Source organism: Cherax quadricarinatus, chromosome 22, assembly GCF_038502225.1.
Source record: "Cherax quadricarinatus isolate ZL_2023a chromosome 22, ASM3850222v1, whole genome shotgun sequence".
In the NCBI taxonomy this organism is placed as follows: domain Eukaryota; kingdom Metazoa; phylum Arthropoda; class Malacostraca; order Decapoda; family Parastacidae; genus Cherax; species Cherax quadricarinatus.
In genome coordinates, this window is record NC_091313.1 from 19,768,493 (window position 1) to 19,912,671 (window position 144,179).

The 144,179-nt window shown below is 39.6% G+C and overlaps 2 protein-coding genes across 5 annotated transcripts in view; both read left to right on the forward strand.

Annotated features, from left to right (window-relative positions):
- Positions 1-1,842: 1,842 nt before the first annotated feature.
- Positions 1,843-92,199, forward strand: Vps16B (Vacuolar protein sorting 16B; the record flags this gene model as incomplete). 3 transcript variants are annotated; one of them, XM_053778194.2, is given in 12 exon segments in its annotated part: positions 1,843-1,965; positions 9,034-9,107; positions 10,571-10,780; positions 13,743-13,831; positions 55,778-55,805; positions 57,379-57,520; positions 63,806-64,092; positions 74,854-74,988; positions 78,416-78,505; positions 78,929-79,027; positions 81,701-81,740; positions 86,323-92,199. In XM_053778194.2, coding segments are annotated over 11 exon segments (1,298 nt in total), but the record flags the coding sequence as incomplete, so codon positions are not given.
- A 14,261-nt stretch (positions 92,200-106,460) lies between these two features.
- The window catches only part of nst (phosphoglucomutase 3-like protein nst), a 54,975-nt gene continuing 17,256 nt past the window's right edge, over positions 106,461-144,179 (forward strand). Inside the window, exons 1-8 of one of the 2 annotated variants that reach the window (XM_053778196.2) lie at positions 106,461-106,662; positions 108,730-108,800; positions 110,260-110,485; positions 110,927-111,058; positions 124,372-124,612; positions 124,750-124,933; positions 125,882-126,109; positions 141,986-142,155. In XM_053778196.2, the coding sequence (XP_053634171.1) occupies positions 106,568-106,662; positions 108,730-108,800; positions 110,260-110,485; positions 110,927-111,058; positions 124,372-124,612; positions 124,750-124,933; positions 125,882-126,109; positions 141,986-142,155 (1,347 nt within the window). In that variant the 5' untranslated portion in view covers positions 106,461-106,567. Of the gene's footprint in view, positions 106,663-107,454; positions 107,631-108,729; positions 108,801-110,259; positions 110,486-110,926; positions 111,059-124,371; positions 124,613-124,749; positions 124,934-125,881; positions 126,110-141,985; positions 142,156-144,179 lie in introns of those variants that run through there. The other variant, XM_053778197.2, reaches the window with a different exon arrangement.

Consider the following 144,179-nt stretch of genomic DNA (forward strand, 5'->3'; position numbering starts at 1 on the left):
TGTGTATGCTTCTAGACTGTTGTATTCTGAGCACCTCTGCAAAAACAGTGATAATGTGCGAGTGTGGTGAAAGTGTTGAATGATGATGAAAGTATTTTCTTTTTGGGGATTTTCTTTCTTTTTTGGGTCACCCTGCCTCGGTGGGAGACGGCCGACTTGTTGAAAAAAAAAAAAAAAATATATATATATATATATATATATATATATATATATTATATATATATATATATATATATATATATATATATATATATATATATATATATTTAAAATGTCTTTTTATGCCCACTGTTTCTCCTGTTGATTTACTGAATAAACATGGGTTCCATTGGGATACAGTGGAACCTTGGTTTTCGTTTGCCCTGGTTATCATCGAATTTGGCTTTCAATGACTTTTTTCATCAAAATATTGTCCTAGTTTTCGTTTGTCATCTTGGTTTTCGTCGGCCGTCCCAAACGCGTCCACCTTCCCGTGCCTGCCTGCACCCACACAAAGCACCAGTCTGGCTTTGTTTCTCGTGCAGTAAACATTACTCTGCACATTGATATGAAACATTTCGTAATAATCCACAAGGCGAAAGAAAGTGTCCAAGCGAAGAATTTTGAAGGGTTTGAGAGTGACCCTGCAACCGTAAGCCTGTTGTGGAATCTGTTGTGGCACTGGGGAAGCCCATGGGGTTGGATGTGAGTGGCCAGGATGTGGAAGAGTTGGTGGACGCCCACAGGAAGAGCTGACCACTGTAGAGCTGCAAGACCTTCAACTGGAACAGCAGCAGATCGCAGCTGAGGCAATTGCTTCAGAGGAGGAGGAAGAGAGAGGGGAGAATGTGCCTTCTTCAGTGATTAAGGAAATTTGTGCAAAGTGGAATGAGGTGCAAAGTTTTGTGGAGAATTATCACCCTAACAAAGCTGTTTCAAGCCATGTCTACAACATGTTCAATGACAATGCCTTGTCCTATTTTATGCAAATCTTAAAGAGACGCCAGAAACAGTCCTCTCTGGACAGTTTTTTTGTGCGACAGAGGTCCATTGGCTCAAGCTGGTCCTAGTGCCAGTAAAAGACAAAGAAGGGAAGTAACCCAGGATAGAGACTTGATACCTGAAGCCCATATGGAAGGGGATCCCCCTTCAAAACAATAAATTCTCCTCCCTCTCCTCTCCTCGCCATCTTCCATACGCCAACAAGAGTCTTCAATGAAGGTATGTAATAGTGATTTAAATGTTAATTTATCCATTAAAATTAGTCATTAGTCATTTCTCATTGTTTTCTGTATGTAAAACTATATTTATTTCTATAAAATGTATTTTTTGTTAATACTTTTGGGTGTCTGGAACGGATTAATTGGATTTTCATTATTTTGTATGGGAAATATTGCTTTAGTTTTCGTCGAATATGGTTTTTGTCCGACTCTCTGGAACCAGTTAAAAATGAAAACCAAGGTTCCACTGTATCTCTCTTTGTTTAAGGTCATAGGCATGAAAATTAAGGCATTGTGAGAAATTCTGCTATAGGTTCACAAATTATTTTAATGCTTACTTCTTATGAAATGCCCTATTATGATAAATTGGTTATAGATGAACCTTTATAATTTGTAAAAACTATTTCTTTTATGTGATTTTGGAAGTTTCACTGACATTCTCCTCATAAAAAAAGTTTTTTTTTTTTTTTTTTTTGCATGAATGTGAATAGCCCAAGTCTTTTAGTAGCAACATTCCTCATACTTCAAAATGCATACAGTATTTAAATCAGTTTCTCTTGCATATTCAGAGCCACTATATTAAAAATGTAAAGATTGTAAATAAATTAATAACATTTTAACTTCTACATTTCCTGCCATAAAGTTGACACAGGTGGCACTGGAAATAGTGGGGAAAGGTTGGCCAAAGGTGTTGGAAAGGCAATTGGTGAAAAACTAGATTCTTGGAAGCCACCCTCTGTGTCTATCAAGTGGAACACTTCACAAGGTACTTACTTTTTAGTGCATTAATTATTTTGATATTTATTAGGTAACTTTCATGTACTGTCAATTAATTCATGAATTGAAGTAGAGAGCCTTTCACAGAAGAGTACTGTATCCAAGTTAGAGTCACTCATGTAGGGAGCAGCTGCAAGGCTGGCAGCATGGTACAGTACAGTATTTTTCCCATTTTTTGTACCTGTCAGAAATACTGTACTGTAATTTCACAGTATACCTTTTAAAAAAAATCAGTTGTTCTGTGTTGATTTCATACCCCATTCATAATATTCTTCCAGCTTTAAAGCTGGCAATATGATATAGTAGAGTTTTTTCCATTTTTTGTACCTGTCAGAAATACTGCACCATAATTTAGTACCATACTTTTTAACATAAAATCAACTATATCATACAGAATTCCATACCCTACTGTACACTCTGGCAGTTTTAAGGCTGGCAGCACAGTACATTATCATATTACCTATTTCCATTTATCTTAGGTGTTAGAAATACCATACCATAATTTCGTACTGTGCTTTTTAACAAAAAAGTAGTATTCCATGACATATCATCCTTCCAACCTTGACATCTGATTTCATTTAGAGAAACCATACCACAGGCTGGGATAGAACCCGTGATCAGAGAGTCTCAAAACTCCAGACCATCGCATTAGCCACTGGACCAGCTAGCCACAATAAGATTCGTCCAACCAGGTATATTTCTACACCATAGGAAGGTTAGCATAGGCACCACTGTGGTGGCATTTGTGGTCACAGTGGTGCGTATGCTAACCTTCCTATGGTGTAGAAATATACCTAGTTGGACGAATCTCATTGTGGCTAGTTTGTCCAGTGGCTAACGCGATGGTCTGGAGTTTTGAGACTCTGTGATCGCGGGTTCTATCCCCGCCTATGGTATAGTTTGTTTGCAATCGTGTCATTACGATTTCGTGATTCATTTAGAGATCTTTGCAAAAGTGCAGATCTGGATGTCATATTCCCCTTGTCTGTTAATGCTGTTAGCAAGTTCAACTTTCTAGGTTTGCATGACAAATTGTAACAGTTATGCAAATACATATTATAGTAATACAGATTTGCACTGAAGATATCTTGAAATTAATGTTTTATCATATGTTTGTTCAGTTTTCCATGAGTAATGTTTAATCATTGGGATAATCTTAACCCTTAAACTGTCCAAACGTAGATCTACATTCATGTGCGTAGTTCTCGGATCTTCATTTTCCCCATTTGAAAGCATGTAAAAAAAAAAACGTACATCTACGTTCGGAGCGCCCCGCACGTGGACATAGATCTACGTTTGGACAGTTTAAGGGTTAAATATGTATTTCAATTTAATTAGTAGTACTTGAATAGAATAGTCAATTTCTAATGTGTTGGTAGTTAATTTTCAAGTGTATCCATTTATGGCAGTTTATGCAAATAAATATTCTTACTTTTTCATGCTGTATTGAGTAAATTGCAATCAATGTACACTTTTACTACCAGGTTAGAAGACCTAGATACTGTTTTGACCGCTTGGTGTTTTTAACCCTTTCAGGGTTGAGAGGCCCTCTCCTATACTTGTTCTCAGGGTCGAAAATTTTTCCAAAAAAATAAAAATTATTTTTTCGTGAAATGATAGAGAATCTTTTCCCGATCATAATGACACCAAAAGTATGAAGTTTGATGGAAAACTTATGGAATTATGCTCTCACGAAGTTAGCGGTCTTGACGATGTTTACGCATCGGCGATTTCTCTCACTTTGAGAACTATTTTCAGCCAATTCCAATGTACCAGTCGACAAAAATCATAGCTATTTCAAGAAAACAGCCAATTACCGATTTCAGCTATCCAATAAAGTGGTCAGAAATTAGCAATTTTACCAATTTCACACATATTTCAAAAGATGCTAATTTCAAAATAGGGTCCAGAATAAACAAGACAGACATTCCTTGCACTAAAATAACATTTTCTCTGTTCATTAGTCACATCTCCAGGCCCCTCTTACATTTCTTTTGCTTTCCACTTTGAACTTTTATTCTCAAAAAAAAAAAATAGAAGATTTACTGTTATGCAGACTACTGCATTAGTGTAAAAGTGGTATAAATAATATCAGCACACTTGTGAAAGAATATTAGACTCACCAGTTGACGTGTATTGGACGCATGGCTTCATTTGTTTACTCTTAAACATTGGCAAAAATCGAACATTTCTGCTACTTTGAGCTCAATTTCAAGGTACTTTTCATTGTGAAACCAATCAAAATCATCTCAATTTCTGTAATATTCTTCCATTCTATAAAATAAGACCAAGAAAATGAGAAAAAAATCATAAATACCATGAGGAAATGCACTGCAAAGTCGCTGTTTTAAACCAAAAACACGGTTGGAGTTTTTTTTCTCATTATGCACTGTGTGCTGCAGGATTTTCTTATACTGTGCACACTGACCATGCAGACCCTTTGTTTCATATGTAGGCCTACCAGCTTACTCTTGCTAGATTTGAAGGTGCTAGAATTTACGTGTGTACTAGTAAGGCACCAACCCTGGCGTGCAAGCCATACTGGTACGACACCGACCCTGAAAGAGTTAAGGGGAGAGGGCAAATTCTCACCCAGTCATGCAGGATGCACATTTCTTACTATCATGGTAGTAATATTAGTGCCCAGATATTTTTTTGTGAAAGTGGAGTTTTATATGTTTAAACAGGCTTTACACTTTAAGCTAATAAGTCAGACATGCCTACTACACAAAAGTGGATGGCGGGGGAAAAAAGAACGGTTAGTTTATTGTAATTACCTTATTATTCCTCTTTGAGTCTGCAGGGGCGAGTGCCAATTTTAAGGTATGACTATAATTAGCTCCTTTCATATGTATGTATATTGAACTTTGTGTATGCGTGTATGCATATGGACAAATACAGTACAAATGTTTATTCATAAAAAGACATTATAAGCATAGATGCAGTTTGTAAGTTTATATTAAGTATTATAATACTACGTGTTGTAAGAGGCGACTAAAATGCCAGGAGCAAGGGGCTAGTAACCCCTTCTCCTGTATATATTACTAAATGTAATAGGAGAAACTTTCGTTTTTCCTTTTGGGCCACCCCGCCTCGGTGGGATACGGCTGGTGTGTTGAAAGAAAGAAATACTACACGAATAGTTTTTGGGACCTGATGAGCTGTTGGAGTGCGAGAAGGGTAGTATTTTGTAAAAGGATTCAGGGAAACTGGTTAGCCAGACTTGAGTCCTGGAAATAGGAAGTACAATGCCTGCACTTTAACCCTTTGACTGTTGAAACCCCAAATCCTGAGGTGTCTCCTGGTGTCACAAAATATTTGAAAATTTTTTTTAATTTTTTCTAATGAAATGATAGAGAATCTTTTCCCAATGGTAATGACACCAGAAGTACGAAATTTGATGGGAAAACTTACAGAATTACACTCTAGCGAAGTTAGCAATCTCGGTGATATTTATGAATCGGCAATTTCGCCCACTTTGAGCCCTATTTTAAGCTAATTCCATTGTTCCAGTTGAGCAAACTCATAACTATTTCTTTAGAACTCCATTTGTTCTATCGATTGAGTACAAGAAACTGTCTATTTACCGATTTCAACTACCCAATAAAGTGGTCAGAAATTGGCAATTTGGCCAATTTCACACAAATTAAAAAATATGCCAATTTCAAAATAGGGTAGGGTACAGAATGAACAATGCAGACATTCCCGGCTCTAAAATAATATTTTCTTTGTTCATCAGTCACATATCCAGGCCCCCTCTGATATTACTCTTGCCTTCTATTTTCAATTTTTATTCAAACAAAAAATAGAAGATTTACTGTTATGCAGACTACTGCAATATTGTAATAATTGTATAAATATTGTCAACCCATTCATGACTGCATATTAGAATGGCTAGTTGGACATTTATTGGACAATGACATCATTTGTTTACTTTTGAACATTGGCAAAAATCAAACATTTTTCTACTTTGAGCTCCATTTCAAGGTCCTTTTCATAGTAAAACCAATTAAAATCATCTCTATTTCTATAAAATGTTTTCCATTCTATCATAAGTGACTGAAAACAAGAATATAACCATAAAAACTACATGAAAATACACTTCAAAGTCAGCACTTTAATCCAAAAACACTGTTGGAGTTTTTTTTTTCTCATGCACTGTGTGCTGCAGGATTTTTTTATATGGTGTACACTGACCACACAGACCCATTCTCTCACATGTGGGCCTACCAGCATTCTCCTGCTTGATTTGAAGCCGCTAAAATTTTTGCGTATACAGTGGACCCTCGACCAACGGCATTAATCCATTCCAGAGAGCTAGCTGTTAGTCGAATTTGCCGTTGGTCGAATTAATTTTCCCCTTAAGAAATAATGAAAATCCAATTAATCTACTCCAGACAGCCAAGAGTATTAAAAAATTAATTTTTTTTCTACATGAAATATACATTTCCCTACACAGAAAACAATTAGACATGCACAATACATACATAAATAAATACTAAAATGACACTTACCTTTATTGAAGAGTATTGTTGATTGATGAGACTGTTTTTCTTGAACACTCTGGGATTTTCACAGTGTACATGAGTAAAGGCTTCACTTTGCAATCCCCACTAGCATTACAGCAAAACAAAAAAAGTTAGCCTGTCTTTTATAGGCTTGTGTCTTGGGAGTGCCTTTTACGTCTGAGTAATGTAGGTCCTGTTTGGCATTTTCTTCCAGAACAGGCCTGTTTCATCACAATTGAACACTTGTTGGGGTTGGAATTTTTCAACTTCGCCATGCCTTATCACACTGTGTATGCCGCTACAATTCTAAAATCTCTCAAACCAACCTTTGCTGGCCTTAAATTCACCAATATGAGCATTAGTTCCAGGCATTTTTTCCTGTTCACCTGGGTGCTAGTAGACTGGTGTGGGTCGCATCCTGGGGGACAAGATTAAGGACCCCAAAGAAAATAAGTTAGACTCCTCGATGACGCACTGACTTTCTTGGGTTATACTGGGTGGCTAACCCTCTGGGGTTCATTGTTTCTCGGTATTCTCGATAAGCAACACCAACAATAGTCTCTCCACATCTTCGAGTAGTTCAGCTGACGGTGGCGCAGCAGCAGCTGATGGTGTTGTAGCAACAGCTGATGGTAGTGCAGCAGCAGCTGCCGGTGTTGCAGCAGCAGCTGACGGTGGTGCAGCAACAGCTTACGGTAGTACATCAGCAGCAGCAGTTGATGGTGTTGCAGCAACAGCTGACGGTAATGCAGCAGCACCTGACAGTGTTGCAACAGCAGCTGACCGTTGTGCAGCAACAGCTTATGGTAGTACAGCAGCAGCAGCAGCTGATGGTGTTGCAGCAACAGGTGACGGTAGTGCAGCAGCAGCTGACAGTGTTGCAGCGGCAGGTGACCGTGGTACTATAGTATTTTGAGAGTATTTCTCACCCTTTGTAGCACTGCTAAATAAGCCCATGATGGCTTATTTAGCAGTTGCAAGCACTAAAAACACTGGAATAATACAAAATATATTGCAGGTACACTTGGAATCGACCGCAACGGCTTGTAAACATTGGCACACTGGCTACACACGGAGTCTTGGAGTGGCTGGGCCCGCTCAGGCCGCATGCCATTAGATGAGTTTTTCGTTGTTGGTAAAGCCAATTTTTTGACGCCAAAGAGCGCCGTTGGATGAATTTGCAGTTACTTGATGCTGCTGTTGGGTGGGGGTCAACTGTATATACGTCAAACACAGTGGCTTGTGAGACATATATATACAACCGAAACAGTCAAAGGGTTAAAGGAGGCGTTTGGGATATTGGCAGTTTGGAGGGACATCTAAACTGTTGTATCTGAGTGCCTCTGCAAAGACAGTGATTATGTATGAGTGATGGTGAAAGTGTTGAATAATGATGAAAGTTTTTTCTTTCTTTTTGGGTTTTTCTTTCTTTCTGGGTCACCCTGCCTTGGTGAGAAACTGCCGATGTGTTAAATAAAAAAAAAAACTACACACTCAGCATTTCAGGCAAAACTTGCTTGTCTGTGTTTTAGTGGTTAAGTTCCAAATCCTGAGCTCTCTCTTAATCTTCAGTCAACTGAATCCTTATTTAAAGTCTGCTTTGCCATCTCTCTTCCTTGTACATCTCATTTCTTTGCTAAATTTGCCCTGAACAAATTCATTTTAATATGTCTTTGGCTCATTTGGGTATTAAGGGTTCTTTTCATCTCAAATAGTGTATAGTATTTTTTCTTATTATGCCCCATACCCCTAAGTATTTTTTTATATTATCTTATTTATTTTAAGTAATAGGAGGGTCAGCTCTCTGTCCTTTCTTAGAGCTTGTGTTTTTCAGCTTGGAGACCACTTTAGTGGCAAACATCAGAGCTTTTTTAAACTCCTTGATGTTTGATGAGGTGAGGACTGGATTTTGGTGATGCATACTTGAGTATTAATCTAGGTTATTCTTGTAGAGTATGGAGTCAGAATATCTTAGGTGAGGGTTGAAGGCTGGTTTTGCATAGTTGAAGATTGGTCTTGTGAACTTTTACCGAGTATGAGACGAAGACACATTTCATGTGTACATATTTTCATGTCTGTCCATCTGTGCATATTTATATACAAGACATAAATTTGTTTATATAGTATACCATAATTTATTTTCTAATTTATTGAGGTTTATAATAGGAGGATTGCAAGAGGAATATGAATATGAGAATCAAAACTTCATGTCTGTCAGAGAAACTAGAAATGGAACTGATCAAAGTACAGTATTGGTGATGTACTTGAGATATAGGTTAGTTAATAAGCATTTTTGCATAATTTCTCCTAGTAAGATAATATTTTTGATCAGTTGGAGTGTTGAACAGATCACTTGGTATGTCAGCTGTGTCACATACACAGGCCAGGCAAAAACACTGAATATCATCAGTTTGAAATTTATTTTCTTTTACAATCCTGAAAACATAAACTTTTATTATATAAGATGCAGATCTTCAGTTATTCATATATGATCCCTTATGCCTTTCCATTAAATTTGTATATTTATATGCAAATTTGTATCTTTCCAGGACATGGTAGTGGTTCTTGTGTTCAGTGTGCTGCTAAAGACAATGAAATTTCTCAGTTGAAGAAACGACTAGAAGTAAGTTTTCATAATTAACCTATTGAAAATGTCTTTTCATTATACAACTCTGCTACTGGACATTATTCTTTTGTACTTAAAAGCCAACTTTGTATTTTAAAGAACTGGTATTAAACCATAGCCATATTGGTGCTGGTATGAGTATGAGACTTACTGGATTTTTGTATGAAAAGTTTGAGGCTCATGTAGTATTATGTGCATTACTCTTTAGATTAATTTGATTAGCAGTATTGTACATTTGTTATTTTTGTGCTTCATTTTATTGATTATTTGTATTATTTTAATACATTTATTTGATTAACCCTTTGACTGTTTTGGTCGTACTGTATATATACGTCTTACGAGCCACCATGTTTGACGTATATATACTCAAAAATTCTAGTGGCTTTAAATCAAGCAGGAGAAAGCTGCTAGGCCCACATGTGAGAGAATGAGTCTGTGTGGTCAGTGTGCACCATATAAAAAAAAACCTGCAGCACACAGTGCATGATGAGAAAAAAAAAACTGACCGTGTTTTTTGATTAAAACACCGAATTTGCGGTGTATTTTCATATAGTTTTTATGGTTATATTCTCGTTTTTTGTAGTCACATTTGATAGAGTGGAAAACATATTATAGAAATAGAGGTGGTTTTGATTGGTTTTACTAGGAAAAGGACCTTGAAATGGAGCTCAGAATAGGGGAAATGTTTGATTTTTGCCAATGTTCAAGAATAAACAAATGATGTCATTGTCCAATAAATGTCCAACTAGCTATTCTAATATGCAGTCATGAATGGGTTGATGTTATTTATACAATTATTACAATATTGCAGTAGTCTGCATAACAGTAAATCTTCTATTTTTTGTTTGAATAAAAATTCAAAATAGAAGGCAAGAGTAATATCAGAGGGGCCTGGAGACGTGACTGATGAACAAAGAGAATGTTATTTTAGAGCTGGGAATGTCTGCATTGTTCATTCTGGACCCTATTTTGAATTTGTCATATTTTTTAATTTATGTGAAATTGGCCAAATTGCCAATTTCTGACCACTTTATTGGGTAGTTGAAATCGGTAAATGGGCAGTTTCTTGTACTCAATTGATAGAACAAATGGAGTTCTAAAGAAATAGTTATGAGTTTGGTCCACTGGAACACTGGAATTAGCTTAAAATAGGGCTCAAAGTGGGCGAAATCACAGATTCGTAAATATCGCTGAGGTCACTAACTTCGCTAGAGTGTAATTCCATAAGTTTTCCATCAAATTTCATACTTTTGGTGTCATTACCATCGGGAAAAGATTCTCTATCATTTCATAAGAAAAAATAAAAAAAAAATTCAAATATTTTGCGATGCCAGGAGACACCTCAGGATTTGGGGTTGCGACAGTCAAATGGTTAATACTGTACAGTATACATCAGTTTAGGGAATTATTAAATTCAGATTTTCTGCAATGATTTTTTCCTCTATATTTCATTTTTTCAGAATTCTTATTCTCGATACAACCTCACACTACCACCAGATGACACAGTCAACCGAATACTTCTAGGTCAACCATATTCTCTAGAATGTTATCGTAGTCATGAAGATAAACTTGCCTTATTGGACACTGCTCTGAGTACTATGGATGGCAGTGCAATATTAGCAACATTGCTTCACATGAAGAACACTGTCAAAAAAAGTATATTTATTAAGGTGAGCACTGAATTCAGAACTGTTGCTGTTTCATTTTTAAAAGTTGCATGGTGATACATATGACTTACATAAGCAATAATTAATTTACACAATGGTCAAATTATTTTTTTAACACCGAGGCAGGGTGACCCAAAAAGAAAGAAAAACCCAAAAAGAAAGAAAAGCTTTCATCATTCAAAACTTTCACTATCACTCATACATAATCACTGTCTTTGCAGATGCACTCAGATACTACAGTTTAGACATCCCTCCAAACTGCCAATATCATAAACCCCTTTAAGTGCAGGCATTTTACTTCCCATTTCCAGGACTCGAGTCCGGTAAACGGTTTCCCTGAATCCCTTCACAAAATATTACCCTGCTCACACTCCAACAGCTCTTCAGGTCCCAAAAACCATTCATTTCCATTCACTCCTATCTAACATGCTCACGCATACTTACTGGAAGTCCAAGCCCCTTGTCCACAGAACATCATTTACTCCCTCCCTCAAACTTTTTCGGGGACGACCCCTACCCTGCCTTTCTTCCCCGACAGATTTATACGCTCTCCAAGTCATTCTACTTTGATCCATTCTCTATATGACCAAACCACCTCAACAGCCCTCTGACTAATACTTTTAGTAACTCAACACCACCTAATTTTATACTACGAATTCTCTGCATAATATTTACACCACACATTGCTCTTAGACACGACATCTCTACTGCCTCCAGCCGCCTCCTCGCTGCACCATTTACAACCCATGCTTCACACCCATATAAAAGTGTTGGTACCACTATATTCTCTTACATTCCCTTCTTTGCCTCCACGGATAATGTTCTTTGTCTTCACAGATACCTCAACGCACCACTCACCTTTTTTCCTTCAATTCTATGGTTTACCTCATCCTTCATTAACGAAATGTGCTGACAAGTTAACTCCCAAATACGTATCGGAAAACATTCACTTCTTCCATACTTCCTCCCTCCAATGTGATATCCAATTTTTTCTTTATCTGAATTGTTTGATACCTTCATCACCTTACTCTTATCTATATTCACTTTCAACTTTCTACCTTTACACACCCAAACTCATCCTCTAACCTTTGCAACTTTTCTTTAGAATCTCCCATAAGCACAGTATCATTAGCAAAAAGTATCTATGTCAATTCCCATTTTGTATTTGATTCCCCATAATTTAATCTCACCCCTCTCCCCAACACCCTAGCATTTACTTCTTTTACAACCCCATCTATAAATATGTTAAACAACCATAGTGACATTACACATGCCTAAGACCTACTTTTATTGAGAAGTAATCTCCCTCTCTCCTACACACCCTAACCTGAGCCTCACTATCCTCATAAAAACTCTTTCCAGCATTAAGTAACTTACTACCTATTCCATACACTTGTTTATTTCACTCCAAATTTTTTTCTTATTCTCAGCAAAATTTCTTGACACTGCCTCTCCCACTCTTATCATTTGCTCTCCTTTTGCACTCTCTTGCCACTCTCTTTACCTTTCTTTTACTCTCCATATACTCTGCCCTTCTTATATCACTTCTGCTTTGTAAAAACCTCTCATAAGCTACCTTTTTCTCTTTTATCTAAATCTCTGTGCAAATGAGTAAGTGTGTTCCTTTTTTTTTCAGCATTCACAGTTTTGTTTCTGTATTGTCAGGTTAAATAATAGGGATAAAGGCATTTCATTTTATTGCAATATTTAATAAATATTATTATAACAATATGTGGCTTTTATGGTTTATTTATACTGGGGACTTGGAGATATTTTATTTATTGTTATTAGTTATTTGAATTTAAGCTAAAAAGTTGACATTTAATATAAATTTAAAATGATATAGATCTGTTTGGCATTTAAAGAAATGATGTAGAAATTAGCTAGGTTGAAGCATGTTGAATATACGATTATTTGGGTCAAAGATGTGATAGTAACTTCTTGTTAATGTATGTGTCAGGAAGAATCACTTGATAAGGAAAACTTGATTCTGAAGGACATGTTTTACATTCCAAGAACATTATTATAAGCAAGAAAAAACATGGCATAATAATTAATTAGTCCTTGCTTATTTTTTTTATATATAGGAGATGCAAATAAGGCCACATGCAAGTCATCTGTACATAAGTTACCATAGTGACATTACACATGCCTAAGACCTACTTTTATTGAGAAGTAATCTCCCTCTCTCCTACACACCCTAACCTGAGCCTCACTATCCTCATAAAAACTCTTTCCAGCATTAAGTAACTTACTACCTATTCCATACACTTGTTTATTTCACTCCAAATTTTTTTCTTATTCTCAGCAAAATTTCTTGACACTGCCTCTCCCACTCTTATCATTTGCTCTCCTTTTGCACTCTCTTGCCACTCTCTTTACCTTTCTTTTACTCTCCATATACTCTGCCCTTCTTATATCACTTCTGCTTTGTAAAAACCTCTCATAAGCTACCTTTTTCTCTTTTATCTAAATCTCTGTGCAAATGAGTAAGTGTGTTCCTTTTTTTTTCAGCATTCACAGTTTTGTTTCTGTATTGTCAGGTTAAATAATAGGGATAAAGGCATTTCATTTTATTGCAATATTTAATAAATATTATTATAACAATATGTGGCTTTTATGGTTTATTTATACTGGGGACTTGGAGATATTTTATTTATTGTTATTAGTTATTTGAATTTAAGCTAAAAAGTTGACATTTAATATAAATTTAAAATGATATAGATCTGTTTGGCATTTAAAGAAATGATGTAGAAATTAGCTAGGTTGAAGCATGTTGAATATACGATTATTTGGGTCAAAGATGTGATAGTAACTTCTTGTTAATGTATGTGTCAGGAAGAATCACTTGATAAGGAAAACTTGATTCTGAAGGACATGTTTTACATTCCAAGAACATTATTATAAGCAAGAAAAAACATGGCATAATAATTAATTAGTCCTTGCTTATTTTTTTTATATATAGGAGATGCAAATAAGGCCACATGCAAGTCATCTGTACATAAGTTACCTAAAGAAACGTCGCAACTACGCAGAAGCCATCGATTTTCTGGGGTAATTTGATTCTGTTTATTTATATGTTTGATTAATATTAAAAAGATAGTCATCTTTCTGTATCAAGTGTTTTTGCTAGTCTGAGATGGGTGGCTAATTGCAAAATTTTTTGTAAAAATGTTTTGCAAGGTAATTTTGTCTGTTCCTTTAAGTCATGATACACATGAAACACAGTATTATTCTTTTATAAACTTTCATTGTTTTACTCTCAAAAATAATTAAAACTATCACAATTGCCAAGTTAAAGTAATGTACAGTGGACCCTCGGTTATCGGCCATTCCACCTATCGGCCAACTCGGTTATTGGCCGATTTTCGGCTTCCAGTTATCGGCCGTTATTTTGCTTATCGGCCATATTGGACGCATCCACCGGCAGTCACTCGTGAGTTCCTGAGTCAGTGTGGCTGTGTCTCTAGGCAAGTGAAGAAGCTTCTGCTCATTCATCCAAACATTTTGGTATAATCCATTGTTTTTGGTGGTTATTGATTAAGTGCAACTGTGAAATAAGTAACCAAGGCTCCAAAGAAAGTTCCTAGTAATGTACCTTTGGTAAAGAAAGTGAGAAACATGATAGAATTCAAGGCAGGCAGGCATAGAGACAAGAAGTGCAGCAAGCATGCAGGGGGTGTAGCAGGAAGGCAGGGAGTGTAGCAGGCAGGCATAGAGGCAAGGAGTGTAGCAGGCATGCAGGGAGTGTAGCAGGCATGCAGGGAGTGTAGCAGGAAGGCAGAGAGTGTAGCAGGAAGGCAGGGAGTGTAGCTGGCATGCAGGGAGTGTCGCAATGTTTATATGCGATGTATGTTTAATAATAATCACTCTTGGGCACATTAAATGTCTTATTTTAGGTTAATATAGACATTTTCATTAATCCATATATATGATATTTTCTTCAGAATTATATAAGAAACACGTTACATTGCATATAGCATATAAACGTAGCATATATACATGCAATGTTTATATGCTATTGAGTGGAGAGTCGGGTGGAGAGTAAACATTATGTTTTCTCTAATTCAGCATTAGAGAAAACTGTAAATCTGGCGTCTCACCCAGTAACCGCTCATCATATGCGTTTGTTTACAATTCTCGGCATGAATTATTCATTACTTCTCCCATTGTTTATTATGGCATCTAAAGGTAGTTGTTAGAAACGATTAAACTCAGTGAACATGGTAATAATATGGCTGTTTGGTGTAGCCCAGGGGGTGGGGAGGCTACATACGTGTACTGTACCTACATCTTCCGCTGCCTACACTGACTTCTTACAAATAAATACTACTCACCTCTCGCCCTACAATAAGACTACAAATATTTTAAGATAAGTAATGAATGTACTCATTGTTTTCTGTATGTAAAACTATAGTTAATCTTTAAAAAATGTATTTTTTGCTAATATTTTTGGATGTCTGAAATGGATTAGTTGGATTTACATTAATTCTTATGGGAAATATTATTTTGGTTTTCGGCTTTTTTGGTTTTAGGCTAACCTTCTGGAATGGATTACGGCTGATAACCGAGGGGCCGCTGTACATAAATAAAGCTCTGGGTCACCCTGCCGTGGTGGGAGATGGTTGTTGTGTTAAAAAAAAAATGAGCTCTGACCTGGTGCATCCTGTGGAAATACTGTACAGGTCTCCCTCAACATTCACGAGGGTTAGGGGATCAAGAGCCTCGCGAATGTTGAAAAACCGTGAATGTTTGGTGCCCCAATATATTGTAGGGAAATATAATACAATACTGCTTCCTAAACTTGTTGAACCATGAACAATCTTAAAATACATGAAAACGTCGTAAATTGTACTAAATACATACATTATGCCTTAACAACATGTATGTTATTAAATACTACTGCCTCCACCACTGCAAGTCCCTACTACCCTCCCTCCGACCCCCACAACTGGCAGCCAGCCCTCCCACCACTGTGTGGTGAGTGTTTTGTTTGTTCATTATTTGCTATTAAACTACAGTATAAATAATGTCAACCCATTTATGACTGCATATTGGAATGGCTATTCGGACAGGTATTGGAAGGTGACATCATGTGTTTACTCTTGAACACAGCAAAGAATCAAACATTTGTGCTACTGCTAATAATAATAATAATAATAATAGTAATAATAATAATAATAATAATAATAATAATAAAAATAATAATAATAATATAAAAATAATAATAATAATAATAATAATAATAATAATAATAATAATAATAATAATAAATACGATAGAATTGAAGAAGGAAATTGTACAAAAATACAAGGGCTGAAGCAGTGGTGGAGGAAGTGGTTGACGCAGCGTCAGTGTGGCTTTGTTTATGCTGGAGTGAGTATTAGTCTCTGTGCTCTTCCAAACATTTCACAATAATTCATTGTAATTGGTGCTTGTAGATTGAGTGTGACTGGAGTGGTTGAGGCAGTGGTAGAGGCAGTGGGTGAGGCAGTGGGTAAGGCAGTGGTAGAGGCAGTGATAGAGGCAGTGGGTGAGGCAGTGGGTGAGGCAGTGGGTAAGGCAGTGGTAGAGGCAGTGATAGAGGCAGTGGGTGAGGCAGTGGTATTTACTAACATATATGTTATAAATAATAATAGTACATGTTAATATTAATAACTTTTATAATAATAATAATAATAATAATAATAATAATAATAATAAATGTTATTCATAATGTACTATTATTATTTATAACATATATGTTAGTAAATATCACTGCCTCTATCACTGCCTCTACCACTGTCTAATACTCACTCCAGCATAAACAAAGCCACACTGACGATGCGTCAACCACTTCCTCCACCACTGCTTCAGCCCTCGTATTTTTGTACAATTTCCTTCTTTAATTCTATCGTCACAGCTGCTCTTTGCTGATGACACTGTGCTCTTGGGAGATTCTGAAGAGAAGTTGCAGAGATTGGTGGATGAATTTGGTAGGGTGTGCAAAAGAAGAAAATTACAGGAAAGAGTAAGGTTATGAGGATTATTATTATTATTATTATTATTATTATTATTATTATATCAATATTATTATTATATTAATATTATTATTATTATTATTATTAGCAGTAGCAGAAATGTTTGATTCTTTGCTGTGTTCAAGAGTAAACACTTGATGTTAATGTTGCAGTTTAAAAACTGTAGTGTAAAGCACCCTTCTGGCAAGACAGTGATGGAGTGAATGATGGTGAAAGTTTTTCTTTTTCGGGCCACCCTGCCTTGGTGGGAATCGGCCGGTGTGATAATAAAAAAAAATAATAAAAAAAAATAAAATTATTATTATTATTATTATTATATCAATATTATTATTATATTAATATTATTATTATTATTATTATTAGCAGTAGCAGAAATGTTTGATTCTTTGCTGTGTTCAAGAGTAAACACTTGATGTCCGAATAGCCATTCTAATATGCAGTCATGGATGGGTTTACATTATTTACACTGTAGTTTAATAGCAAATAATGAACAAACAAAACACTCACCACACAGTGGTGGGAGGGCTGGCTGCCAGTTGCAGGGGTCGGAGGGAGGGTAGTAAGGACTCGTGGCGGTAAACTTAAATATGATTTGGCAGCTGGGAATTTGGCGGTTGGGAATTCGTGAATGTGTGAAGCCCGCGAAAGTTGAAAACGCGAATGTTGAGGGAGACCTGTATATGATTGCTTTCACTTCCCTGTTCTTTGTTGTTGTGAGTAAGGTAACATTTATGAGGAGATTCCGGAAACCTGTTTAACTGGGCTTGAGTCCTGGAGGTGGGAGGTAGAGTACCTGCATCCTAAAAGAGGTAGGGATGTTTCAGTTCAAGAGATCATTTGAACTGTGATGTCTGTACATTTTTGGCAAGCCAGCTACTGAATGAATGATGGTAATTGAGTGTTTTTAGATCACCCTACCTTAGTGGAAGTTGGCCAGTGTTAAAAAAAATTTAAAACTGTATGTTTTTTTAAATTATCAGACACCATGCATGCATATATGTTTTGTTTGTAGTAGACATACCAATACACAGTTAGTATGCCTGGATTAATGCTGTGCTATTTTATTTTTTAAAATTAATTTAATATTTTTATTCTGTGACTGCTCACCTCACTTTAACACCCACTTGTTCAACAATCCCTGTAGTCCTGGTTCAATTATCCCTCATTTATAGTCTTATTATGGTGTAACCTGTATACAGTAGGGCCCCACTTATATGGCAGATTAGGTTCCGGGCTACTGCTGGAAAACAGACATCGCTGGAAAGCAGAACACCATTTTTTTCCACTTACAGTTAGCAATAGAACTAGGCATTAAAAAACAATAAAAGTAAAATACACACACAGTACACTCATTATTTACCTCAAAATATTTGTAGTCTTAATGTAGGGCAAAAAGTGAGTAGTATTTACTGTAAGAAGTCAAGTGTGGTAGCCCTCCTGGCCACCCAACCCACACATAATATACTATGACAACGCTTAAAGCTCCCTAGAGTGATAAAATGCATATACAGTACACTCATTACTTACTTTAAAATATTTGTAGTATTAATTGTCTTAATGTAGAGTGAGAGGTGAAAAGTATTTATTTGTAGAAAGTTGCTTGGGAGTGGTACAGTAGAATAAATAAAGACCAGCACTTCCATTCTCATGTAACTTTTAGAAGCAATGATGCTCTGACAGATTATTATTATTATTATTATTATTACCAGTTATTATTTTTATAAGTTATTGTTATTACAAATTATTATTACAAGTTATTATTATATTATTTTTTTATTATCACACTGGCCGATTCCCACTAAGGCAGGGTGGCCCGAAAAAGAAAAACTTTCACCATCATTCACTCCATCACTGTCTTGCCAGAAGGGTGCTTTACACTACAGTTTTTAAACTGCAACATTAACACCCCTCCTTCAGAGTGCAGGCACTGTACTTCCCATCTCCAGGACTCAAGTCCAGCCTGCTGGTTTCCCTGAACCCCTTCATAAATGTTACTTTGCTCACACTCCAACAGCACGTCAAGTATTAAAAACCATTTGTCTCCATTCACTCCTATCAAACACGCTCACGCATGCCTGCTGGAAGTCCAAGCCCCTCGCACACAAAACCTCCTTTACCCCCTCCCTCCAACCTTTCCTAGGCCGACCCCTACCCCACCTTCCTTCCACTACAGACTGATACACTCTTGAAGTCACTCTGTTTTGCTCCATTCTCTCTACATGTCCAAACCACCTCAACAACCCTTCCTCAGCCCTCTGGACAACAGTTTTGGTAATCCCGCACCTCCTCCTAACTTCCAAACTACGAATTCTCTGCATTATATTCACACCACACATTGCCCTCAGACATGACATCTCCACTGCCTCCAGCCTTCTCCTTGCTGCAACATTCATCACCCATGCTTCACACCCATATAAGAGCATTGGTAAAACTATACTCTCATACATTCCCCTCTTTGCCTCCAAGGACAAAGTTCTTTGTTTCCACAGACTCCTAAGTGCACCACTCACCCTTTTCCCCTAATCAATTCTAATCATCTTTCATAGACCCATCCGCTGACACGTCCACTCCCAAATATTATAATCATAATAAAAAAGAAGTGCTAAACTCACAAGGGTCGTGAATAGCTATAGATAGAGTGAAGGCATACGATAGTAATAAATTTCTAGTTAAGTTACTGATGTTTGACTAGAGAAAATGTAATTCTTCCGACCCTCCAACCAACCACTCGGTGAACAAATCTTATATTTATGTAAATTTTTATGCTGTGGGTGTATGAATCATGCTTATGTATTACGTAGCATGTTTATTATATAACTGTGAAAAATTATCATAGATGGATTAATAGAAATGTCTATTAGCATAATGTACGACATTTAATGTGCCCAAGAGATTACATATAGTATTATTAATATTATGGCATCAAGAGTAGAGACATTCTTAGTGATTTTAATGTGTACCTGCATGCCAGCACAGTGTGTAAGTATATTTAGGCACAGGTACACAATGTGTGGTGTAAATATTATGCAGAAAATTTTGAGTGTGGAAATTAGGAGACGGTGTGGAGTTAATAAAAATATTAGTCAGAGGGCTGAAGAGGGGTTGTTGAGGTGGTTTGGTCATTTAGAAAGAATGGATCAAAGTAGAATGACATGGAGAGCATATAAATCTGTAGGGGAAGGAAGGCGGGGTAGGGGTCGTCCTCAAGAAGGTTGGAAGGAAGGGGTGAGGGAGGTTTTGTGGGCGAGGGGCTTGGACTTCCAGCAGGCGTGCATGAGCGTGTTCGATAGGTATTTGGGACCTGACAATCTGTTGGAGTGTGAGCAGGGTAATATTTAGTGAAGGGATGAATGATGATGAAAGTATTTTCTTTTTGGGGATTTTCTTTCTTTTTGGGTCACCCTGCCTCAGTGGGAGACGGCCGACTTGTTAAAAATATATGTACAGTGGACCCTCGGTTAACGGTATTTTTTCATTCCAGAAGTATGTTCAGGTGCCTGTACTGACCGAATTTGTTCCATAAGGAATATTGTGAAGTAGATTAGTCCATTTCAGACCCCCAAACATACACGTGCAAACGCACTTACATAAATACACTTATATAATTGGTCGCATTGGGAGGTGATCGTTAAGCGGGGGTCCACTGTATATATATCTTTCTTTCTTTCAACACACCGGCCGTATCCCACCGAGGTGAGGTGGCCCAAAAGGAAAAACGAAAGTTTCTCCTTTTACATTTAGTAATATATACAGGAGAAGGGGTTACTAGCCCCTTGCTCCCGGCATTTTAGTCGCTTCTTACAACATGCATGGCTTACAGAGGAAGAATTCTGTTCCACTTCCCCATGGAGATAAGTGGAAATAAACAAGAACTAGAAAGAAAATACCAGAAAACCCAGAGGGGTGTGTATATATATGCTTGTACATGTATGTGTAGTGTGACCTAAGTGTAAGTAGAAGTAGCAAGATGTACCTGAAATCTTGCATGTTTATGAGACAGAAAAAAGAAACCAGCAATCCTACCATCATGTAAAACAATTACAGGATTTCGTTTTACACTCACTTGGCAGGACGGTAGTACCTCCCTGGGCGGTTGCTGTCTACCAACCTACTACCTACATACATACATACATACATGGGGAAGTGGAATAAGAATCTTTCCTCCGTAAGCCATGCGTGTTGTAAAAGTCAACTAAAATGCCGGGAACAATGGGCTAGTAACCCCTTTTCCTGTAAAGATTACTAAAAAGAATAAGAAGAAGAAAATTGTCAAAGTGGGAAGTCTGAATGTGCGTGGATGTTGTGCAAATGATAAGAAAGAGATGATTGTGGATGTTATGAATGAGAAGAAACTGGATGTCCTGGCTTTAAGTGAAACAAAGCTGAAGGGGGTGGGAGAGTTTCAATGGAGAGGAATAAATGGCATTAGGTCAGGGGTTTCAAATAGAGTTAGAGCTAAAGAAGGAGTAGCAATAATGTTGAAGGATAAGCTATGGCAGGAAAAGAGGGACTACAAATGCATAAATTCAAGGATTATGTGGAGTAAAATAAAGATTGGATGTGAAAAGTGGGTTATAGTAAGCGTATATGCACCTGGAGAAGAGAGAAGCGTAGAGGAGAGAGAGAGATTCTGGGAAATGTTGAGTGAATGCGTGGGGAGTTTTGAATCAAGTGTGAGAGTAATGGTGGTTGGGGATTTCAATGCTAAAGTGGGTAAAAATGTTATGGAGGGAGTAGTAGGTAAATTTGGGGTGCCAGGGGTAAATGTAAATGGGGAGCCTTTAATTGAGCTATGTGTAGAAAGAAATTTGGTAATAAGTAATACATATTTTATGAAAAAGAGGATAAATAAATATACAAGGTATGATGTAGCACGTAATGAAAGTAGTTTGTTAGATTATGTATTGGTGGATAAAAGGTTGATGGGTAGGCTCCAGGATGTACATGTTTATAGAGGGGCAACTGATATATCAGATCATTATTTAGTTGTAGCTACAGTTAGAGTAAGAGGTAGATGGGAAAAGAGGAAGGTGGCAACAACAAGTAAGAGGGAGGTGAAAGTGTATAAACTAAGGGAGGAGGAAGTTCGGGCGAGATATAAGCGACTATTGGCAGAAAGGTGGGCTAGTGCAAAGATGAGTAGTGGGGGGGTTGAAGAGGGTTGGAATAGTTTTAAAAATGCAGTATTAGAATGTGGGGCAGAAGTTTGTGGTTATAGGAGGGTGGGGGCAGGAGGAAAGAGGAGTGGTTGGTGGAATGATGAAGTAAAGGGTGTGATAAAAGAGAAAAAGGTAGCTTACGAGAGGTTTTTACAAAGCAGAAGTGTTATAAGAAGAGCAGAGTATATGGAGAGTAAAAGAAAGGTGAAGAGAGTGGTGAGAGAGTGCAAAAGGAGAGCAGATGAAAGAGTGGGAGAGGCACTGTCAAGAAATTTTAATGAAAATAAGAAAAAATTTTGGAGTGAGTTAAACAAGTTAAGAAAGCCTAGGGAAAGTATGGATTTGTCAGTTAAAAACAGAGTAGGGGAGTTAGTAGATGGGGAGAGGGAGGTATTAGGTAGATGGCGAGAATATTTTGAGGAACTTTTAAATGTTGAGGAAGAAAGGGAGGCGGTAATTTCATGCACTGGCCAGGGAGGTATACCATCGTTTAGGAGTGAAGAAGAGCAGAATGTAAGTGTGGTGGAGGTACGTGAGGCATTACGTAGAATGAAAGGGGGTAAAGCAGCTGGAACTGATGGGATCATGACAGAAATGTTAAAAGCAGGGGGGGATATAGTGTTGGAGTGGTTGGTACTTTTGTTTAATAAATGTATGAAAGAGGGGAAGGTACCTAGGGATTGGCGGAGAGCATGTATAGTCCCTTTATATAAAGGGAAAGGGGACAAAAGAGATTGTAAAAATTATAGAGGAATAAGTTTACTGAGTATACCAGGAAAAGTATACGGTAGAGTTATAATTGAAAGAATTAGAGGTAAGACAGAATGTAGAATTGCGGATGAGCAAGGAGGCTTCAGAGTGGGTAGGGGATGTGTAGATCAAGTGTTTACATTGAAGCATATATGTGAACAGTATTTAGATAAAGGTAGGGAAGTTTTTATTGCATTTATGGATTTAGAAAAGGCATATGATAGAGTGGATAGAGGAGCAATGTGGCAGATGTTGCAAGTTTATGGAATAGGTGGTAAGTTACTAAATGCTGTAAAGAGCTTTTATGAGGATAGTGAGGCTCAGGTTAGAGTGTGTAGAAGAGAGGGAGAATACTTCCCGGTAAAAGTAGGTCTTAGACAGGGATGTGTAATGTCACCATGGTTGTTTAATATATTTATAGATGGGGTTGTAAAAGAAGTAAATGCTAGGGTGTTCGGGAGAGGGGTGGGATTAAATTATGGGGAATCAAATTCAAAATGGGAATTGACACAGTTACTTTTTGCTGATGATACTGTGCTTATGGGAGATTCTAAAGAAAAATTGCAAAGGTTAGTGGATGAGTTTGAGAATGTGTGTAAAGGTAGAAAGTTGAAAGTGAACATAGAAAAGAGTAAGGTGATGAGGGTATCAAATGATTTAGATAAAGAAAAATTGGATATCAAATTGGGGAAGAGGAGTATGGAAGAAGTGAATGTTTTCAGATACTTGGGAGTTGACGTGTCGGCGGATGGATTTATGAAGGATGAGGTTAATCATAGAATTGATGAGGGAAAAAAGGTGAGAGGTGCGTTGAGGTATATGTGGAGTCAAAAAACGTTATCTATGGAGGCAAAGAAGGGAATGTATGAAAGTATAGTAGTACCAACACTCTTATATGGATGTGAAGCTTGGGTGGTAAATGCAGCAGCGAGGAGACAGTTGGAGGCAGTGGAGATGTCCTGTCTAAGGGCAATGTGTGGTGTAAATATTATGCAGAAAATTTGGAGTGTGGAAATTAGGAGAAGGTGTGGAGTTAATAAAAGCATTAGTCAGAGGGCAGAAGAGGGGTTGTTGAGGTGGTTTGGTCATTTAGAGAGAATGGATCAAAGTAGAATGACATGGAAAGCATATAAATCTATAGGGGAAGGAAAGAGGGGTAGGGGTCGTTCTCGAAAGGGTTGGAAAGAGGGGGTAAAGGAGGTTTTGTGGGCGAGGGGCTTGGACTTCCAGCAAGCGTGCATGAGCGTGTTAGATAGGAGTGAATGGAGACGAATGATACTTGGGACCTGACGATCTGTTGGAGTGTGAGCAGGGTAATATTTAGTGAAGGGATTCAGGGAAACCGGTTATTTTCTTATAGTCGGACTTGAGTCCTGGAAATGGGAAGTACAATGCCTGCACTTTAAAGGAGGGGTTTGGGATATTGGCGGTTTGGAGGGATATGTTGTGTATCTTTATACGTATATGCTTCTAAACTGTTGTATCCTGAGCACCTCTGCAAAAGCAGTGATAATGTGTGAGTGTGGTGAAAGTGTTGAATGATGATGAAAGTATTTTCTTTTTGGGGATTTTCTTTCTTTTTTGGGTCACCCTGCCTCAGTGGGAGACGACCAACTTGTTGAAAAAAAAAAAAATATATATATATATATATATCTTTCTTTCTTTTTTTCAACACACCGGCCGTATCCCACCGAGGCGGGTTGGCCCAGAAGGAAAAACGAAAGTTTCTCCTTTTACATTTAGTAATATATACAGGAGAAAGGGTTACTAGCCCCTTGCTCCCGGCATTTTAGTCGCCTCTTACAACACGCATGGCTTACGGAGGAAGAATTCTGTTCCACTTTCCCATGGAGGTAAGAGGAAATAAACAAGAACAAGAACTAGAAAGAAAATAGAAGAAAACCCAAAGGGGTGTGTATATATATGCTTGTACATGTAAGTGTAGTGTGACCTAAGTGCAAGTAGAAGAAACAAGACATACCTGAAATCTTGCATGTTTATGAGACAGACAAAAGACACCAGCAATCCTACCATCATGTAAAACAATTACAGGTTTTCGTTTTACACTCACTTGGCAGGACGGTAGTACCTCCCTGGGCGGTTGCTGTCTACCAACCTACTACCGATATATATATATATATATATATATATATGTCGTGCCGAATATGTAAAACTGGTCAATTAGCAAGAACTCATTTAAAATTAAGTCCTTTCTGAAATTTTCTCTTATATGTTTAAAGATATATTTTTTCATTAAAGTTAATGTAAAATTTGTTAATTTTGCAATAAAAGAATTTTAGAAAACTTACCTAACCTTATTATAACAAGAGCAATTTATTTTAGCCTAACCCAACTAAATATATTTTAAATACGTTTACAATAATTTAGCACTAAACAAACACAATCAAATGTATTTTTTTCGCTAGGTTCAGAATGATTTTGGCGAAATTATTGCATACACAAATTTTCACTTGTCCTATATGGCAAGATGAGCGTTGCTATTTAAGCCAAGATGGCAAGTTCTGCCTATTTGGCACGACATATATATACATATATATATATATATATATATATATATATATATATATATATATATATATATATATATATATATATATATATATTTTTAAAATACTATTATATAAACGATTTAAGAGATACATTGTTGATATAAAGGTGGCATATACGGTACATGTTGTTATGTGTGTATCACCGATTATAAGGCGAAAATCTCATCCAGCTCCTCAGAGCTGGGGCGTGTGCCCAAAATACAGCAGGCATTACCCCTTTGAACAGCCGCACTGAGCCGCTGGAACAGAAAACTAGCTGCCCTGGGATCCCTAGTTACCCTGATGAGTCTTTTTCCCAGCTCCTTAAGGAATTTAGATGCACTCTTTCCCCATGAGCCAAGGGTCTCTGAGCCTATGGGAACAAACATATAATGATGGGCAAGTTCTCCATATTTTCTAGACTTTTGGGACTCCCTAAAGCTGGCAGCTGCCCCTCCTTCCTCCCTGGTGTATTGGAGATAGGTATCTGCCAAGGTAGATGCACATGTATAGTCCCACACCACCTGCTTCCCATCTGTCCAGGCTTGAAGGGTGATACCATCTGGACGCTTCTGGCTGCCATCAGATCTGCATAGTTGGGGTGGCTCCCTTACTGCTGGGCATCCAGCTGTTGTGAGGCTCCTCTTGATAATGTTATTAACCTCCTCGTGTCTTGCAATCTTTCCCTCGGATTTACGGCACACAAGACCATGGTACCCGAATCGGTCTGCTGCTTCACTGCCACAAATACACCTGTGTTCGGCGAGAATAGGGGCGGCAAGTCGAAGGGCAACACTGATGCGGATGGTCTGTGGGTCGAGGCGTGTGCCAAGGCTGGAGTTGGGAACAGCCAACAGAAAGTCCCCAGCATGAGGGGCTCTCACTGCCAGCAGGCGGGCTCTATCCTTCCCTGACACACTCTGAAGCATCGTTGAGGCTATATTTTCCACTATTGGACCATCCCAGTGCGATTGTTTGTAGTTGTTGGGGGGAGCAGGTCTGGTTTCTGAGCCCGTTAGATTATCCCAGATCATTGCTCCGTCAATGAATTTTTGGTCCTGGGCTCCAATCTTGTCCCTAAGATGTTCAGGGAGAATCGCTGCTACAAGCTCTCTGGATGCAATACACGAGGACAGAAAAGCAGGTAACGCAATCTGTGATGACATGCGGACACCAATGCCTCCTAGTCTGACTGGAAGTGTAGCTTGGTTCCACTGCCCGTCTTCTAGAGTAAGGTTGAGTACTTTCGTAAAAATCTGCCTCAGAATACTGTCATATTCGTGCAGTATAGGGTTATCATATGAAGGTGCACATCTTAGGAAATATGTCAACCTGGGCAGACTCAAGCACTTTGTGAGAAGGTACAAGGCATCGTGGGTGTCCAGATTGCCTATTCGTTGTTCCATTCTCCTTAACTCTTCCAATTTCTTCCTGAGAATTGTGTCAATGGCATTGCTTCCCAGAGGTGCTCCTAGCAAGACACTATTTGTGGGGGCAATGACTGCTGCTCCTGGTAGTTTTGATCTCACTGCATTTATCACTTGTTGACTGACTGAGATGATTTCACATTTGGATGGATTCAGGATGAGACCCATTTCCTGTCCCCGTGTCAATACCTGTGTAAGGTCATGTAGGAGGGACTCCTTTGTACCTGCTAGTGTGCCATCATCTAGGAACCAGATGTTTAGCTCGCTGGTCAGTCTGACTGTGATTTCCCTAACTGCAATACAGAAGAGAAATGGTGCAAGAGGATCTCCTTGTTGGACACCCTCCGATGATGTGATTTCATGCTCTCCAAAGAGAAGCATTGATTCCTTGCTATACCCAGCTGAAACAAAAGGGAAGAGACCAGGGAAATGTTCTTGTACTGCTGCTAATACCACGTCTCTTTTCAGGAGATTGAACGCATTCTTGAAATCTAATTTTACCACTGCATTGTCCTCAGGCAGGTTGTTGATATATGCCCTTGTTGCTTGAACCGCTGCTTCACTTCCTTGAGAGACCCCAAAGCCAAGCTGGTTTGGTTGAAGCATCATGGCTGCCTGTGCACGAATACTTCGGACAGCAGCTTTGGATACGAGGCGGCGTAACGTGTTGCCTACTGCAATTGGCCGAATTCCTCCATCCTTCTTTTTAAGTGCACAAAGTGTTGCACCAAAAAAGAAAGGTCTAATTTCATCAGGAATCAGACCAGCCAAGGAATTGTTGACGAACCTTGTAGGTTGTAGGTTGGTAGACAGCAACCACCCAGGGAAGTACTACCGTCCTGCCAGATGACTGTGAAACAAAAACCTGTAACTGTTTTGCATGATGGTAGGATTGCTGGTTTCTTTTTCTGTCTCATAAACACGCTAAGATAACAGGGATATCTTGCTACTCCTACTTACACTTTGGTCACACTTCACAGACACGCACATGCATATATGTATATATACATACATCTAGGTTTTTCTCCTTTTTCTAAATAGCTCTTGTTCTTTTTTATTTCTTCTATTGTCCATGGGGAAGTGGAAAAGAATCTTTCCTCCGTAAGCCATGCGTGTCGTATGAGGCGACTAAAATGCCGGGAGCAATGGGCTAGTAACCCCTTCTCCTGTATACAATTACTAAAAAAGAGAAGAAGAAAAACTTTATAAAACTGGGTTGCTTAAATGTGCGTGGATGTAGTGCGGATGACAAGAAACAGATGATTGCTGATGTTATGAATGAAAAGAAGTTGGATGTCCTGGCCCTAAGCAAAACAAAGCTGAAGGGGGTAGGAGAGTTTCAGTGGGGGGAAATAAATGGGATTAAATCTGGAGTATCTGAGAGAGTTAGAGCAAAGGAAGGGGTAGCAGTAATGTTAAATGATCAGTTATGGAAGGAGAAAAGAGAATATGAATGTGTAAATTCAAGAATTATGTGGATTAAAGTAAAGGTTGGATGCGAGAAGTGGGTCATAATAAGCGTGTATGCACCTGGAGAAGAGAGGAATGCAGAGGAGAGAGAGAGATTTTGGGAGATGTTAAGTGAATGTATAGGAGCCTTTGAACCAAGTGAGAGAGTAATTGTGGTAGGGGACTTGAATGCTAAAGTAGGAGAAACTTTTAGAGAGGGTGTGGTAGGTAAGTTTGGGGTGCCAGGTGTAAATGATAATGGGAGCCCTTTGATTGAACTTTGTATAGAAAGGGGTTTAGTTATAGGTAATACATATTTTAAGAAAAAGAGGATAAATAAGTATACAAGATATGATGTAGGGCGAAATGACAGTAGTTTGTTGGATTATGTATTGGTAGATAAAAGACTGTTGAGTAGACTTCAGGATGTACATGTTTATAGAGGGGCCACAGATATATCAGATCACTTTCTAGTTGTAGCTACACTGAGAGTAAAAGGTAGATGGGATACAAGGAGAATAGAAGCATCAGGGAAGAGAGAGGTGAAGGTTTATAAACTAAAAGAGGAGGCAGTTAGGGTAAGATATAAACAGCTATTGGAGGATAGATGGGCTAATGAGAGCATAGGCAATGGGGTCGAAGAGGTATGGGGTAGGTTTAAAAATGTAGTGTTAGAGTGTTCAGCAGAAGTTTGTGGTTACAGGAAAGTGGGTGCAGGAGGGAAGAGGAGCGATTGGTGGAATGATGATGTAAAGAGAGTAGTAAGGGAGAAAAAGTTAGCATATGAGAAGTTTTTACAAAGTAGAAGTGATGCAAGGAGGGAAGAGTATATGGAGAAAAAGAGAGAAGTTAAGAGAGTGGTGAAGCAATGTAAAAAGAGAGCAAATGAGAGAGTGGGTGAGATGTTATCAACAAATTTTGTTGAAAATAAGAAAAAGTTTTGGAGTGAGATTAACAAGTTAAGAAAGCCTAGAGAACAAATGGATTTGTCGGTTAAAAATAGGAGAGGAGAGTTATTAAATGGAGAGTTAGAGGTATTGGGAAGATGGAAGGAATATTTTGAGGAATTGTTAAATGTTGATGAAGATAGGGAAGCTGTGATTTCGTGTATAGGGCAAGGAGGAATAACATCTTGTAGGAGTGAGGAAGAGCCAGTTGTGAGTGTGGGGGAAGTTCGTGAGGCAGTAGGTAAAATGAAAGGGGGTAAGGCAGCCGGGATTGATGGGATAAAGATAGAAATGTTAAAAGCAGGTGGGGATATAGTTTTGGAGTGGTTGGTGCAATTATTTAATAAATGTATGGAAGAGGGTAAGGTACCTAGGGATTGGCAGAGAGCATGCATAGTTCCTTTGTATAAAGGCAAAGGGGATAAAAGAGAGTGCAAAAATTATAGGGGGATAAGTCTGCTGAGTGTACCTGGTAAAGTGTATGGTAGAGTTATAATTGAAAGAATTAAGAGTAAGACGGAGAATAGGATAGCAGATGAACAAGGAGGCTTTAGGAAAGGTAGGGGGTGTGTGGACCAGGTGTTTACAGTGAAACATATAAGTGAACAGTATTTAGATAAGGCTAAAGAGGTCTTTGTGGCATTTATGGATTTGGAAAAGGCGTATGACAGGGTGGATAGGGGGGCAATGTGGCAGATGTTGCAAGTGTATGGTGTAGGAGGTAGGTTACTGAAAGCAGTGAAGAGTTTTTACGAGGATAGTGAGGCTCAAGTTAGAGTATGTAGGAAAGAGGGAAATTTTTTCCCAGTAAAAGTAGGCCTTAGACAAGGATGTGTGATGTCACCGTGGTTGTTTAATATATTTATAGATGGGGTTGTAAGAGAAGTAAATGCGAGGGTCTTGGCAAGAGGCGTGGAGTTAAAAGATAAAGAATCACACACAAAGTGGGAGTTGTCACAGCTGCTCTTTGCTGATGACACTGTGCTCTTGGGAGATTCTGAAGAGAAGTTGCAGAGATTGGTGGATGAATTTGGTAGGGTGTGCAAAAGAAGAAAATTAAAGGTGAATACAGGAAAGAGTAAGGTTATGAGGATAACAAAAAGATTAGGTGATGAAAGATTGAATATCAGATTGGAGGGAGAGAGTATGGAGGAGGTGAACGTATTCAGATATTTGGGAGTGGACGTGTCAGCGGATGGGTCTATGAAAGATGAGGTGAATCATAGAATTGATGAGGGAAAAAGAGTGAGTGGTGCACTTAGGAGTCTGTGGAGACAAAGAACTTTGTCCTTGGAGGCAAAGAGGGGAATGTATGAGAGTATAGTTTTACCAACGCTCTTATATGGGTGTGAAGCGTGGGTGATGAATGTTGCAGCGAGGAGAAGGCTGGAGGCAGTGGAGATGTCATGTCTGAGGGCAATGTGTGGTGTGAATATAATGCAGAGAATTCGTAGTTTGGAAGTTAGGAGGAGGTGCGGGATTACCAAAACTGTTGTCCAGAGGGCTGAGGAAGGGTTGTTGAGGTGGTTCGGACATGTAGAGAGAATGGAGCGAAACAGAATGACTTCAAGAGTGTATCAGTCTGTAGTGGAAGGACGGCGGGGTAGGGGTCGGCCTAGGAAGGGTTGGAGGGAGGGGGTAAAGGAGGTTTTGTGTGCGAGGGGCTTGGACTTCCAGCAGGCATGCGTGAGCGTGTTTGATAGGAGTGAATGGAGACAAATGGTTTTTAATACTTGACGTGCTGTTGGAGTGTGAGCAAAGTAACATTTATGAAGGGATTCAGGGAAACCGGCAGGCCGGACTTGAGTCCTGGAGATGGGAAGTACAGTGCCTGCACTCTGAAGGAGGGGTGTTAATGTTGCAGTTTAAAAACTGTAGTGTAAAGCACCCTTCTGGCAAGACAGTGATGGAGTGAATGATGGTGAAAGTTTTTCTTTTTCGGGCCACCCTGCCTTGGTGGGAATCGGCCGGTGTGATAAAAAAAAAAAAAAAAAAAAAAAAAAAAATACAGTGGACCCCCGCTTAACGATCACCTCCAAATGCGACCAATTATGTAAGTGTATTTATGTAAGTGCGTTTGTACGTGTATGTTTGGGGGTCTGAAATGGACTAATCTACTTCACAATATTCCTTATGGGAAAAAATTCGGTCAGTACTGGCACCTGAACATACTACTGGAATGAAAAAAGTTTGTTAACCGGGGGTCCACTGTATATATATATACAGTGGACCCCCGCATAACGATCACCTCCCAATGCGACCAATTATGTAAGTGTATTTATGTAAGTGCGTTTGTACGTGTATGTTTGGGGGTCTGAAATGGACTAATCTACTTCACAATATTCCTTATGGGAACAAATTCGGTCAGTACTGGCACCTGAACATACTTCTGGAATGAAAAAATATCGTTAACCGGGGGTCCACTGTATTATATATATACAGTGGACCCCCGCTTAACGATCACCTCCAAATGCGACCAATTATGTAAGTGTATTTATGTAAGTGCGTTTGTACGTGTATGTTTGGGGGTCTGAAATGGACTAATCTACTTCACAGTATTCCTTATGGGAAAAAATTCGGTCAGTACTGGCACCTGAACATACTATTGGAATGAAAAAAGTTCGTTAACCGGGGGTCCACTGTATATATATATATATATATATATATATTTATTTATTATCTATTTATTATCACACTGGCCGATTCCCACCAAGGCAGGGTGGCCCAAAAAAGAAAAACTTTCACCATCATTCACTCCATCACTGTCTTGCCAGAAGGGTGCTTTACACTACAGTTTTTAAACTGCAACATTAACACCCCTCCTTCAGAGTGCAGGCACTGTACTTCCCATCTCCAGGACTCAAGTCCGGCCTGCCGGTTTCCCTGAATCCCTTCATAAATGTTACTTTGCTCACACTCCAACAGCACGTCAAGTATTAAAAACCATTTGTCTCCATTCACTCCTATCAAACACGCTCATGCATGCCTGCTGGAAGTCCAAGCCCCTCGCACACAAAACCTCCTTTACCCCCTCCCTCCAACCTTTCCTAGGCCGACCCCTACCCCACCTTCCTTCCACTACAGACTGATACACTCTTGAAGTCATTCTGTTTCGCTCCATTCTCTCTACATGTCCGAACCACCTCAACAACCCTTCCTCAGCCCTCTGGACAACAGTTTTGGTAATCCCGCACCTCCTCCTAACTTCCAAACTACGAATTCTCTGCATTATATTCACACCACACATTGCCCTCAGACATGACATCTCCACTGCCTCCAGCCTTCTCCTCGCTGCAACATTCATCACCCACGCTTCACACCCATATAAGAGCGTTGGTAAAACTATACTCTCATACATTCCCCTCTTTGCCTCCAAGGACAAAGTTCTTTGTCTCCACAGACTCCTAAGTGCACCACTCACTCTTTTTCCCTCATCAATTCTATGATTCACCTCATCTTTCATAGACCCATCCGCTGACACGTCCACTCCCAAATATCTGAATACGTTCACCTCCTCCATACTCTCTCCCTCCAATCTGATATTCAATCTTTCATCACCTAATCTTTTTGTTATCCTCATAACCTTACTCTTTCCTGTATTCACCTTTAATTTTCTTCTTTTGCACACCCTACCAAATTCATCCACCAATCTCTGCAACTTTTCTTCAGAATCTCCCAAGAGCACAGTGTCATCAGCAAAGAGCAGCTGTGACAACTCCCACTTTGTGTGTGATTCTTTATCTTTTAACTCCACGCCTCTTGCCAAGACCCTCACATTTACTTCTCTTACAACCCCATCTATAAATATATTAAACAACCACGGTGACATCACACATCCCTGTCTAAGGCCTACTTTTACTGGGAAAAAATTTCCCTCTTTCCTACATACTCTAACTTGAGCCTCACTATCCTCGTAAAAACTCTTCACTGCTTTCAGTAACCTACCTCCTACACCATACACTTGCAACATCTGCCACATTGCCCCCCTATCCACCCTGTCATACGCCTTTTCCAAATCCATAAATGCCACAAAGACCTCTTTAGCCTTATCTAAATACTGTTCACTTATATGTTTCACTGTAAACACCTGGTCCACACACCCCCTACCTTTCCTAAAGCCTCCTTGTTCATCTGCTATCCTATTCTCCGTCTTACTCTTAATTCTTTCAATTATAACTCTACCATACACTTTACCAGGTATACTCGACAGACTTATCCCCCTATAATTTTTGCACTCTCTTTTATCCCCTTTGCCTTTATACAAAGGAACTATGCATGCTCTCTGCCAATCCCTAGGTACCTTACCCTCTTCCATACATTTATTAAATAATTGCACCAACCACTCCAAAACTATATCCCCACCTGCTTTTAACATTTCTATCTTTATCCCATCAATCCCGGCTGCCTTACCCCCTTTCATTTTACCTACTGCCTCACGAACTTCCCCCACACTCACAACTGGCTCTTCCTCACTCCTACAAGATGTTATTCCTCCTTGCCCTATACACGAAATCACAGCTTCCCCATCTTCATCAACATTTAACAATTCCTCAAAATATTCCCTCCATCTTCCCAATACCTCTAACTCTCCATTTAATAACTCTCCTCTCCTATTTTTAACTGACAAATCCATTTGTTCTCTAGGCTTTCTTAACTTGTTAATCTCACTCCAAAACTTTTTCTTATTTTCAACAAAATTTAATATATATATATATATATATACATATATATACATATATACATATATATATATATATATATATATATATATATATATATATATATATATATATATATATATATATATATATATATATATATATATATATATATATATATATATATATATATATATATATATATATATATATATATATATATATATATATATATATATATATATATATATATATATATATGTGTGTGTGTGTGTGTGTGTGTGTGTGTGTGTGTGTGTGTGTGTGTATGTATGTGTGTATGTATGTATGTATGTATGTATGTATGTATGTATGTATGTATTTATGTAGTAGGTTGGTATACAGCAACCACCCAGGGGGGGTACTACCGTTCTGCCAAGTGAGTGTGAAACGAAAGCCTGTAATTGTTTTATGTGATGGTAGGATTGCTGGTGTCCTTTTTTCTGTTTCATAAACATGCAAGATTTCAGGTACATCTTGCTACTTCTACTTACACTTAGGTTACACTACACATACATGTACAAGCACATATATACAGGTACCATCTGACTTATGACCGAGTTCGGTTCCGAGAAACCGGTCATAAGTCGATATGGACGTAAGTCAAACCTTACTACTGAATATCACCATCACATTTTTGTAATGACTTTATTTTATTGTTTTATTTTGGTATTTCATTTTTTACTTCACTTTTTATGCTGTTAGTACTGTATTTTATACTGTAAGGTTTAGGATAAATGCTGTGTACAACACAAACAGTTGTTTATTTCCCAGAAATTTGGCATAGAAAACAAGGTCATAAGTCGAATGGTCGTATGTCGAGCAGGTCGTATGTCGAGCAGGTCGTAAGTCGGATGATAGGTGTATTACTAAATGTAAAAGGAGAAACTTTTGTTTTTTGTTTTTGGGCCACCCCGCCTCGGTGGGATATGGCCGATGTGTTGAAAGAAAGATACATATGTATATATATATATATATATATATATATATATATATATATATATATATATATATATATATATATATATATATATATATATATATATATATATATATATATATATATATATATATATATGCAATAAGATCACAGTGAACACGTGATTTCAAAATATGCAAAACAACCACTCTGAAAGAATAGAGAAATTCCAAGCGCTTTCGTGACTACTCACATTATCAAGGAACTATGAAAGTGAAGCATCCAAGGAAGCTATATAAGGGGTCCGGCCAGCACCTCACTATCAGATCCCACAACGGTTAAACACGTGACACGCGGCGAGCCAACTTGGATAGGTCCTTTGCACAACTCACCCCCAAGCTATTCTACCCAAGAAAATTTAAAAATTATTTGTCCAGTGTATTATTAAATTCTTCCCAAATTCTATTAATTATAAATGGATCTAATTTATATAAACCAAAGGAAATATTCATATTATTGTCAAAACTGCTTTTTATGAAACAAGATTCAATTATATTCCTGTCGACCATGGACTTGCTTGATACTACTTTCTCAACTTTTTGAAAATCAATTGGATGGTTAAAATCTCTTACATGAATAAATAGAGCATTGGAATCTTGTCCAGTTCTAATGCTATATTTATGTTGTTTTAATCTAGTTCGAGATTTTTACCAGTTTGACCGTAATAAACTTTATCGCAAATTTTACAAGGAATCTTATAGACATCCATCAGCATTTTGGGGGGAATTCTTTATCAAAAGTTTTTTTACTGTATCAAGATTTTTGAATACAACTTTAATATTAAAAGTCTTAAGAAGAGAAGGCATATCAACCAAGTTTTCATGGTAAGGGAGAACCAACATATTTTTAGTTGAATAAGGCTGGTTCCCCCTTTTTGGATTATAAAAGTGTTTCTAGCAACTTTAAAAGATTTATCAATTACATTTCTTGGGTATTTTAAATCATTACCTATTTCATAAATTTTGGATATTTCCTCATCTATGAACTCAGGACTACAAATTCGTAAAGCTCTCAAAAACATTGATGAGAAAACAGACAGTTTGACTCTATCTTGATGCGAGGAATAATAGTGGACATAGGAACAGTTATTTGTAGGTTTTCTGTAAATTTTAAATTTGAATTCATTATTACCCTTAATAATTAAAACATCTAGAAAAGGCAATGAGTTATTTTCTTCAAACTCAACAGTAAAGTTTATAGAATGAGCTAAGCTATTTAATTTTCCAAGAAAATGGTGTATATCTACATTTTTGGGCATAAGACACAAAATATCATCAACATATCTGAACCATTTAGCTCTATTAGGGAGGATTGTGTTAAGCAACCTTGTTTCAAAAAATTCCATGTATAGGTTACTAAGAACAGGTGAAAGAGGATTTCCCATTGCCATACCAAACTTCTGAGTGTAAAACTTATCATTAAATACAAATTTTGCATCAACAATGCAAAGTTTAATAAGTTTAATGATAGTAGGAACTGGCAATGGTAAATCATAGTTAACGAGTTCTTCAGATAAGAAACTTAATAAATCATCAACAGGAACTTTCGTAAACAAGGAAGTAACTTCCTTGTCATTATTATTATTATTATTATTATTATTATTATTATTATATCAATATTATTATTATATTAATATTATTATTATTATTATTATTAGCAGTAGCAGAAATGTTTGATTCTTTGCTGTGTTCAAGAGTAAACACTTGATGACACCTTCTAATACCTGTCCGAATAGCCATTCTAATATGCAGTCATGGATGGGTTTACATTATTTACACTGTAGTTTAATAGCAAATAATGAACAAACAAAACACTCACCACACAGTGGTGGGAGGGCTGGCTGCCAGTTGCAGGGGTCGGAGGGAGGGTAGTAAGGACTCGTGGCGGTAAACTTAAATATGATTTGGCAGCTGGGAATTTGGCGGTTGGGAATTCGTGAATGTGTGAAGCCCGCGAAAGTTGAAAACGCGAATGTTGAGGGAGACCTGTATATGATTGCTTTCACTTCCCTGTTCTTTGTTGTTGTGAGTAAGGTAACATTTATGAGGAGATTCCGGAAACCTGTTTAACTGGGCTTGAGTCCTGGAGGTGGGAGGTAGAGTACCTGCATCCTAAAAGAGGTAGGGATGTTTCAGTTCAAGAGATCATTTGAACTGTGATGTCTGTACATTTTTGGCAAGCCAGCTACTGAATGAATGATGGTAATTGAGTGTTTTTAGATCACCCTACCTTAGTGGAAGTTGGCCAGTGTTAAAAAAAATTTAAAACTGTATGTTTTTTTAAATTATCAGACACCATGCATGCATATATGTTTTGTTTGTAGTAGACATACCAATACACAGTTAGTATGCCTGGATTAATGCTGTGCTATTTTATTTTTTAAAATTAATTTAATATTTTTATTCTGTGACTGCTCACCTCACTTTAACACCCACTTGTTCAACAATCCCTGTAGTCCTGGTTCAATTATCCCTCATTTATAGTCTTATTATGGTGTAACCTGTATACAGTAGGGCCCCACTTATATGGCAGATTAGGTTCCGGGCTACTGCTGGAAAACAGACATCGCTGGAAAGCAGAACACCATTTTTTTCCACTTACAGTTAGCAATAGAACTAGGCATTAAAAAACAATAAAAGTAAAATACACACACAGTACACTCATTATTTACCTCAAAATATTTGTAGTCTTAATGTAGGGCAAAAAGTGAGTAGTATTTACTGTAAGAAGTCAAGTGTGGTAGCCCTCCTGGCCACCCAACCCACACATAATATACTATGACAACGCTTAAAGCTCCCTAGAGTGATAAAATGCATATACAGTACACTCATTACTTACTTTAAAATATTTGTAGTATTAATTGTCTTAATGTAGAGTGAGAGGTGAAAAGTATTTATTTGTAGAAAGTTGCTTGGGAGTGGTACAGTAGAATAAATAAAGACCAGCACTTCCATTCTCATGTAACTTTTAGAAGCAATGATGCTCTGACAGATTATTATTATTATTATTATTATTATTACCAGTTATTATTTTTATAAGTTATTGTTATTACAAATTATTATTACAAGTTATTATTATATTATTTTTTTATTATCACACTGGCCGATTCCCACTAAGGCAGGGTGGCCCGAAAAAGAAAAACTTTCACCATCATTCACTCCATCACTGTCTTGCCAGAAGGGTGCTTTACACTACAGTTTTTAAACTGCAACATTAACACCCCTCCTTCAGAGTGCAGGCACTGTACTTCCCATCTCCAGGACTCAAGTCCAGCCTGCTGGTTTCCCTGAACCCCTTCATAAATGTTACTTTGCTCACACTCCAACAGCACGTCAAGTATTAAAAACCATTTGTCTCCATTCACTCCTATCAAACACGCTCACGCATGCCTGCTGGAAGTCCAAGCCCCTCGCACACAAAACCTCCTTTACCCCCTCCCTCCAACCTTTCCTAGGCCGACCCCTACCCCACCTTCCTTCCACTACAGACTGATACACTCTTGAAGTCACTCTGTTTTGCTCCATTCTCTCTACATGTCCAAACCACCTCAACAACCCTTCCTCAGCCCTCTGGACAACAGTTTTGGTAATCCCGCACCTCCTCCTAACTTCCAAACTACGAATTCTCTGCATTATATTCACACCACACATTGCCCTCAGACATGACATCTCCACTGCCTCCAGCCTTCTCCTTGCTGCAACATTCATCACCCATGCTTCACACCCATATAAGAGCATTGGTAAAACTATACTCTCATACATTCCCCTCTTTGCCTCCAAGGACAAAGTTCTTTGTTTCCACAGACTCCTAAGTGCACCACTCACCCTTTTCCCCTAATCAATTCTAATCATCTTTCATAGACCCATCCGCTGACACGTCCACTCCCAAATATTATAATCATAATAAAAAAGAAGTGCTAAACTCACAAGGGTCGTGAATAGCTATAGATAGAGTGAAGGCATACGATAGTAATAAATTTCTAGTTAAGTTACTGATGTTTGACTAGAGAAAATGTAATTCTTCCGACCCTCCAACCAACCACTCGGTGAACAAATCTTATATTTATGTAAATTTTTATGCTGTGGGTGTATGAATCATGCTTATGTATTACGTAGCATGTTTATTATATAACTGTGAAAAATTATCATAGATGGATTAATAGAAATGTCTATTAGCATAATGTACGACATTTAATGTGCCCAAGAGATTACATATAGTATTATTAATATTATGGCATCAAGAGTAGAGACATTCTTAGTGATTTTAATGTGTACCTGCATGCCAGCACAGTGTGTAAGTATATTTAGGCACAGGTACACAATGTGTGGTGTAAATATTATGCAGAAAATTTTGAGTGTGGAAATTAGGAGACGGTGTGGAGTTAATAAAAATATTAGTCAGAGGGCTGAAGAGGGGTTGTTGAGGTGGTTTGGTCATTTAGAAAGAATGGATCAAAGTAGAATGACATGGAGAGCATATAAATCTGTAGGGGAAGGAAGGCGGGGTAGGGGTCGTCCTCAAGAAGGTTGGAAGGAAGGGGTGAGGGAGGTTTTGTGGGCGAGGGGCTTGGACTTCCAGCAGGCGTGCATGAGCGTGTTCGATAGGTATTTGGGACCTGACAATCTGTTGGAGTGTGAGCAGGGTAATATTTAGTGAAGGGATGAATGATGATGAAAGTATTTTCTTTTTGGGGATTTTCTTTCTTTTTGGGTCACCCTGCCTCAGTGGGAGACGGCCGACTTGTTAAAAATATATGTACAGTGGACCCTCGGTTAACGGTATTTTTTCATTCCAGAAGTATGTTCAGGTGCCTGTACTGACCGAATTTGTTCCATAAGGAATATTGTGAAGTAGATTAGTCCATTTCAGACCCCCAAACATACACGTGCAAACGCACTTACATAAATACACTTATATAATTGGTCGCATTGGGAGGTGATCGTTAAGCGGGGGTCCACTGTATATATATCTTTCTTTCTTTCAACACACCGGCCGTATCCCACCGAGGTGAGGTGGCCCAAAAGGAAAAACGAAAGTTTCTCCTTTTACATTTAGTAATATATACAGGAGAAGGGGTTACTAGCCCCTTGCTCCCGGCATTTTAGTCGCTTCTTACAACATGCATGGCTTACGGAGGAAGAATTCTGTTCCACTTCCCCATGGAGATAAGTGGAAATAAACAAGAACTAGAAAGAAAATACCAGAAAACCCAGAGGGGTGTGTATATATATGCTTGTACATGTATGTGTAGTATGACCTAAGTGTAAGTAGAAGTAGCAAGATGTACCTGAAATCTTGCATGTTTATGAGACAGAAAAAAGAAACCAGCAATCCTACCATCATGTAAAACAATTACAGGATTTCGTTTTACACTCACTTGGCAGGACGGTAGTACCTCCCTGGGCGGTTGCTGTCTACCAACCTACTACCTACATACATACATACATACATGGGGAAGTGGAATAAGAATCTTTCCTCCGTAAGCCATGCGTGTTGTAAAAGTCAACTAAAATGCCGGGAACAATGGGCTAGTAACCCCTTTTCCTGTAAAGATTACTAAAAAGAATAAGAAGAAGAAAATTGTCAAAGTGGGAAGTCTGAATGTGCGTGGATGTTGTGCAAATGATAAGAAAGAGATGATTGTGGATGTTATGAATGAGAAGAAACTGGATGTCCTGGCTTTAAGTGAAACAAAGCTGAAGGGGGTGGGAGAGTTTCAATGGAGAGGAATAAATGGCATTAGGTCAGGGGTTTCAAATAGAGTTAGAGCTAAAGAAGGAGTAGCAATAATGTTGAAGGATAAGCTATGGCAGGAAAAGAGGGACTACAAATGCATAAATTCAAGGATTATGTGGAGTAAAATAAAGATTGGATGTGAAAAGTGGGTTATAGTAAGCGTATATGCACCTGGAGAAGAGAGAAGCGTAGAGGAGAGAGAGAGATTCTGGGAAATGTTGAGTGAATGCGTGGGGAGTTTTGAATCAAGTGTGAGAGTAATGGTGGTTGGGGATTTCAATGCTAAAGTGGGTAAAAATGTTATGGAGGGAGTAGTAGGTAAATTTGGGGTGCCAGGGGTAAATGTAAATGGGGAGCCTTTAATTGAGCTATGTGTAGAAAGAAATTTGGTAATAAGTAATACATATTTTATGAAAAAGAGGATAAATAAATATACAAGGTATGATGTAGCACGTAATGAAAGTAGTTTGTTAGATTATGTATTGGTGGATAAAAGGTTGATGGGTAGGCTCCAGGATGTACATGTTTATAGAGGGGCAACTGATATATCAGATCATTATTTAGTTGTAGCTACAGTTAGAGTAAGAGGTAGATGGGAAAAGAGGAAGGTGGCAACAACAAGTAAGAGGGAGGTGAAAGTGTATAAACTAAGGGAGGAGGAAGTTCGGGCGAGATATAAGCGACTATTGGCAGAAAGGTGGGCTAGTGCAAAGATGAGTAGTGGGGGGGTTGAAGAGGGTTGGAATAGTTTTAAAAATGCAGTATTAGAATGTGGGGCAGAAGTTTGTGGTTATAGGAGGGTGGGGGCAGGAGGAAAGAGGAGTGGTTGGTGGAATGATGAAGTAAAGGGTGTGATAAAAGAGAAAAAGGTAGCTTACGAGAGGTTTTTACAAAGCAGAAGTGTTATAAGAAGAGCAGAGTATATGGAGAGTAAAAGAAAGGTGAAGAGAGTGGTGAGAGAGTGCAAAAGGAGAGCAGATGAAAGAGTGGGAGAGGCACTGTCAAGAAATTTTAATGAAAATAAGAAAAAATTTTGGAGTGAGTTAAACAAGTTAAGAAAGCCTAGGGAAAGTATGGATTTGTCAGTTAAAAACAGAGTAGGGGAGTTAGTAGATGGGGAGAGGGAGGTATTAGGTAGATGGCGAGAATATTTTGAGGAACTTTTAAATGTTGAGGAAGAAAGGGAGGCGGTAATTTCATGCACTGGCCAGGGAGGTATACCATCGTTTAGGAGTGAAGAAGAGCAGAATGTAAGTGTGGTGGAGGTACGTGAGGCATTACGTAGAATGAAAGGGGGTAAAGCAGCTGGAACTGATGGGATCATGACAGAAATGTTAAAAGCAGGGGGGGATATAGTGTTGGAGTGGTTGGTACTTTTGTTTAATAAATGTATGAAAGAGGGGAAGGTACCTAGGGATTGGCGGAGAGCATGTATAGTCCCTTTATATAAAGGGAAAGGGGACAAAAGAGATTGTAAAAATTATAGAGGAATAAGTTTACTGAGTATACCAGGAAAAGTATACGGTAGAGTTATAATTGAAAGAATTAGAGGTAAGACAGAATGTAGAATTGCGGATGAGCAAGGAGGCTTCAGAGTGGGTAGGGGATGTGTAGATCAAGTGTTTACATTGAAGCATATATGTGAACAGTATTTAGATAAAGGTAGGGAAGTTTTTATTGCATTTATGGATTTAGAAAAGGCATATGATAGAGTGGATAGAGGAGCAATGTGGCAGATGTTGCAAGTTTATGGAATAGGTGGTAAGTTACTAAATGCTGTAAAGAGCTTTTATGAGGATAGTGAGGCTCAGGTTAGAGTGTGTAGAAGAGAGGGAGAATACTTCCCGGTAAAAGTAGGTCTTAGACAGGGATGTGTAATGTCACCATGGTTGTTTAATATATTTATAGATGGGGTTGTAAAAGAAGTAAATGCTAGGGTGTTCGGGAGAGGGGTGGGATTAAATTATGGGGAATCAAATTCAAAATGGGAATTGACACAGTTACTTTTTGCTGATGATACTGTGCTTATGGGAGATTCTAAAGAAAAATTGCAAAGGTTAGTGGATGAGTTTGAGAATGTGTGTAAAGGTAGAAAGTTGAAAGTGAACATAGAAAAGAGTAAGGTGATGAGGGTATCAAATGATTTAGATAAAGAAAAATTGGATATCAAATTGGGGAGGAGGAGTATGGAAGAAGTGAATGTTTTCAGATACTTGGGAGTTGACGTGTCGGCGGATGGATTTATGAAGGATGAGGTTAATCATAGAATTGATGAGGGAAAAAAGGTGAGAGGTGCGTTGAGGTATATGTGGAGTCAAAAAACGTTATCTATGGAGGCAAAGAAGGGAATGTATGAAAGTATAGTAGTACCAACACTCTTATATGGATGTGAAGCTTGGGTGGTAAATGCAGCAGCGAGGAGACAGTTGGAGGCAGTGGAGATGTCCTGTCTAAGGGCAATGTGTGGTGTAAATATTATGCAGAAAATTTGGAGTGTGGAAATTAGGAGAAGGTGTGGAGTTAATAAAAGCATTAGTCAGAGGGCAGAAGAGGGGTTGTTGAGGTGGTTTGGTCATTTAGAGAGAATGGATCAAAGTAGAATGACATGGAAAGCATATAAATCTATAGGGGAAGGAAAGAGGGGTAGGGGTCGTTCTCGAAAGGGTTGGAAAGAGGGGGTAAAGGAGGTTTTGTGGGCGAGGGGCTTGGACTTCCAGCAAGCGTGCATGAGCGTGTTAGATAGGAGTGAATGGAGACGAATGATACTTGGGACCTGACGATCTGTTGGAGTGTGAGCAGGGTAATATTTAGTGAAGGGATTCAGGGAAACCGGTTATTTTCTTATAGTCGGACTTGAGTCCTGGAAATGGGAAGTACAATGCCTGCACTTTAAAGGAGGGGTTTGGGATATTGGCGGTTTGGAGGGATATGTTGTGTATCTTTATACGTATATGCTTCTAAACTGTTGTATCCTGAGCACCTCTGCAAAAGCAGTGATAATGTGTGAGTGTGGTGAAAGTGTTGAATGATGATGAAAGTATTTTCTTTTTGGGGATTTTCTTTCTTTTTTGGGTCACCCTGCCTCAGTGGGAGACGACCAACTTGTTGAAAAAAAAAAAAAATATATATATATATATATCTTTCTTTCTTTTTTTCAACACACCGGCCGTATCCCACCGAGGCGGGTTGGCCCAGAAGGAAAAACGAAAGTTTCTCCTTTTACATTTAGTAATATATACAGGAGAAAGGGTTACTAGCCCCTTGCTCCCGGCATTTTAGTCGCCTCTTACAACACGCATGGCTTACGGAGGAAGAATTCTGTTCCACTTTCCCATGGAGGTAAGAGGAAATAAACAAGAACAAGAACTAGAAAGAAAATAGAAGAAAACCCAAAGGGGTGTGTATATATATGCTTGTACATGTAAGTGTAGTGTGACCTAAGTGCAAGTAGAAGAAACAAGACATACCTGAAATCTTGCATGTTTATGAGACAGACAAAAGACACCAGCAATCCTACCATCATGTAAAACAATTACAGGTTTTCGTTTTACACTCACTTGGCAGGACGGTAGTACCTCCCTGGGCGGTTGCTGTCTACCAACCTACTACCGATATATATATATATATATATATATATGTCGTGCCGAATATGTAAAACTGGTCAATTAGCAAGAACTCATTTAAAATTAAGTCCTTTCTGAAATTTTCTCTTATATGTTTAAAGATATATTTTTTCATTAAAGTTAATGTAAAATTTGTTAATTTTGCAATAAAAGAATTTTAGAAAACTTACCTAACCTTATTATAACAAGAGCAATTTATTTTAGCCTAACCCAACTAAATATATTTTAAATACGTTTACAATAATTTAGCACTAAACAAACACAATCAAATGTATTTTTTTCGCTAGGTTCAGAATGATTTTGGCGAAATTATTGCATACACAAATTTTCACTTGTCCTATATGGCAAGATGAGCGTTGCTATTTAAGCCAAGATGGCAAGTTCTGCCTATTTGGCACGACATATATATACATATATATATATGTATATATATATATATATATATATATATATATATATTTATATATATATATATATATATATATGTATATATATATATATATATATATATGTATAGTAGGTTGGTAGACAGAGGTAGTAGGTTGGTAGACAGCAACCACCCAGGGAAGTACTACCGTCCTGCCAGATGACTGTGAAACAAAAACCTGTAACTGTTTTGCATGATGGTAGGATTGCTGGTTTCTTTTTCTGTCTCATAAACACGCTAAGATAACAGGGATATCTTGCTACTCCTACTTACACTTTGGTCACACTTCACAGACACGCACATGCATATATGTATATATACATACATCTAGGTTTTTCTCCTTTTTCTAAATAGCTCTTGTTCTTTTTTATTTCTTCTATTGTCCATGGGGAAGTGGAAAAGAATCTTTCCTCCGTAAGCCATGCGTGTCGTATGAGGCGACTAAAATGCCGGGAGCAATGGGCTAGTAACCCCTTCTCCTGTATACAATTACTAAAAAAGAGAAGAAGAAAAACTTTATAAAACTGGGTTGCTTAAATGTGCGTGGATGTAGTGCGGATGACAAGAAACAGATGATTGCTGATGTTATGAATGAAAAGAAGTTGGATGTCCTGGCCCTAAGCAAAACAAAGCTGAAGGGGGTAGGAGAGTTTCAGTGGGGGGAAATAAATGGGATTAAATCTGGAGTATCTGAGAGAGTTAGAGCAAAGGAAGGGGTAGCAGTAATGTTAAATGATCAGTTATGGAAGGAGAAAAGAGAATATGAATGTGTAAATTCAAGAATTATGTGGATTAAAGTAAAGGTTGGATGCGAGAAGTGGGTCATAATAAGCGTGTATGCACCTGGAGAAGAGAGGAATGCAGAGGAGAGAGAGAGATTTTGGGAGATGTTAAGTGAATGTATAGGAGCCTTTGAACCAAGTGAGAGAGTAATTGTGGTAGGGGACTTGAATGCTAAAGTAGGAGAAACTTTTAGAGAGGGTGTGGTAGGTAAGTTTGGGGTGCCAGGTGTAAATGATAATGGGAGCCCTTTGATTGAACTTTGTATAGAAAGGGGTTTAGTTATAGGTAATACATATTTTAAGAAAAAGAGGATAAATAAGTATACAAGATATGATGTAGGGCGAAATGACAGTAGTTTGTTGGATTATGTATTGGTAGATAAAAGACTGTTGAGTAGACTTCAGGATGTACATGTTTATAGAGGGGCCACAGATATATCAGATCACTTTCTAGTTGTAGCTACACTGAGAGTAAAAGGTAGATGGGATACAAGGAGAATAGAAGCATCAGGGAAGAGAGAGGTGAAGGTTTATAAACTAAAAGAGGAGGCAGTTAGGGTAAGATATAAACAGCTATTGGAGGATAGATGGGCTAATGAGAGCATAGGCAATGGGGTCGAAGAGGTATGGGGTAGGTTTAAAAATGTAGTGTTAGAGTGTTCAGCAGAAGTTTGTGGTTACAGGAAAGTGGGTGCAGGAGGGAAGAGGAGCGATTGGTGGAATGATGATGTAAAGAGAGTAGTAAGGGAGAAAAAGTTAGCATATGAGAAGTTTTTACAAAGTAGAAGTGATGCAAGGAGGGAAGAGTATATGGAGAAAAAGAGAGAAGTTAAGAGAGTGGTGAAGCAATGTAAAAAGAGAGCAAATGAGAGAGTGGGTGAGATGTTATCAACAAATTTTGTTGAAAATAAGAAAAAGTTTTGGAGTGAGATTAACAAGTTAAGAAAGCCTAGAGAACAAATGGATTTGTCGGTTAAAAATAGGAGAGGAGAGTTATTAAATGGAGAGTTAGAGGTATTGGGAAGATGGAAGGAATATTTTGAGGAATTGTTAAATGTTGATGAAGATAGGGAAGCTGTGATTTCGTGTATAGGGCAAGGAGGAATAACATCTTGTAGGAGTGAGGAAGAGCCAGTTGTGAGTGTGGGGGAAGTTCGTGAGGCAGTAGGTAAAATGAAAGGGGGTAAGGCAGCCGGGATTGATGGGATAAAGATAGAAATGTTAAAAGCAGGTGGGGATATAGTTTTGGAGTGGTTGGTGCAATTATTTAATAAATGTATGGAAGAGGGTAAGGTACCTAGGGATTGGCAGAGAGCATGCATAGTTCCTTTGTATAAAGGCAAAGGGGATAAAAGAGAGTGCAAAAATTATAGGGGGATAAGTCTGCTGAGTGTACCTGGTAAAGTGTATGGTAGAGTTATAATTGAAAGAATTAAGAGTAAGACGGAGAATAGGATAGCAGATGAACAAGGAGGCTTTAGGAAAGGTAGGGGGTGTGTGGACCAGGTGTTTACAGTGAAACATATAAGTGAACAGTATTTAGATAAGGCTAAAGAGGTCTTTGTGGCATTTATGGATTTGGAAAAGGCGTATGACAGGGTGGATAGGGGGGCAATGTGGCAGATGTTGCAAGTGTATGGTGTAGGAGGTAGGTTACTGAAAGCAGTGAAGAGTTTTTACGAGGATAGTGAGGCTCAAGTTAGAGTATGTAGGAAAGAGGGAAATTTTTTCCCAGTAAAAGTAGGCCTTAGACAAGGATGTGTGATGTCACCGTGGTTGTTTAATATATTTATAGATGGGGTTGTAAGAGAAGTAAATGCGAGGGTCTTGGCAAGAGGCGTGGAGTTAAAAGATAAAGAATCACACACAAAGTGGGAGTTGTCACAGCTGCTCTTTGCTGATGACACTGTGCTCTTGGGAGATTCTGAAGAGAAGTTGCAGAGATTGGTGGATGAATTTGGTAGGGTGTGCAAAAGAAGAAAATTAAAGGTGAATACAGGAAAGAGTAAGGTTATGAGGATAACAAAAAGATTAGGTGATGAAAGATTGAATATCAGATTGGAGGGAGAGAGTATGGAGGAGGTGAACGTATTCAGATATTTGGGAGTGGACGTGTCAGCGGATGGGTCTATGAAAGATGAGGTGAATCATAGAATTGATGAGGGAAAAAGAGTGAGTGGTGCACTTAGGAGTCTGTGGAGACAAAGAACTTTGTCCTTGGAGGCAAAGAGGGGAATGTATGAGAGTATAGTTTTACCAACGCTCTTATATGGGTGTGAAGCGTGGGTGATGAATGTTGCAGCGAGGAGAAGGCTGGAGGCAGTGGAGATGTCATGTCTGAGGGCAATGTGTGGTGTGAATATAATGCAGAGAATTCGTAGTTTGGAAGTTAGGAGGAGGTGCGGGATTACCAAAACTGTTGTCCAGAGGGCTGAGGAAGGGTTGTTGAGGTGGTTCGGACATGTAGAGAGAATGGAGCGAAACAGAATGACTTCAAGAGTGTATCAGTCTGTAGTGGAAGGACGGCGGGGTAGGGGTCGGCCTAGGAAGGGTTGGAGGGAGGGGGTAAAGGAGGTTTTGTGTGCGAGGGGCTTGGACTTCCAGCAGGCATGCGTGAGCGTGTTTGATAGGAGTGAATGGAGACAAATGGTTTTTAATACTTGACGTGCTGTTGGAGTGTGAGCAAAGTAACATTTATGAAGGGATTCAGGGAAACCGGCAGGCCGGACTTGAGTCCTGGAGATGGGAAGTACAGTGCCTGCACTCTGAAGGAGGGGTGTTAATGTTGCAGTTTAAAAACTGTAGTGTAAAGCACCCTTCTGGCAAGACAGTGATGGAGTGAATGATGGTGAAAGTTTTTCTTTTTCGGGCCACCCTGCCTTGGTGGGAATCGGCCGGTGTGATAATAAAAAAAAAAAATAATATACAGTGGACCCCCGCTTAACGATCACCTCCAAATGCGACCAATTATGTAAGTGTATTTATGTAAGTGCGTTTGTACGTGTATGTTTGGGGGTCTGAAATGGACTAATCTACTTCACAATATTCCTTATGGGAAAAAATTCGGTCAGTACTGGCACCTGAACATACTACTGGAATGAAAAAAGTTTGTTAACCGGGGGTCCACTGTATATATATATATTATATATATACAGTGGACCCCCGCTTAACGATCACCTCCAAATGCGACCAATTATGTAAGTGTATTTATGTAAGTGCGTTTGTACGTGTATGTTTGGGGGTCTGAAATGGACTAATCTACTTCACAGTATTCCTTATGGGAAAAAATTCGGTCAGTACTGGCACCTGAACATACTACTGGAATGAAAAAAGTTCGTTAACCGGGGGTCCACTGTATATATATATATATATATATATATATATATTTATTTATTATCTATTTATTATCACACTGGCCGATTCCCACCAAGGCAGGGTGGCCCGAAAAAGAAAAACTTTCACCATCATTCACTCCATCACTGTCTTGCCAGAAGGGTGCTTTACACTACAGTTTTTAAACTGCAACATTAACACCCCTCCTTCAGAGTGCAGGCACTGTACTTCCCATCTCCAGGACTCAAGTCCGGCCTGCCGGTTTCCCTGAATCCCTTCATAAATGTTACTTTGCTCACACTCCAACAGCACGTCAAGTATTAAAAACCATTTGTCTCCATTCACTCCTATCAAACACGCTCATGCATGCCTGCTGGAAGTCCAAGCCCCTCGCACACAAAACCTCCTTTACCCCCTCCCTCCAACCTTTCCTAGGCCGACCCCTACCCCACCTTCCTTCCACTACAGACTGATACACTCTTGAAGTCATTCTGTTTCGCTCCATTCTCTCTACATGTCCGAACCACCTCAACAACCCTTCCTCAGCCCTCTGGACAACAGTTTTGGTAATCCCGCACCTCCTCCTAACTTCCAAACTACGAATTCTCTGCATTATATTCACACCACACATTGCCCTCAGACATGACATCTCCACTGCCTCCAGCCTTCTCCTCGCTGCAACATTCATCACCCACGCTTCACACCCATATAAGAGCGTTGGTAAAACTATACTCTCATACATTCCCCTCTTTGCCTCCAAGGACAAAGTTCTTTGTCTCCACAGACTCCTAAGTGCACCACTCACTCTTTTTCCCTCATCAATTCTATGATTCACCTCATCTTTCATAGACCCATCCGCTGACACGTCCACTCCCAAATATCTGAATACGTTCACCTCCTCCATACTCTCTCCCTCCAATCTGATATTCAATCTTTCATCACCTAATCTTTTTGTTATCCTCATAACCTTACTCTTTCCTGTATTCACCTTTAATTTTCTTCTTTTGCACACCCTACCAAATTCATCCACCAATCTCTGCAACTTTTCTTCAGAATCTCCCAAGAGCACAGTGTCATCAGCAAAGAGCAGCTGTGACAACTCCCACTTTGTGTGTGATTCTTTATCTTTTAACTCCACGCCTCTTGCCAAGACCCTCACATTTACTTCTCTTACAACCCCATCTATAAATATATTAAACAACCACGGTGACATCACACATCCCTGTCTAAGGCCTACTTTTACTGGGAAAAAATTTCCCTCTTTCCTACATACTCTAACTTGAGCCTCACTATCCTCGTAAAAACTCTTCACTGCTTTCAGTAACCTACCTCCTACACCATACACTTGCAACATCTGCCACATTGCCCCCCTATCCACCCTGTCATACGCCTTTTCCAAATCCATAAATGCCACAAAGACCTCTTTAGCCTTATCTAAATACTGTTCACTTATATGTTTCACTGTAAACACCTGGTCCACACACCCCCTACCTTTCCTAAAGCCTCCTTGTTCATCTGCTATCCTATTCTCCGTCTTACTCTTAATTCTTTCAATTATAACTCTACCATACACTTTACCAGGTATACTCGACAGACTTATCCCCCTATAATTTTTGCACTCTCTTTTATCCCCTTTGCCTTTATACAAAGGAACTATGCATGCTCTCTGCCAATCCCTAGGTACCTTACCCTCTTCCATACATTTATTAAATAATTGCACCAACCACTCCAAAACTATATCCCCACCTGCTTTTAACATTTCTATCTTTATCCCATCAATCCCGGCTGCCTTACCCCCTTTCATTTTACCTACTGCCTCACGAACTTCCCCCACACTCACAACTGGCTCTTCCTCACTCCTACAAGATGTTATTCCTCCTTGCCCTATACACGAAATCACAGCTTCCCCATCTTCATCAACATTTAACAATTCCTCAAAATATTCCCTCCATCTTCCCAATACCTCTAACTCTCCATTTAATAACTCTCCTCTCCTATTTTTAACTGACAAATCCATTTGTTCTCTAGGCTTTCTTAACTTGTTAATCTCACTCCAAAACTTTTTCTTATTTTCAACAAAATTATATATATATATATATATATATATATATATATATATATATATATATATATATATATATATATATATATATATATATATATATAATATATATATATATATATATATATATATATATATATATATATATATATATATATATATATGTGTGTGTGTGTGTGTGTGTGTGTGTGTGTGTGTGTATGTATGTGTGTATGTATGTATGTATGTATGTATGTATGTATGTATGTATGTATGTATGTATGTATGTATGTATGTATGTATGTAGTAGGTTGGTATACAGCAACCACCCAGGGGGGGTACTACCATTCTGCCAAGTGAGTGTGAAACGAAAGCCTGTAATTGTTTTATGTGATGGTAGGATTGCTGGTGTCCTTTTTTCTGTTTCATAAACATGCAAGATTTCAGGTACATCTTGCTACTTCTACTTACACTTAGGTTACACTACACATACATGTACAAGCACATATATACAGGTACCATCTGACTTATGACCGAGTTCGGTTCCGAGAAACCGGTCATAAGTCGATATGGACGTAAGTCAAACCTTACTACTGAATATCACCATCACATTTTTGTAATGACTTTATTTTATTGTTTTATTTTGGTATTTCATTTTTTACTTCACTTTTTATGCTGTTAGTACTGTATTTTATACTGTAAGGTTTAGGATAAATGCTGTGTACAACACAAACAGTTGTTTATTTCCCAGAAATTTGGCATAGAAAACAAGGTCATAAGTCGAATGGTCGTATGTCGAGCAGGTCGTATGTCGAGCAGGTCGTAAGTCGGATGATAGGTGTATTACTAAATGTAAAAGGAGAAACTTTTGTTTTTTGTTTTTGGGCCACCCCGCCTCGGTGGGATATGGCCGATGTGTTGAAAGAAAGATACATATGTATATATATATATATATATATATATATATATATATATATATATATATATATATATATATATATATATATATATATATATATATATATATATGCAATAAGATCACAGTGAACAGGTGATTTCAAAATATGCAAAACAACCACTCTGAAAGAATAGAGAAATTCCAAGCGCTTTCGTGACTACTCACATTATCAAGGAACTATGAAAGTGAAGCATCCAAGGAAGCTATATAAGGGGTCCGGCCAGCACCTCACTATCAGATCCCACAACGGTTAAACACGTGACACGCGGCGAGCCAACTTGGATAGGTCCTTTGCACAACTCACCCCCAAGCTATTCTACCCAAGAAAATTTAAAAATTATTTGTCCAGTGTATTATTAAATTCTTCCCAAATTCTATTAATTATAAATGGATCTAATTTATATAAACCAAAGGAAATATTCATATTATTGTCAAAACTGCTTTTTATGAAACAAGATTCAATTATATTCCTGTCGACCATGGACTTGCTTGATACTACTTTCTCAACTTTTTGAAAATCAATTGGATGGTTAAAATCTCTTACATGAATAAATAGAGCATTGGAATCTTGTCCAGTTCTAATGCTATATTTATGTTGTTTTAATCTAGTTCGAGATTTTTACCAGTTTGACCGTAATAAACTTTATCGCAAATTTTACAAGGAATCTTATAGACATCCATCAGCATTTTGGGGGGAATTCTTTATCAAAAGTTTTTTTACTGTATCAAGATTTTTGAATACAACTTTAATATTAAAAGTCTTAAGAAGAGAAGGCATATCAACCAAGTTTTCATGGTAAGGGAGAACCAACATATTTTTAGTTGAATAAGGCTGGTTCCCCCTTTTTGGATTATAAAAGTGTTTCTAGCAACTTTAAAAGATTTATCAATTACATTTCTTGGGTATTTTAAATCATTACCTATTTCATAAATTTTGGATATTTCCTCATCTATGAACTCAGGACTACAAATTCGTAAAGCTCTCAAAAACATTGATGAGAAAACAGACAGTTTGACTCTATCTTGATGCGAGGAATAATAGTGGACATAGGAACAGTTATTTGTAGGTTTTCTGTAAATTTTAAATTTGAATTCATTATTACCCTTAATAATTAAAACATCTAGAAAAGGCAATGAGTTATTTTCTTCAAACTCAACAGTAAAGTTTATAGAATGAGCTAAGCTATTTAATTTTCCAAGAAAATGGTGTATATCTACATTTTTGGGCATAAGACACAAAATATCATCAACATATCTGAACCATTTAGCTCTATTAGGGAGGATTGTGTTAAGCAACCTTGTTTCAAAAAATTCCATGTATAGGTTACTAAGAACAGGTGAAAGAGGATTTCCCATTGCCATACCAAACTTCTGAGTGTAAAACTTATCATTAAATACAAATTTTGCATCAACAATGCAAAGTTTAATAAGTTTAATGATAGTAGGAACTGGCAATGGTAAATCATAGTTAACGAGTTCTTCAGATAAGAAACTTAATAAATCATCAACAGGAACTTTCGTAAACAAGGAAGTAACTTCCTTGTCATTACGATTTCTTGAGTCATGTTGACGGCAGTGAAGGGACTTGAGCTAGAGTTCGTCATGGCCACGCTAGCTGGAGATTTGTCTGTAAAAACTTGCATTTGTGGTCACAGTGGTGCCTGTGCTAACCTTCCTATGGTGTAGAAATATACCTAGTTGGATGAATCTTATTGTGGCTAGCTGGTCTAGTGGCTAACGCGACGGGCTGGAGTTTTGAGACTCTATGACCGCGGGTTCAATCCCGGCCGGGGGTATGGTTTGTTTGCAATCGTGTCATTACGATTTCTTGAGTCATGTTGACGGCAGTGAAGGGACTTGAGCTAGAGTTCGTCACGGCCACGCTAGCTGGAGATTTGTCTGTAAAAACTTGCATTTGTGGTCATAGTGGTGCCTGTGCTAACCTTCCTATGGTGTAGAAATATACCTAGTTGGATGAATCTTATTGTGGCTAGCTGGTCTAGTGGCTAACGCGACGGGCTGGAGTTTTGAGACTCTATGACCGCGGGTTCAATCCCGGCCGGGGGTATGGTTTGTTTGCAATCATGTCATTACGATTTCTTGAGTCAGTAAAGGTAGGAAAGTTTTTATTGCATTTATGGATTTAGAAAAGGCATATGATAGAGTGGATAGAGGAGCAATGTGGCAGATGTTGCAAGTATATGGAATAGGTGGTAAGTTATTAAATGCTGTAAAGAGTTTTTATGAGGATAGTGAGGCTCAGGTTAGGGTGTGTAGAAGAGAGGGAGACTACTTCCCGGTAAAAGTAGGTCTTAGACAGGGATGTGTAATGTCACCATGGTTGTTTAATATATTTATAGATGGGGTTGTAAAGGAAGTAAATGCTAAGGTGTTCGGGAGAGGGCTGGGATTAAATTTGGGGGAATCAAATTCAAAATGGGAATTGACACAGTTACTTTTTGCTGATGATACTGTGCTTATGGGAGATTCTAAAGAAAAATTGCAAAGGTTAGTGGATGAGTTTGGGAATGTGTGTAAAGGTAGAAAGTTGAAAGTGAACATAGAAAAGAGTAAGGTGATGAGGGTGTCAAATGATTTAGATAAAGAAAAATTGGATATCAAATTGGGGAGGAGGAGTATGGAAGAAGTGAATGTTTTCAGATACTACTTGGGAGTTGACATGTCGGCGGATAGATTTATGAAGGATGAGGTTAATCATAGAATTGATGAGGGAAAAAAGGTGAGTGGTGCATTGAGGTATATGTGGAGTCAAAAAATGTTAATTATGGAGGCAAAGAAGGGAATGTATGAAAGTATAGTATGGGTGTGAAGCTTGGGTGGTAAATGCAGCAGCGAGGAGATGGTTGGAGGCAGTGGAGATGTCCTGTTTAAGGGCAATGTGTGATGTAAATATTATGTAGAAAATTCGGAGTGTGGAAATTAGGAAAAGGTGTGGAGTTAATAAAAGTATTAGTCAGAGGGCAGAAGAGGGGTTGTTGAGGTGGTTTGGTCATTTAGAGAGAATGGATCAAAGTAGAATGACATGAAAAGCATATAAATCTATAGGGGAAGGAAGGCGGGGTAGGGGTCGTCCTCGAAAGGGTTGGAGAGAGGGGGTAAAGGAGGTTTTGTGGGCAAGGGGCTTGGACTTCCAGCAAGCGTGCGTCAGCGTGTTAGATAGGAGTGAATGGAGACGAATAGTACTTGGGACCTGACGATCTGTTGGAGTGTGAGCAGGGTAATATTTAGTGAAGGGATTCAGGGAAACCGGTTATTTTCATATAGTCGGACTTGAGTCCTGGAAATGGGAAGTACAATGCCTGCACTTTAAAGGAGGGGTTTGGGATATTGGCAGTTTGGAGGGATATGTTGTGTATCTTTATATGTGTATGCTTCTAAACTGTTGTATTCTGAGCACCTCTGCAAAAACAGTGATAATGTGCGAGTGTGGTGAAAGTGTTGAATGATGATGAAAGTATTTTCTTTTTGGGGATTTTCTTTGTTTTTTTTGGGTCACCCTGCCTCGGTGGGAGACGGCCGACTTGTTGAAAAAAAACAAAAACAAAAAAAAAACATGTATATATATATATGTGCTCCCACCAAGGTAGGGTGACCCAAAAAAGAAACACTTTCACCATCATTCACACTATCACTGTCTTGCCAGAGGCTTGCAGGTATGACGGTTTAGATATCACGCTAAACAGCAAATATCCCAAACCCTTCCTTTAGAGTTCAGGCACTGTACTTTCCACGTCCAGGACTCAAGTCCGGCTATCCTGTTTCCATGAGTCCCTTCACAAAATATTACCCTGCTCACACTCCAACAGCTTGTCAAATCCTGAAAACCATTTGTCTCTACTCACTCCTATCTAACATGCTCACACAAGCCTGCTGTATGTCCAAGCCCCTTGTACACAAAACCATTTTTAGCTCCTTGGGTCAATATGGGGCCCAGTATTGTTTCTTAACGTGTTCTCAGGGTTAAATCTGATTTGAAAATCATAGTTGTTTTATGCTCTTCTCAGTTCAGTATTTAGTTCAGTAATTTATGTCAGTTTTGAATATTCCTAATTGCTTGGTACTGTAATGCATTAGTAATTGATGTCAATTTTTAATATTTCAGATTACTTGGCAGATCTGAGGATGCTGCTGTGAGTATAAAAATATGCAAAAGTTCATATGCTATTTCAGCACATTTGCATTTCAGTTTGCATTTCTTCCAGTATTTGCATGCAATAGTAGTTGGAAGGGGAATGTGAATGAGACATTATATGGCAGAGGCTTGAGCATCTGCAGCCATGTGGGAGCAAGTTAGATCTCAGTGAGGGGGAAACAGGTACTTTATATGATTTGACATCCTGTTGGTGAACAAGCAAGGTAAAGTCTATGAATAGATTCAGGAAACTTGTTAAATTCTTGAGGGAAATAGAGTGCCTGCACTCTGAAGGATGAGTGGGTATGTGATACAGAGAGCTATTTGAACTCTGACATTCTTCTTCTTCTTTCAACGTACCAGCCATATCCCACTGAGGTGGGGTGGCCCAAAAGAAAAAACTGAAGTTTCTCCTTTTAAATTTAGTAATATATACAGGAGAAGGGGTTACTAGCCCCTTGCTCCCGGCATTTTAGTCGCCTCTTACGACACGCATGGCTTACAGAGGAAGAATTCTGTTCCACTTCCCCATGGAGATAAGAGGAAATAAACAAGAACAAGAATTAGAAAGAAAATAGAAGAAAACCCAGAAGGGTGTGTATATATATGCTTGTACATGTATGTGTAGTGTGACCTAAGTGTAAGTAGAAGTAGCAAGACTTACCTGTAATCTTGCATATTTATGAGACAGACAAAAGACACCAGCAATCCTACCATCATGTAAAACAATTACAGGCTTTCGTTTTACACTCACTTGGCAGGACGGTAGTACCTCCCTGGGCGGTTGCTGTCTACCAACCTACTACCCACATACCCTGACATTCATGTCCTAAAAAAAACAGCTATGATATTAAACAATAATAAATGTATTTCCCTTCTAGGGGGTCACCAAATTGTAGTAGGTGACAAAATATACTAAAAAAGAAGTGCATACTAGGTAGTTTACATTAATATATAATAGTTGAATGCTAGTAAAATGCAGTTGTTGAACACTTGAAAATTTTAGAATATTTTGCTTCTTTTTAAAATCCACAGGACTGGCAACAGACAATGCACATTGGAAGCTAATTTTTCTTGAATGTAGAGGAGTCAAGAAGCATGCAAGTTATGTGACTTTCCAACTTTTGCAATATTGTAGCTTAGATTCTCTTTGTGAATGGATGATAGCCAGATATGTGGTGATAGTTTGTGATGCTTAACTCAACTGTTCTACCTGGGTGGGAAAAGCAAGATTTTTAGATTAATAATTTCCTTCATCAGTACATAGGCCTTAAATTTCTTATTGATATTACAGTAAAATTAGATAGGCAATTACTGATTTTTGTCTTGGTCATCTCTTGTTCAAATGAAATTATTAATGCTAATAAAAACTCCAACTCATTATAATTACAGTGTGTGTTTTATACAAAGCATTGATATATTCTAAATATGCAGCCACCTAATACTTTTCTGTTGTTAATTTTCAGCTGTTAAATTATAGCATAGACCTTTAACCATTCATTGGCTTACAAATGTATCAGTAGATGTGCATGTCTGATGTTATATGATAACATTTATTTTGAATATTACAGATCTTGGCTTATGAGCTGGCTCTCTCAAGCAGAACACCAGAACACAAAGTGAAAAACATGAAAAAGGCTCTTGACAACAGCTTCACTGATCCTAGTCTCTCTCATGAGGCCAAAATTGTGATGGACCATATCAAACTTCTAGGTTTGTTATGACTTTCTTATTAAAACAATGATGTTTCTGATGGTGTTTCCTAGGAAAAAGTTCTTTAGTCATTCTTTGTGTTACAGACAAACTTTTTACACATGTTCACTTTAACCCTTAAACTGTCCAAACATAGATATACGTTTGCTCGCATAGCTCTCCGAACGTAGATCAACATTTTATTTTTCATTCCTTCAAAATTTGGGCAATAGGTCTGAGTCGCCTAGACACGAGAGAATGGGTCTTAACACTTAGTGTGCGCAGTATTAAAAAAATCTGGGACCACTTAGTACCTTGTGGGAGCACCAGTTCAGTTGAGTGGCAGCTAGAGCAAATAGGTGGCAAATGCCAGGGATTCACTGATGCCATGTAGCATTAACACTCCCCTTTTAAGAGGAAAGTAAAAATAGGTTAGATAAATACATGAGTAGATGTGCGTTGGATCTGACTAGCTTGTTCTACTAGGTCTGATGCCATGCTCCTTCCTTCAGTGGATGTGACCTGACTAGATGGGTCATTGGTCTAACCTGGGGAGTGACATGGACGTGCCTTGCATGGGCCAGTAGGCCTGCTGCAGTGTTCCTTCTTTCTTATGTTCTTGTGTATTTGGCTGGCTGGCTGGCTGGCTGGCCGGCTGGCTGGCCGGCTGGCTGGGTACAGTTATTATACATACATGTAGTGTTAATTACCTAGGATAACATAAAAATTCCAGGCAAAGATAGAAAGACAGACAGACAGACAGATGAGGGTTAGCTGGAGCAGTGCATTTATCAAATGTCTCTGGGCTGTCAACACTTGCCATAACACCATTCTTCGATTTTTTTGGATTTTAGTAAAGCCTTCGATTTTTTTGGATTTTAGTAAAGCCTTCGATTTTTGGATTTTAGTAAAGCCTTCAACAGAGTACCTCACAAGAGACTCTTAAGAAAAGTGGCAGCTCATGGTATAGGAGGTAAAGTTCTAGCATGGATTGAGGCATGGCTTACCAATAGAAAGCAGAGAGTTACCATTAATGGAGTGAAATCTGAATGGGGATTAGTCACTAGTGGCGTTCCACAAGGATCAGTTTTAGGCCCTCTCTTGTTCATAATTTACATTAATGACCTTGATGAAGGGATTACTAGTGACATGAGTAAGTTTGCTGATGATACAAAGATAGGCCGTATAATTCACTCTGAGGAGGATATCAATGAACTCCAGGACGATTTGAACAAATTAATGTCTTGGTCTGAGAAATGGCAGATGAAATTTAATGTGGATAAGTGTAAGGTACTTGCCCTTGGTAATGAAAATAACCCTCGAAGCTATAATCTAGGTGAAGTAGAGCTTGGTCATACAGAATGTGAAAAAGACTTGGGAGTCATGGTAAGCAGAAATCTAAAGCCAAGACAGCAGTGCCTCAGTGTGCGCAACAAGGCCAACAGATTACTTGGATTTATCTCAAGAAGTATAAGTAACAGAAGTCCAAAAGTTATTTTACAGCTCTATACATCACTAGTGAGGCCTCATTTAGATTATGCTGCTCAGTTTTGGTCCCCTTACTACAGGATGGACATAGACTCATTAGAGAACATACAGAGAAGAATGACTAAAATGATTTACTGTGTAAGGAACCTCCCGTATGAAGATAGACTTAAAGCCTTAAATCTCCACTCTCTGGAGAGGCGTAGAATGAGGGGAGATATCATTGAAGTGTATAAGTGGATGACGGGCATAAACAAGGGAGACATTAATAAAGTACTGAGGGTGTCGAACCAGGTAAGAACCAGGAATAATGGATTTAAGTTGGATAAATTTAGATTTAGAAAGGACATAGGTAAGTACTGGTTTTCTAACAGAGTTGTAGATGCGTGGAACAGTCTTCCCAGTGGGGTGATAGAGGTTAGGACCTTGGGTAGCTTTAAGAAGAGACTGGACAAATATATGAGTGGGAGGGGCTGGGTTTGATTGGTGTCAAGGGGTACGGGAGTTATTTCTTGAGTAGCTTTAGGTAGATGTCGTTTTGATAAGGACCTGCCTCGTATGGGCCAGTAGGCCTTCTGCAGTGTTCCTACATTCTTATGTTCTTATATATACTCCAGGCAGACAGAAAGACAGATAAGCAGAGCTCAATAGATGAGCAGAGACAGACAGACAGATAAACAGACATGTTTATGTGTAACAGTGAAAACAAATAAAGGGAGGGTTCCCTGAGTACCCATTTATCAAGTGTTAGTGGGCTGTTAACAGTATAGTGACACTTGTCATAATACCATGCTTCAAGGTATACTCCAGTGTGTCTAAAACATTGCTGGGACCTATAAATACTTTGTGTATATTTCTAGACAATAGTAAATGTTCACTTGTCAATGTGATTGTGACTATTTGAGTACTATTTCAGTACCTAATATTAGTGTCAGAACAAAGATTGGCTATGAAATCACAAGAACTATTATAAATTGTAATTATCAGAACATAAAAAATATATAAATTAAAATAAAAACGAGGAAAAAAGGTATATCGGCAACATTTCTGCAAGCAGCAGGAGTTAGTGTTGCTATCAGGTGAGCATCCAGTGCTAACTTCACAGGCTTATATCATGGTAAGTACTGACCATAAATTTTTTTTATCCTATAACATGTAGAAAAATGCACTCTTCATTTAATTTTTTTTTTTTTTTTAAATGCAATATTAGAGTGAGTGCTACGTGAGTGGAGTGAAGTAGGTCTAGGTTTGAACAGTTCAAGGGTTAAGGAGGGTGCATTAATACTGGCAAAGGTCTCTTGAGGGAAAGAATTAGAGCTACCCAAACTTGCACACGAAAATCACTCCTTACAAAAGCAAAAGACTCGGCAGACGATGCAACATCCCCCCAATGAAAAGCAGGGGTGCCACTAGCACATTAAGAGACAACACAATAAGTGTCAGGGGCCCAAGACTATTCAACTGCCTCCCAGCATGCATAAGGGGGATTACCAATAGACCCCTGGCTGTCTTCAAGCAGGCACTGGACAAGCATATGAAGTCAGTACCTGACCAGCCGGGCTTTGGTTCATACGTTGGATTGCGTGCAGCCAGCAGTAACAGCTTGGTTGATCAGGCCCTGATCCACCATGAGGCCTGGTCACAGACCAGGCTGCAGGGGCGTTGACCCCTGGAACTCTCTCCAGGTAACTCCAGGTACCCTTCCCTTCTTTCAGTAATACTTGTTTGCCTTTTATTTCCTAGGTGCTGTATGATCTTTATGAGTTCATCACTTCCCCATGAATATAATAATCCATGCTTATTATCAGTGGCATGCAGTAAACAATACCTTATGATAGATAACTGAAGAACAGGAGGTATTGCCAGGAGAAAGGGAGGACAAAGTACTCCTAATATGGGTTTTATCCTAGTTATCCTTATATCCTAGTTATTTTTACCATTTGATTGAGATCTTTGCTAGTTTCCCGGTTCATTCTATTATAAATTAAATATTGCATCATGAGACATAACTATGATTTAAATTGAAAATTATTATAAACCTTGTGATTCTGATTATTATTATTATAATCAAAAAGAAGCGCTAAGCCACAAGGGCTATACAGCGCTGCTTGTGATTCTGAGCTTTCCCACTTTTTTTGTGACATGCCAAGGTAAAATGGCTGAGGTTACTCCTGTGTCTTATAAGGGTAATTAATTAATCTGTTTTAAAGTAGTAAACTAGACAGGCCTCAATTTTCCATAGATTACTGTGATTGGGGAAGTAAAAAGGATACACTTTCTCCCATTAATGTCATGTTCCTTAAACTGTGTAGTACAGTGCCCACAGTCACTGGTCCACCACAATGTAAATCTGTTGTGCTGTTGTTTTACTTTGTTAATATTTTCTCAAGTACGTAATTGTTTACTAGTTTTCCTCCTTATGTACCTTTATTACTTTAATTTGCAATTTTTTCATAGTTAAAGTTTAATTTAAAAAAGGGTGAATTCTAATTTATAATTCTGTTGGTAGTTTATTGGAAGCTTCTCTCTACTCCATAAAAATTAACAGACATTATCTTCTGTTAGAGTATGTAGGAGACAGAGAGATTATGTCCCAGTAAAAGTAGGCCTTAGACAAGGATGCGTGATGTCACCATGGTTGTTCAATATATTTATAGATGGGGTTGTAGAGAGTGAATGCTCGGGTGTTGGCAAGAGCTTGGGGTAAAAAGATAAAGATTCTAACACAAAGTGGGAGTTGGTCACAGTTGCTCTTTGCTGATGGCACTGTGCTTTTGGGAGATTCTGAAGAGAAGTTGCAGAGATTGGTGGATGAGTTTGGTAGGGTATGTAAAAGAGGAAAATTAAAAGTGAATATAGGAAAGAGTAAGGTGATGAGGATAACAAAGAAAATTAGATGACGAAAGAATGGATATCAGATTGGAGGGAGAGATTATGGAGGAGGTGAATGTATATAGATATTTAGGAGTGGACGTGTCAGCAGATGGGTCTATGAAGGATGAGGTGAATCATAGAATTGATGAGGGGGAAAAAGGTGAGTGGTGCACTGAGGAGTCTGTGGAGACAAAGAACTTTGTCTGTGGAAGCAGAGAGGGAAATGAATGAGAGTATAGTTATACCAACTCTCTTATATGGATGTGAGGCATGGGTGGTGAATGTTGCAACAAGGAGAAGGCTGGAGGCAGTGGAGATGTCATGTCTGAGGGCAATGTGTGGCGTGAATATAATTCTAAAGTGTATGGTAGAGTTATAATTGAAAGAATTAAGAGTAAGACGGAGAATAGGATAGCAGATGAACAAGGAGGCTTTAGGAAAGGTAGGGGGTGTGTGGACCAGGTGTTTACAGTGAAACATATAAGCGAACAGTATTTAGATAAGGCTAAAGAGGTCTTTGTGGCATTTATGGATTTGGAAAAGGCGTATGACAGGGTGGATAGGGGGGCAATGTGGCAGATGTTGCAGGTGTATGGTGTAGGAGGTAGGTTACTGAAAGCAGTGAAGAGTTTTTACGAGGATAGTGAGGCTCAAGTTAGAGTATGTAGGAAAGAGGGAAATTTTTTCCCAGTAAAAGTAGGCCTTAGACAAGGATGTGTGATGTCACCATGGTTGTTTAATATATTTATAGATGGGGTTGTAAGAGAAGTAAATGCGAGGGTCTTGGCAAGAGGCGTGGAGTTAAAAGATAAAGAATCACACACAAAGTGGGAGTTGTCACAGCTGCTCTTTGCTGATGACACTGTGCTCTTGGGAGATTCTGAAGAGAAGCTGCAGAGATTGGTGGATGAATTTGGTAGGGTGTGCAAAAGAAGAAAATTAAAGGTGAATACAGGAAAGAGTAAGGTTATGAGGATAACAAAAAGATTAGGTGATGAAAGATTGAATATCAGATTGGAGGGAGAGAGTATGGAGGAGGTGAACGTATTCAGATATTTGGGAGTGGACGTGTCAGCGGATGGGTCTATGAAAGATGAGGTGAATCATAGAATTGATGAGGGAAAAAGAGTGAGTGGTGCACTTAGGAGTCTGTGGAGACAAAGAACTTTGTCCTTGGAGGCAAAGAGGGGAATGTATGAGAGTATAGTTTTACCAACGCTCTTATATGGGTGTGAAGCGTGGGTGATGAATGTTGCAGCGAGGAGAAGGCTGGAGGCAGTGGAGATGTCATGTCTGAGGGCAATGTGTGGCGTGAATATAATGCAGAGAATTTGTAGTTTGGAAATTAGAAGGAGGTGTGGGTGAGAGGGCTGAGGAAGGGTTGTTGAGGTGGTTTGGACATGTAGAGAGGATGAAACAAAATAGAATGACTTTGAGAGTGTGGAAATCTGTAGTGGAGGGAAGGAGGGGTAGGGATTGGCCAAGGAAAGGTTGGAGGGAGGGGGTAATGGAAGTTTTGTGTGCGAGGGGTTTGGACTTTCAGTAAGCATGCATGAGTGTGTTTGATAGGAGTGAATGGAGACAAATGGGTTTTAGGATTTGACGTGCTGTTGGACTGTGAGCAGGGTAACATTTATGAAGAGATTCAGGGAAACCGGCAGGACAGACTTAGAGTCCTGGAGATGGGAAGTACAGTGTCTGCACTCTGAAGGAGGGGTGTTAATGTTGGAGCTTTATAACTGTAATGTAAGTACACCTCTGGCAAGAAAGTGATGGAGTGAATGATGAAATTTTTTTTGGGGGGGCCACCCTGCCTTGGTGGGAGATGGGCGATGTGTTAATAATAAAAAATAAAAAATATCTTTTGTATGCTCTTCTTTTTATAACTTAATATTTTATTGCACTAACTAAGCTGACCAATATTTGTAATTTTTCTTTCTTCATTAGAAAGACAGATGGCCATAGATGAGGCAGACTGTAATGACCAAACAAACCCCATGCTCATCAAGTACCCACGTGCTGCTAACATTATAGACAAGTCTCTTCTAACTACTCTCTTCTACTGCTGCATGTATCATTGGGTTGCTTCAGAGTCACATGTTGGTAGTCCACTGGCACTAAGAAAAGCCCACAGCTTCACTGATGCTCAGGTCTTGTGGACAGTTCTGCGAGGGCGAGCGAGAGTGAACCATTGGCCTTTGCCTTCTGAGTTAGGTTCTTGGCTGGGTAGTAAGGTAAGCTAAATAATACTGTACACTGTAATTATGTTTCAAGATAATACAATGAAATCAGCGATACCTGTCCATATTAATAGCCTTTGTTAAGAATAAAATGAAATTTAACAAAATGCATATAATTAAGGAGTAAGACACATGCAACACTAGATATCTTTATTGACATCAGTAAAGATATTCACTGTTGCACACTCATCAGAAGTATATATTTTCACCTGGACTTAATTATGTCTTGTTAAGAAATTGTCATGCTGCAAAATTGGGTTTCTAAAAGTTAAACTATATTTACCTAACATTGTACACTGAGGGCAAAAAAGAAAAAAAGAATAGCTTAATGAGATTGAAATTAAAATTCCAAGGGGCTTCATGAAAAATTAAAAGTCTTCTTTCAAGCAAGTGTATAGGACAAAGATGAGGAAATGATTAAGTTTTATATTCTGGTTCATTACACAGGTTTAAATTTATACAAATACCATATAGTGAATTTTGTGTGACTTAACCCAGGATAACCTGATAAAGTCAGACACTGAGGTTCTTAATTTCTTTTGGGGTCCACTTATAACTGGGCAGCTTAATTATAATGGGAAAGAATCTTGTTCAGCTTTTAACAATTATTTCCTGTTGGTCTTCATGTACCTATGTATCATACAAAAATGAAGTACTCTGCATACAATAGCATAATACCATAACATAAAGTTTCCTGGCAGATTGATGGTCCCATCAAATGGTTCCATCAAATGGTCCCCATGATCCTCAGATATAAGACATTTAGACTTCTTTCTGTGAAGAATTATGTTTTCTGGATATCAGTAGCTTATATTAAAATACTCCATGCTTGAGAATTGTATGGCATTGGAAAAATTACATCAGATATGTTAGCCAATACATGGAATGAACTAGGGTATTGATTAGGTGTATTAGACCACTAGAGGTGCACATGCTGAAATTGCATGGATTAAAGAATGTTAACCCATCTAAAATCCCTGTAAGTTTTGCTGTATGTGCAGAAAACTCCCTTTTGTCACGTCACTATTTTGTCATAAAAAAACATTTAAATCAGAAAAGAACTTTGTGGATACCCTGGGTTCATTTTCTCTCTCCTTTTATTCAATATACTTTCCTGGACACTGGGGGGACACACACACACACACACACACACACACACACACACACACACACACACACACACACACACACACACACACACACACACACACACACACTCACACTCACACTCACACACTCACACACTCACACACTCACTCTCACTCTCACTCTCACTCTCACTCTCACTCTCACTCTCTCTCTCTCTCTCTCTCTCTCTCTCTCTCTCTCTCTCTCTCTCTCTCTCTCTCTCTCTCTCTCTCTCACACACACACACACACACTCACACTCACTCTCTCTCACCCTTACTTACTTCAGTCTGGGGAGCACAAGGTGGTCATTGCAATGATGTATAATCCACCACAGAACTGCAGGAGGCCAAGAGAGGAATATGAAGAGAGCAACAGAGCAATGGTGGACACACTTGCTGAGGTGGCAAGAAGAGCTCACTCCAGCAGAGCAAAGCTGCTGGTTATGGGGGATTTCAACCACAGGGAGATTGACTGGGAAAACCTGGAGCGACATGGGGGTCCCGAAACATGGAGAGCCAAGATGTTGGATGTGGTGCTGGAAAACCTCATGTGCCGACATGTTAAGGACATTACCAGAGTGAGAGGGGAGGATAAACCAGCAAGATTGGACCTTGTGTTCACCCTGGGCAGTTCAGACATTGAGGACATCACATATGAGAGTCCCCTAGGAGCTAGTGACCACGTGGTTCTGTGCTTTGAATACATAGTAGAGTTGCAAGTGGAGAGAGTAACAGGAGTTGATTGGGAAAAGCCAGACTATAAAAGAGGAGACTACATAAGGTTGAGGAACTTCCTGCAGGAGGTTCCGTGGGACAGAGAACTGGCAGGAAAGCCAGTAAATGAAATGATAGAATATGTAACAACAAAATGCAAGGAGGCAGTGGAAAGGTTTATTCCCAAGGGCAACAGAAACAATGGGAAGACCAGAACGAGCCCCTGGTTTACCCAACGGTGTAAGGAGGCAAAAACAAAGTGCAATAGAGAATGGAAAAAGTACAGAAGGCAGAGAACACATGGAAATAGGGAGATTAGTCGCAGAGCCAGGAACGAGTATGCACAGGTAAGGAGGGAGGCCCTGCGACAGTATGAAAATAACATAGCATCGAAAATCAAGACTGACCCGAAACTGTTGTATAGCCACATCAGGAGGAAGACAACAGTCAAAGACCAGGTGATCAGACTGAGGACAGAAGGTGGAGAACTCACAAGAAATGATCAGGAGGTATGTGAGGAGCTAAACAGGAGATTTAAGGAAGTTTTTACAGTAGAGACAGGAAGGGCTGTGGGAAGACAGCACAGAACTGAACATCAAGAGGGAATATACCAACAAGTGTTGGATGACATACGAACAACCGAGGAGGAGGTGCAGAAGCTGCTAAGTGACCTTGATACCTCAAAGGCGATGGGACCGGACAACATCTCCCCGTGGGTCCTTAGAGAAGGAGCAGAGATGCTGTATGTGCCCCTAACCACAATCTTCAACACATCCCTTGAAACTGGGCAACTACCTGAGAAATGGAAGTCAGCAAATGTAGTCCCCATATTTAAGAAAAGAAACAGAAATGAGGCACTAAACTACAGACCTGTGTCTCTGACAGGCATTGTGTGGAAAAGATTATCAGGAGAAGAGTGGTGGAACACCTGGAACGGAACAAGATTATAAATGAAAACCAGCATGGGTTCATGGAAGGCAAATCCTGTGTCACAAACCTTCTGAAGTTTTATGACAAGGTAACAGAAGTAAGACACGAGAGAGAGGGGTGGGTTGATTGCATTTTCCTAGACTGCAGGAAGGCCTTTGACACAGTTCCCCACAAGAGATTAGTGCAGAAGCTGGAGGATCAGGCGCATATAACAGGGAGGGCACTGCAATGGATCAGGGAATACCTGACAGGGAGGCAACAACGAGTCATGGTACATGAAGAGATATCACAGTGGGCGCCTGTGATGAGCGGGGTCCCACAGGGGTCAGTTCTAGGACCAGTGCTATTTTTGATATATGCGAACGACATGATGGAAGGAATAGACTCTGAAGTGTCCCTATTCACAGATGATGTGAAGCTGATGAGAAGAATTAAATCGGATGAGCATGAGGCAGGACTGCAAAGAGACCTGGACAGGCTGGACATGTGGTCCAGAAACTGGCTTCTTGAATTCAACCCTGCCAAATGCAAAGTCATGAAGATTGGGGAGGGGCAAAGAAGACTGCAGACAGAGTATAGGCTAGGTGGACAAAGACTACAGACCTCACTCAGGGAGAAAGACCTTGGGATGACCATAACACCGAGCACGTCACCGGAGGCACACATCAACCAAATAACTGCTGCAGCATACGGGCGCCTGGCAAACCTGAGAATAGCATTCCGATACCTTAATAAGGAATCGTTCAAGACACTGTACACTGTGTATGTTAGGCCCATACTGGAGTATGCAGCACCATTCTGGAACCCACACCTGGTCAAGCACGTCAAGAAGTTAGAGAAAGTACAAAGGTTTGCAACAAGGCTAGTCCCAGAGCTCAGGGAAGTGTCGTACGAGGAAAGGTTGAGGGAAAAAGGACTGACGACACTGGAGGACAGAAGGGTCAGGGGAGACATGATAACGACATACAAGATACTGTGGGGAATAGACAAGGTGGACAGAGATAGGATGTTCCAGAGAGGGGACACAGAAACAAGGGGTCACAACTGGAAGCTGAAGACTCAGACGAGTCACAGGGACGTTAGGAAGTATTTCTTCAGTCATAGAGTCGTCAGGAAGTGGAATAGCTTAGCAAGTGAAGTAGTGGAGGCAGAACCATACATAGTTTTAAGAAGAGGTATGACAAAGCTCAGGAAGCAGAGAGGGAGAGGACCTAGTAGCGATCAGTGAAGAGGCGAGGCCAGGAGCTGAGTCTCGACCCCTGCAACCACAATTAGGTGAGTACAATTAGGTGAGTGTACACACACACACACACGCACACACACACACACACACACACACACACACACACACACACACACACACACACACACACACATACATACATACATACATACATACATACATACATACATACATACATATGCAGTCTTTCCACCCGGATTTCAAATCCTCAGGAAAGACAGAAGGAGGAGAGGGGGAGGAGGAGTTGCACTGCTCATTAAAAACCAGTGGGGTTTTGAGAAAATGGAAGGAATGGATGGCATGGGTGAAAGGGACTACTTAGTAGGAACAATCCAGTCTGAGGGACATAAGGTGATAATTGCAGTAATGTACAACCCACCACAGAACTGCAGGAGGCCAAGAGAAGAATACGATGAGAGCAACAGAGCAATGGTCGACACACTAGCCGAGGTGGCCAGAAGAGCACACATGGGGGGAGCAAAGTTGCTAGTTATGGGTGATTTCAATCACAAGGAGATTGACTGGGAAAACCTGGAGCCCCATGGGGGTCTCGAAACATGGAGAGCGAAGTTGATGGATGTAGTGCTGGAAAACCTCATGCACCAACATGTTAGAGACACTACAAGAGAGAGAGGTGAAGATGATCCAGCAAGACTGGACCTTGTATTCACCTTAAGTAGTTCGGACATCAAGGATATCATGTATGAAAGGCCCCTAGGAGCTAGTGATCATGTGGTTCTGTGCTTTGACTATATAGTTGAGCTTCAAGTGGAGAGAGTAGCAGGAATAGGATGGGAAAAACCAAACTACAAAAGGGGGAACTACTCAGGCATGAGGAACTTCCTGCAAGACATTCATTGTGAGAGGGAACTGACAGGAAAACCAGTACAAGAAATGATGGACTATGTGGCAACAAAATGCAAGGAGGCAGAGGAGAGGTTTGTTCCCAAGGAAAACAGAAATAATGGGAAGAACAGAACGAGTCCTTGGTTCACCCAAAGGTGTAGGGAGGTAAAAACTAGGTGCACTAGAGAATGGAAAAGGTACAGAAGACAGAGAACTCAGGAAAATAAAAAGATTAGCTGAAGAGCCGGAAAAGAATATGCACAGATAAGAAGGGAGGCTCAGCGACAATATAAAAATGGCATGGCATCAAAAGTCAAGTCTGACCCGAAGCTGTTGTATAGCCACATCAGGAGGAAAACAACAGTCAAGGACCAGGTAATCAGACTGAGGAAGGGTGATGGGGAGCTTGCAAGAAACGACCGAGAGGTATGTGAGGAGCTCAACACGAGATTTAAAGAAGTACTTACAGTGGAAACCAGTAGGACTCCAGGAAATCAGAACAGGGGGGTACACCAACAAGTGCTGGATGAGGTACACATAACCAAGGAGGAGGTGAAGAAGCTGCTATGTGAACTTGACACCTCAAAGACGGTGGGACCAGACAACATCTCTCCGTGGGTCCTTAGAGAGGGAGCAGAGATGCTGTGTGTGCCATTAACAAAGATCTTCAACACATCCATTGAAACTGGGCAACTCCCTGAGGTATGGAAGATGGCACATGTAGTCCCAATTTTTAAAAAGGGAGACAGACATGAGGCACTAAACTACAGACCTGTATCACTAACGTGTATAGTATGCAAAGTCATGGAGAAGATCATCAGGAGGAGAGTGGTGGAGCACCTGGAAAGAAACAAGTGTATAATTGACAACCAGCACGGTTTCAGGGAAGGAAAATCCTGTGTCACAAACCTACTGGAGTTTTATGACAAGGTGACAGAAGTAAGACAAGAGAGAGAGGGGTGGATCGACTACATTTTTTTGGACTGCAAGAAGGCCTTCGACACAGCTCCTCACAAGAGGTTACTGCAAAAGCTAGAGGATCAGGCACACATAACAGGAAAGGCACTGCAATAGATCAGAGAATACCTGACAGGGAGGCAACAACGAGTCATGGTACGTGACGAGGTGTCAGAGTGGGCGCCTGTGACAAGCGGGGTTCCACAGGGGTCAGTCCTAGGACCTGTGCTGTTTTTGGTATATGTGAATGACATAACGGAAGGGATAGACTCAGAAGTGTCCTTGTTTGCGGACGATGTGAAGTTAATGAGAAGAATCAAATTGGATGAGGATCAGGCAGGACTACAAAGAGACCTGGACAGGCTACAAGCCTGGTCCAGCAACTGGCTCCTTGAGTTTAACCCTGCCAAATGCAAAGTCATGAAGATTGAGGAAGGGCAAAGAAGACCGCAGACACAATATAGTTTAGATGGCCAAAGTCTGCAAACCTCACTCAAGGAAAAAGATCTGGGGGTGAGTATAACACCGAGCATATCTCCCAAGGCGCCCATCAATCAGATAACTGCTGCAGCATACGGGCGCCTGGCAAACCTATGGATAGCATTCCGATACCTCAGTAAGGATTCGTTCAAGACTCTGTATACCATTTACGTCAGGCCCATACTGGAGTATGCAGCACCAGTTTGGAATCCACTCGTCCATCTTATTCCTAGCCAAGCACGTCAAGAAATTAGAGAAAGTGCAAAGGTTTGCAACAAGACTAGTCCCAGAGCTACGGGGATTGTCCTACGAAGAAAGGTTGAGGGAAATCGGCCTGACGACACTGGAGGCCAGGAGGGTCAGGGGAGACATGATAACGACATATAAAATACTGTGCGGAATAGACGAGGTGGGCAAAGACGGGATGTTCCAGAGATGGGACACAGACACAAGAGGTCACAATTGGAAGTTGAAGACTCAGATGAATCAAAGGGATGTTAGGAAGTATTTCTTCAGTCATAGAGTAGTCAAGCCGTGGAATAGCCTAGAAAGTGAAGTAGTGGAGGTGGGAACCATACATAGTTTTAAGGCGAGGTATGATAATGCTCATGGAGCAGGGAGAGAGAGGACCTGGTAGCAATCAGTGAAGAGGCGGGGCCAGGAGCTATGACTCGACCCCTGCAACCACAAATAGGTGAGTACACACACACACACACACACACACTCTCTCTCTCTCTCTCTCTCTCTCTCTCTCTCTCTCTCTCTCTCTCTCTCTCTTTCTCTTTCTCTTTCTCTCTCTCTTTCTCTCTCTTTCTCTCTCTTTCTTTCTCTCTCTCTCTTTCTCTCTCTCTCTCTCTCTCTCTCTCTCTCTCTCTCTCTTTCTCTCTCTCTTTCTCTCTCTTTCTCTCTCTCTTTCTCTCTCTCTCTCTTTCTCTCTCTCTTTCTCTCTCTCTTTCTCTCTCTCTTTCTCTCTCTTTCTCTTTCTCTCTCTTTCTCTCTCTCTCTCTCTCTCTCTCTCTCTCTCTCTCTCTCTCTCTCTCTCTCTCTCTCTCTCTCTCTCTCTCTCTCTCTCTCTCTCTCTCTCTCTCTCTCTCTCTCTCATATATATTTTCCAGGTTTAGCACTTTCAGTGAATATACAGTATTAATAATAATAATAATAATTCATTGAATTATTATTATTATTATGTATGGGCAGTTTTGATTTTCCAGGTATAAGTATTTGACAGTGATGTCCTGTCTAAGGGCAATGTGTGGTGTAAATATTATGCAGAGAATTCAGAGTGTGGAAATTAGGAGAAGGTGTGGAGTTACTAAAAGTATTAGTCAGAGGGCTGAAGAGGGGTTGTTGAGGTGGTTTGGACATTTAGAGAGAATGGATCAAAGTAGAATGACTTGGAGAGCGTATAAATCTGTAGGGGAAGGAAGGGGTAGGGGACATCCTCGAAAAGGTTGGAAGGAGGGGGTAAAGGAGGTTTTTTGGGCGAGGGGCTTGGACTTCCAGCAAGTGCTTGTGAGCATGTTAGATAGGAGTGAATGGAGACCAATGGTTTTTGGGAACTGATGAGCTGTTTGAGTGTGAGCAGGGTAATATTTACTGAAGGGATTTAGGGAAACTGGTTAGCCAGACTTGAGTCCTGGAAATGGGAAGTACAATGCCTGCATTTTAAAGGAGGGGTTTGGGATATTGATAGTTTGGAGGGACTTCCAAACTGTTGTACCTGAGCGCCTCTGCAAAGGCAGTGAATATGTGTGAGTGAGGTGAAAGTGTTGAATGATGATGAAAGTATTTTCTCTTTGGGGATTTTCTTTCTTTTTGGGTCACCCTGCCTTGGTGGGAGATGGCTGACTTGTTGAAAAAAAAAAATATTTGGGGAGTCACCCTTATACTTTTATATAAAGAAATATAAAAACTATAACATTAAAACAATCAAATAAGGTATGAGAGATGAGGATAAAAAACAGTCTTTATTTCCATTTTTTTTTTTTTTAACAAGTCGGCCATCTCCCACCGAGGCAGGGTAACTCAAAGAGAAAGAAAATACCCCCCCCCCCCAAAAAAATGTACTTTCATCATCATTCAACACTTTCACCTCACTCACACATAATCACTATTTTTGCAGAGGTGCTCAGAAATACAACAGTTTAGAAGCATATATGTATAAAGATACACAGCATATTCAATTCAGTTCAATTCAATTCAAGTTTATTCTCTGTAAGGGTTACAATGTGAGGTTTACAGGTTTTGGGTATTGTGTGGTTTACATGTTATAAAATACTAATTACAGAGGGGGCCACTAGGACACCTAGCATGGCTAGGCATTTCGAGCAGACTTAGATTAAAAATTAACATTAAATCCTTACAGATTATGGTATTAAGGCTAAGTGACTACATCATAATTTGTGAGTTTAGCAATGTGAATGCTTTTGTTTTGGCACAATACAAGGTGTCTATATTGGAGTAGCATAAGCAAACTTATGACTAGTTAGGATTTATTATTTTAAGATTAGTATTTCTGGGTTTATAGTCAGTGGGTGAGTGAGTGTAATTGTGAACCACCAGGTGGTTATCATGTAGTTAGTTGTCGGGGTGGATCAGGGAGATAAGATGTTTTCTAACTGTAGTTTTGAAAGTGATGAATGTGTCTGCAGTTCTAGAGTTTTCAGGTAGGGTGTTCCAGATTTTAGGTCCTTTGAAATACATTGAATTTTTGTAAAGGTTTAGTCGAACACGGGGAATGTCATAGAGATGTTTGTGTCTGGTGTTATGCCTGTGGATCCTGTCACAACTATCAAGAAAGCATTTTAGGTCAAGGTTAATATTGGAATTTAAGGTCCTGTAGATAGAGATTGCACAGTAGTAAGTGTGGATGTTCTGAACAGGGATTAAGTTTAGATCTATGAAGAGTGGGGGGGGGGGGGTGTTGCCAGGGATGGGATTTAGTGATTATTCTTACTGCGGCTTTTTGTTGGCTTAAGGTGTGTTGCTGCAGTTGAACCCCAAGCACAGATAGCATAGGTGAGGTATGGATATATAAGTGAATGATATAGTGTGAGAAGGGCAGTTTGAGGTACATAGTATCGTATCTTGGAGAGGATCCCCACCGTTTTGGATACTTTTTTTGTTATGTGTTGGATATGGGTGCTGAAATTTAGGTTGTTGTCGAGGTATATCCCTCCAAACTGCCAATATCCCAAACCCCTCCTTTAAAGTGCAGGCATTGTACTTCCCATTTCCAGGACTCAAGTCTGGCTATATAAAAATAAATAAGTAAATAAATAATAAATAAATAAATAAAATAATAAATAGAAAAAATTACAAGCACTTTTAAGAATAATAATGAAATTACAATAATATCTTAAGGCCCAAAGAAACCACCGTGTAACAGAATTAGGTGAAGAAAATGGTAAAATACTTCAGGGATCTTGCAATTCCTATAATGGTTGGAAAAGAGCTGGCATCCTGAATTTGTGGAGCTGGTACTAAGTACTGATGCACCCCAGAGTAAGTCAAGGTGTTGGGTTCCATAAGTGTAGTTGGTACCAGTGGTCTCAGATACCACAGAAGGAAGAGTGGAAAGGGGCGTGGTAATCACAGAGCCAACACTGACAACTGTCGAACAAGTGGGAGAATCTTCAAAATTGGTACCCTATACTGCTATAAAACAGCCCTCTTAAATCTTTACTGTTTGGGTGACCCATGCCAAACTTGTGGGCTTAGAAGAAGAACAGGTAAGTTACTAGAAATACACTAAGATACAAATAATGGTAAATAGCCCTGAAGAAATGGGTGACACAACAAATTATGTTGACCTAATTATGGTGAAATCAGTACATACTGTAACCACGAATACAGTAGTCAATACAACATTGAAAACGCCACTGTTGACAGAAGTCAGAAAGTAATAAAGTAACCTATGAAAATTTTCAGGAGTGCAATAGGAAGGAAAAGAAAGAAATACCTCCACATCAGGCAAATTACCCCTTGAATTAGGAATCTGGCTCATATGTCCTTAGCTCAAGTACTGAAGATAAAAAAACAGTACAGTACTAATTTTTCCTTAATACTGTATAAGTAAAGCTATGTATTCAGCTGAAAGCCTTAAATTCATATTTTTTAATATTAATGTGCTTGAAGGTACATACTGTATTTGCTATATGAGTACTTATAAATTTTTTCTGTGAGGTACAAATACTGTATTATGGTCTTTCTACCAGTGTTGTTTTAGATGTGATATAGGTAAATGTGAAAACCACTGATATTAGTAAATATAGTATTACTGTATTTATGAGTTAAATACTATAATGTTTCTAGTACAGTACAGGTAATTGGAAATGGAAATTTTAGCTAGTTTAATATTGAGTGCCAATTTTCTTTTTATGAGGATTGAGAATTAATGTAAAAAAAAACATTAACCATTTTCCCCAGTTTTAATCATGCAATGTGTTTCTTACAGGGAATATTGGGAACACTAGGGTCTATAACTTCAGCATTCAGTAGTGCAGGAAAGGGGACTACTTCAGGCATCAAGGCAACTCTTCCAATTGAGCAGGTGGTGCATACATTGTCAGCAAGCTGTGCTCCAGCAAATGTAATTTTTTCTTTTTTCTACATTTTCCTACAAAGTTTTGAGATTAATTGATTAAATTGTTATGATGTTTCTTATAAGTGGGTTAAGGACCTGTGTGGCACTTATGTGTGGAACAGGTGATTAGAACTTTGTTGAAAACTCTAAAAATGTAAATATGAGGGGGAAATAGGGGGTGGCATGTTAAGTGTATGTAGGGGTAGAAGAGAAAGGTTTTCCACTAACAGTTGGAATTTTAGAAGGAAATGAATAGTAAAGTTGTTGGGAGAGTTGTGGTACTAATAAATAATGAACTTGGGATTAAATGAGAAATACAAAATTATCATTTTTTTTACTGATGACTGTTATTAGAATAAGGAGACATTGCAGTGGTTGGTGGAGGGTTTTGAGAGGATGTTTAAAAGAAAGATGATGAAATTTACTGTACAGGGGAAAAAAAAAAAGGTAATTTGATGGAATAAATAGAAGCAAGGAAAATGAAAAAGTATAGTTCCAATTTGAAATACAGTGGAACCTTGGTTTTTGTCTTTAATTCATTCCAGAAAGTCTGACGAAAACTGAATTCGGCGAAAACTGAAGCAATGTTTCCAATAAGAAATAATGTAAATCCAATTAATCCGTTCCAGACACCCAAAAGTATTAACAAAAAATACTTTTTATAGAGAATAACTGCAATTTTACATACAGAAAACAATGAGAAATAAATATAAAAGACTAATGAAATGGATAAATGAACATTTAACATAACTTTTACCTTTATTGAAGACTCTTGTCGGTGTATGGAAGACGGCGAGGAAGGAAGAGGGAGAGGGAGGAGAGGTTATTGTTTGGAAGGGGAATCCCCTTCCATAAGGACTTCAGGTATCAAGCCCTCTCTGGGGTTACTTCTCTTCTTTGTCTTGTACTGGCACTAGGACTAGCTTGAGAGTCACTGGACCCCTGTCGCACAAAAAAATCTGGCTAGAGAGGTCTGTTTCTGGCGTCTCTTTAAGATTTGCCTAAAATGGGATAAGGCATTGTCATTGAACATGTTGCAGACATGTCTTGCAACAGCTTTGTTAGGGTGATATTTCTCCACAAAACTTTGCAACTCACTCCACTTTGCACACGTGTCCTTAATCACTGAAGAAGGCACATTCTTCCCTCTCTCTTCCTCCTCCTCTGAAGCAATTTCCTCATCTGTGATCTGTTGCTGTTCCAGTTGAAGGTGTTGCAGCTCTTCAGTGGTTAGCTCTTCCATGTGGCCCTCTACCAACTCTTCCACATCCTGGCCACTCACATCCAACTCCATGGACTTCCCCAAAGCCACAGTAGATTCCACAACAGGCATAGGGTTGTCAGGGTCAGCCTCAAACCCTTCAAAATCCTTCTCTTGGACACGTTTTGGCCACAATTTCTTGCCTTCTTTATCAAAGGGCTGGCACTCGGAACTTTCTTTGGCCCCATGGTGACTTATTTAGCAGTTGCACTCAATAAATAAGCACAAAAAATAATGGATTACTATGAAATGTATCGTATGAAAGCTCAGGGTAATGTTCACTCGAGGAGAAACAAAGCCAGAATGACTCAGAACGCGTGCGTGGGATGCATTGTGTGGGTACGGGCAGGTGGACACATTCGGTATGGCGGATGAAAACCGAGGTGACGAACGAAAACTGAGACAAAATTTTAATGAAAAAAGATGAAGATTGAGACACTTATGCAGCATATGGGAATCTTTATTCAGGAAACGTTTCGCCACACAGTGGCTTCATCAGTCCAATACAAAGAGGAAGGCGTAAGGAGAGGAGGAGTATGAGGTAATCAGTCCCTCGGCCTTGAGTCGATGTGTTCAGTCCATCAATCTTGTAGAATGTACAGCATAGGGCCGTAGACGTGGCTTATATACTGTAGTGAGGTGAGGTGAAGCAGGCTGAGGCGGGGTCATAGTGGTACCATCCACTAGTCGAATTAGGTCTTCGTCCAAAGGTACATTCTACAAGATTGATGGACTGAACACATCGACTCAAGGCCGAGGGACTGATTACCTCATACTCCTCCTCTCCTTACGCCTTCCTCTTTGTATTGGACTGATGAAGCCACTGTGTGGCGAAACGTTTCCTGAATAAAGATTCCCATATGCTGCATAAGTGTCTCAATCTTCAACTTGTCGGTTTTTCAAATCATTCATCACACATGAAAAAAGTTGTCGAAAACCAGGGCAAACGAAAACCGAGGTTCCACTGTAGGTGATTTTGTGAAGGACAAGAAAATGTACAGAACTGGAGAGGAGGTAAGTTGTGGGAGTGCTGAGGAGTTTTTGTAGAAGGAAATGTCAGTGGAGGCAAATATGGGAATGCAGTATATTAGAGTAAAATGATGCTGACTTTTTTTGTATGGGTGTAAAGCATGGTCTTTGAGTGTTTCAGCAAAGAGAATGTTGGGGCAGTAGAAATGACCATGGACATCATGTGATGTGATTAGTAGGTAAAGAACAAGTATATAATGAGAGATACTGTATTAGATGTGGTGGAATGAAAGAATTAATTTAAATACATAAGCAGAGTTATTGAAATGATTTTGGTTTCATAGGTTTACAAATACAGTAGGTTCACAGTGTCCTGAAATGTCTGTGCCTTTCTGGAAAGGCAGGTAGAGATAATGTTAGTGAATGCTTACTTTATTGGGGTTATCCTACATGGGAATAAGTTACAAATAAAAATAAATCTTATGTAATAACCACTACTAGTGTTCCCTCTAAGCTGCACACCTGTGCAGCAGGCAGTCAAATTCCACACACTAATTAGTGAGGCCATACAGTCTTTGTGATGTCAGCTTTACTTTAGCTAGTGGCCTGTTGGTTTGATATTTCATGATATATATTCATTCTTCTCCATGGGGAAGTGGAACAGAATTCTTCCTCTGTAAGCCATGCATGTCATAAGAGGCGACTAAACTGCTGGGAGCAGTAGGCTAGTAACCCCTTCTCCTGTATACATTACTAAAGTTAAAAAGAGAAACTCTTGTTTTTCTTTTTGGGCCACCCTGCTTTGGTGGGATACGGCCAATTTGTTGAAAAAAGAAGTATATTCATTCTACTTTTGCATACCCTTAGCATCAGTAAAAACTACATTTATGATATCTAGATTGTTAGCTGCTAACAGTAACACGCATCCATGTATTTCTTCCATACTTGTGCACATGATAGCATTCATTCTGGTTGGTAAAACTATATCAGTGCCGCAAAAAATATATAAAACACCTATTTCCTTTATTAGTATTCCTTTACATTGCATATCATGAACATGATTTTTGTTAATAATTATCTTCAAAATGAAATGTTGACTTTCTTATTTCGTTGTTGCTATTCTGTTAGTAAAGGAAATTTTTTAGTAGTGAACTAGTTCATGTAAGTACTGGATGTTCATCTGTTTCTTTCATTTTGTTGAAGGTTTTAGCAGTGTACATAGCTCTGATAGACTCCATGGAGACTCGTCTCAAATTAGCCATCAACTATAAGTGTCACCAGGCAGTCATTGAAGTAAGTATAATGTACAGTACATTTTAAGCATCGAGAAGGTTTTATACACTGACAGGTCTGCTGTATGCCTTTCTTTATGTATATGCTGAAAGTTTATTTTAACCCATATATTAATGAGTCAAGTATCCTTGACAGGTGGTGAATACATTACATTGCAAGTTGAATGGCCCTTTGTGCAGTCAGTAGGCTTTAAACTCAGTTAACTAACCAGCTGAATGAAGTATTGCAAGCTTAACATCTTATAGTAAAAAAGGCTTTAAAACAATATAGCATTTATGTACAGTATGTTAAAAGCAATATTAAGGGCATGTACGTAAATACAAAAGTTTTGTACATCAATAGTGTCCAGCTTTTGTTCCTTAATGAAAGTGTGCTTTACATTTATTTCTAATGTTTATGTATTTTTTATTATACTTTGCTTAGGTTCACATTGCTCAGAAGGACAGGGATGCTCTAGAAAAGTATATGAAGGAAATACCCACTGGTTCTCCAGAGTTTCTGAAAGCTGATGCTGCTTTAAAGGTATATCACCATTATTATTTTTTTTTTTTTTTTTTTTTTTTTTTTTTTTTTTTTTTTTTTTTTTTTTTTTTTTTTTTTTATAACAAGTCGGCCGTCTCCCACCGAGGCAGGGTGACCCAAAAAAAAGAAAGAAAATCCCCAAAAAGAAAATACTTTCATCATCATTCAACACTTTCACCACACTCGCACATTATCACTGTTTTTGCAGAGGTGCTCAGCATACAACAGTCTAGAAGCATACGCATATAAAGATACACAACATATCCCTCCAAACTGCCAATATCCCAAACCCCTCCTTTAAAGTGCAGGCATTGTACTTCCCATTTCCAGGACTCAAGTCCGACTATATGAAAATAACCGGTTTCCCTGAATCCCTTCACTAAATATTACCCTGCTCACACTCCAACAGATCGTCAGGTCCCAAGTACCATTCGTCTCCATTCACTCCTATCTAACACGCTCACGCACGCTTGCTGGAAGTCCAAGCCCCTTGCCCACAAAACCTCCTTTACCCCCTCTCTCCAACCCTTTCGAGGACGACCCCTACCCCGCCTTCCTTCCCCTATAGATTTATATGCTTTCCATGTCATTCTACTTTGATCCATTCTCTCTAAATGACCAAACCACCTCAACAACCCCTCTTCTGCCCTCTGACTAATACTTTTATTAACTCCACACCTTCTCCTAATTTCCACACTCCGAATTTTCTGCATAATATTTACACCACACATTGCCCTTAAACAGGACATCTCCACTGCCTCCAACCATCTCCTCGCTGCTGCATTTACCACCCAAGCTTCACACCCATATAAGAGTGTTGGTACTACTATACTTTCATACATTCCCTTCTTTGCCTCCATAGATAACGTTTTTTGACTCCACATATACCTCAATGCACCACTCACCTTTTTTCCCTCATCAATTCTATGATTAACCTCATCCTTCATAAATCCATCCGCCGACACGTCAACTCCCAAGTATCTGAAAACATTCACTTCTTCCATACTCCTCCTCCCCAATTTGATATCCAATTTTTCTTTATCTAAATCATTTGACACCCTCATCACCTTACTCTTTTCTATGTTCACTTTCAACTTTCTACCTTTACACACATTCCCAAACTCATCCACTAACCTTTGCAATTTTTCTTTAGAATCTCCCATAAGCACAGTATCATCAGCAAAAAGTAACTGTGTCAATTCCCATTTTGAATTTGATTCCCCAAAATTTAAATTATATACAGGTACAAAATCAATTTTCCAGACCTTTGGTTCCAAAGCCTTTCTGGATTACTGATGTTTCTGTCTTTCCTTGGTCTTGGGGTTGGATAAGTGATGTACAGTTTGGTGGTAAATACTGCTGCGGGAATCTCAAGTTCCTGCTCATAAATTTGCATGTTTCTGGACTATTGGTGTCCGTAAAATCGATGTTGTGCCTGTAGTCACTGAAAAATACATCAACATGAAACATTATGCATGGAGGAGGATATACTCATTGACAAATAGTTAAATACATTACAGAATGTAGAAATGAGGAAATTATAAGATATGGGATTAAATAAGATAGAGTAGAGCAAAAAAAGTCTTACAATAATTTTGTTTACTGTAGCCAGTTTGAGGAAAGTAAATGTAGAAATGTATTTGCATATACAGTGGACCCCCGCATAACGATTACCTCCGAATGCGACCAATTATGTAAGTGTACAGTATTTATGTAAGTGCATTTGTACGTGTATGTTTGGGGGTCTGAAATGGACTAATCTATTTCACAATATTTCTTATGGGAACAAATTCGGTCAGTACTGGCACCTGAACATACTTCTGGAGTGAAAAAATATCGTTAACCGGGGGTCCACTGTACAGTGGAACCTCTGTATTCGAACAGCTCCCTACTTGAACAATTCGGTATTTGAACACTTTGTCCGGTAAAAACATCGCTAGGCACTCGACCAAACAAATATGACCTGCCAGAACCTTGCTGTAAATTATTTTGTGTTTCTTCGCATTTTTTTGGTGTTTTTTATATTGTATAAATAAGTCACCATGGGGGCCTCCGAAGATTAGTGATAACAGGCAACCAAAAAGAAAATACTGTAGGTTGGGAAAAATTTGTTTGGTACTCAAACAGATCGGCTCTCGAACAGCCTTCTGGAACAAATTAAGTTCGAGTACCAAGGCTCCATTGTATATAGTACATTATACCTAAAACTGACAATACTGTATTGGATTAATTTAAATGGTGATAATAAGCCAGCAGTGTTATACCAGCTTTATGGTATATATCATGTCACATTGTTAACTCATTTGTTTCCAGTTATTGTTTATTGGATTAAAAGAGAAGTATTAGGCACTGCAACCATTGGAAATTTAAAAACTTACATAATGAATTAATTACAAACCATAGCTCTGCTCCTGTCGTTATAAATAATTACACTTCAAAGGTGATTTGATGCCATGGAAGGGTTCTTGAACCAAGGAATTGGATCTACCCTTCCCTTCCTTTGATTGAACCTGATTACCTGTCAGTCCCCAGGTGCTGTATGACCCCTACAGGTTTAGCATTTTCCCATAATAATAATAATAATAATAATAATAATAATAAATAATGTAATAATTATACCGTGATAGAAATAGGTAAACAAAATAAGTAATCATTCTTGCTGTCTATTTGCAGAGTGTCAAGTGGAAAAATTAAAATGATGCTGTACTGTAAAGTAAGTTAATAAAGACAGTTAAAATGTATTTATTTATATGCAGTTTGTGATACCATCTGTCACTGATTACTGTTAAGTGATCTTTGTAGTTGTGGCCTTAGGAACACTACATTGTCATTTCTGAAATTATATCTGTCCAGTTGATTGCATTAAGTATTATTCAGTGATTCTGTATCTGAGCCATCTCCTTGTCCTTTGGTGTTCTTGAACCAGTGTTGTTTACTGTTTGTGTTAGTGGCTTAGCCTTACTGTTGGATGCCCGTGGAGTTCATTATCATTTTTATGCTGATGATACATGAATCTACATCCTGGTTCTAAATGTGGAAGATGCTGGATATTTGGACTTAGATGATAAATAGAAAATTGAAACTAAATGAGGGTGAGACATAGATTTTGATTGCCAGGGGGGAAACATCAGGGAGGTATAGATTGGAAGGTTTAGCACCTTTGATTGTGGTAGTCAGTTTGCAGTCTTTGGAATCAGTGAGGTATATGGGTATTTTCCTGGATTCTCCATTGTCATTTATTGAACACAGATTATTCAATCTTTCAATTTTCATATTCGTAACCTCTGTGCAGTCAGAAATTATCTTCATATGTAGAATATCTTAGTCCTTGTTCATGTGTTTGTTTCAACTTGAATTAATTTTTGCAATTCTTTGTTAATGGGTTTGCCTAACTACTGTACTTGATTAAAAAAACTCAAGTCTGTACTAGTATTTTCACTCCCAACTGGGGCTCCCAATAGTACTTTCAAGAGTTGCATTTGCTCCTTATCAAGGCAAAAATTGAATTTAAACTCTGTTTATTTAACATTTTAAGTTAATAAGTGTAACATTATTTATTTAGTTGTAGCTACAGTTAGAGTAAGAGGTAGATGGGAAAAGAGGAAGGTGGCAACAACAAGTAAGAGGGAGGTGAAAGTGTATAAACTAAGGGAGGAGGAAGTTCGGGTGAGATATAAGCGACTATTGGCAGAAAGGTGGGCTAGTGCAAAGATGAGTAGTGGGGGGGTTGAAGAGGGTTGGAATAGTTTTAAAAATGCAGTATTAGAATGTGGGGCAGAAGTTTGTGGTTATAGGAGGGTGGGGGCAGGAGGAAAGAGGAGTGATTGGTGGAATGATGAAGTAAAGGGTGTGATAAAAGAGAAAAAGGTAGCTTACGAGAGGTTTTTACAAAGCAGAAGTGTTATAAGAAGAGCAGAGTATATGGAGAGTAAAAGAAAGGTAAAGAGAGTGGTGAGAGAGTGCAAAAGGAGAGCAGATGATAGAGTGGGAGAGGCACTGTCAAGAAATTTTAATGAAAATAAGAAAAAAATTTGGAGTGAGTTAAACAAGTTAAGAAAGCCTAGGGAAAATATGGATTTGTCAGTTAAAAACAGAGTAGGGGAGTTAGTAGATGGGGAGATGGAGGTATTGGGTAGATGGCGAGAATATTTTGAGGAACTTTTAAATGTTAACAAAGAAACAGAGGCAGTAATTTCATGCACTGGTCAGGGAGGTATACCATCTTTTAGGAGTGAAGAAGAGCAGAATGTAAGTGTGGGGGAGGTACGTGAGGCATTACGTAAAATGAAAGGGGGTAAAGCAGCTGGAACTGATGGGATTATGACAGAAATGTTAAAAGCAGGGGGGGGATATAGTGTTGGAGTGGTTGGTACTTTTGTTTAATAAATGTATGAAAGAGGGGAAGGTACCTAGGGATTGGCAGAGAGCATGTATAGTCCCTTTATATAAAGGGAAAGGGGACAAAAGAGACTGTAAAAATTATAGAGGAATAAGCTTACTGAGTATACCAGGAAAAGTGTACGGTAGGGTTATAATTGAAAGAATTAGAGGTAAGACAGAATGTAGGATTGCGGATGAGCAAGGAGGTTTTAGAGTGGGTAGGGGATGTGTAGATCAGGTGTTTACATTGAAGCATATATGTGAACAGTATTTAGATAAAGATAGGGAAGTTTTTATTGCATTTATGGATTTAGAAAAGGCATATGATAGAGTGGATAGAGGAGCAATGTGGCAGATGTTGCAAGTATATGGAATAGGTGGTAAGTTATTAAATGCTGTTAAGAGTTTTTATGAGGATAGTGAGGCTCAGGTTAGGGTGTGTAGAAGAGAGGGAGACTACTTCCCGGTAAAAGTAGGTCTTAGACAGGGATGTGTAATGTCACCATGGTTGTTTAATATATTTATAGATGGGGTTGTTAAGGAAGTAAATGCTAGGGTGTTTGGGAGAGGGGTGGGATTAAATTATGGGGAATCAAATTCAAAATGGGAATTGACACAGTTACTTTTTGCTGATGATACTGTGCTTATGGGAGATTCTGAAGAAAAATTGCAAAGGTTAGTGGATGAGTTTGGGAATGTGTGTAAAGGTAGAAAGTTGAAAGTGAACATAGAAAAGAGTAAGGTGATGAGGGTGTCAAATGATTTAGATAAAGAAAAATTGGATATCAAATTGGGGAGGAGGAGTATGGAAGAAGTGAATGTTTTCAGATACTTGGGAGTTGACGTGTCGGCGGATGGATTTATGAAGGATGAGGTTAATCATAGAATTGATGAGGGAAAAAAGGTGAGTGGTGCGTTGAGGTATATGTGGAGTCAAAAAACGTTATCTATGGAGGCAAAGAAGGGAATGTATGAAAGTATAGTAGTACCAACACTCTTATATGGGTGTGAAGCTTGGGTGGTAAATGCAGCAGCGAGGAGACGGTTGGAGGCAGTGGAGATGTCTTGTTTAAGGGCAATGTTTGGTGTAAATATTATGCAGAAAATTCGGAGTGTGGAAATTAGGAGAAGGTGTGGAGTTAATAAAAGTATTAGTCAGAGGGCAGAAGAGGGGTTGTTGAGGTGGTTTGGTCATTTAGAGAGAATGGATCAAAGTAGAATGACATGGAAAGCATATAAATCTATAGGGGAAGGAAGGTGGGGTAGGGGTCGTCCTCGAAAGGGTTGGAGAGAGGGGGTAAAGGAGGTTTTGTGGGTAAGGGGCTTGGACTTCCAGCAAGCGTGCGTGAGCGTGTTAGATAGGAGTGAATGGAGACGAATGGTACTTGGGACCTGACGATCTGTTGGAGTGTGAGCAGGGTAATATTTAGTGAAGGGATTCAGGGAAACCGGTTATTTTCATATAGTCGGACTTGAGTCCTGGAAATGGGAAGTACAATGCCTGCACTTTAAAGGAGGGGTTTGGGATATTGGCAGTTTGGAGGGACATGTTGTGTATCTTTATATGTGTATGCTTCTAGACTGTTGTATTCCGAGCACCTCTGCAAAAACAGTGATAATGTGCGAGTGTGGTGAAAGTGTTGAATGATGAAAGTATTTTCTTTTTGGGGATTTTCTTTCTTTTTTGGGTCACCCTGCCTCGGTGGGAGACGGCCGACTTGTTGAAAAAAAAAAAAAAAAAAGTGTAACAAACCCAAATATCTTGCTGATATGCTTGTACCTTTTACATTGGGCTCAGGAACATTTCTGGTAATTGCCATAGACTATTTTAGACTGATTGAACCTCATGCTGTTGGGAACAAATCATTTGCACAAAGAGCCTTTTCTTATTTAGCTCCTAGATTATTCAACAGGTTGCCAGTGTCTGCTAGAGTTAGGAATTTACTCATGCTTTCAGGTCTCAGTTGAAAGCACATTTCTTTTCTCGAGTTTTGATACTGATGATCATACTTTCACTCTTCAATATAAACTTTAGTATTTCATCTTCATCATTGTTGTTGCATTTATGGCTTGGTATACGAGTGCTGATGAATTTCTTGAAAAAACAGGCACTCAGGAATGACAGTATCCCAGATTTATTCTTTTGTATAAATTCTGAAGGAAGGGTATTGATATATTCCAGTTTTTAACCATAGTGTAGGCATGCCTCTGGCAAGACAGTGATGAAGTGAATGATGATGAAAGTGTTTCTTCTTTTTCTGGTCACCCTGCCTTGGTGAGAAACAGCCAATGTGTAAATAAAAAAAAATCTAATTTTCTTATTCTGAGTATACCTTTGATATAGTATACCTTTGATGAGTTTTTCTATTCTCGAAGCCCAGCCTTGGGCCAGGCTCATCTGGTGATTGCTTTGTTAGCCAGGCTGTTGCTGCTCGTGGCCAGCTGGCCCACATATCCATCACAGCCTGGTTGATCTGGCACCTCTTGAAAACTTCTACAGTTGTCTCAGCAATATTTCTGATGTCTTCTGGTAGATGTTGAATAGTCTGCAGCCATGGATATTGATACAATATTCTCTTGCTGTGCCCACAGCATTCCTGCTTTTCACTGGGTTTATTTTGCACTTCCTACCATATCCCTCACTCCAGTTGCTGTTATGCCAGTGTGCAGGTTTGGGACAAGGCCCTCAAATATTTTCCAGTTATATATTATGATGCAAAACAACCACTGTGAAAGAATAGTGGTTGTTTTGCATATTCTGAAATCACCTATTTACTGTGATCTTATTGCATACATTATGATGTGTGTCTTCTCCACTGCAGTGAGTACATATTTAGGACTTTAAGGTATTTCCAGTAATTTCAATGCCTTATTGCTTCTATGCAGGCCACAAATGATCTCTGTATCTGTTCCAGTTCTACTGTCTCTCCTGCCCTGAATGGGGCCATCAACACTGAACAATATTCTAAAGGAGAGCACAAGGAGTTTGAAAAATGGATGTTCTTGTAAAGTGCATATGACAGGAACACATCTTCCAGTACTTGCTATAATTAATTGAATAATCCAGAAGACTAGACTATGGTATAATTTCTTTCATTTACAAAACCTAAGCAAAAAACTAAAGCCATTTTTTCTTAGGAGCAAAGATATTAATTTTTTTTTTTTACCTCAACAGTAGTCTTCAGCCAAGGCAGGGTGACCCAAAGAAGAAATTACATTCACCATCATACAGTTGCTGTCATATATACTGTATACTTTTCAAGCTACTATTAGATATATGGTAATTTTTTTTTACAAATGTATAGGGAAGAATGGGCTTCATGAGGTGCATATTTATTTCATTCCAACATGTGCAATATAGCATTTTGAATGAAAGTTATAATAAATGGAAGAAACTTTAACTTTCCAAAACTACCCCACCCCTTATTGTAATTATATTTTCCACTGGAAATTGCTTTCTAATAGTCCAGAACAGGAAAATATCAGCAAAACTGGCTGCCCACTTATCCTTTTGCTTATAATTAGTTCAGTATTTAAGCACTGAAAATGTGGTTGTTAAGGTCAGATATTGATATTAATGTTCATTTATTACGTAATATAGTGCCAATAAACATGTACCCTTTGACTGTTGGTGTCGTATATATATGTCTTACGAGCCAGTGTTTTTGACGTATTAATACTCCAAAATTCTAGCGGCTTCAAATCAAGTAGGAGAAAGCTGGTAGGCCCACATGTGAGAGAATGGGTCTGTGTGGTCAGTGTGTGCAGTATAAAAAAAATCCTGCAGCACGCAGTGCGTGATGAGAAAAAAAAACTCAGACCATGTTTTTGGATTAAAATGCTGACTTTGAGGTGTATTTTCATAAAGTATTTATGGTTGTATTCTCGTTTTCTTGGTCTCATTTGATAGAATGGAAGATATATTACAGAAATAGAGATGATTTTAATTGGTTTCACGATGAAAAGGACCTTGATATTGAGCTCAAACTAGCAGAAATGTTCGATTTTTGCCAATGTTCAAGAGTAAACAAATAACATCACCATCTAATACGTGTCCAACTGGCTGGTCTAATATGCAGTCACGAATGAGTTGACATTATTTATACAATTATTACAGTAATTCAGTAGTCTGCATAACAGTAAATCTTCTATTTTTTGAGTGAATAAGAATTCAAAATAGAATGCAAGAGTAATATAAGAGGAGCCTGGAGACATAACTAATGAACAGAGAAAATGTTATTTTAGTGCCAGGAATCTCTGCATTGTTTATTCTGGACCCTATTTTAAAATTGGCATCTTTTTTAATTTGTGTGAAATTGGCCAAATTGCCAAATTCTGACCACTTTATTGGGTAGTTGAAATTGGTAAATGGGCAGTTTTTTTTGTACTCAGCTGATAGAACAAGTGGAGTTCTAAAGAAATAGCTATGAGTTTGGTCGACTGGAACAATGGAATTGGCCGAAAATAGGGCTCAAAATGGGTGAAATCTCTGATGCATATATATCGCCGAGATCGCTAACTTCGCGAGAGCGTAAATCCATAAGTTTTCCATCACATTTCGTACTTTTGGTGTCATTACTATTGGAAAAAGATTCTCTATCACTTCATAAGAATTTTTTTTTTTTTTTCGAATATTTTGAGACACAGGAAGACACTTCAGGATTTGGGGTCTCGACAGTCAAAGGGTTAAAAAGAAAAACTTTGATTTTTCTTCTTAGGTCACCCTACCTCGGTATTGTAAACTTCATAAAATAGTTTCCTATGAAATGTTTCTCATTTTACATTAACAACAGTGTATAAATATGTGCTGGTTGTAAGATGTGGGGTTACCAGAAATGTTATTCAGAGGGCTGAGGAGGGGTTATTGAGGTGGTTTGGACATGTAAATAGGGTGGAGGAAAATAGGATGACTAGCAGGGTGTATAAATATAGAGGCTCCCAGGAAGGGTTGGAGGAAGAGGGTAAAGGAGATTTTGAGAGCTAGGGGCTTGGACAGCCAACAGGCTTGTGTGGATGAGTTAGATAGCACTGAGTGGATGCTAGTGGATTTTTACAAATGATGTGCTGTTACAGTGTGAGCAGGTTAACATTTATGAAACAATTTAAGGAAACCGGTTATCCTGGCTTGTGTCCTGGAGGTAGGAGGTACAGTGCTTGCACTCTGAAGGAGGTGTGGGGATGTTGTATTTGGAGGATAATCTGAATTGTGATGTCAGCACGCTTCTGGGAAGAGAATGATTGAATAAATAAGTGTATGTGTTTTCCTCGGGTCATCCTGCATTAGCAGGAGATGGCCATTAAAGGAAAAACATGCATTAAAACCAACAATTCATAAATTGCACAAGCTGTGGGTAATATCAAACTCCTACAGTTATGCAGGCTATGGTGAATATCAGACTCCTTTCTTTGTACAGATTGTGATTAATAACAAACATTTCTTTACTTTTATTCAGAAAATTATTGTACTTGAAGTTGCAAATTTGTATTATGGACTTTATCATACATGTAACTTTATAAAGAAATTTAAGAAGTCTGAGATGTAGAGAAAGTTCAGCATAGTATGCAGCAAGAGGGTGTGGTTACCTGCAAGTGAGTGGGGTCTCAGATGATGGCTGGGTCAGATTTATTTAGAATCAGCTTTGCTAAAACCTCAGAGATGGTGAAAGACCTTGAATTTTGTGAAATGGTGTTGGCAGTGGCATTTAAAGACAATTGCAAATACAGTTGATCTGCTGTTTTGATAACTACAATACCATAACCCACACAATGCAGTATTATATATGCTGGTGAGTAAGAATTAACATGAATGGACAGATGTCACTGTGAATATGTTTAATACCTTGAATCCACTCTTTGTATATTACTGTTGTACCTTTGGGAAGTTCCTCCCAAAATGGGTTTGCAATGTAATTTTTAGTGGTTCTAAGGATCTTTGGAAAAAACTACTGTATTAAGAAATGCACAGGAAAGTACTGCTACTGTAAATGTGTACTGAATGTAAATACATGTTATAACTTGTGAGATAATGTGACAAGTGTACATAACATGATTTATATCACTTAGCAGCTATTCTCTACTCAGAACATAGTACTGTATCTAATGCAAATGTCCTCAGTAACAGGAATTTTGTTAACATTAGAATTGAATTCTCTCTAAAAAATGTATGCATACATACTATTATCATGCTTCTTAGTGTTTTTATATTGATCACAAAAGCACCTTTTGAGCAGTTGAATATCATGCCAGTTAAAAAGTTTCACTGACACCTTGATAAAACCTTTTGTAATCAAAGTGATATGTTGCCTTATCATAGAGACACAATCGTTTATTCTGTCACATTTCTTACATTAGTCATGTAGAGAACCAAGATAAGATTAAGACAAAGCTATATCACATCATTTTGTTAAAAATCAAGAAGCTGGCCCAAAAAGATAAATTCCCCCACTTCCTTTGCTGCAGATTTAAATAATTATTGAACCTGATTCTCCTGTTTTTGCTGATTTCAAACTTTACCAATAAGAAAAGTTAGAAAAATTAGTGTTTATTTTGTTAATTACTTCTCAGAAGTTTTCAGCAAATTTTAAAGTTCAGATTTATATAAAATTGTATTTAGATCTGTTTAAATGATAAAATTATTTTATACGTATTTTGTATATGCAAACTACATACCTTATCTCCTTAAGAATATGGAAATTATTTTATTTTTAATAATTAAGCATTATAGATTTTTATATTGAAAGATGAAAGATACTACACTTCTAAATGTGTTTTTTTATCCATCATATTAATCCTTATATGTAAATCAAAAGAATTCACTGAAGTGTGGCTTTTAGGTCCTTGAGTTTAGCACTCCCCCATGAATGTAATAATAATAATAATAATGTCTGTTAGTCATGTCACCCATAAGTGCTGCTGAGATTAAGAATTTTATATTTCAGAGTACTGTACTTATTGAATGTAGTACTGTACATAACTTTTTGTGATGTAGGTTAATATTTTACTCATATTTTTTAATGGGGTGGTCTGGTAAGCCATGGAAAGTCTGTGTTCTCTTGATTGAAAGCTCCTCTGATAGATTTAGTGCTGTATGACCCATATTATGGGTTTAGCTCTCTTTTGATGAATAAAATCATAAACAACTGAGTAAATCACCTGACGATAAATATCCCCTTTTCTTTATGTAGAGTACATTGGAACCTCTGGTCATGACCATAATTCATTCCAAAACTCTGGTCGCGACCCAAACCTAATTTCCTCATTGGATTGTATGTAAATACAATTAATCCGTTTTAGACCCCTACGAACTGTAGGTAAATATTGTTTTCTTAAGATTTTTAAGCACAAAAATAGTTAATTATACCATAGAATACACAGTGTAATAGTAAACTAAATGTAAAAACCTTGAATAACACTGAGAAAACCTTGAACAACAGAGAAAACTGACATTGCACGAGTCCATTCTAGACACCTACGAACTGTTTGCTGTAAGCAGTTTTTTTTTTTTTTAAGGGTTTTAACCCTTTGACTGTTTTGGTCATATATATTCGTCTTACGAGCCACCGTTTTTGACATATATATACTTATAAATTCTAGCGGCTTCAAATCAAGCAGGAGAAAGCTGGTAGGCCCACATGTGAGAGAATGGGTCTGTGTGGTCAGTGTGCACCATATAAAAAAAAATCCTGCAGCACGCAGTGCACAATGAGAAAAAATTCCGACCTTTTTTTTTTTAATTAAAATGCCGAGTTTTGGTCTACATATTTTCATATAGTATTTATGGTTGTATTCTCGTTTTCTTGGTCTCATTTGATAGAATGGAAAACATATTATAGAAATAGAGGTGATTTTGATTGGTTTTACTATGAAAAGAACCTTGAAATGGAGCTCTAAGTAGGGGAAATGTTTGATTTTTGCCAATGTTCAAAAGTAAATAATTGATATCATTTTCCAGTAAATGTCCAAGGAGCTATTCTAATATGCAGTCATGAATGGGTTGACATCATTTATACAATTATTACAATATTGCAGTAGTCTGCATAACAGTAAATCTTGTATTTTTTGTTTGAATAAAAATTCAAAATAGAAAGCAAGAGTAATATCAGAGGGGCCTGGAGACATGACTAATGAACAAAGAAAATGTTATTTTGGAACCAGGAATGTCTGCATTGTTCATTCTTGACCCTATTTTGAAATTGACATATTTTTTAATTTTTGTGAAATTGGCCAAATTGCAAATTTCTGACCATGTTATTAGGTAGTTGAAATTGGTAAACGGGCAGTTTCTTGTACACAGTTGATAGAAAAATGGAGTTCTAAAGAAATAGCTATGAGTTTGGTCGACTGGAACAATGGAATTAGCCGAAAATAGGGTTCAAAGTGGGCGAAATCGCCAATTCGTAAATATTGCCGAGGTTGCTAACTTCGCAAGAGCGTAATTCCATAATTTTCCATCAGATTTTGTTTTTTTGGTACCATTACAATCGGGAAAAGATTCTCTATCATTTCATAAGAAAAAAAATTTTTTTTTTTTTTTTAAATTTTGCGACACCAGGAGACACCTCAGGATTTGGTGTTGCGACAGTCAAGGGGTTAAGGGACATGACTCAGGAAATTGTAATGACGCGATTGCAAACAAACCATACCACGGGTGGGATTTGAACCCGCGATCAGAGAGTCTCAAAACTCCAGACCGTCGCGTTAGCCACTGGACCAGCTAGCCACAATAAGATTTGTCCAACTAGGCATATTTCTACACCATAGGAAGGTTAGCATAGGCACCACTGTGAACACAAATGCAAGTTTTTACAGACGAATCTCCAGCTAGTGTGGCCGTGACGGCCACGCTAGCTGGAGATTCGTCTGTAAAAACTTGCATTTGTGGTCACAGTGTATTAATAATTTTCTAAAAAAAACCCAATACCTCTATAACAAGCACTGCCCTAAAAAAACTAAACAGATGACAGCAAAGAGACTGAACAGTCCCTGGCTAACACCCAGCATTCTCAAATCCATAAATACAAAACACCAATATGAAAAACAGTACAGAATGGGTCACATAACCAGAGACCAAACAAAACGTTACTCGTCAATCCTAACCAGCCTGATAAGAAGGGCAAAAAAATTGTATTATGAGAACAGATTATCCAACTTACGAGGTGATATAAAAAAGACCTGGAAAACCCTATCAGAAATTCTGGGAACAAAAAAGATATCACGAAATAGCGAAATAAAATTAGCAAAAACAGATGAACCCCAACTCCCACCAACAGAAACAGCAAACAGACTCAATGATTTCTTCTCCACTATAGGACAAAACCTTGCCAATAAAATCCCAAGCTCAGATACCCCACCAAATGACTACCTCACCGGCAACTACCCGAACACACTGTTCCTAGCTCCGACTAACCCATACGAAGTCTCCCTTATTATCAACACACTAAAAAACAAGGCAGGAGATTTAAATACCTTACCACCCCTTATATACAAAAAAGTGTCACAAGTGCTATCACCAATCATTGCAACACTCTTTAACAAATCCATTGAATCCTCCACCTTCCCTACAGTACTCAAAATAGCAAGGGTCACCCCAATCCACAAAGGAGGAGACCAAACAGAGTTGAATAACTATAGGCCAATATCCAACTTACACCCTCTCTCAAAAATCTTCGAAAAATTAATTCATAAACGAATCTACTCCTACCTTATCTCCCAAAACATACTCAACCCCTGCCAATTTGGATTCAGGCCTAATAAAAATACTAATGATGCTATTATACACATGCTAGAACATATATACACTGCAATAGAGAAAAAAAAAGTCCCACTGGGGATCTTCATTGACTTACGTAAAGCTTTTGATACAGTTGACCATGACTTGCTCCACGTAAAATTGTCACACTATGGTATAAGAGGGCACTCCCTCAACTACCTCAAGTCTTACCTCAGCAACAGAAGCCAATATGTGTACGCAAATGGGGCAAACTCTTCTGCACAACCAATTACAGTTGGTGTCCCACAGGGAAGTGTCCTTGGCCCTCTTCTCTTTCTCCTATACATAAATGACCTTCCAAATGCTTCGCAATTACTCAAACCCACACTATTTGCAGATGACACTACATACGTCTTCTCTCACCCGAGCCCAGTCACGCTAGCCAATACTGTAAATACCGAATTACAGAAAATATCTACCTGGATGAGGACTAACAAACTTACACTAAACATTGACAAAACCTACTTCATTCAGTTTGGTAACAGAGCTACAGATGTCCCTCTTAACATAATGATAAATGGATCACCTATCACAAAACTAACAGAGGGAAAATTCTTAGGAATCCACCTTGATAATAGACTCAAATTTCATACACATATACATCAAATTTCTAAGAAAATTTCCAAGACTGTAGGCATACTATCGAAGATACGGTACTATGTTCCACAGTCAGCCCTCCTGGCCCTATATCACTCTCTTATTTACCCCTATCTCACCTATGGAATTTGTGCATGGGGCTCAACAACAATTAACCATCTCAGACCACTAATTACCCAACAAAAGGCTGCAGTTAGAATGATAACAAATTCTCACTACAGGCAGCACACTCCACCAATATTCAATACACTAAACCTACTCACCATACAAAACATCCATACTTATTACTGCACCTATTACATACATAGAACACTTAACTCTGATATTAACCCTCCCCTCAAACATCTCCTTGCCAACCTCAACAGAACACATGACCATAACACAAGGCACAGATCACTCTTTGATGTTCCTCGTGTCCATCTCACACTATGCAAAAACTCAATGCACATAAAAGGCCCTAAAATCTGGAATTCATTACCTGTAAATATAAAAGAAACACAACCTGTTTATAAATTCAAGTCTCTTCTCAAAGATTACTTACTCACCCAAAACCAAATAAATACTGAATAACTGAACATTATAAATTGTATATCTTAAATGTTTCTCACAATTATATCACATAAATGTTAAACCTAAAACCCAATCTAACTTTATTATTTTTTAAATACACTACCTAACAGAATCACTACCTAACTGAATGCAACCATATGACCTGTCTTTGTAATACTCACTTGTGCTTTATAGTTATCTGTTTACATTAATGTTTTATCACTGATTTCATCATTGCTTAGTAGCAGCGCTGTATAGTCCTTGTGGCTTAGCGCTTCTTTTTGATTATAATAATAATAATAATCATTGCTTAGTTAATCTTAAGTTAATTTTAAGCCAGCCCGTAATGCTATGCATAGTATAAGTGGCTTTGGCATACTGCTCTTATCTGTATTTTTTTTTGTACCTCTGTATGTGTGCACAAATTGGAAATAAATAAATAAATAAATAAACAGTGGTGCCTATGCTAACCTTCCTATGGTGTAGAAATATACCTAGTTGGACGAATCTTATTGTGGCTAGCTGGTCCAGTGGCTAATGTGACGGTCTGGAGTTTTGAGACTCTGACCGCGGGGGCAAATCCCACCCGTGGTATGGTTTTTTTAAGGGACATCTAATGGCTGAAAAGTGAACTCCATTATTTATTGTCCAATTTTTTTCATTTTTGGTGTATATTAAGAAGCATCTTTTCATCATACATTGCCCAAGTTTCAAGAAGATAGACCGACAAACAACTGAGAAAAATAAAAATTTACCAAAAATCATATATGGCAAGCCCTAGCCAGGTACTGGCACTGCAAAAAGCTTATTGTGCACTACCTGCTGATAAAACATTGCTAATCTGAATTTATCACAGTCATAATCGATAAATATGAGCGTGCACCAAAAAAAAAAAATTTGAGAAAATAAGTCGCTCTGACTTTTTTTGGGCTATCCTAGGTTCTTTACACATATGCTTCTATGCATGATACAACACAAGGAGTTCACAGCAAATGAACGCACATCTGACCGAGACAGACTACAAGGCAAGGGTCTTTATTAGGTGTACACAAACAACAGGAAGTAGGGAAAATTGGTACGCGCGAAAAAAATGGTGCAGAATGTGAAATTGGTGCGGCTGTCTTTGTTTGGCACCTGATTATGTGTTCATGACCAGATGCAAAAATTTGGCGAATTTTTTGGTCGTGAACCTATTTGCTCATGTTCAGAAGCATTCATGACCAGAGGTTCCACTGTATTTGTAGTGCAGTGGAACACTGGTTTTCGTCCGGTCTGGTTATCATACAATTCAGTTTTCGACCACTTTTTTCGGTGAAATTTTCCCCATTTTCATACATCCACTCAGAAATCATGCGTACCAGATGTGTCCATCTGCTTGCAGGATGTGGCTGCTCATACATTCATGACTCAGTCTGCATTTGTTACTCTTTCAGGGAGCATTACTCCGAGCGTTCATCCGAAACATTTTGTAATAATCCATTGTTTTTTGTGCTTGCGACTGCTAAATAAGCCACCATGGGGCCAAAGAAAGTTCTAAGTGCCAGCCCTTTGGTAAAGAAGGTGAGAAACACGATAGAATTCAACAAATAACTCGTAGAAAAATACAAAAGTGGTGTACGTGTGATGTTAAATGTTCATTTATTCATTTCATTAGTCATTTATATATATTTTTCATTGTTTTCTGTATAAAATGTATTTTTTGTTAATGATGAACAGGCAGACACTGCTGCGCGGTCAGCAGTATATGACCTACCAATTTCCTATCGAGGTGTTCCATTTCTGGACTATTTTGCTGCAATAGCTACCCACCTTCGCACCCGTTGGCAACAACGTTGGTCAACTCTGCTCGGTAACAAACTTCATTCTATTAAACCGAGCATAGGTTACTGGCCGTCTTCTTGTCATCAGTGCCGAGGTTGGGAGACCACTCTCTCCCGCCTTCGCATTGGCCACACTCGTCTTACTCATGGGTATCTCATGGAGAGGCACCCTGTTCCTCTCTGTGAGCAGTGTCAAGTTCCAGTATCGATTAGCCACATTCTGTTAGACTGCCCTCTCTATCAACGAGCACGCAGAATTTACCTCCAACGTCGTCTTCGTTCTCCTACTCTCTCTTTACCTTCCCTTCTTGCTGATGGACCCTCCTTTAATCCTGACTCTCTCATTGACTTCTTGACAACGACTGATTTACTCCACAAACTCTGATGATACTTTTCGCACTCCCCTCAGCCCTTTCTGGTTCAGTCTCTTGCTGCCCTTTACCCTTTCACCATCCACTGCCCCGCTGTTATCCGTAACCTGTTGCTCATCCATCTCCCTTTTGCCACCTGATGCCCTCGCTTCCTTCCTGCCCTGCAGCGCTGTATAGTCCTTGTGGCTTAGCGCTTCTTTTTGATTATAATAATAATTGTTAATATTTTTGGGTGTCTGGAACGTATTAATTGGATTTACATTATTTCTTATGGGAAATATTACTTCATTTTTCGTACAAATTGGTTTTCAGCAAACCTTCTGGAACGGATTAAAGACAAAATCGGGTTTCCGCTTTACTTTTTGAACTGAATTTAGATAGTTCAGTGATCCACATGCTAACAACTGTATTACAGTCAGATTACAGGAATTCAGACTAGTAAACCCCACTAGGTTACAGCTGGGTTGTAGGTGACTCTGGTACAGTAAAATAATGGTCCAATCTACAACTTATATTAGTATCATTTATGACTTCAAAGCCCAGTTTGAATTCTACAAAAACAAAATTGTACTGTAGTTTTAAAAACTTTCAATTCTTAGTTTAAGAATCATACAGTCCAACACTGGTAAGCCTGGTTGTCACTCCTGTGATCTGCTGTTGGTCCAGTAGCCACCTTATCTTTAATGGTGTCCTAAGACACTACCATTTTGTTGTACTTCCATAAAGCAGCTGCCACTGAGTGGATCATCTTATAACAAAGTTTGTGACAGCTGATTTTTTCCTGATGAATCAGAAAGATTCCTTTTGAAGTGAAATAACATGGATGTCAATAAACAGCCTCCATCAACAGTTCACCTTGATTCCCTTAATTGCAAGTTTACATGGCCAATTTGCATTTTGATGTTAAAGAAAATGCTGCCCATCTGAACTCAATCCAAAAGGTTCTAATTGCCATCCATAATACATTAGCATATCAGCAAAGCCTTGAATTTCAAATGCAGTACATATTGTACTATACCTGGTAGCCCAGCTATTAATTGTATTGACAACAAATTGATATTATCTGAGGAGACAGGTTCTTTGCCTCTGCAACCTCACATTTACTTCCACTCAGTACCAAGCTTATCCTCAACTTTGTTAGCATGGAGTTAACCAAACTCACTGACATAGAGAAAGCAACAAGGTATCAAGTTGCTTGAATTTGACAATGCTGTATGACCCACATGGGTTTAGAACATAATAAATATACAGTATTATTATCATTTACTTTCTGATTGACTTTTCCTTCACCAGGGGTGCCATGATGCTGGTGACATTCTTGATCCAAGGAATTTGAGCTACTCTCTTCTTGGATCAAACCTGATTACTGTTACCTTTTTGGGATTCCCCAAGTTCTGTATGACCCCCTACAGGTTTGTGCTTAACATAAATATGTTAAAATGAGCCTGAGTTTTTAGTCCAAATACATGTATGGAATTTACTCTGCTGGATTTTCCTTTACATGCATTCGTGATGAACCCTGGCCAGCTATGATGTACTACCTCCCAGTATGTGATATGCAACAGTATTGTAACATCCAGGTAGGAGTACCTATTTACTGATAACGAGTAGCAGGTGTAAGGAGACTTGCCTGTCTTACCCTACCTGGAGATCAAACTAGGTCTTCATAAGCTAAAGGCTCTGTACTCCACGAGGTATAGTTGTAACACCTTGTGTGAGACATAATCCTGTGGTTTAGCGCTTATTTTTTATTGTAATATAATAATTTATGAGACATGCTTTATTTATTATTTTTATGTCAGAAGTCAGTTACAGGTATGGTAAAATTATAAATAGAGGCCACCTTTAAAATCCCTTGAACATTAGCCTTTAGATGCATAATACAACTGATAAGTTGACATGAATATTATGAGTGAGTTGGTTGTGAAAAGAATTCTATCACCTTTATGGGTCTTGCATTCCCCTACCCATGAAAGTGATAGTGCTTCCCATGAAAATAATAAGTGTTCCCCACGAACATAACATTACCCCATACATTAATACCAATGGTCCCTCATTATGTGTGACCCCTTTGAGAGAACTTGGGTAGTGTGATGGTTACTGGCCGTGTGAGGGAGAGTTGTGTGACATAGGACCATGTGAGAGTTGAGGACAGTGTTCAAGAATGAGTGTAATGAGAGACCTTGTAGTGTAGGACGGAGGACAGTGAGTGATGCGTAGTGTAGGAGGGAGAACAGTGAGTAAAGGATATTGTGGGAGAGAAGACTGAGGCAGGGAAAGTACTTTGCAGAAGGGAGGGCTGTCAACGGGAAGGTAATGTGCAAAAGGAAGAGCCATGGAAGGGAAGGTATTGGGAGAGCCGTGAGAAGGAAAGCGGTGCGTGGGAGGGGGAGGGGGTTGTGAGGATGGTAGTGTGTGAAATGGAGGGTGGGAGGGAGGCCCGTCGTGGTAGAGTTTAGTGCGAGAAAGGGAGGGCCATGAGAGGGGAAAGTAGCGTGCGGGAGGGCAGTTTAGGGAGGAAGCGTAGTATGCGGGAGGGCAGTTTAAGGAGAGAGTGTAGTGTGCGGGAGAGCAGTTTAGGAAGGGAGCGTAGTGTGCGGGAGGGCAGTTTAGGAAGGGAGCGTAGTGTGCGGGAGGGCAGTTTAGGGAAGGAGCGTAATGTGCGGGAGGGCAGTTTAGGAAGGGACCGTAGTGTGCGGGAGGGCAGTTTAAGGAGAGAGTGTAGTGTGGGGGAGAGCAGTTTAGGAAGGGAGCGTAGTGTGCGGGAGGGTAGTTTAGGAAGGGAGCGTAGTGTGCGAGAGGGCAGTTTAAGGAGGGAGTGTAGTGTGCGGGAGGGCAGTTTAAGGAGAGAGTGTAGTGTGCGGGAGAGCAGTTTAGGAAGGGAGCGTAGTGTGCTGGAGGGTAGTTTAGGAAGGGAGCGTAGTGTGCGGGAGGGCAGTTTAGGGAAGGAGCGTAGTGTGCGGGAGGGCAGTTTAGGAAGGGAGCGTAGTGTGCGGGAGAGCAGTTTAAGGAGGGAGTGTAGTGTGCGGGAGGACAGTTTAGGAAGGGAGCGTAGTGTGCGGGAGGGCAGTTTAGGAAGGGAGCGTAGTGTGCGGGAGGGCAGTTTAGGAAGGGAGCGTAGTGTGCGGGAGAGCAGTTTAAGGAGGGAGTGTAGTGTGCGGGAGGGCAGTTTAGGAAGGGAGCGTAGTGTGCGGGAGGGCAGTTTAGGAAGGGAGCGTAGTGTGCGGGAGAGCAGTTTAAGGAGGGAGTGTAGTGTGCGGGAGGACAGTTTAGGAAGGGAGCGTAGTGTGCGGGAGGGCAGTTTAGGAAGGGAGCGTAGTGTGCGGGAGAGCAGTTTAGGGAGGGAGCGTAGTGTGCGGGAGGGCAGTCTAGGGAAGGAGCGTAGTGTGCGGGAGGGCAGTTTAGGGAGGGAGCGTAGTGTGGGAGGGCAGTTTAGGAAGGGAGCATAGTGTGCGGGAGGGCAGTCTAGGGAAGGAGCATAGTGTGCGGGAGAGCAGTTTAGGAAGGGAGCGTAGTGTGCGGGAGGGCAGTTTAGGAAGGGAGCGTAGTGAGCGGGAGAGCAGTTTAGGGAGGGAGCGTAGTGTGCGGGAGAGCAGTTTAGGAAGTTAGCGTAGTGTGTGGGAGGGCAGTTTAGGAAGGGAGCGTAGTGTGCAGGAGGGCAGTCTAGGGAAGGAGCGTTGTGTGCGGAAGGGCAGTTTAGGAAGGGAGCGTAGTGTGCAGGAGGGCAGTTTAGGAAGGGAGCGTAGTGTGCAGGAGGGCAGTCTAGGGAAGGAGCGTTGTGTGCGGGAGGGCAGTTTAGGAAGGGAGCGTAGTGTGCGGGAGGGCAGTTTAGGGAGGGAGCGTAGTGTGCGGGAGGGCAGTTTAAGGAGGGAGCGTAGTGTGCGGGAGAGCAGTTTAGGGAGGGAGCGTAGTGTACGGGAGGGCAGTCTAGGGAAGGAGCGTAGTGTACAGGAGGGCAGTTTAGGGAGGGAGCGTAGTGTGCGGGAGGGCAGTCTAGGGAAGGAGCGTAGTGTGCGGGAGGGCAGTTTAGGGAGGGAGCGTAGTGTGGGAGGGCAGTTTAGGAAGGGAGCATAGTGTGCGGGAGGGCAGTCTAGGGAAGGAGCATAGTGTGCGGGAGAGCAGTTTAGGAAGGGAGCGTAGTGTGCGGGAGGGCAGTTTAGGAAGGGAGCGTAGTGAGCGGGAGAGCAGTTTAGGGAGGGAGCGTAGTGTGCGGGAGAGCAGTTTAGGAAGTTAGCGTAGTGTGCAGGAGGACAGTTTAGGAAGGGAGCGTAGTGTGCAGGAGGGCAGTCTAGGGAAGGAGCGTTTTGTGCGGGAGGGCAGTTTAGGAAGGGAGCGTAGTGTGCAGGAGGGCAGTTTAGGAAGGGAGCGTAGTGTGCAGGAGGGCAGTCTAGGGAAGGAGCGTTGTGTGCGGGAGGGCAGTTTAGGAAGGGAGCGTAGTGTGCGGGAGGGCAGTTTAGGGAGGGAGCGTAGTGTGCGGGAGGGCAGTTTAAGGAGGGAGCGTAGTGTGCGGGAGGGCAGTTTAGGGAGGGAGCGTAGTGTGCGGGAGGGCAGTCTAGGGAAGGAGCGTAGTGTACAGGAGGGCAGTTTAGGGAGGGAGCATAGTGTGCGGAAGGGCAGTCTAGGGAAGGAGCATAGTGTGCGGGAGGGCAGTTTAGGGAGGGAGTGTAGTGTGCGGGAGGGCAGTCTAGGGAAGGAGCGTAGTGTGCGGGAGGGCAGTTTAGGGAGGGAGCATAGTGTGCAGGAGGGCAGTTTAGGGAGGGAGTGTAGTGTGCGGGAGGGCAGTTTAAAGAGGGAGCGTAGTGTGCAGGAGAGCAGTTTAGGGAGGGAGTGTAGTGTGCGGGAGGGCAGTTTAGGAAGGGAGCGTAGTGTGCGAGAGGGCAGTTTAGGAAGGGAGCGTAGTGTGCGGGAGGGCAGTTTAGGGAGGGAGCGTAGTGTGCGGGAGAGCAGTTTAGGGAGGGAGTGTAGTGTGCGGGAGGGCAGTTTAGGGAGAAAGCATAGTATGAGGGAGGGCAGTTTAAGGAAGGAGGGTAGTATGCTGGAGGGAGAATAGTGCGGGAGGATAGTTTAGGGAGGGAGTGTAATATGTAGGACAGTTTAGGGAGAAAGCATAGTATGCGGGAGGGCAGTTTAGGGAAGGAGCGTAGTGTTGCGGGAGGGCAGTTTAGGGAAGGAACGTAGTGTGAAGGAGAGCAGTTTAGGGAGGGAGCATAGTGTGCGGGAGGGCTCTTAGGGAGGGAGCAGAGTGTGCGGGAGGGCTGTGTTAGGGAGGAATGGAAGGAGTCGAGAGGGGGTGTATTATTTAGTTATTAATAATATTATTATAATAATCAAAACTAAGCGCTAAACCCGCAAGTCAGTGAGGGAATGTAATTTGCGGGAGGGCAGTGTTAGGGAGTGTAGTGAGGGAGGGCAGTGTTAGGGAGTGTTGTGAGGGAGGGCACTGTTTGGGAGTGTAGTGAGGGAGGGCAGTGTTAGGGAGTGTAGTGATGGAGGGCAGTGTTAGGGAGTGTAGTGATGGAGGGCAGTGTTAGGGAGTAGTGAGGGAGGGCAGTGTTAGGGAGTGTAGTGAGGGAGGGCAGTGTTAGGGAGTGTGGTGAGGGAGGGCAGTGTTAGGGAGTGTAGTGAGGGAGGGCAGTGTTAGGGAGTGTAGCGAGGGACGGCAGTGTTAGGGAGTGTAGTGAGGGAGGACAGTATTAGGGAGTGTAGTGAGCGAGGGCAGTGTTAGGGAGTGTAGCGAGGGAGGGCAGTGTTAGGGAGTGTAGTGAGGGAAGGCAGTGTTAGGGAGTGTAGTGAGGGAGGGCTGTGTTAGGGAGTGTAGTGAGGGAGGGCAGTGTTAGGGAGTGTAGTGAGGGAGGGCACTGTTAGGGAGTGTAGTGAGGGACGGCAGTGTTAGGGAGTGGAGTGAATGAGGGCAGTGCTAGGGAGTGTAGGGAGGGAGGGCAGTGTTAGGGAGTGTAGTGTTAGGGAGCGTAGTGAGGGAGGGCAGTGTTAGATAGTGTAGTGAGGGAGGGCAATGTTAGGGAGTGTAGTGAGGGAGGGCAGTGTTAGGGAGTGTAGTAAGGGAGGGCAGTGTTAGGGAGCGTAGTGAGGGAGGGCAGTGTTAGGGAGTGTAGTGAGGGAGGGCAGTATTAGGGAGTGTAGTGAGGGAGGGCAGTGTTAGGGAGTGTAGCGAGGGAATGCAGTGTTAGGGAGTGTAGTGAGGGAAGGCAGTGTTAGGGAGTGTAGTGAGGGAGGGCAGTGTTAGGGAGTGTAGTGAGGGAGGGCAGTGTTAGGGAGTGTAGTGAGGGAGGGCACTGTTAGGGAGTGTGTGAGGGAGGGCAGTATTAGAGAGTGTAGTGAGGGAGGGCAGTGTTATGGAGTGTAGCGAAGGAGGGCAGTGTTAGGGAGTGTAGTGAGGGAAGGCAGTGTTAGGGAGTGTAGTGAGGGAGGGCAGTGTTAGGGAGTGTAGTGAGGGAGGGCAGTGTTAGGGAGTGTAGTGAGGGAGGGCACTGTTAGGGAGTGGTATAAACCTTGGTAATAAATACCGACAAGTTGGTTTAGAAAGACACGTAAGCAAACACTATAACATATTTATTAGAAAACGTTTCGGTCCTTTGATTAGACATTATAACAGGCGTTTGACCGAATGTCATAAGAACATAAGAATGGGACTACTGGCCCATGCGAGGCAGGTCCTTATCAAAAACATCCTCTGCCTATGATGAGGACGGGTAGACGATGAAATCACGTGACTCCTGTGTTGTCACGTGATTTCATCGTCTACCCGTCCTCATCATAGGCAGAGGTTGTTTTTGATAAGGACCTGCCTCGCATGGGCCAGCAAACACTATAACATATTTATTAGAAAACGTTTCGGTCCTGGGACCTTGATCAGAGGTAGGAAGACATTATATACAGGCGGAGAGTGAGGTGTGACGCACGTGACCTGAGGAATGTCATAAGAACATAAGAATGGAGGAACACTGTAGAAGGCCTACTGGCCCATGCGAGGCAGGTCCTTATCAAAAACATCCTCTGCCTATGATGAGGACGGGTAGACGATGAAATCACGTGACTCCTGTGTTGTCACGTGATTTCATCGTCTACCCGTCCTCATCATAGGCAGAGGTTGTTTTTGATAAGGACCTGCCTCGCATGGGCCAGTAGGCCTTCTACAGTGTTCCTCCATTCTTATGTTCTTATGACATTCCTCAGGTCACGTGCGTCACACCTCACTCTCCGCCTATATATAATGTCTTCCTACCTCTGTATGTTAGAAGTGATCAAGGTCCCAGGACCGAAACGTTTTCTAATAAATATGTTATAGTGTTTGCTTACGTGTCTTTCTAAACCAACTGTTAGGGAGTGTAGTGAGGGAGGGCAGTGTTAGGGAGTGTAATGAGGGAGGGCAGTGTTAGGGAGTGTAGTGAAGGAGGGCAGTGCTAGGGAGTGAGAGCAGTGTTAGGGAGTGTAGTGAGGGAAAACAGTGTTAGGGAGTGTAGTGAGGGAGGGCAGTGCTAGGGAGTGTAGTGAGGGAAGGCAGTGTTAGGGAGTGTAGTGAGGGAGGGCAGTGTTAGGGAGTGTAGTGAAGGAGGGCAGTGCTAGGGAGGGAGGGCAGTGTTAGGGAGTGTAGGGAGGGAGAGCAGTGTTAGGGAGTGAGGGCATTGTTAGGGAGTGTAGCGAGGGAGAACAGTGTTAGGGAGTGTAGTGAGGGAGGGCAGTGCTAGGGAGTGAGGGCATTGTTAGGGAGTGTAGCGAGGGAGAACAGTGTTAGGGAGTGTAGTGAGGGAGGGCAGTGCTAGGGAGTGTAGTGAAGGAGGGCAGTGCTAGGGAGGGAGGGCAGTATTAGGGAGTGTAGGGAGGGAGAGCAGTGTTAGGGAGTGTAGTGAGGGAGGGCAGTGTTAGGGAGTGTAGTGAGGGAGGGCAGTGTTAGAGAGTGTAGTGAAGGAGGGCAGTGCTAGGGAGGGAGGGCAGTGTTAGGGAGTGTAGGGAGGGAGAGCAGTGTTAGGGAGTGTAGGGAGGGAGGGCAGTGTTAGGGCGTGTAATGAGGGAGGGCAGTGTTAGGGTATAGTGAGGGAGGGCAGTGTTAGGGAGTGTAGTAAATGAGGGCAGTGCTAGGGAGGGAGGGCAGTGTTAGGGAGTGTAATGAGGGAGGGAAGTGTTAGGGTGTAGTGAGGGAGGGCAGTGTTAGGGAGTGTAGTAAATGAGGGCAGTGCTAGGGAGGGAGGGCAGTGTTAGGGAGTGTAGGGAGGGAGGGCAGTGTTAGGGAGTGTAATGAGGGAGGGCAGTGTTAGGATGTAGTGAGGGAGGGCAGTGTTAGGGAGTGTAATGAAGGAGAGCAGTGTTAGGGAGTGTAGGGAGGGAGGGCAGTGTTAGGGTGTAGTGAGGGAGGGCAGTGTTAGGGAGTGTAGTGAGGGAGGGCAGTGTTAGGGAGTGTAGTGAAGGAGGGCAGTGCTAGGGAGGGAGGGCAGTGTTAGGGAGTGTAGGGAGGGAGAGCAGTGTTAGGGAGTGAGGGCATTGTTAGGGAGTGTAGCGAGGGAGAACAGTGTTAGGGAGTGTAGTGAGGGAGGGCAGTGCTAGGGAGTGAGGGCATTGTTAGGGAGTGTAGCGAGGGAGAACAGTGTTAGGGAGTGTAGTGAGGGAGGGCAGTGCTAGGGAGTGTAGTGAAGGAGGGCAGTGCTAGGGAGGGAGGGCAGTATTAGGGAGTGTAGGGAGGGAGAGCAGTGTTAGGGAGTGTAGTGAGGGAGGGCAGTGTTAGGGAGTGTAGTGAGGGAGGGCAGTGTTAGAGAGTGTAGTGAAGGAGGGCAGTGCTAGGGAGGGAGGGCAGTGTTAGGGAGTGTAGGGAGGGAGAGCAGTGTTAGGGAGTGTAGGGAGGGAGGGCAGTGTTAGGGCGTGTAATGAGGGAGGGCAGTGTTAGGGTATAGTGAGGGAGGGCAGTGTTAGGGAGTGTAGTAAATGAGGGCAGTGCTAGGGAGGGAGGGCAGTTTTAGGGAGTGTAATGAGGGAGGGCAGTGTTAGGGTGTAGTGAGGGAGGGCAGTGTTAGGGAGTGTAGTAAATGAGGGCAGTGCTAGGGAGGGAGGGCAGTGTTAGGGAGTGTAGGGAGGGAGGGCAGTGTTAGGGAGTGTAATGAGGGAGGGCAGTGTTAGGATGTAGTGAGGGAGGGCAGTGTTAGGGAGTGTAGTGAAGGAGGGCAGTGTTAGGGAGTGTAGGGAGGGAGGGCAGTGTTAGGGTGTAGTGAGGGAGGGCAGTGTTAGGGAGTGTAGTGAGGGAGGGCACTGTTAGGGAGTGTAGTGAGGGAGGACAGTGTTAGGATGTAGTGAGGGAGGGCAGTGTTAGGGAGTGTAGTGAAGGAGGGCAGTGTTAGGGAGTGTAGTGAGGGACGGCAGTGTTAGGGGAGTGTAGGGAGGGAGGGCAGTGTTAGGGTGTAGTGAGGGAGGGCAGTGTAGTGAGGGAGGGCACTGTTAGGGAGTGTAGTGAGGGAGGGCAGTGTTAGGGAGTGTAGTGAGGGACGGCAGTGTTAGCGAGTGTAGTGAGGGAGGGCAGTGTTAGGGAGTGTAGTGAGGGAGGGCAGTGTTGTCTGGAGGATCATGGCCCCTCAAGGGAGGTTCCTTGGTGCTGGTGAAGGGCTCTTGATCTTAAGAATTGGATCTGTGCTCCAGTTCCCTGAATTGAACCTGAATGCCTTCCATCCCCCCTCCCTTCACATGCGCTGTATAATCCTGTGGGTTTAGCGCTCCCCCATGATTATAGTAATTATTAATAATGAAGGATGATGGGAGGGAACAGTGTGCGGGTGGGCAGTGGTAATTAAGGTCCTTCGGGAAAATCAGAATATTTATCATTGCATTCATAGCGGAAAGCGCTGACCCACAAGGGTCAGACCGTCTGGAGGAATGGGAGGCAATCAATTTCAATTTAAGGAGAGGGAGGACAGGTTCAATTCCTTGGATCCAGAGCCCATCACCGGCACCTGCCATGATGGGAGGGCCTTGAGAGAGAGCGGGAGTGAGGGCTGGCTGGGTGTCATTGACTCAGTGTAGCCGCTACCACCATCACTGAGGGAGTAACACCATCATGGCCTACACTCGCGCTGAACGTTTGGCCATAGACACTTACTCCAAGTGTGATACCCGGGAGATTAAATATGGCACGGCCGGCTTCAGAAGCAAGTGAGAACTTTATATATTACCCTTAACAAGGCTCGTTTATTGAAATCACTTGTGGCATGTGTTGGCTGCCTGTAATCCACTTCGAGAATTGATTTTTTTTTTTTTGTCTTGAGAAAGTTGCCCACAGGTGAAACCGGCTTATGTAGATCCCTTGAAGTGAATATTTGTTATTCCAGAGCTACAACATTTGTTCCAGTTTTCTAAAGACACTGACTTCTACCGATGGTTCCAGATGTACTGAATAATTCTATATATTACCTGAGTAAACTATCAATGACAACCTCTATGATTAATTAACCGGTATAAGCCGTGTGTCATTAGTTACTGATTTATATGTTAGTTTTGAATAGTGGAAAGTATATAACAAAGACTGAGGTAACTGAAAGCATAAATATAAGACGTGATAGTTTTAATTTATATTCGTTATTAAAAAATAGCATAATGGAATGCAAGTGATCTCACCGACGTTCCCAAATCGTCGATCGATCAAAAGTAAATTTTGCTATTGGCCAAGAGTTCTCTCATATTTAGCTGAAACTTTACAAACATTAACCAAGCATAACAGCATGATCTAATGCAACTTAAATCTATATTATGCTTTTGGACAACTGCTTAAAATTTATCAGACTGCCGAGCCTGCAGCCTTAATAACTCATTGACGTTGGGCATTTAAATAGTTGATGACTGATTTGATGGCTTTCCTGATTTAATGACATTTTACAAAGCTTGTACTAGAGCAGGCAAAAGTGTTTTCTCTTCCATATCCTGTCATGGGAGGTGCCAGTGAGGGCGGCTCTTGATCCTCTTACGCAGAGCATAGGTTGATTTTGTCCCCAGGATGCGACCCACTCAAATCCACTAACACTCGGGTACCTGTTGTACTGATAAGTGAACATGGACAGCAGGCGTTTTAAGGAAACTTGTCCTGATGTCTCCACCCGTACTGGGGATCGAACCACGAACCTCAAGTGTGTGAGCTATGTGTCCTTGAAATCAAGCTAGCAATGATTGCCACCCATTACTTGTGCAGTGTATGACCCTTATGGGTTCAGGATTTCCCCTTAATAATAATAATAATAATAATAATAATAATAATAATAATATCTTTATTTACTACAAGTACATGTACATGGTACAGGCCTAGCTGACATCAATGACATACTACTATATAGAAAGCCCCTTGTTATGCTCTGCATGTTGGGCAAATTAGGTCAGTGTCCCAAGATGCGACCCACACCAGTCGACTAACACCCAGGTACCCATTTTACTGATGGGGAACATAGACAACAGGTGGAAGGAAACATGCCCAATGTTTCTACTCTGGCTGGGAATCGAACCCAGGCCCTCGCCGTGTGAAGCGAGAGCGTTAGCCACCAGGCCACCAAAGCCTTATAATAATAATAATAATATTAATAAGTTATTCAGTAATAATAAGTTAATAATAATAGCAATAAAATGCAGTGCTGTATGACCTTTGTGGGTTTAGTGCTTAGTTATGATGATAATAATAATAATAGTTAATCACAATTTATGCAGCATATGTCTTAAATGGTATATGCAGTACATCGAGAGATGTGTCCATATGTAGAATTGCCTTTATGAACTAAAGAAGCTTTAATTTTAGCCTTTCTGTGAACTGTGAACCTAATTATAATAGTGTAATTGGATTTAAAAAATTGAGGAATTGTAGTAATATCCTAGGTTAAGTAATTGTTATATTATTTTGATAATATGGTACGTAAAATTATGTACCAGGTATATCCATAATGTATTCATTCATAAGCACAGATGTTTTATGTTTTTGTTGGTTTATGTTGCACAAACAGTCTAGGCATTTAATGGTAATTTAATAAAGATGAACCTTTAAAAAACTTTTTTTTTTTTTTAAACTACAGTCCTTCATTTCACCATCCTTATCAAAAGCGCTGCAGTACTCTGTTAGATATGTATTGAACTTGACCCATTTATTTTGTTAGAAAATGGTAATTTTCTCTTTTAAATAGAAAATTTATTCTGAAACATGGACTGTTAACTTTGAGATTGCACTAAACATACATTTATTTTCAGGGCAGATCAGCTGGACTACATCATGTATCGGATGGGCCTCCTTGCAGGTCTCCGAGCCCAGGACACATCAGGTAACACTCATGTAGAATGCTCTTTAATCCTTAAATTGTCCAAGCGTAGATCTACGATTGCTCGTGTAGCGCTCCGAACGTAGAGCTACGTTTTTATACATGCTTTCAAATTGGGAAAATCAAGGTCGGAGAGCTACGCGTGTAAACGAAGATCTACGTTTAGACAGTTTAAGGATTAATGTGGAGGGTTAGTAACCCAAGAAAGCAGTCAGTGTGCCTTATTTCCAATGGGGTTTTTGATCCACTACCTCAAGGTGTTATCCATAACAGTTGGCAGGCATTCAGGTATTTAATTTACTGCTAGGTGAACAAGCTCAACAAGTGTAAGGAAACATTATCAACATTGCCACTCATTCCAGGATCAAACCTGGATACTTTGGTTATAAACCAAAATTGCTCCCACTGAGCCATTAGTTATTTAACTTGTGTAATATAAGAATAGATGACCACTGCAGTAGACCTGCTGGCCCATGCTAGGCAAGTCAACTCACACCCAGCTATAAATAACAAAAAGGCACAATACCGTGACTGGAACGACACACAAATAACCCGCACATAAAAGACAGAAGCTTACGACGACGTTTCGGTCCGACTTGGACCACTGACAAAGTCATTGACTTTGTCAATGGTCCAAGTCGGACCGAAACGTCGTCGTAAGCTTCTGTCTTTTATGTGCGGGTTATTTGTGTACCCAGCTATATTCATGTGTATTATTTTTCCTACCCTTTTTTTAACTGTTCAGAGTACTGTCCACATTAAAGTGTTCTATAAAATAGACACCCTTTGTAACAAACACTACAAAAAGCTCTCTCTACAAAGAGACTTTCTATACATTACTCTTATTTCCCATCCTCTAGGGAGGCATCTTATACAGTGAGGGGTTATTGATCCAAGGAATTGAACTTATCCTCTCCTTCTTTGGATCAAACCTGATTGCCCCCATTCCCATAACCCTGTGCTTTTCCCTGATTGAAATAAATAAATACTTTTATTTCTACTACTGACACTCGTTTGTTTTATAGATGATTGCTACCAAGACTGTGTTTTTTTTAGCTCTACTTTTTGTTTCTATCTTGGTATGCCTTATAAAGAGGTATTATTTTTTAATTGTAAGAAATCTATGCAAACATTGTGATTTGAGACTGATTTAGCAGAGAGAAATACTGTTACTTATTGTGACTGCAAAAATAAATTTATGCTACTAATATTCTGACTTTTTAGTTTGGGAAGGAATTGTTAAGTTTTCTGAATAAAAATGAGATTGATTGCACTTGCAAAATAATATAGTAGTACTTTCAGAACTTCCCTTTAAGCATTTTCTTCCATAATCCAAACAGCCCAGCTTAGCCTGAATCACAGTAACCTTGTCTATAACCTGTTGTATATGCTTTGAACATGTGCAACAGTTAATTTATAAATTCATTCATTATGGGCTAACAGTTAACATTACATTTTCCAGCTGCTATTGGTGTTATGATCACTGCCTCACACAACCCAGAACAAGACAATGGAATTAAATTAGTAGATCCTATGGGAGAAATGTTAGCACCAGCCTGGGAGGCACATGCAACCACTTTGGTGAATGCTCCAGATGATGGAGTTGCTGGTGTACTAGAAAAGATTGTCAGTGAAGCGTGCATTGATACAAACAAGAAAGCACTAGTATTTGTTGGTAGAGATACTAGGTAAGCATGCTCAAGGGGGACAAGTTTGTTGATTGTGTGATTTAGGAGTCTTTGGAAACAGTAACCTAAGAATGAACTGAATGCAGGAGAAATCATGACAGATTTGTTTTGGTTAAAACATAATTAATAAAGATTTTGCTGTCATATTTGTCAGATAAATTACTACCTTCACAGCAACAGTAAGAGTGGAAAAGTAGAAATTACTTCAGCTAGTATTGTATGTTTAGCACTAAAAGATAAAAATGGAGAAGCACAGAAACTTAAATTGAAAAGCAGTAGCTTACAAAAACTTAATATCTCCAGTCATGTACTGATGGATTGAAATATATAAAAGTTTTTAGTACAAGAGCTTAAAGCCACCACAGTAAAGATTGCACAGAATTATTTTTTTTTCGGTTAACTGGCTCAAGATTTTTAGTAAAGCAGTTAATTGTCTTACAGGCCCAGTAGCAACCGTTTACGTGATGCAGTGATTGCAGGTGTAACTGCAATAGGTGGAGAAGTTAAAGATTTTGGAATAATCTCTACTCCAATTCTGCATTATGTTGTTACTTGCTACAATGATGGTGAAAAGTGAGTACTTATTTTTCACCTTTTTAAATTAAAATCTCTTTTTTAACTCAAACTTTACTCTGAATAGAAATTAGAAAAACGTTTAGTACTGTATGTGTCAGTCATTTAGTACACTAAATGTTGAGTATATATTGAATAGTACAGAATGTAATTGGCACATTTTAGCAAAATAGGCTAAACAGTTCTCCTGCAATTGTGAAAAAACCTGTGATCTGGTTATTATCTGACTGCACTTACCTGTTTTTAGCTACAGGAGCAGAGCTGTGTTTATGGTGTCCTGTTTTCAGTATTTAATATATCTTAATTTTGTTAAATTTCCAATAGTTATAGCATTTAAAAGTAATCGTAATCTTTTAAGGGTTTGGCTGTCACACTTGGCAAGTAACTTCATACTTTTTGTGTCTCTTCTTCCTCTCATACAATGAATGCATTTTATAGTGTTTTTCATTCTTCATAAATCATAATTTTTAGCTCTTGGAGTCACTCTTGTAGCTTCCCCTTTTACTTTTTTTTTTTTTATGTTATTCACATTTTTCAGGTACCAAACACTTCAGTAAGGAAAACTGTTAAAGTGCAAACTATCTTCTAGTTGGTAGTTATATTGTATTAGTTGCTGAAACAAGGTACAGTATTGTACTGTATTTTGTGGATTACTCTGTAAATAAGTCATTCTGGAAATACTGTAATATACCTGGAGGGGATTTTGGGGGTCAACGCCCCTGCCGCCTGGTCTGTGACCAGGCCTCATGGTGCATCAGGACCTGATCAGCCAGGCTGTTACTACTGGTCACATGTAAACTGATGTACAAACCACAGCCTGGCTGGTCAGGTACTGACTTTAGGTGCCTGTCCAGCTCCCTCTTGAAGACAGCCAGGGGTCTATTGGTAATCCCCCTTATGTATGCTGGGAGGCAGTTGAACAGTCTTGGGCCCCTGATATGACACTTATTGTGTTGTCTCTTAGCATACTCATGGTGCCCCTGCTTTTCACTGGGGGATGTTACATCTTCTGCCAAGTCTTTTGCTTTTGTAGGGAGTGATTTCCGTATGCAGATTTCGGATTAGTCCCTCTTGGATTTTCCAAGTGTATATTATCATGTATCTTTCTTGTCTGCATTCCAGGGAATACTTTGGGTAGTGGTGGTTTTGACAAGGACCTGCCTTGTATGAGCCAGTAGGCCTTTTGCAGTGTTCCTCCATTCTTATGTTCATACAAATCAAGGGACTTCAACCATTCATGGACTTTATACTTGTGTGTGCTGTGGAAGCTCTCTGTATATTCTCAAGGTCTGCAATTTTGCCTGCCTTGAAAGGGGGCATTAGTATGCAGCAATATTCCAGCCTAGAGAGAGCAACTGATTTGAATAGAATCATCATGGGCTTATCATCTCTTTGTTTTGAAGGTTCTCATTATCCATCCTATCATTTTCCTAGCAGATATGGTAGATACACTGTGATCTTTGAAAGTGAGATTCTCTGACTTATTACTCCCAGGTCCTTCACATTAGTTTTTTGCTCAATTGTGTGGTTGGAATTTGTCTTGTACTCCGATACTGTTTCACTGTCCTTGAGTTTTCCATAGCAGAGTAATTGAAATTTGTCTTCGTTGAACTTCATTTTGTTTTCTGCGTCTCATTTAAGAAAGACTTAGGTGATGTCCACTTGGAGATTTGCAGTGTTTTCGATGGATGACACTGTCATACAAGTTTGGGTGTCATCTGCAAAGGATGACATGGTGTTGTGGCTTACATCTCTGTTTATGTCAGATATGAGGATGAGGAACAGGATGGGAGTGAATACTGTACCTTGTGGAACAGAGCTTTTCACTGTAGCTGCCTCTGATTTTACTCTGTTTACTATTACTCTCTGTGTTTCATTTATTAGAAAGTTATAGCTCCATCTACCCACTTTTCCTGTTATTCCTTTTTCATGTATTTTTTGTTTGACAATACTGAGTTATCTTAGGTTTTTGTTATGTTTTATATTCAGCTTCATAGTTTAGAGATTAGAGGAAGGTGTGGTGTTGCTAAAAGTATTGTCCAGTGGGCTGAGGAGGGGTTACTGAGGTGGTTCGGACATTTAGAGAGGGTGGAGCAAAATAGGATAACTTGGAGGGTATATAAATCTGTTGTGGAGGTAAAGATGGGTAGGGGATCATCCCTGGAAAGGTTGTAGGGAGGGAGCAAAGGTTTTGTATGAGGCTTGGACATCCAGTAGGCATATGTGAGATGGGAAGTACAGTGCCAGTACTCTGCAGGAGGGGTGGGGGTATTGTACGTAGTTTGGAGGGACATCTGAGTTGTAATGTCAGCATGCCTCTGGCAATACAGTGATTGAGTGAGTAATGGTGAAAGTGTTTCTTCTTTTTTGGGTCACCCTACCTCAGTGAGAGATGGCCAGTGTGTTAAAAAAAAAATTTAGTTTTGAGGGAATGCCCTAAGTTATATAAACATACTGTAATTTCTAAGTGTCCATAATCCATCACAGCCTGGTTGATCTGGCACCTGGTGAAGATACTTGTCCAGGAAACTGGACAAATATCTTCATCAGGTGCCAGATCAACCAGGCTATGATAGATATGTGGGGCAGTGGGCCTCCAGCAGCAACAGCCTGGTTGACCAGGCAAGCACCAGACGAGCCTGGCCCATGGCCAGGCTCAGAGTAGATAAACTCTCGAAACTCTTCAGAGGTATATCTTCAGAGGTAACGTATAATACCTGTGTCTTCAGGCTACTATAAAACTTGTACAGTATTTATAAAGAACTTTTATGATATCAGAATTGCTACAAGGTGTAATACTCATGGAAATAAATCTACATAGTTTACTTATTGACTGAAATCCACTTAGTATTATGAAACTGTAATAAATTTGCAATGAATAAGGCATCTTCCTGGCAGTTCCATTCACTCTTTTGCTGGTAAGGAAGCTGGTGGTGGAATAACTGGTCATGGTTTCATTGGTCACTTATGTAGTAGTTAGGTAATTTTGCTCCATGATGCAGTGTATGGATCCACCTGGTCTTGGATTTTTATTTTTTCAAAATGAAAAGTTTGTAAGAGACTCAAACAGTTGAGCTGAGGTCAGAATATTGGCAGGTGGCATATTTAACCCTTAAACTGTCCAAACATAGATCTACGTTCACGTGCATAGCGCTCCGAACGTAAATCTACTTTTTTTTTTTTTTTTTACATTTGAAAGCATGTAAAATAAAATGTAGATTTACGCTTGGAGCACTACGTACGTGAACGTAGATTTGTGTTCGGATAGTTCAAGGGTTAAAAACACGGAAAAATTGTGCATGTTGGTATGTCAAACTCAGTCCTCACCTTCATGCTAGTACATTGGACACAGTTAAAAAGTTAAATACAGATATTTAGTGAGTTTCACTCTCCATGTAGTTGTCATATTTTTTATAATTACAAAGGTACCTGTAGTGACCTTGGGGACCTTTTAGAATGCTTTTTAACATTACTATTTTAATGGGGGATTTTAATTAATGCTAGCTAGTTTAACTTGGTTTGATTGTTTTATTTGCATTGAGTGCTTATGTTTGTTGCTCTTATTGTTTGTTGATTTTATCTTTTTTATTTTATTGTGTAATTTTTAATGCCTATGAGCACTTAGTAACCTATTAGGTCAAACTGCTTCATAAATGTCATACCACCTCCTCCTCCTCCTCCCTCAGTGAACCTACGAAGTAAGAATCTTGTATGTGGTAGGCACATAATTTTCGTATTAATGTTGGTAGAATTACGGATCATTATTTAGTTGTAGCTACAGTTAGAGTAAAAGGTAGATGAGACAAGAGGAAAATGGCAACAACAAGTAAGAGAGGCGAAAGTGTATAAACTAAGGGAGGAGGAAGTTCGGGTGAGATATAAGCAACTATTTGCAGAAAGGTGGGCTAGTGCAAGTATGAGTAGTGGGGGGGTTGAAGATGGTTGGAATAGTTTTAAAAATGCAGTATTAGAATGTGCGGCAGAAGTTTGTGGTTATAGGAGGGTAGGTGCAGGAGGAAAGAGGACTGATTGGTGGAATGATGAAGTAAAGGGTGTGATAAAAGAGAAAAAGGTAGCTTATGAGAGGTTTTTTACAAAGCAGAAGTATTATAAGAAGAGTAGAGTATATGGAGAGTTAAAGAAAGGTGGAGAGAATGCAAAAGGAGAGCAGATGATAGAGTGGGAGAGGCACTGTCAAGAAATTTTAATGAAAATAAGAAAAAATTTTGGAGTGAGTTAAACAAGTTAAGAAAGCCTAGGGAACGAATGGATTTGTCAGTTAAAAACAGAGTAGGGGAGTTAGTAGATGGGGAGCTGGAGGTATTGCGTAGATGGTGGGAATATTTTGAGGAACTTTTATATGTCGATGAAGAAAGGGAGGCGGTAATTTAATACATTGGCCAGGGAGTGAAGGAGTGAAGAAGAGCAGGATGTGAGTGTGGGGGAGGTGCGTGAGGCATTACGTAGAATGAGAGTGGTAAAGCAGCTGGAACTGACAGGATCATGAGAGAAATGTTAAAAGCAGGGGGGGATATAGTGTTCGAATGGTTGGTATTTTTGTTTAATAAATGTATGAAAGAGGGGAAGGTACGTAGGGATTGGCAGAGAGCATGTATAGTTCCTTCATATAAAGGGAAGGGGGACAAAAGAGATTGTAAAAATTATAGAGGAATTAGTTTACTGAGTATACCAGGAAAAGTGTTCGGTACATCACTTTTTTCTTCCTTTTTATTTTTGGAAGGTTATAAATGACCATAATTTTTAAAGGGGTGGACCGGTAAGCCAGCGGAAGGCCTCGGTCAGATGACCAAAAGCTCCAAAGGCGGGTCATCATCTGACTAAGACCCGCATCAGGAAACATTTGTCCTGTTTCCTGACGAACCTTACCTAACCTAACCTAAGTGTTCGGTAGGGTTATTATTGAAAGAATTAGAGGTAAGACAGAATGTAGGATTGCGGATGAGCAAGGATGTTTTAGAGTGGGTAGGGGATGTGCAGACCAAGTGTTTACATTGAAGCTTATATGTGAACAGTATTTAGATAAGGGTAGGGAAGTTTTCATTGCATTTATGGATTTAGAAAAGGCATATGATAGTGGATAGGGGAGCAGTGTGGGACATGTTGCAAGTGTATGGAATAGGTAGTAAGTTACAAAATGCTGTAAAGAGTTTTTATGAGGATAGTGAGGCTCAGGTTAGGGTGTGTAGAAGAGAGGGAGACTACTTCCCAGTAAAAGTAGGTCTTAGACAGGAATGTGTAATGCCATCCTGGTTGTTTTATTTGTGGATGGGGTTGTAAATGAAATTAATGCTAGGGTGATTGGGAGAGGGGTGGGATTAAATTATGGGGAGTCAAATGCAAAAATGGGAATTGACACAGTTACCTTTTGCTGATGATACTGTGCTTATGGGAGATTCTATAGGAAAATTGCCAAGGTTATTGGACGAGTTTGGGAGTGTGTGTAAAGGTAGAAAGTTGAAAGTGAACATAGAAAAGAGTAAGGTGATGAGGGTATCAAATGATTTAGATAAAGAAAATTGGATATCAAATTGGAGAGGAGTATGGAAGAAGTGAATGTTTTCAGATATTTGGGAGTTGATGTGTCAGTGGATGGATTTATGAAGGATGAGGTTAATCATAAAATTGATGAGGGGGAAAAAAGGCGAGTGGTGCATTGAGGTATACGTTTAGACAAAAAAACATTATCTATGGAGGGAAAGAAGGGAATGTATGAAAGTATAGTGGTACCAACACACTTATATGGGTGTGAAGCTTGGGTTGTAAATGCTGCAGCGAGGAGGTGGTTGGAGGCAGTGGAAATGTCCTGCCTAAGGGCAATGTTTGGTGTAAATATGCAGAAAATTTGGAGTGTGGAAATTAGGAGAAGGTGTGGAGTTAATAAAAGTATTAGTCAGAGGACTGAAGAGGGGTTGTTGAGGTGGTTTGGTCATTTAGAGAAAATGGAACAAAGTAGGATGACATGGAGAGCGTATAAATCTGTAGGGGAAGGAAGGCGGGGTAGGGGTCGTCTTCGAAAAGGTTGGAGGGAAGGGGTAAAGGAGGTTTTGTGGGCGAGGGGCTTGGACTTCCAGCAAGTGTGCATGAACATGTTAGATAGGAGTGAATGGAGACGTATGGTATTTGGGTCCTGATGAGCTGTTGGAGTGTGAGCAGGGTAATAGTGAAGGGATTCAGGGAAACCGGTTATTTTCATATAGCTGGACTTGAGTCCTGGAAATGGGAAGTACAATGCCTGCACTTTAAAGGAGGGGTTTGGGATATTGGCAGTTTGGAGGGATATGTTGTGTATCTTTATACGTATGTGCTTCTAAACTGTTGTATCCTGAGCACTTTTGCAAAAACAGCGATTATGTGTGAGTGAGGTGAAAGTGTTGAATTATGATGAAACTATTTTCTTTTTGGGTCACCCTGCTTCGGTGGGAGATAGCCGACTTGTTAAAAAAAAAAAAAAAAGAATTACCGATAATATGTAAAGTAAAAGGACACAAGTGCAAGTACATAATGTGACATTTTATTGTGGCAACGTTTCGCTCTCCAGGAGCTTTATCACACTGTTACAAACAATACATGGACACACAGGGCATATACAGTGGACCCTCGACCAACGATGGCATCATCTAACGTTAAATCCGACTAGCGATACATTTTAACGCAAAAATTTTGCCTCGACTGGCGCTAAAAAACTCGACCAACTCGATTTGTTCCGTTTGAGACATGTTCACTTGTGGCCAGTGTTTACAAGCCTGCCAGCCACCACGGTCCCATCCGAACATACAATCGGAACATTTCATATTATCACAGCGTTTTTAGTGATTGCACCTGCAAAATAAGTCACCATGGGCCCCAAGAAAGCTTCTAGTGCCAACCCTACAGCAAAAAGGGTGAGAATTACTATGGATATGAAGAAAGAGTAGTAGGTTGGTAGACAGGTAGTAGGTTGGTAGGTTGGTAGGTTAGTAGGTTGGTAGACAGGTAGTAGGTTGGTAGACAGCAACCACCCAGGGAAGTACTACCGTCCTGCCAGATGACTGTGAAACAAAAACCTGTAACTGTTTTGCATGATGGTAGGATTGCTGGTTTCTTTTTCTGTCTCATAAACACGCTAAGATAACAGGGATATCTTGCTACTCCTACTTACACTTTGGTCACACTTCACAGACACGCACATGCATATATATATATACATACATCTAGGTTTTTCTCCTTTTTCTAAATAGCTCTTGTTCTTTTTTATTTCTTCTATTGTCCATGGGGAAGTGGAAAAGAATCTTTCCTCCGTAAGCCATGCGTGTCGTATGAGGCGACTAAAATGCCGGGAGCAATGGGCTAGTAACCCCTTCTCCTGTATACAATTACTAAAAAAGAGAAGAAGAAAAACTTTATAAAACTGGGTTGCTTAAATGTGCGTGGATGTAGTGCGGATGACAAGAAACAGATGATTGCTGATGTTATGAATGAAAAGAAGTTGGATGTCCTGGCCCTAAGCGAAACAAAGCTGAAGGGGGTAGGAGAGTTTCAGTGGGGGGAAATAAATGGGATTAAATCTGGAGTATCTGAGAGAGTTAGAGCAAAGGAAGGGGTAGCAGTAATGTTAAATGATCAGTTATGGAAGGAGAAAAGAGAATATGAATGTGTAAATTCAAGAATTATGTGGATTAAAGTCAAGGTTGGATGCGAGAAGTGGGTCATAATAAGCGTGTATGCACCTGGAGAAGAGAGGAATGCAGAGGAGAGAGAGAGATTTTGGGAGATGTTAAGTGAATGTATAGGAGCCTTTGAACCAAGTGAGAGAGTAATTGTGGTAGGGGACTTGAATGCTAAAGTAGGAGAAACTTTTAGAGAGGGTGTGGTAGGTAAGTTTGGGGTGCCAGGTGTAAATGATAATGGGAGCCCTTTGATTGAACTTTGTATAGAAAGGGGTTTAGTTATAGGTAATACATATTTTAAGAAAAAGAGGATAAATAAGTATACACGATATGATGTAGGGCGAAATGACAGTAGTTTGTTGGATTATGTATTGGTAGATAAAAGACTGTTGAGTAGACTTCAGGATGTACATGTTTATAGAGGGGCCACAGATATATCAGATCACTTTCTAGTTGTAGCTACACTGAGAGTAAAAGGTAGATGGGATACAAGGAGAATAGAAGCATCAGGGAAGAGAGAGGTGAAGGTTTATAAACTAAAAGAGGAGGCAGTTAGGGTAAGATATAAACAGCTATTGGAGGATAGATGGGCTAATGAGAGCATAGGCAATGGGGTCGAAGAGGTATGGGGTAGGTTTAAAAATGCAGTGTTAGAGTGTTCAGCAGAAGTTTGTGGTTACAGGAAAGTGGGTGCAGGAGGGAAGAGGAGCGATTGGTGGAATGATGATGTAAAGAGAGTAGTAAGGGAGAAAAAGTTAGCATATGAGAAGTTTTTACAAAGTAGAAGTGATGCAAGGAGGGAAGAGTATATGGAGAAAAAGAGAGAAGTTAAGAGAGTGGTGAAGCAATGTAAAAAGAGAGCAAATGAGAGAGTGGGTGAGATGTTATCAACAAATTTTGTTGAAAATAAGAAAAAGTTTTGGAGTGAGATTAACAAGTTAAGAAAGCCTAGAGAACAAATGGATTTGTCAGTTAAAAATAGGAGAGGAGAGTTATTAAATGGAGAGTTAGAGGTATTGGGAAGATGGAAGGAATATTTTGAGGAATTGTTAAATGTTGATGAAGATAGGGAAGCTGTGATTTCGTGTATAGGGCAAGGAGGAATAACATCTTGTAGGAGTGAGGAAGAGCCAGTTGTGAGTGTGGGGGAAGTTCGTGAGGCAGTAGGCAAAATGAAAGGGGGTAAGGCAGCCGGGATTGATGGGATAAAGATAGAAATGTTAAAAGCAGGTGGGGATATAGTTTTGGAGTGGTTGCTGCAATTATTTAATAAATGTATGGAAGAGGGTAAGGTACCTAGGGCTTGGCAGAGAGCATGCATAGTTCCTTTGTATAAAGGCAAAGGGGATAAAAGAGAGTGCAAAAATTATAGGGGGATAAGTCTGTTGAGTGTACCTGGTAAAGTGTATGGTAGAGTTATAATTGAAAGAATTAAGAGTAAGACGGAGAATAGGATAGCAGATGAACAAGGAGGCTTTAGGAAAGGTAGGGGGTGTGTGGACCAGGTGTTTACAGTGAAACATATAAGTGAACAGTATTTAGATAAGGCTAAAGAGGTCTTTGTGGCATTTATGGATTTGGAAAAGGCATATGACAGGGTGGATAGGGGGGCAATGTGGCAGATGTTGCAAGTGTATGGTGTAGGAGGTAGGTTACTGAAAGCAGTGAAGAGTTTTTACGAGGATAGTGAGGCTCAAGTTAGAGTATGTAGGAAAGAAGGAAATTTTTTCCCAGTAAAGGTAGGCCTTAGACAAGGATGTGTGATGTCACCGTGGTTGTTTAATATATTTATAGATGGGGTTGTAAGAGAAGTAAATGCGAGGGTCTTGGCAAGAGGCGTGGAGTTAAAAGACAAAGAATCACACACAAAGTGGGAGTTGTCACAGCTGCTCTTTGCTGATGACACTGTGCTCTTGGGAGATTCTGAAGAGAAGTTGCAGAGATTGGTGGATGAATTTGGTAGGGTGTGCAAAAGAAGAAAATTAAAGGTGAATACAGGAAAGAGTAAGGTTATGAGGATAACAAAAAGATTAGGTGATGAAAGATTGAATATCAGATTGGAGGGAGAGAGTATGGAGGAGGTGAATGTATTCAGATATTTGGGAGTGGACGTGTCAGCGGATGGGTCTATGAAAGATGAGGTGAATCATAGAATTGATGAGGGAAAAAGAGTGAGTGGTGCACTTAGGAGTCTGTGGAGACAAAGAACTTTGTCCTTGGAGGCAAAGAGGGGAATGTATGAGAGTATAGTTTTACCAACGCTCTTATATGGGTGTGAAGCGTGGGTGATGAATGTTGCAGCGAGGAGAAGGCTGGAGGCAGTGGAGATGTCATGTCTGAGGGCAATGTGTGGTGTGAATATAATGCAGAGAATTCGTAGTTTGGAAGTTAGGAGGAGGTGCGGGATTACCAAAACTGTTGTCCAGAGGGCTGAGGAAGGGTTGTTGAGGTGGTTCGGACATGTAGAGAGAATGGAGCGAAACAGAATGACTTCAAGAGTGTATCAGTCTGTAGTGGAAGGAAGGCGGGGTAGGGGTCGGCCTAGGAAGGGTTGGAGGGAGGGGGTAAAGGAGGTTTTGTGTGCGAGGGGCTTGGACTTCCAGCAGGCATGCGTGAGCGTGTTTGATAGGAGTGAATGGAGACAAATGGTTTTTAATACTTGACGTGCTGTTGGAGTGTGAGCAAAGTAACATTTATGAAGGGATTCAGGGAAACCGGCAGGCCGGACTTGAGTCCTGGAGATGGGAAGTACAGTGCCTGCACTCTGAAGGAGGGGTGTTAATGTTGCAGTTTAAAAACTGTAGTGTAAAGCACCCTTCTGGCAAGACAGTGATGGAGTGAATGATGGTGAAAGTTTTTCTTTTTCGGGCCACCCTGCCTTGGTGGGAATCGGCCGGTGTGATAATAAAAAAATAATGAAGAAAGAGATCATTGCTAAGTATGAAATTGGAGCGCGTGTCTCCGAGCTGGCCAGGTTGTACACAAAACTCCAATCAACTATCGCTACTATTGTGGCCAGGAAAACGGCAATCAAGGAAGCTGTTCTTGCCAAAGGTGCAACTATGTTTTCGAAACTGAGATCACAAGTGATAGAAGATGTTGAGAGACTGTTATTGGTGTGGATAAATGAAAAACAGATAGTAGGAGATAGCATCTCTCAAGCGATCATAAGTGAAAAGGCTAGGAAATTGCATGACGATTTAATTAGAAAAATGCCTGCAACTAGTGGTGATGTGAGTGAACTTAAGGCCAGCAAAGGTTGGTTTGAGAGATTTAAGAATCATAGTGGCATACATAGTGTGATAAGGCATGGTGAGGCTGCCAGTTCGGTCCAAAAAGCAGCTGAAAAATATGTGCAGGAATTCAAGGAGTACATAGACAGTGAAGAATTGAAACCTGAACAAGTGTTTAATTGTGACACTGACAATGTTGTGAAACACTTTAGGAATGTCATAAAAGAACGGGAGGTACAGGCCTCTATGGACAAATATGTTGTGCGACAGAGGTCCAGTGACTCTCAGGCTTGTCCTAGTGGCATTAAAAGAGGTGTCAAGTTCTTTTCTGGGGTTACTTCCCCCGGAAAAGAACTTGACACCTCAAGTCCTAATGGAAGGGGATTTCCCTTCTAAACACTAACACCATCCACACACTCCCCTCCTCCCATCCCATCAATCATCACCAGATCTTCAATAAAGGTAAGTGTCATGTAATTGTACATGTCTTCTTCAGTTTGTATGTATTAAAATTAATATTTCATGTGGTAAATTTTTTTTTTCAATACTTTTGGGTGTCTTGCATGGATTAATTTGATTCCCATTATTTCTTATGGGGAAAATTAACTCAACTAATGATAATTTTGATTAACGATGAGCTCTCAGGAACGGATTAATATCATTGGTCGAGGGTCCACTGTATAGCCTCAGTGGTAGTAGTAGTAGTAGTAGTGGTAATAAAAGTTGTAATAGTAGTAGTAATACAATATGGTAGAACAATCAACTTGCACATGAGTAAAAGGTTATAAAAGCTATTACTTGGGTAACATAAGAATAGGTTAGACAACTATTTCTGTTGGTGGTTGGATCTGAGAAGGTCTGTTTCGGAGTTCCTTCTCTGTTGTGTTCTTGTGTAGCAGAGACTATGTGATGGCAGGGTTTACTGTTTTGAGGAGGATTTTTGCTAATACTTCAGAGATGATGAAGCTGCCTTTATTTTGCTTGATTGTGTTAGAAACAGCGATTAATGATGATTCAAGGCATTTACGTCTGCGGAGATTTCTCTCTGATTACTAATCGGGCATCGTTGAATTTCATGAGGCGATTGGTGAAATTCCGGTGTTGTACACAGGTGTTGTTAAAGTTATCATTCCTACATGTGTTAATGTGTTCATTGAGGTGTGTTTCGAGGTTCCTAGCTGTTTCTCCTACATATATCTTGCCATAGCCTCCACAAGGTATAGTGTAAACTCCTGCATTGACTGGTTCATGGTAGTTCAATTTTGTCCTGGTTAGATCCCTTATGGAAGTGCTGGATGCAATGGCAACTCTAGTGTTAATTTGTGCTGTTGGGAAGGATTATAAATTTGTTAGGAGTAGTGTTGGTGCGTGGAGAATTTATGATCTGAAGAGCTCTTTTCTTGCAGTCTTTGATAAAAAAGGAAAGAAAATGTAAATCAGTGAAGGTCTCGTGTATGTAAGTACATTCCTCGTCAAGAAACTCAAGACTACAAATTCGGTATGCTCTTAGGAAAAATCCGATGATAATGCCTCTTTTGGTTTTAGTATCTTGACTGGAACAGAAGTGGGTGAGATCATTTTTGTTTTAAGGTTTGTGGTAAACTTGAAATCTTAGATTGTTATCAACTTTGTGAATGAGGATGTCTAGAAAAAGTAGCTTGTCATTGGATTCTTCTTCTAGAGTAAACTGGATGGCCGGTTCAACTGCATTGAGCCTTGCCTGAAGATTATGTACATCAAAATGTTCAGAAGTTATTATGAGGACGTTGTCCACATAACGTAACCAAGTGACGCTGGAGGGGATGATGTTGGCGAAGTGTTCAGCTTCATGGTGTTCCATATATAAGCTGGCTAAGACGACACTGATAGGGGACCCCATTACCATTCCATAGGTTTGTTTGTAGAGCCTGTTATTGAAAGAGACCTTCTCAGATCCAACCATCAACAGAAATATTTGTCTAACCTATTTTTATGTTGCCTAAGTAATAGCTTTTATAACCTTTTACTCATGTACAAGTTGATTGTTCTACCATATTGTATTACTACTACTATTACAACTTATATTATCACTACTGCTACTACCACTAGTATTACACCTCACTCTGAGCCTATATATACCCTCTGTGTACATGTACTGTTTGTAACGGCTTGATAAAGCTCCTGGAGAGTGAAACATTGCCACAATAAAATGTCACATTAGTTGCACTTGTGTCCTTTTACTTTACATAATTTTCATAGATTTTAATCCAACAGAAATATTGCCTATGAATAAGGCAATCCTCATCTCCTTTTTTTGTCTAAAAATGTTTTGTGACCAGTAATTAAATGTATTAGATATTGTACTGTTATTTATAATTTATTATATTTGTACTTACTGAGCTAACAACAATTTAGTATATGTACTGTATTTCAGTTATGGCAAAGCAACTGTCAAGGGATATTACCAGAAGATTGCCCAGGCCTTTGTTAAATTACGTTCATCGAGCTCTTCTCATGGCAACTATGATCCAGTAATCCTTTTTGATGGTGCCAATGGTGTAGGGGCACTGGCAATGACTGAGTTTCTGAACCACTTGCAAGACTCTCTCAGAGTTACTATCTTCAACAAAGGAGAAGGAGTACTTAATCATATGTGTGGAGCTGATTATGTGAAGGTGCATCACACATCTGTTTAATTGATAAAAATCTCATAACTTCATTCAAAATAAAAATTTTGTATAATCTGCTTTAATGTTTTGTTGAAAAGTTTATCAGCTGTTCTTAATACAGTAATAATATATTATTTATGCAGGTACAGCAAAAATGGCCTGAAGGTGTACCAAAGACTCAGAATGTGAGGTGTGTATCAATTGATGGTGATGGAGATCGTGTTATCTACAGTGTCCTTGATAGTGAAGGAAGATTCCACATGCTTGATGGTGACAAGATTGCCACTTTGGTTGCAGATTATCTGCAGGAGCTTGTCAAAAGCTCAGGTGAGTAAGTGTAAATACATATTCAGTATAATGAAATATAACATACATATAGCATGTTTAGGTATTTTTGATCTTTGGTAGGTAAGACACATAGGCAACAGTTAGGCAACTTTATTCCGAAACATTTTGCCTACACAGTAGGCTTCTTCAGTCGAATACAGAAAGTATACCATTTTGATGTTCATTTTTGATCTTTAAATTCTGTAAATCATAAAGGTTTAGCTTTTGAATGGAACACACAAATTATGTATCTTGTAAATGATACTTATAGTTTACACTGTCCTTACTTTTATTTCCAATAGCCACATTTGCACTGCATCCTACTTCAGTCTGTAGGCATTTTTTTTTTTTTTTTTTTTTTTTTTTTTTTTTTTTTTTTTTTTTTTTTTTTTTTTTTTTTTTTGTTGAGCATTTTTTTTTGCTGTGTTGAGCATTCATTACAGATATTTGAAGTACAGTACATGAGAGGCTTGTAGATATTCAGTAAGAAAGAAGCAACACAGTGAGGAGGGAAGGGATTCTTTATTCCTCTGTAATCTTTGTCACTCTTGACTATAGTGGTGGCTTGATGATCAGGAAATGAAATTCTTTGGTTTCTGAAGGTTGGTGTCAATGTAAATAAATTATTTTGTGAAGTAATGCTTGAAACAGTGAACTGATCCAGGAGTCTTTGAATCTCACTTTGAGCTCAGTTTTATCTTGATATACTATGCTATACCCCAATAAAAACTACTATAATTTTCATAATTGCAGAGGTAAACAAACAGACTGATGTGTATGGACACAATATTTTTTTTTTTTGTATTGTTGTATTTTATGTATTAACCAGAAAAATTGCCTTGTGCATTACATGTACAAGATGGGTTTAATTTATGCATTATAAACTCTAAATGCTATTTTTTCAAAAAACAATAGAATTTCATAATAATCTAAAAATTATATCCACAGGGCTAAAGCTTAAACTTGGGCTAGTACAGACTGCTTATGCTAATGGAGCCTCCACTGCCTATATAACTAAGCAGCTGGGAATACCAGTGGCTTGTGCAAGAACTGGAGTGAAACATTTACATCGAATGGCTCAGCAATTTGACATTGGAGTATACTTTGAAGCTAATGGCCATGGAACTGTGATATTCTCTACAGTTGCAAGAGAGGCTATTCAAGCAGCAGCAAAAGGTATGGTATTTTTCATTATAATTTTGCCTATGTATTTTTTGTAGGTAGTAGGTTGGTAGACAGCAACCACCCAGGGAGGTACTACTATCCTGCCAAGTGAGTGTCAAACGAGAGCTTGTAATTGTTTTACATGATGGTAGGATTGCTGGTGTCTTTTGTCTGTCTCATAAATATGCAAGATTTCAGGTATGTCTTGTTACTTCTACTTGCACTTAGGTCACACTACACATACATGTACAAGCATATATATACACACCCCTTTGGGTTTTCTTCTATTTTCTTTCTAGTTCTTGTTCTTGTTTATTTCCTCTTATCTCCATGGGGAAGTAGAACAGAATTCTTCCTCTGTAAGCCATGCGTGTTATAAGAAGCAACTTAAATGCCAGGAGCAAGGGGCTAGTAATCCCTTCTGTACAAATTACTAAATTTAAAAATAAAAACTTTCGTTTTTATTTTTGGGCCACCCTGCCTTGGTGGGATACGGCCGGTTTGTTGAAAAAAAAAAAAATTATTTTTTATTTATTATTATTTCGACATACATGGTTGTACAAAGAAAACAGTGGTTGAGTGTACATGCCAAAAGCCCCTTGTATGCAGAGCATTATGGGCAGGCTTAAAATTAACTTAAGATTAACTAAGCAATGATATATTCAATGGTAAAAATTACAGTAAACAAATTACAACATGAAGTACAAATGAGAATTTCAGATAAGAAGCTTTGTAGTTGTACAAATTTGTAGCCTAATAATTTATAATATAATAGTTCTTGTTCTTATTACTTTTTCCTTTATATCCACGGGGAAGCGGAATAAGAATCTTTCCTCCGTAAGTCATGCGTGTTGTAAAAGTCGACTAAAATGCCGGGAACAATGGGCTAGTAACCCCTTTTCCTGTACAGATTACTAAAAAGGAGAAGAAGAAAATTGTCAAGGTGGGATGTCTGAATGTGTGAGGATGATGTGCGAATGATAAGAAAGAGATGATTCTGGATGCTGTGAATGAGAAGCTGGATGTCCTGGCTTTAAGCAAAACAAAGCTGAAGGGGGTAGGAGAGTTTCAGTGGAGAGAAGTACATGGGATTAGGTCAGGGGTTTCAAATATAGCTAAAGAAGGAGTAGCAATAATGTTGAAGGATAAGCTGTGGCAGGAAAAGAGGGAGTATAAATGTATAAATTCAAGGATTATGTGGAGTAAAATAAAGGTTGGATGTGAAAAGTGGGTTATAGTAAGCATATATGCACCTGGAGAAGAGAGAAGTGTAGAGGAGAGAGTGACGTTTTGGGAATTGTTGAGTGAGTATGTGGGGAGTTTTGAACCAAGTATGAGATTACTTGTTGTTGGGGATTTCAATGCTAAAGTGGGTAAAAATGTTGTGGAGGGAGTAGTAGGTAAATTTGGGGTGCCTGGGGTAAATGAAAATGGGAAGCCTTTAATTGAGCTATGTGTAGAAAGAGGTTTGGTAATAAGTAATATATATTTTATGAAAAAGAGGATAAATAAATATACAAGGTATGATATAGCACATAATGAAAGTAGTATGTTAGATCATATATTGGTGGATAAATTGTTGATGGGTAGGCTTCAGGATGTACATGTTTATAGAGGGGCAACTGATATATCGGATCATTATTTAGTTGTAGCTACAGTTAGAGTAAGAGGTTGACGGGACAAAAGGAAAATGGCAACAACAGGTAAGAGAGAGGTGAAAGTGTATAAACTAAGGGAGGAAGAAGTTCAGGTGAGATATAAGCAATTATTGACAGAAAGGTGGGCTAGTGCAAGTATGAGTAGTGGGGAGGGGGTTGAAGAGGGCTGGAATAGTTTTAACCCTTTGAGGGTTGACAGGCCCTCTCCGAAACTCGTTCTCAGGGTCGGCCAAATTTAAAAAAAAAAAAAAATTATTTTCTCTTATGAAAAGATAGAGAATCTTTTCCCGATCATAACGACACCAAAAGTTTGAAATTTGATAAAAAACTTACGGAATTATGCTCTCGCAAAGTTAGCGGTCTCGGCGATGTTTGCGCATCGGCGATTTTGCCCACTTTGAGCCCCATTTTCGGCCAATTTCACTGTACTAGTCGACAAAAAACATGAATATTTCGCTAGAACTCCATTTTTTCTATCGAATGGGTGCAAGAAACCACCCATTTATAAATTCAACTATCCAGTACAGTGGTCAGAATTTAGCAATTTTGCCAATTTCACACAAATTTCAAAAGATGCCAATTTCGGAATAGGGTCCAGAATAAACAAGAAAGACATTCCTGGCACTAAAATGACATTTCCTCTAGTCATTAGTCACGTCTCAAGGCCCCTCTTATATTCTTTTGCTTTCCACTTTGAATTTTTATTCTCACAAAAAATATAAGATTTACTGTTATGCAGACTACTGCATTAGTGTAAAAAATGGTATAAATATTATTGGTGCACTTGTGAAAGAATATTAGACTCACCAGTTGACGTGTATTGCACGCTTGGCACGATTTGTTTACTTTTGAAGTTTGGTAAAAATCGAACATTTCTGCTACTTTGAGCTCAATTTCAAGGCACCTTTCATTGTAAAACCAGTCAAAATCATCTCAATTTCAGTAATATGTCTTCCATTCTATAAAATGAGACCAAGAAAACTAGAATACAACAATAAATACTATACGAAAATACACTGCAAAGTCGCTGATTTATTAAAAAAAAATGGAAAAAGTTTTTTTTTTCTCATTATGCACCGTGTGCTGCAGGATTTTTTTTAGACTGTGCACACTGACCACATAGACCCATTCTTTCATATGAAGGCCTACCAGCTTTCTCCCACTAGATTTGAGGTCGCTAGAATTTATGAGTACTAGTACGTCAAAAACCCCTACGCGTAAGACGTACTAGTACGACGAAAACCCTCAAAGGGTTAATAATGCAGTATTAGAATGTGGGGCAGAAGTTTGCAGCTATAAAAGGGTGGGTGCAGGAGGAAAGAGAAGTGATTGGTGTAATAATGAAGTAAAGGGTGTGATAAAAGAGAAAAAGGTAGCTTATGAGAGGTTTTTACAAAGCAGAAGTGTTCTAAGAAGAGCAGAGTATATGGAGAGTAAAAGAAAGGTGAAGAGAGTGGTGAGAGAGTGTAAAAGCCGAGCAGATGATATTGGGAGAGGCACTGTCAAGAAATTTTGATGAAAATGAGAAAAAAAATTTGGAGTTAAACAAGTTAAGAAAGCTTAGGGAACGAATAGATTTGTCAGTTAAAAACAGAGTAGGGGAGTTAGTAGATGGGGAGATGGAGGTATTGGGTAGATGGTGGGAATATTTTGAGGAACTTTTAAATGGCAGTGAAGAAAGGGAGGCAGTAATTTCATGCACTGGCCAGGGAGGTATACCATCTTTTAGGAGTGAAGAAGAGCAGGATGTGAGTGTGGGGGAGGTGCGTGAGGCATTGCATAGAATGAAAGGGGGGTAAAGCAGCTGGAACTGATGGGACCATGACAGAAATGTTAAAAGCAGGGGAGGATGTAGTATTGGAGTGGTTAGTATTTTTGTTTAATAAATGTATGAAAGAGGGGAAGGTAACTAGAGATTGGCAGAGAGCATGTATAATTCCTTTATATAAAGGGAAGGGGGACAAAAGAGATTGTAAAAATTATAGAGGAATAAGTTTACTGAGTTCCAGGTAGTAGGTTGGTAGACAGCAGCTGCCCAGGGAGGTACTACTGTCCTGCCAAGTGAGTGCAAAATGAAAGCCTGTAATTGTTTTACATGATGGTAGGATTACTGGTGTCATTTTTTCTGTCTCATAAACATGCAAGATCAGGTACGTCTTGCTACTTCTACTCGCACTTAGGTCACACTACACATACATATACAAGCATATATATACACACCCCTCTGGGTTTTCTCCTATTTTCTTTCTAATTCTTGTTCTTGTTTATTTCCTCTTATCTCCATGGGGAAATGGAACAGAATTCATCCTCCATAAGCCATGCATGTTGTAAGAGGCGACTAAAATGCCGGGGGCAAGAGGCGACTAAAATGCCGGGGGCAAGAGGCTAGTAACCCCTTCTCTTGTATAAATTACTAAATTTAAAAAGAGAAACTTTCGTTTTTTTTTTTTTTGGGGGGGGGGCCACCCTGCCTTGGTGGGATACGGCCGGTTTGTTGAAAAAAAAAAGTTTACCGAGTATACCTGGAAAAGTGTATGGTGGGGTTGTTATTGAAAGAATTAGAGGCAAAACAGAATGTAGGATTGCGGATGAGCAAAGAGGTTTTAGAGTGTGTAGAGGATGTGTAGATCAAGTGTTTACATTGAAGCATATATGTGAACAGTATTTAGATAAAGGTTGGGAAGTTTTCATTGCATTTATGGATTTAGAAAAGGCATATGATAGAGTGGATAGGAGAGCAATGTGGCAGATGTTCCAAGTACAGTAAGACCCCACTTACACAGCGGGTTAGGTTCCAGGCTACCGCTGTAAAGTGGAAATCGCCATGAAGAGGAACACCATTTTTTTCCCCTTATAAATGCATACAAATACTAAATAACAAGTTTACACTAACATATATTAAGTTAGCAATAGAACTAGGCATCAAAAAACAATAAAAAAGTAAAATACACACATAGTGCACTCATTACTTACCATAAAATATTTGTAGTCTTAATCTAGGGTGAGACAAGTAGTATTTATTGTAAGAAATCAAGTGTGGTATGTATGGTAGTCAGCCAGGGCACCATACCAGGCCACCCCACCTACGCATAATATTCTATTACATTTAAGCATTCCAGAGCGATAAAATGTATATACAGTTCACTCATTACTTACCTTAAAATATTTGTAGTCTTAATCTAGGGTGAGATGAGTAGTATTTATTGTAAGAAATCAAGTGTGGTATGTATGGTAGTCAGCCGGGCTACCATACCAGGCCACCCCACCCACACATACTATTCTATGATATTTAAGCATCCCAGAGCGATAAAATGCATATACAGGTCACTCATTACTTACCTTAAAATATTTGTAGTCTTAATGTAGGGTCAGAGGTGAGTAAACGAGATAAAACTAATAAATGAGAGAGAGAGAGAGAGAGAGAGAGAGAGAGAGTGAGTACATGAGGGAGGACAGGTGTAGAGTTATGTAAACAAACCAGGCAAACATAAGTTTTGTAAACAAACAAAGTGTACACGTCTGCTTTGTGTACAAGTTGTCTGTACATTGATACAGTAGAATAAATAAAGAACACTCTCATTCTCATGTAACACCATTTTTAGAAGAAATGACGCTCTGAGTGAAGGCAATGGAAATAAGTCACTCTGTCTAACTTTTTTGGGTTATCCTAGGTTCTCTACACATATGCTGTTATGTATGATAATCTATGTAACTGTATTTGTGTATACCTGAATAAACTTACCAGAGGCATCGCTAGAGTTGGTGTCACCCGGGGCAGCATCTTTGGTGTCACCCCCATAAAATTCAAGGGTGGGGGGAGGGGAGGGTTCAACTCCAGTTACGTCACTACTGCATGACCAGTGACAAAGTTTAGCAACGAGAACGTTTAAGGGCCATAAACTGAAAAGGAGAATACTTCTCAACTTTATTAATGATAAAATAAATAATCATAGTAATAAAACATAAACTCAAGTACTACTTTGAGTATAGCCAACAGATCCTACATTTATTTATCTTCAACAATGAAAAAAAAACAAAAAAAAAACTTGAAAAATAAAGAAAAACATTGCAATATCAGAGAAACACTAGTTCCGATATGACCTTGAGTACAGGTAACATCTCAGTGTATCTGATCTTACATTTCCTTGCCTTCAATCCTGCAAAATCACCTATCTCATCATCAAAATCGATGATTTTCCCTATATAGACTTATTTGTATTTTGTAAATATATAATAGGCTATATAGAAACGAAGGTTTCTTCTCTTATATTGGTGCAGCACTGTTTTGGGCATTAGTGTCACCTTTTTTAGAGGCTCTATGGTGTCACCCCCTAAATGGTGTCACCTGGGGTGCCCCCCCCACCCCCCTTATGACTCCTCTGAAACTTACATACATACAAAAGGAATAATTTTCTACAGTTACCCCCAGTAACACATTTTCTCTGATATTGGACTAGAGAAAATGTATTCTTGCCATCACTCGTAAAAGTCTGGCTCCCACATCTCATATTTGTTTATTTATTCTGTTGCGGAGAGTATTTATCATCTTTATATGTTATGTATCATGTTTATTATATAATTTTTAAAAAAGTATCATAGATGGATTAATGAAAATGTGTATATTAATGTAATATATGACACTTAATGAGACTTGGTGATTATTATTATTTCTAATATGGTGTCACTTGTGCAAGTTGTCTGGCTACATCTCATATTTTTTTATTATTATTATTTTTTTATTATCACACTGGCCGATTCCCACCAAGGCAGGGTGGCCCGAAAAAGAAAAACTTTCACCATCATTCACTCCATCACTGTCTTGCCAGAAGGGTGCTTTACACTACAGTTTTTAAACTGCAACATTAACACCCCTCCTTCAGAGTGCAGGCACTGTACTTCCCATCTCCAGGACTCAAGTCCGGCCTGCCGGTTTCCCTGAATCCCTTCATAAATGTTACTTTGCTCACACTCCAACAGCACGTCAAGTATTAAAAACCATTTGTCTCCATTCACTCCTATCAAACACGCTCACGCATGCCTGCTGGAAGTCCAAGCCCCTCGCACACAAAACCTCCTTTACCCCCTCCCTCCAACCCTTCCTAGGCCGACCCCTACCCCGCCTTCCTTCCACTACAGACTGATACACTCTTGAAGTTATTCTGTTTCGCTCCATTCTCTCTACATGTCCGAACCACCTCAACAACCCTTCCTCAGCCCTCTGGACAACAGTTTTGGTAATCCCGCACCTCCTCCTAACTTCCAAACTACGAATTCTCTGCATTATATTCACACCACACATTGCCCTCAGACATGACATCTCCACTGCCTCCAGCCTTCTCCTCGCTGCAACATTCATCACCCATGCTTCACACCCATATAAGAGCGTTGGTAAAACTATACTCTCATACATTCCCCTCTTTGCCTCCAAGGACAAAGTTCTCTGTCTCCACAGACTCCTAAGTGCACCACTCACTCTTTTTCCCTCATCAATTCTATGATTCACCTCATCTTTCATAGACCCATTCGCTGACACGTCCACTCCCAAATATCTGAATACGTTCACCTCCTCCATACTCTCTCCCTCCAATCTGATATTCAATCTTTCATCACCTAATCTTTTTGTTATCCTCATAACCTTACTCTTTCCTGTATTCACCTTTAATTTTCTTCTTTTGCACACCCTACCAAATTCATCCACCAATCTCTGCAGCTTCTCTTCAGAATCTCCCAAGAGCACAGTGTCATCAGCAAAGAGCAGCTGTGACAACTCCCACCCTGTGTGTGATTCTTTATCTTTTAACTCCACGCCTCTTGCCAAGACCCTCGCATTTACTTCTCTTACAACCCCATCTATAAATATATTAAACAACCACGGTGACATCACACATCCTTGTCTAAGGCCTACTTTTACTGGGAAAAAATTTCCCTCTTTTCTACATACTCTAACTTGAGCCTCACTATCCTCGTAAAAACTCTTCACTGCTTTCAGTAACCTACCTCCTACACCATACACTTGCAACATCTGCCACATTGCCCCCCTATCCACCCTGTCATACGCCTTTTCCAAATCCATAAATGCCACAAAGACCTCTTTAGCCTTATCTAAATACTGTTCACTTATATGTTTCACTGTAAACACCTGGTCCACACACCCCCTACCTTTCCTAAAGCCTCCTTGTTCATCTGCTATCCTATTCTCCGTCTTACTCTTAATTCTTTCAATTATAACTCTACCATACACTTTACCAGGTACACTCAACAGACTTATCCCCCTATAATTTTTGCACTCTCTTTTATCCCCTTTGCCTTTATACAAAGGAACTATGCATGCTTTCTGCCAATCCCTAGGTACCTTACCCTCTTCCATACATTTATTAAATAATTGCACCAACCACTCCAAAACTATATCCCCACCTGCTTTTAACATTTCTATCTTTATCCCATCAATCCCAGCTGCCTTACCCCCTTTCATTTTACCTACTGCCTCACGAACTTCCCCCACACTCACAACTGGCTCTTCCTCACTCCTACAAGATGTTATTCCTCCTTGCCCTATACACGAAATCACAGCTTCCCTATCTTCATCAACATTTAACAATTCCTCAAAATATTCCCTCCATCTTCCCAATACCTCTAACTCTCCATTTAATAACTCTCCTCTCCTATTTTTAACTGACAAATCCATTTGTTCTCTAGGCTTCCTTAACTTGTTAATCTCACTCCAAAACTTTTTCTTATTTTCAACAAAATTTGTTGATAACAGCTCACCCACTCTCTCATTTGCTCTCTTTTTACATTGCTTCACCACTCTCTTAACCTCTCTCTTTTTCTCCATATACTCTTCCCTCCTTGCATCACTTCTACTTTGTAAAAACTTCTCATATGCTAACTTTTTCTCCCTTACTACTCTCTTTACATCATCATTCCACCAATCGCTCCTCTTCCCTCCTGCACCCACTTTCCTGTAACCACAAACTTCTGCTGAACACTCTAACACTACATTTTTAAACCTACCCCATTCCTCTTCGACCCCATTGCCTATGCTCTCATTAGCCCATCTATCCTCCAATAGCTGTTTATATCTTACCCTAACTGCCTCCTCTTTTAGTTTATAAACCTTCACCTCTCTCTTCCCTGATGCTTCTATTCTCCTTGTATCCCATCTACCTTTTACTCTCAGTGTAGCTACAACTAGAAAGTGATCTGATATATCTGTGGCCCCTCGATAAACATGTACATCCTGAAGTCTACTCAACAGTCTTTTATCTACTAATACATAATCCAACAAACTACTGTCATTTCGCCCTACATCATATCGTGTATACTTATTTATACTCTTTTCCTTAAAATATGTATTACCTATAACTAAACTCCTTTCTATACAAAGTTCAATCAAAGGGCTCCCATTATCATTTACACCTGGCACCCCAAACTTACCTACCACACCCTCTCTAAAAGTTTCTCCTACTTTAGCATTCAGGTCCCCTACCACAATTACTCTCTCACTTGGTTCAAAGGCTCCTATACATTCACTTAACATCTCCCAAAATCTCTCTCTCTCCTCTGCATTCCTCTCTTCTCCAGGTGCATACACGCTTATTATGACCCACTTCTCGCATCCAACCTTTACTTTAATCCACATAATTCTCGAATTTACACATTCATATTCTCTTTTCTCCTTCCATAACTGATCATTTAACATTACTGCTACCCCTTCCTTTGCTCTAACTCTCTCAGATACTCCAGATTTAATCCAATTTATTTCCCCCCACTGAAACTCTCCTACCCCCTTCAGCTTTGTTTCGCTTAGAGCCAGGACATCCAACTTCTTTTCATTCATAACATCAGCAATCATCTGTTTCTTGTCATCCGCACTACATCCACGCACATTTAAACAACCCAGTTTTATAAAGTTTTTCTTCTTCTCTTTTTTAGTAAATGTATACAGGAGAAGGGGTTACTAGCCCATTGCTCCCGGCATTTTAGTCGCCTCATACGACACGCATGGCTTACGGAGGAAAGATTCTTTTCCACTTCCCCATGGACAATAGAAGAAATAAACAAGAACAAGAGCTATTTAGAATAAGGAGAAAAACCTAGATGTATATATATATATGCATGTGCGTGTCTGTGAAGTGTGACCAAAGTGTAAGTAGGAGTAGCAAGATATCCCTGTTATCTAGCGTGTTTATGAGACAGAAAAAGAAAACCAGCAATCCTACCATCATGCAAAACAGTTACAGGTTTTTGTTTCACAGTCATCTGGCAGGACGGTAGTACTTCCCTGGGTGGTTGCTGTCTACCAACCTACTACCTATGTATATTAACATAATATACGACATTTCATGAGACTCGGTGATTATTATCATCATTACGAATATGACATCTCGAGACATAAGACACTCTTACTGATTTTAATGTGTACCTGCACGCCAGCACAGTATGTAAGTTTATTTAGGTACAGGTATACATAGGTATAATTATTAGAGTATATATAAAATATGAAATAACTTTTAAAAACACTTGAAATTTTGGAGTTTCCAGACATAATGGAGAGACTTAGTGCTTACGGATCTCGCATAGAATGTAAACAAACCGGGTGGGGCACGGTGACCGTATTAGAAAGTCAGGTGGGGGAGCCGTATAGAGAGTTTTGGTCATAATTTGAAATGACCGTATTAGCGGAACGCTATAAAGCGGAGCGCCATAATACGGAATGCCGTAAAGCGGGGCCCTACTGTATATGGATTAGGTAGTAAGTTACTAAAGGCTGTAAAGAGTTTTTATGAGGATAGTGAGGCTCAGGTTAGGGTGTGTAGAAGAGAAGGAGACTACTTCTCGGTAAAGGTGGGACTTAGACAGGGATGCGTAATGTCACCATGGTTGTTTAATATATTTATTGATGGGGTTGTAAAAGAAGTAAAAGCTAGGGTGTTGGGGAGAAGGGTGGGAGTAAATTATGGGGAATCAAATACAAAATGGGAATTGACACAGTTACTTTTTGCTGATGATACTGTGCTTATGGGAGATTCTAAAGAAAAGTTGCAAAGGTTAGTGGACGAGTTTGGGAGAGTGTGTAAAGGTAGAAAGTTGAAAGTGAACATAGAAAAGAGTAAGGTGATGAGAGTATCAAATGATTTAGATAAAGAAAAATTGGATATCAAATTGGAGAGGAGTAGTATGGAAGAAGTGAATGTTTTCAGACATTTGGGAGTTGATGTGTCAGTGGATGGATGTATGAAGGATGAGGGTAACTATAGAATTGATGAAGGAAAAAAGGTGAGTGGAGCATTGAGGTATGTTTGGAGACAAAAAACGTTATCTATGGAGGCAAAGAAGGGAATGTATGAAAGTATAGTGGTACCAACACGCTTATATGGATGTGAAGCTTTGGTTGTAAATGCTGCAGTGAGGAGGCAGTTGGAGGCAGTGGAGATGTCCTGTCTGAGGGCAATGTGTGGTGTAAATATTATGCAGAGAATTCAGAGTGTAGAAATTAGGAGAAGGAGTAGAGTTAATAAAAGTATTAGTCAGAGGGCTGAAGAGGGGTTGTTGAGTTGGTTTGGTCATTTAGAGGTTTTGTGGGCGAGGGGCTTGGACTTCTAGCAAGCATGCGTGCACATGTTAGATAGGAGTGAGTGCAGACGAATGGTATTTGGGACCTGACGAGCTGTTAGAGTGCGAGAAGGGTAATATTTAGTGAAGGGATTCAGGGAAATCTGTTATTTTTATATAGCCAGACTTGAGTACTGGAAATGGGGAGTACAATGCCTGCACTTTAAAGGAGGGGTTTGGGATATTGGCAGTTTGGAGGGATATGTTGTGTATCTTTATACATATATGCTTCTAAACTGTTGTGTTCTGGGCACCTTTGCAAAAACAGTGATTATGTATGAGTGAGGTAAAAGTGTTAAATGATGATGAAAGTATTTTCTTTTTGGGGATTTTCTTTCTTTTTGGGTCACCCTGCCTCGGTGGGAGACGGCCAACGTGTTAAAAAAAAAAATGGAAACTATTCAGTAGTAATTATAGACATTCATTATCGATTATTGATATTGCATATACTATATGGCCATTGCAAATCATTGACTTAGGTAATTATTATACATGTAGATGATTGATGATATATTATTATTATTATTATTATTATCACACTGGCCGATTCCCACCAAGGCAGGGTGGCCCGAAAAAGAAAAACTTTCACCATCATTCACTCCATCACTGTCTTGCCAGAAGGGTGCTTTACACTACAGTTTTTAAACTGCAACATTAACACCCCTCCTTCAGAGTGCAGGCACTGTACTTCCCATCTCCAGAACTCAAGTCCGGCCTGCCGGTTTCCCTGAACCCCTTCATAAATGTTACTTTGCTCACACTCCAACAGCACGTCAAGTATTAAAAACCATTTGTCTCCATTCACTCCTATCAAACACGCTCACGCATGCCTGCTGGAAGTCCAAGCCCCTCGCACACAAAACCTCCTTTACCCCCTCTCTCCAACCTTTCCTAGGCCGACCCCTACCCCGCCTTCCTTCCACTACAGACTGATACACTCTTGAAGTTATTCTGTTTTGATGATATAATGTTATATAATTTAAAAATTATATAACATATCTGAGGGCAATGTGTGGTGTGAATATAATGAATGCAGAGAATCCATAGTTTGGAGACTAGGAGGCATTGCGGGATTACCAAAACTATTATCCAGAGGGCTGAGGAGGAGTTATTGAGGTGGTTTGGATATGTATAGAGGGTGAAACAAAAAAGATGACTTCTAGAGTTTATAAATCTGTACTGGAGGGGGATCAACACCATGCCCAGTCCTTCCAGGGTAGGGTAGGTGCCTGAGCCCGAGCTTATAGCTCACAAGACTGTCATTCCCATTAGCCCCCTTGGGGCGGGGATGGCAGACCAGAGAGGCCTAGCTTGTGGCTAGGCCTGGGGACAGTTGGTCCCAAAGATGAGGAGGTACTTGTGCCTTCTCCCATGGGAGACTTTGGTTTCAGACACTCCCTAAAGAGGGAGCCAAGGCCGGGCCACCACTTGGAAAAGGCCCGGGCTGGGTGAATACCGGCGAATCTTTAATGATAATAATAATGTACTGGAGGGAAGGCGGGGTAGGGGTCGGCCTAGGAGAGGTTGAAGGGAGGGGGTAAAGGTTTTGTGTGCTAGAGGCTTTGACTTTCAGCAAGCATGTGTGAGTGTGTTAGGAGCGAATGAAGACAAATGGTTTTTAGAACTTGACATGCTGTTGGAATGTGAGCAAGGTAGCATTTATGAAGGGATTCAGGGAAACCGGCAGGCCGGACTTGAGTCCTGGAGATGAGAAGTACAGTGCCTGCACTCTGAAGAAGGGGTGTTAATGATGCAGTTTTGTAAACTGTAGTGTAGACTTGCCTCTGGCAAGATAGTGATAGAGTGAATGATGATGAAAGTTTTTCTTTTTCGGGCCACCCTGCCGTGGTGGGAAACGGCTGATGTGTTAATAAGATAAAAATAATTGAAAAATTGTAAGTTATTCAGAATAATGTATAAGGTAATATTTCCTAGGAATAGGAACAAGAGAACATGTAGGTCAATATGTACTGCAAAAATTAGAAATGTTTAGTGTCAGTGAACCAGCTAAAATTGAATCATGTATAAAATTAATAACTAGACTAATTTGTCTCAGATTTGAAAAATGTTACTGGTAGTAACCATAATCAACTGGTATGCAGCCAGGCATCAGGTGCTTTTTATGACTATAAAAGATACAAAATAAATAACCTGATAATGTCAAAGACACTTCAATACCATGCAAGACCATCATTGATCATATTAAAAAACTTTTTTTTCTGCTTTGTTTCCCAGTGTTTTGTTTTTATTTCTGTTCGATTTCATTTTTGTTTTTCGTATAGCTCAGTTCAGACAGCTGGCCAATGGCCCACCTTTGACTGAAGAGCTTGCCAATGTGCTCGTGGAAGACCCTGGTTTCATTACTCAAAGCTTGACCAAGTGGGGTTATCATAAGACTTAAGACCCACCTCTGGAGAAATTTTCCTTTGTACAGGGGAACCTCAGCCTACGAGTTTAATCTGTTCGTGACCTTGCTCGTATCCCGATCTGCTTGTATGCTGAGTCAATTTTCCTCATTTAAATTAATTGAAATGCCACTAATCCATTCCAGCGGAATTCCTGCTCTCAGGAGGCAGGAATTTGATGCTAATATCAACTCTACAGCTTATTTATCTATCACAATTCATCTAATAAGACATAAACAATATAAATAACATAGAAACCTGATATATACTCTAGAATGAATAAAATGTTATTTTGACATGTGATGGTGGCCATTCCCTACCTCAAGTGGCTGCCTTGTTGTGGGTCAGCGAGGGGGAGATCTCCTGCCATCCACTGCCATTCCCCCGACACTCCCGACACCACCATCCCAGCTTACTCTTCGGTTCTGCTTCTCTCCTACAAGCTAGCTGTGTTTGTGAATTGTGTTTTGATCTTTTAATTATCATATCTTGTATCTGCCAAGCAATTGTGACACCCAGTAGGCATATCAGTGTTGCTGAATCACTTACTGACTTGACTGAATCACTTACTGACTTGACTGAATCACTTACTGACTGACTTGACTCACTGACTGAATGACTTAAAGTTAGACTTTTTCACTGAAGAGGACCCTGAAATGGTGTCTAGAGTAGCTGATGCCTTACCATCAGTTGTATAATGTACTGCAGGGTAAAATAGAACAGAAATCCTTCACAGAATTTATGCTCACTCCTGTACAACCATCAACTTCAGTACCAGAACCTCTACCATCCACCTTACCCCAGTAGGGCCACAGCATCTTTCTCCACTCTCTTCACAATCATTGACTAACACCAGCACCCACAATTTAAGGTAAGAAATGCTATTATTTCTGTTGCAGTTATAGTCTTAAGCAGTAAAAACAACATAATACATCACGACAATGAACTACAATTATATATTCATTTTTTTTTTTTTTTTTTTTTTTTTTTTTTTTTTTTTTTTTCAACAAGTCGGCCGTCTCCCACCGAGGCAGGGTGACCCAAAAAAGAAAGAAAATCCCCAAAAAGAAAATACTTTCATCATCATTCAACACTTTCACCACACTCGCACATTATCACTGTTTTTGCAGAGGTGCTCAGAATACAACAGTCTAGAAGCATAAACATATAAAGATACACAACATATCCCTCCAAACTGCCAATATCCCAAACCCCTCCTTTAAAGTGCAGGCATTGTACTTCCCATTTCCAGGGCTCAAGTCCGACTATATGAAAATAACCGGTTTCCCTGAATCCCTTCACTAAATATTACCCTGCTCACACTCCAACAGATCGTCAGGTCCCAAGTACCATTCGTCTCCATTCACTCCTATCTAACACGCTCACGCACGCTTGCTGGAATTATATATTCACTTTTGTAAGATCTGGAGGTTTAAAAAAAAAAAAAAAAAAAAGCTGTTTGAGGGGAAGCTCATATCCTGAAAAACTCGTATGGCAGGGCACTCGTAAGCTGAGGTTCCACTGTATATAATATAAAGTAGATACTATAGGACATCTTGGAGATGCTGAAAGACAGGGAAGGAGGTGAGAGAGAAAGAGAGGTACAGTGATACCTCGAGTTACAAACTTAATTCATTCCAGAAGGCTGTTCGAGTGCAGATACCGAACGAATTTGTTCCCATAAGGAATAATGTAAATTAGATTAGTCCGTTTCAGACCCCCAAAAATGCACTTACAAAAGCACTTACAAAAATACACTTACATAATTGTTTGAATTGGGAGCTGTTCAAAATTCAAGGTACCACTGTACTTTAATAAAAAATTCTCTCGAGGTACTGGCCAGTGTGATAAGACTCGGTACCTCTTTTGATTGTCCTAATGCAATCAAGCTGTATCAGTGCTTTGTAAATTGTTGAAAAAAAAAAAAAAAAAAAGTGTGAAATGCAATGTAATAAAAATAAGTACAGTGGAACCTCAAATATTGAACTGCTCCCAGTTCAACCAATTATGTAAGTGTATTTTTGAGGGTCTGAAATGAACTAATCTAATTTACATTATTCCCGATGGGAATAAATTCATTCAGTAACGGCAATCGAACAGCCGTCTGGAACAAAGAAAGTTCGATATTTGAGGTTCCACTGTACTTTGGGTAATAGTACATAATATGACATAGCTCAAAGTGTGAATTAATATTAATTACTATTTTTCAGCAAAGGAAGGGCATGCTGAAAAGCTATCACAGGTGTTGGATGTCATCAATGAGACCGTTGGAGATGCTATCTCAGACATGCTACTTGTCGAAAGTATTCTACATGCTCGAGGCTGGTCTGTCTTAGACTGGAATGAGGCCTATACTGACTTCCCCAACAGGCAAATGACGGTATTGTATATAACAGGTTCTAAGCTTTAAAAGCATATTGTTTATTATAGTATTGCTTGCATGAAAATATCTGATACCTCGCAATCAATAGTGTGAAAGCAGTATCTTTGCTCTAGTGTGTAGTGTAACCTCTTAACACACTTTAATAAATGGTAATCTCTCTCTAAGGCTTAATTTTCATTATACATGCATCTGTAGAGAGAAATGAACTATATACACATATGCATATTTATGTAAACTCAATTTTTTTTTTTTACACACTGGTACACACTGGTCATCTCCCACTGAGTTAGGATGACCTCCCCCTAAAAAAAAAAAAAAAAAAACTTTCACTGTCATTGTCTTACCAGAGGCATGCCTATACTACAGTTCAGATGCCACTCCAAACTGCAAATATCCCCACCCCTCCAGAGTGCAGGCACTGTACTTCCCACCTCCTGGACTTGTCTGGTTAACTGGTTTCCCTGAATCTCATATTCCCTAAAACTTGTATTGTGTGTAAATACAGTCGTATCCCTTGATTCTGAAATTAGTTGAGCTGAAAATTCGTTATCCCACATTGGACATTTCAAAATTGATGAGCTGTAATTTTCTCTTTCAACCAGAATCATAATAAATAAAAAAAGCAATTTTTTTCTGCAAGATGAATCCACAGCACCATACAGTAGTGGATTAAAGGTCCAGGAGCCCTAAGCAGAACATTAACCCTTTGAGGGTCGACAGGCCCTCTCCGAGACTTGTTCTCAGGGTCGACCAAATTTAAAAAAAAAAAAAAAAAAAATTTTCTTATAAAAAGATAGAGAATCTTTTCCCGATCATAATGACACCAAAAATATGAAATTTGATGGAAAACTCGCGAAGTTAGCGGTCTCGGCGATGTTTACGGATCGGCGATTTTGCCCACTTTGAGCCCCATTTTCGGCCAGTTCCACTGTATTAGTCGACAAAAAACATGAATATTTCGCTAGAACTCCATTTTTTCTATTGAATGAGTGCAAGAAACCACCCATTTACCAATTTCAACTATCCAGTACAGTGATCAGAATTTAGCAATTTTGCCAATTTCACACAAATTTCAAAAGATGCCAATTTCCGAATAGGGTCCAGAACAAACAAGAAATACATTCCTGGCACTAAAATGACATTTCCTCTGTTCATTAGTCACGTCTCAAGGCCCCTCTTACATTCTTTTGCTTTCCACTTTGAATTTTTATTCTCACAAAAAATAGAAGATTTACTGTTATGCAGACTACTGCATTAGTGTAAAAAGTGGTATGAATCATATTGGCGCACTTGCAAAAGAATATTAGACTCACCAGTTGACATGTATTGGACGCTTGGCATGATTTGTTTACTTTTGAACTTTGGTAAAAATCGAACATTTCTGCTACTTTGAGCTCAATTTCAAGGTACTTTTCATTGTAAAACCAGTCAAAATCATCTCAATTTCTATGATATGCCTTCCATTCTATAAAATGAGACCAAGAAAACTAGAATACAACAATAAATACCATACGAAAATACAGTGCAAAGTCGCTGTTTTATTCCAAAAAAACGGTCAAAGTTTTTTTTTTCTCATTATGCACTGTGTGCTGCAGGATTTTTTTTATACCATGCACACTGACCACATAGACCCATTCTTTCATATGGAGGCCTACCAGCTTTCTCCCACTAGATTTGAGGACGCTAGAATTTAGGCGTACTAGTACGTCAAAAACCCTGGGTCGTAAGCCGTACTAGTACGTCCGAAACCCTCAAAGGGTTAAGAAGCCCTGTCATCTGAATTACAAAAGCATTTTCAATGCTGTTACTGAAAATTAAGCATTTTGCTTTGATGACAGTTTACAAAATGACTGCCCCTGGAAATCATGGATGGTTATGAAACAAATAGTTGATGATTTGGATTGATAAGCACGTTATCAGTGCTTACTATTGATTACAGTTCTAAAACTGTACACAAGCTTTGGTAATAATTTTTAGTGCAAAACAAATTGTTAGCCAACTGTAGGTAATGCTTGCCAACA